We start from the raw sequence: 115042 nt of genomic DNA, 5'->3' as shown, positions 1-115042 counted from the left end.
ATGAGATTAGGCATTGCTTTCAAAGCATTCAGAATACGTATAAATGGTAGCCATTAATTATTGCAATAACTCACTGCGGGCAGAGCCTGCCTGGCTGGGGCTGTGGGTGGGAAGGTGGTGATGCCGACTCCTGTCCCCACGACAGCGGCACTGCCAGCTCTGGTGACTGTACAGCAACTCCTGCAGAACCTTGTGGTTTTTGGAGGGCTTTCACTCCAGAAATGGTGTGAACACCTTTCTGAAAGCCTTGCTTTCCCCCCATAAACTGAATATTCCCTAACGACTGTGGGAGCAGAGAAGGAAATCATAAAAGTCATTGCACTGCATCCCTTCAGAACAGAGTTCTTAGCAATGTAACAGTTTTTATTTCGCAGCCAGTTCCTTTCCTTGCCCCCGCTGTCTTTTTGCTCTTTAGGAAGCGGCGCCTCACGGAGAGCTCAGCCTGGATTAAAGGAGGTTCAGGAGGGATCGTCTCGCTCTCCACAACGCTCTGGCAGGAGGGTGGGGCCAGGTGGGGGTCGGGCTCTGCTCCCAGGAACAAGGGACACGACAAGACGGAATCGTCCTAAACTGCGCCAGGGGAGGTTTAGGTTGGACAGCAGGAGGAATTCCTTCACAGATAGGGTGAAGATGTAAATGAACTTTTCACTGAGGGCGGTAGAGCACTGGAACAGCTGCCAAGGGAGGGCGTGGAGTCTCCCTCTCAGGAGACATTCCAAACCCGCCTGGACGCGTTCCTGCGTCACCTGCTCCAGGTGACCCTGCCGGGGCAGGGGGGTTGGACTGGATAATGTCCAGAGGTCCCTTCCAACCCTAACAATACCAGGATTCTGTAATTAGACACTGGAACGGGCTGCCAAGGGAGGCGGCGGAGTCACCGTCCTTGCAGGTGTTTCGGGACGTGGCATCGAGTTCCCTGGTGAGGCTGTCGCGGTGATGCCGGTGACAGGTCGGAGCCGCTGACGCCGGCGATCCTCCCCACCCTCACCGACCCCTCGAGCGCGCGAGCGGCGGAACCGCCCGCCCTCAGCGCGCGCTGTGGGGCGGGAGGGGCGGCGCTGAGGCGGCGCGTGCGCAGCCCACGCGCGGCGCCGGGAGGAGGCGGCTCGGGGGGGGTCTCTGCGCGCATGCGCGGGCGGGGCGGCCGCCCCCCCACCCCGTGTGTGTGTGTGTGTGTGTGAGGGAGTGGGGGAGTGCGGGAGTGTGGCCGCGGCCGCCCCGCGCCTGCCGAGCCGGGGGCGCGCACGGACCCGCGCCGACACCGCAGCCCCTCCGGCAGCACCTGCGAGCGGCCGCCCCGCCGTCATCCATCCCCCCTCTCGCAGGTGAGCTGCGCTGTCGCGGCGGGGAGGAGGAGGAGGAGGAGGGAGCCGGCGCCCGCCTCCGCGAGGCTCATTGTCCGGCTCTTCAGAGGAGGAGGAGGAGAGAAGAAAAGAGGCTTCACCCCGGCTCGCACGCCGGGCCTTGCAGGGCTGTTGCCGGCCGGGGATTGGAGGCGCTTCGTCCCCTCCCAGATCCGGGGAGGGTCCCGGCCCCCCCGGGGCTCCGCCGCCCACCTGCCGCCCTCTCCTCTCCTCTCCTCTCCTCTCCTCCTCCTCCTCCTCCTCCTCTCACGGGGGTGGCGGGGAGCGGAGCCGAGCCCCCTGTCGCCGGTGTGTACGCGGCGGGGCACCAGCCTGGCTGTGGGACGGAGGCATGCGGGGCTTGGGGAGAGATGGTCGGCCCCCCGCTGCTTGCTTGCGGGGCTGAAGAGTGGGTTATAACGTGGACACCCCACCTTTGCTGTCTGTGGAGCCCCCGGGGACGGGGCTGTCGGTGCGTGGGGACGGGCAGAGCCGCGTGGGGCACCGCGGGGCCGGAGGGCGGCCGGGGCGGAGCGGAGGCTGTGGCGGCGAGATACCGCTATCCATGGGTCCTGCCCCAGGGATGGGCCCAGGGATGGGGGCACGAGGGGCAGGGCAGCGCCCAGGGATGGGGACACCAGACACAACGTGGACAGTGGCTGTAAGCAGGGGATGGACACCACGTCGCACCACTTTCGTGTAAACCAGGGTAATTCCAGAGCATGTTGCCTTCCAGTAGACGGGAATGTGCTTTAGAGAATGGACAAATTGATGCTGTTTATTAGACATGAGGCATGTTTAGCATGATTTCTCTTCTGGCAGCAGATGCTGGAAAAGCAATTCCGTAGATATATTTCAAACCTCGATGAGTTGTGATGACAGGTAGTAGTTTGGAGTAACTTGCCTTGTGGGTTTAATAGTAGTTACAGGCCTGGTGAAATTCCGTGGACATGTATATCTGTTTGCATGTTTCCTATACTGACACTATTGGAGAGAGATCCCTCTACTGAAAATAGGTGCTTTTGCACAGGTCTGATTCCTGCACCCCTCCTTCAGTGCCTCTGCTGAATTAAGGAGCTTAGCAATCACAGATAGCTAGAAGAGGTGGAGACTTTCTTTTCAAATGGGATCGGTGGATAACCAGGCAATCGTATTTGATAGGCCTACAGCTTTTCTGGTTTTCTCAGGATTGGAAAACATGGGATGCACAATGATTATTTTCTCTTATCACTGCTTGCTTCTGCAGCTGACTTCATTGTAGTTGTACTGTGGTGGTGTTCATTTCTAAACAAAATGGGAATAACATTCTGTTCATGCAAACTGGTAGTTCAAGACCCTTTTTGGTATATAAACCTATTGCATGTTTTACTGGTTGTGCGTAATTTTATTTAACGAACCTCAACTTAGCAGGTGTTTGTTTTAAAACATTATTAACTCTTGACAAGGCATTAGAAATAATACATGGACCAAAGCTTGAAAACTACTCGTGCATTTTTTCATGTATTATTGTAAGGTGTAGTATCTGATAGGAGAGCTAGAGGACTTCCATAGGCACCTCTGCATGAGCTGTACTGCCTTGCATCCTGCTTTGGGGAGTTGATATGATCCACATGGGTGCCAAAACAGCTGGACTGAGTTAGCACCACCAAGTGCTACAGCAAAACATTGCACAGAAGTTGATAATTGTGACTTTTTTTTTTTTTTTTTCCTCTAGTTATGTCCCTGATTACTCTGGAAAGTATTTTATGTTTCTGGGCTATATAAGTAAATCACTTTTTTTTTTTTTTTTTTAATTTCTATGATGAGACTTTTTTTCTTTTTAAGGAAAGTCCTTGCAGAAGCAGAGCTATTCCTGCTTTCCACAGCCTCTGCACATCCCTGCTCCTGGGCTGTCTGCAGTCCTGCTCAGAAGCTGGTTAAAGCTGGGTCACTGGAATTGAGAGGGTGCCCTCTGGTGACGTCTGTGTTGGGAGTTTGGGCGGCATGTAAAGGAACACTCCGGCTAGTCTGGAATTAAATACTCCTCCCAGCACAGCTGGGGGTGTGTTTTGCGCTGAGATGCTGGTGTGGCGTGGCTGAGATGGGGGCCAAGCACTTGTGAATTCATGTGGGGGATGTACAGCAGTCCCCTGGTGTCTGTGAGCCCCCTTGTGAAACAGTCTACCTTGTAATTTATTTTGCTGCATTTTAATAAGAAATGTTTAACTCAGCCCAATGGATACAATGCCCCTCCCCTCAAGAAAACCCCCTTCATGAGGTTATCCTGTTCATTTGCCAGTGGGTATTGTTTGGTTGGGGTTTTTTTGTTTTTTTTTTTCCTGTAGAAATGTGGGGGCTTTCATGGAGAATTTTGGAGAGGTCTTTTCCTTTTCACGCTTCTGTCTTGCCTGGTGGCTGTAGATTACAAATGCCAATGTTTTGATGTTTTATTGATCTTTATGCTGCTTAGCACTAAGGAATAAGAATGAAGATACAGGGCTAACTTTAACTTCAACTACTACTGTAAACTTAGATTTTTGAAATTGACTGTTTGTACAGAAAAGTAATGCAGTCATAGTGTGCTAATGTTCTGCTTGATGTGTTTGAATATTAAAAGATTTGAATTGACAAGCCACACCTCCGTCTTAATCAGTTTGTTCCACTGTTTTTTTCATTGAGATTAAGGGTTAATATTTTCCTTTATATTTGCTTGAAGCTGAGTCATTTGAGCTCCTCCTTCCATTCAATAACTAAAACAGAGTAGAAAATATCCTTTAGGAGTGGGGAGTGTAATTGGTTGCATTTTTCCAAAGCATAAGCCACCAAAGGCATGATATATTTATCTTCTAAGTGTTGGTTTACAGCTCTTGTTAGAAAACATACTTAGAAATGTATTTTCAAAATAATGAGTATACATTTCTGTTAAAAACCTCTGCATTTAAATACCTGGAACTGCTGCAGTACGAATCATCTTTTAATATAAGATGTGTGTGTGTCATAGTTACTGCATGAACAGAAGCTTTGTGGGCTTCATGTTTTGTCTGTTTATGAATTAATCACTTTAAAAGGCTGCTGAAGAGAGCGTATCTTGATGTTGCAGTTGAGCGTTTTAAGTAGATTCTCTGTATGCTCAGTCCCCTGGAACATATGGATGTGGGACTGCAACTCCTTTTCCCTTTTCAAAGATCCGTGCACACCTTGTAGGATTCTAGGGAGAATGGCATTGGAGTCCTAGTTGTGGGCAAGCTGGTCCCACCTGGGCTTTTGCCCAGCAGGAAGGGGCCTGAGACGGGAGCTGGAGCAAGGCAGGGTGAAGTGTGGAAGAGCTCCCAACAGTGGCTCTGTGCAGTCAGGAGGAGCTGTGTGCTGTGGAGGAGGTGAAGGGATGGGGAGAGGCTGGCCCGAAGTCCAGACCAGGGAGGTGTATCACGCATTGTGGTGTGGTGTTGAACGCTGGAGTGCTGTGGCTCAGAGGTTAGGATGGCATAAATGACAGACACTGAACCAGTTTGTGGCCGAGGCAGGCTGTTCCCAGTCTGTGTTTCAGTTTATAGGAGAGTTTGTCTCGAAAGTGTGACCTGTTGGGTAAATCTTACAGTACAGCAAATAAAATGCTGGGAAGTCTAGTGAGTCACCACAGGATACTTTAAAATGCAGGTTCCTGACCTTCATGTAAGGCTGGGTTTTACTCTCCTGGACTTGCTGCTCTGAGGTGTACAGCTCTAGTACACTCTCAGCTGGTGTTTTCAAAACTCCCCACAGGGGAGTTGGGTTGTAGACTGTTATATGGCACAGGTGGTGTCTTTCTTGAACCCATGGAGATCTCCTGAGTTTGCTCACAGAGTGCTTCCTACCCCAGCCTTATTGTCACTGTAACTTTTTACATGTCAGTAACTTCAGCACAGACAAACAACAGCTGGATGCGTAAGGTGTACTTTTTCATAAGGGTAGGATTCCCTTTCTCTTCCCATGTCTTTGTTGTCCTGCAGTCATGACTTCAAGAATGACAGTTAGGTAAAACTGGGAAAAGAAGCAGCAGTGTACCTTGCAGGGCCTGGAGGCTTTGCCCTTATTTCTGTAGGTCTGCACTGTTCGGGTGTGTTTTGGCTCTTTTTATCAACTGCATTAACAAGTCAAGGTTTCCTGCCCCAGAAACTCCCTGGCTGTGCTGCAGTGCACACCTTTGACTGGCACGGAGAAGCTCTAGAGCTGCTTGGTTGGAATATCAAGAAACTCTCTTATCAGCCCCTCCTGAGCATCATTTTTGTGGTTTAAAAACCTGCCTATTTCACAGTGGTAAGGAGCAGCCTCCTTTGTTAAAGATTAAAGCTGTAACATGGCGGTTGATTTGATGCCAGACGTGAGAGAACAACACATCCATTGCTGCTTGATGGTCATGGGGAAGTTTTCCCTTTTCTCTTTTGCAGTCAGATGTTGCTTGCAGCCCCTTATGATAGGATAGATCTTGATTCAAACTCTTAAGAATAGTTATTTATTCTGTTTCTTTGAGATGCAGGACTTAAGGCTTATTCTCCATGCCTGTTTCAGAATTTCATTTGTATTTAGAGGTACATACAGGTTCTGTAGGCAAGGGAAGCCTGAGATTGTGTGTGAACATGTGCCTGCCCTATTTTCCCTGGTCTGTCTGAGGAGACTGTGAGTCTCTCTCATGTATTTCAAGTGTGACCACAACAGCTAATGTAGCTCAATGCCTCATCAGTATGTAGTTGAGATTTGAACATGGATTAGAACAAGCTGGCTGAAGTTCAATCCAGATAAAATATACAGGATGATGTGGATGTAATTATCAGCCTCCCTAATTGGAGGGCTGCATTTGCCATTTGGTAGAAGTGTTAGTGCCCTCTGGTGACTCACATTTATTACTTGTTCTTAGCAATCATATTGAAGCAATAAAATAAGTTTTTTAAGTCTTTGGAAGGCTGAGACCCCCAGCTCTACTGATTAGATTTGGAAAATTTGACTGGAAATCATCTTTGCCCTTCCTCCCATTGGTTTTAGATAGTATTGTAGTTCCTAGTGCAAGTAAAGAAGTATAGCAAGCCTGGGTCAGGTAAGGAGTTGAAACCAGCATGCCCGAGGCATAAGCAGAACTGCCAGTGAGGGAATTTGATTGTTGAGCTTTCCATAAGCTCCTCTGCCAAAAAGTGGTTGGCCCAATTTATTAATTTCTTGGAACTCATGAATCTCTTGACTTACACTGCTTGTCCTGTGTGTCCATCAGCTGTCTGAGGGCTGAAGTGCTCAGAGAAGAAATGGGTAACAGGGTTTGCAGAGGAAGAGCTTGAGATACCCTGGCTCTCGTGCTGTAGTTCCATTTTAAAGTGATTTGGATGCAGAATGCGGTGCAGAAGGTTTTGCTGGCTTTGGAGCTGCCTCAGTGGCACTGACGCTTTGGGATATGTATGTCACCTCTTTTCCTCTTTAATGGAGCTGTGCTGTTGACAGCAATCAATTAAGTCTGAAGTGACCTAGGTCTGGCTGTTCATGCTCTGACCATTGCTGTAGTAGCGTGGCATTAAAAGCTGTTTGATTTGTGCCTTCCTCATTATTCATTAAGCGACAGCTTGTGGACCGTGGAATCTGCTCTCATTGAAATGGTCTCAGATTGATTGTGCTGGAGAAGAAGGATATTGATCTTTTTCAGAAGTTGAAGGTGTATTTCTTAGATGATAGTGGCAAGATGAAACTGGCAGAGATCCTGAGGAAAGTTATCTTAATGTAGTTTGTAAATTGGATTGCTTTTATCACATTATGAATGTGCCCAGGGTTTGGGGTAATTGTCTGGACTATAGTATTATATTTTCATTTAGCTTTAGAATTAGTGGTATAATGTCACAGAGTGACTGGACTCAGACCAATAAGTGAATAAACAGGGCTAGTACAAAACACATTTTCTGCTGTGATATATCCTTTTCAGATTAATGTGTAGGCAGGCAGAAGCCTCCAGTGAAAAGCTGGTCTCAAATTACTGTTTTTCTTTATTAGCTTCACATATGAATTTGTCTGAGGAGGTGTGTAAGTTCAGATAGACTTGTGAGTTCTGTGTAAAACTCAAATTTATAAATTCCGTAAATGGTTGTTTCTAGTCTGCTTGTTTTGTTGCCAGGTTGTTTGTGTAATCTTCTAATTGCTCTGAATTTCTGTTGCTTGCTTGCTGGCTTTGGGGTCCTCCACGGTTGTAACTAATCTAAGTGGGTTTGTAATTGAATTAGGTTGTGACCCCATGTGCAGTGAGGCAGCTTATTTATTGACTGCTCTCTTCTCACCCTGTACTGGCAGAAACAGAGAGAGAATGCAGTAGAGAGAACTGCATCAGGGAGCTTACCCAGCTAAGGAATGAAGCTTCTCCCCCTCCTTCTTGCCTTGTTTATTAGTTTGATAGTTCCCCCAAACTGTTCACTTCAGCTGTACAAAATCTTGGGCTAATGTTGTGGCAGGGAAAGGAACAGGAAAAAACATTAGTGGTGGGGATGACTAGCAAGTATAAAATCAAGTTGCCATAAACGAGCTGAAATCAAGAGCGGATCAAATAACACTTGTGTCCCTAGCTGGGTGTGCAAGTCTGGGGGCTTGGAATAAACTTTGTTTCAGATTTTATGCAGAAAAATTTGAGGCGCTTTAGGATTCTTGTGGCACTTTTGAAAGTTCCTTTTGCTTACAGCTAAACTCTCCCATTGTTGCATCTTTTACAGTAGGCTGGTAAAGTGAGAGTGATGATGGTGTTGGTGGAAACTTGATAATATAGCTGATCGTGTCCAGAAGTCTGTGAAGTATTTTGGGGATTCCAAAAGCATCTGCAGTTAGCAGATGAGAGGTGTTAGAATGCTGGTAGCATTGCATAGTTTCCTGTGTGTTTGTTGTGGATTTCAAAATGCACATAAATTCTAAGTGCTGGGTGAATAAAAGGTAAAAAGGTCCAAAGATTCAAGCTGCTCACTCTCCCATTACTGCATCACTGTTTTGTGCTGTCACTAATTAGTAACTTTTATATTATGAAGTGTATTGATAAAGCACATGGTTGTGTGGATGACTCATAATTGTTGTACTTCCTCTCCCACTATCATGTCATTAACTTTCCCTGCGTGGTTAAAGGGCACCTGAACAGTGCTGCAGTTGCTGGCAGGTTCAGACCACTCTGCCAACAGACACTTTTCCCATGTGCTTTATTGGTAAGTCTACCTGACTAGTGGCAGCTATCTCGTTTATTTTTAGAATATTAGTCATGTACTTTTAGACTGACCAGTTTGTTTAGGCATTAGTCATCAGGCTTGTCTGGTAAGTACCTCTAAATAATTTTGATGTTATTATTGATCAGACTTCTACAGAAGTATGCCAACAGGCATTTTGGAAAAGAGTAATGGATAAGAGTAGAATCCATTGAGTTCAGTCCTTCCATGCAGTTGAAGTGATTTGCAAGTATTTTCTGGAGCTCAGAGTGCAAAATTACTGAAGTACTAGCAAGATTTCTTCTTAGCTACACACCTTTGCTTCTGAGAGACGTGAGTGTGGTGGACAGTGGGCAGCCTGAAACTTGAGGGTGGGTAAAACCTGGTGCTTGCAGGTCTGCCTTAAGATAAAATGAGGTTAAACATTACCTAGCTATAAGGCTTTATTATTATTACCTTTTAATATGTCATTCACTGAGGGTGTCAGGTGTGTGGTTTCTTAGGAAACTGTTTTCTGTGTTATTTTTGTAATAGCGAATGTTCCTCTGTGGTAGAAATATTTTTGCTACTTTGTGTTTGAAAACTGCTTTGCTCACCATCCGATGCTGGTTGTTTGCTCTGTTGATGATACATAATTTCTTATGATCTTCTTCTGGGGATTTTTTTCCCTCCTAGGCTGGACCTTTTTTGGATTTATTTTGTACAGATTTTGCCAGGTAGCTCTTTCATAATAGGTTTTGGTATTCCTAGTGATATGCCTTGCTAAGTTTTTAATGGTGCTTTAAACAAGTCCCTGTTGTGTTACATTGGACAAAGGAAGGTAGCAGTAGCAAATCTAATCACAGTATGAAACTGTGATTCTTTGATTATCTTCTAAACCCTTAGGTAGCTGTAGGTATGCTGGCAAAAAATGATTTTATTTGTGGAGATTGTTTAGCTCTACTGCCAATATCTGTTAAAGTGGTCAAGTATCCACCTGGAATAATTTTAAAGGAATTTGGAGAGGAAAATGATATTGACCAAATAGCAGCCAGGAGATGAAACAAAAAGGAAGGCTTGATAAGTTTTCACTGGAGATGGGTGCCAGAGGTACAGTGTTTTACGAAGCTGAAGGCACGTTAAAGCAAGATGAAGTGAAAAAAGCTACTTTTGAGGTACAGTATTTCTTAACCTTTGAGGAATGGCAGGTAAGCAGATGGAGTGCTCCAGGACCTGCTTGTGTGCAGCTTCCTCGGTGCCTGCATGTAATGACTTGCCCTTGTACTTAATTAACTCGTTGGCTTTTTTTTAATGTGGATAGGGTCTGTGTGATGACAGAACTTGAACTGTATTTCATGCTGTGACTTGCCTTTAATGCTTCTGAGAAGTCAGTCTTGACTCTTTTCTGAAGCTGTCTTAGTGGTGGGAAGGCTTCTTCAATTAGGACCTCGTTCATGTTTCAGATAAGGCAATTTAATTTATCTTCAAAGAGGTATTTCTATAGCTGGGGATAAGCTGGTATTCTGGGATGTGGGTTTCTTAAGTAGAGAGGTCTAAAACTGTCAGAGACCAGCATTTGGAACTGTTTAATTTTTTTCTGGTTTTGGTCGCGAACGCCGTACAACTGGGAGGGAGAGGGGGAAAAATATCCACGTTTTTGCTGTTGCATATTGCTTTTTTTTTTTTTTTTTTTTTTTTTTTAATGTACAGTAGAAAATTTTGAAGTATTTAAGGTGACATTATGTCAGGGCTTATGAGAAAAACTTAGCAGCTATGCAAAACGGGTATGAATTCTTAAGCATGTTTAAACTAAGAGGAGTAAGCAATATGCCCTGTTGATTTGAGGCTGATGTGGTTTTTTTGAAGAATAATTCTTGATCTGAATTGTATCACTTATAAGACAGTAAAGACATTAACTGAAAGGGCGTTGTTGAGGCCAAAGTCTTTTATAAAGGGTAGGTTTGGAAAATGTGAAGTCTCTTGTGCAGATCTGTATGTTGATACAATTCAGAGGTGTATTTGTGTTGCACTGTTAGACAGAGGTAGAAATCCAGTTGGCATCTGTTAAGTGATGCTGCTAAAAAGGGAAGATAGCTCCTTGCATTATTTATCAGACAAACATAAGAGACTTCTTGCTAAGCTATTGCACCCACAAAACTTTTGTTCATTCCCTCACTTGTAAACAAAGGTATATTGTAGCAGTGTTAAGAGCCTTATTTCAGCTTTACTTGTTTTTTTGTTTGTTTTATTTTTTTTTTTCTCCTAAAGGTAACTCTTATTTTCCTGACTTAGGAAATTATTTTCCTTACTTTTTCTTTGTCTCTTTTTATGAGGTAATAATCTTAAATGGAAAACAAAACCAGGCAGTAGTGGAGCTAAAGGACATGGACAGAGGTGAGATCTCTCCAGAGACCAGGAAAAGACAGGCTTCCCTTGCTGCCTTGGGATTTGCCAGAGCTCTGTGTTGCTTTCAGGTGTCAGATTTCTGTGTCTGCTACTGAATGTCATGGATATCTTCTTGATTTTACTTGAAGTGAGCGAGGGAAGATGAGGAGAAGTGATGGACTTCAGCAACTGAAGTTTTTGTTGCTTGTCTCTTTCTCTGGTGTCATCTTTCCCTATTCCGTTCCAGCCCATTAATGGAATTGGATATCTTTTTTTCCCCAGGGCAGCAGGGTGTGTTTCTATGATCTTATCATTAGATTTGCTGATCACTGTTTCTTTGTGGCTTTTTCTTTATTTCTGATTCTCCTAAAGTGGGTAGAAGTGCTTTGCTTACAGGAAAAAATTGCTGTCTTTTGGAATTCATAATTAGCATCTTCTCCAGTGAGGGAGCTGATGATTTTTAATGTAACAATATTTGAAATCAGAGAACATATCATGGAAGAAATAAAGGAGTCTTGCCTAGGTTGAAGATGCCACTTGTGAATTGTGTCCTCTTTTGGTTGTGGGGCTGGGTTGAGTATGTGCTTGGGTCCCAGGGTTGTGATGTTGAACTGGCTTCATTTGTCATTGAGGGAGCTGGTTTGTGCAGCAGTCTCTGGTAGAGCAGCCCTGCTGTCTGATGTTTGCCAGCTCAGTCAGATTAATGGTGTTTATTAGCCACACACAGCTCTTCTGGAAAACCCTGCTCTGTTGTTTGTGAACAAACTAGGTTCTTCTGTCAGAAGGGCCACGTAAATCCCTGTATGAATATTGCATTTCAGTTGGTAGTTGTGTTGCCTGTTCTTGCTTAGGTAGTTTTTCTTTGTTGTCTTGGAGGTAGTGAAAGATAAATTTGTATAGGTCATTAAAATATCTTTGCTTTTGAGTGATAAAGCTGTTTCAAAAATCTCACCTGCCAAAACACACTAACCATGTTGTGGCTGGCTTTTTCAGCTGTAAGGTACTAATGCCCTATTTATGATGTGGCTGGTTCTCTTTTATGTTTAAATAACAGCAGGACCAGCATGAACCTCCCCTACTTGGCAAGCTGAACCATGAAACTAAAAGATTAAAGTGTTTTCGAAGTGCAGCCAAGGTATTGACTTTTCCAGCCATTCTTTCAGCGGGTAAGAGGCAACTTGCTTCCTGCCGGTACAGAATGGGGAAATGCATTACTAATTTGTATTTTGCTTTTTTAGTTTGGTGATAGGGACGATCTTGACTTGGAGACAATACTGAAAGCTCTTAATTAGTTTCATTTATATATATATATATATATATATATATATATATATATATATACACACGTATATATTTAATTGGGTTCCCTGTCATGCTCTCCCAGCTGAGTTTGCTTCCCAGCACAGCTTTCTCTTCACTGGGGCATTTTTGTTGTTTAGGCAAGGCTGCTCCCTCTTTGGTGTGCAGCATCCACTCATCCTTCTAATGTTGACAGATTTCCCTGTACCTCCAGAACAAGGACAGTTTCATGACAGTAATGACAAAGCAGCATCAAATCCTTGTCCAAACTGTAACTTAGGCTACTCATTCCAAATATTTAGAAACAATTGCTCAGACCCTTTCAGTTCTCTGTGTTAGTCATGGCCATTTTTTCATGGTTTTTCCCTCCTATTCAAGATGAATCTTGCATGAGAGGAAAAATACTTGTCTTAGCTAAGCTACAAGTTTTTTGTTTTAAGTCAGCAATACAGGGCATGGCAGGGTTCAAAGAAGTGTTGTATTTTCATTTAGATGAGATGAAGAATTCACTTCCATTGGTTTGTCCAGAATGACCAATGTCTGTTGCTTTAGCAAAAGCCAGTGTTGTTGGTTATTCTGGGCCAGAAGATGTCCTCTCTGCAAAAGGAGGGAAAAAAGATGTTTGTGCAAAATTTCCTTCAGGATTTCCTGCCAGAAGTTGCCAGGGAATAGGAATCCTTCCTTACCTGGTAGATGTCTTAGGATCTGAGGATCTTTGCTTTAGTTCTTCTAATTGTGATTTCCCCAAACTTTGTGCTACTTTATCACTGTGATGGTTTTGGTGAACCTGGATAGGAAAGCAAAGCATTTTGCAATCATTTTGCTAAGATTAGAGATTTTGGCTATTAGTATTAGTGAAGTAGAGGATAGGGGATTTTTGGGGAAGATTTTAATCTGTGAGCTTTTTAAAGATAGTCGCCATCACCTTGTGGTCACATGACAATGGGTTTTATATCCCTGCTTGTGATAGCCTGCCCTGTCATGCCATGCACTTTCTTGCATTATAGCATTCTAAGTTTGCTTTTTATCAGTTAAAAGATTAACAGAATTATTAATATTGTTCTGTTTTTAGTTAAAATGAATGTCAAATGGCATGATTTCCCTAAAAGGAAAGTGTTATCTGCTGTAAACCAGTAGTTTACATTCAAAATATAATTTTCCTTCAAATCTGTCACAACTATATTGTGTACAGGATATCTCTGCCATTACCCTTAGACCCAAGTTTCCAGCTTGCACGTATCTGCACTTAAATCAGTCTTTAATATCTGCTTTCATTGATTTGGCAGAAATGGACTCAGCTGTGTTTCATGAGCATAAGGATACGTGTGAGTGATAATTATCCAGTCATCCACTGAGTAGCTCAAATATCCAAGTAGTTGGGTAGGATATCACTTGTGAACATACTGTGCTGAATTCATAGTGCTGGAATAATCTTAAAAATCCTTCTTGACAGTCTGTATCAAATGCATGTCATTAGCCTTACCCCTGCAGTGTCTTTCTCCTGATTTTGTAACAAGAATTTAAGGCTTGCCTTTACTGCCCTTAGAGGTATACAAATGATTTTGTATAGCTAGTTCTTACTCTTTGCCAGCTGTGCTCTTCAAATTAATGCTTGTGCTGCTACATCTCAGTGTCTTTTTGATGTCTTCTGGAAAGCATTGTATTCTACATCAGTTACACAAGTTCTGTAGGTATTTATTATGTCATCCTCTCTTTAGGGCGTCTCCTTTCATCAATAATGTAGATAGATGGATTAGAAATGGCTCCAGCAGGGCTCTCATTTATACTGCCCATTTACCTGAAATCACATTGGGATTTTTCTGGTGACTGGACTGCTGTTGTTAGTGCACAAACATTAATTGGTTTTACCAGAATTTCAGGCCTTCAAATAAATTCTTGTCTACCTTGAGTGTCTAAAGAGACTCCATTGCCCTGTGGTCTACTGTAAGTTTCTATTTTGATAACAAGGAAAAAAGTCTGATACCATCTTAAAAATACACTGTCTTCCTTCATGAAAACATTCACTCTGAATTCAGTTGGAGCAAACATATTCTTGGTCAACAGATTCAGGCCCTTCGAGTGCATCAGTGGTGAATGGTCAGGCTCTCTGGCTGTTGGAGTCCTGTATTTGAATTAAGTTGGTTTCTAGGTTTCTGTCATGTTTTATTAGGCAGATGGCTTTGGTGGTCACCAGTTGCTGAGTGATCTTGGGTGGAGAAAGGGATTCAACATTAAATGATGGGTATTTGGGTCTTTATCTGTTCTCTCGTGTGAGGCCCTTCCACAGGGAGTTAGAAATATGGAACAGAGGTGAGTGGGATGCTCTGATTGATAAGTAACTAGTTTGTGAGTTGTTTGCTCGCTGAAGTTGTCTACCCTGGGCTTGACACACTTCCATAAATGGATGCAGAGGATAGTGACAGAGGCAGAAGATCCAGCTCTCTTCCCCAAATGTCTCTGCAGTTTCCCATAATAGTCATCATACCAAACTGGCAGTTCATAGGCTGATAGGTTTTTTCCTGTTAGCACCATTTCTATAGCAACGGTGCGTATCAATGCATGATGTTCAAAAAAGAATAATTATAGAGACCACTGCTGAAGTGTTTGTATCCCAGGTTTTATTGATAAAGGGTGTACTCATTTCTCTGAAAGCTGAATTTCAGACCAGACTAAGATATTGTGTGTCCTCCTTGAGAAAGGTCCTTAGTGTCTATTAGTGGCTTAATAAAGAAATACAGTAAAATGTTCTCTCGACAGTATTTTCTTCTGAGTGAAAAAGTCAGGCATTCCAAAGAGAAGGAGTTTTGATTTCTTTTCCTTAAATGTCAATCTTTTTTGCAAAACAAGGGTTCAGTCAAGGCTGGTGGATGTACCAAGTCCTTAATTCTGTGGATTTGGAGGCTGTTACTCAGCAGCAGTTGGGACTTTCTCATTTCTCTCTTGTTAAAATCTGTCCTAGGATGATTTGATCATCTTAATTTTGGTTTGGGTGTTCGCAATTTTGACTCTAGCGCTTGATGCCTACCGGAGTGGGCATGGAAATTTGAGTTTTCTTTCCATCCCTGTGTGATGTGTAGGGTTTAGTTTTTGTCAATTTTTTTTCCCTACATGTGCTTTTGGCATATGAATGGTGTCAGAGTTCCTGTAGCCTGTTTGCAGTAACAAAGCTCAGGCTGTCAGTTGTCTTTTCTGTCTCAGAACTTACAAGTGTGCCATTGTACATAAAATTGTATTTTTCCCAAGTCTTCTTCCTGTGAAACACTTTCTTTTCTGAGAGAAGGCATGCCACCTGCATGGATCCCTTTGCAGATCATTACAATGATTTCTTCAAGTCTGCCTTCTGCTGACATTTTTTATGTTGCCTTACTGAAAATAATAATAATGAAAAGCTAGGAATAGAGAAAGAACTTCTAGAGACTTTTCACTGTAAGATATGATATTTTTGCTGATGCACAGTCTTAATAATTCTTCCCTATTTGTGTGTTGTTTGTATTATCCTCAAACAAAGCAAAACTGGGTCTAAGTACCTCTGAGAAGAATTTTTGGATCCTCAAGTCCATGTTAGCAGCATTCAGTGCTCTACTGTTACATGCTGTTAAGGATGATTTCCCTGTTCAGAATGGTGTCCACAGATGTGTTCTTCCTTTATTAATTCCACTGATACTGTGCCTGCAGTTCTTAGCCATAATAACACTTTGCAAACTGAGCATTAATCAAGAGGACCTTAATCATTTACTGCTCCTCTTGTTTGCAAACAAAATGGGTAACTCTGTGGCTTTGTGGTGGACGTCTTGGGAAATCCAGTTGGGGAAAGGTTATTGTCTTATAGAACTGCCTAATTAATAAAAAATAATTGCTTCTAGTTTAAATCCTATTTTTATTTTCTTTGCCATCTTTTTACTTCTTATTCTTGAAAATAAATATTTCTTTCAGAAATGTCTCTAGGTTATGTTTTCTCCTGCTGTTTCTTTGGGGCAAGGAGGGATTCTCCTCTGGTTCCTCACTGAGCAAACCTGGATTTCTTCTTCAGGATGAAAACAAATTTTGCTCGGAGGTTAAACTTTGGGTTGGCTTTAGTTATGGGAGGGAGATGAGGAAGGTAGAACCTTACACTTTTGATGGATTTTCTGTGCTAAAAGAATTCCCTACTGCTTACTCTTTTGACATATGGAAAGGAAACCAAGCGATGTCTCATAAGTTCAGAGTTCTGCTCTTGTGGTGGCAATTGCCAAGTAAAAGGCAGATCCAAAGGAATAAAACTTTCTTCTGTGCCTTTTTCTCAAGAACTACAAACAGAGGCTTCTTGGTGCTCTCTGAAGGAAGAAGCGCCAGGGACCTGATGATTTGTAAGCAGTTTGTGAGCAGAGAGTTCTTCAGGTTTTGTGCAGTTATTGTCTTAGTGCACCTACATTTTGTCTTTTAACACTCAGACCCTGCTGGAGAGGCCTTTTGTTAGCAGAAAGCCAACCCCTTACGACCTCAGGCTAAACCTAAATAGCATCTACACGTGTTCACATTTTTGGCTTACTTCATTTGTTGCCTGCGATGATCCTTCTGCTTGATTCATGCCTTTGTGAGGGCCCGGATCTGCCACTGCTTGCAGCTGTGTACCAGTTCTCAGACTAAAATTTGTTGCCTTGTGCTAGAATAGCTCCCAGTTAAGTCTTGGCCCTGAGTCAGTCCACTGAGGAAAGCTCCTTTTGAGTGGTGGAAGTCAGAGCGGTAAGGATCTCCTTCCTATTTGTGTGTAACTAACCTGGAAAATTTTCCATTTTGAGCTGAACCTCTTGATTGTTGCAAGTCGATGACAGACTGAGTTAATGGTTTGAATTTTGTAATAGGATTTGGTAAATAAGTAACTTGAGCCCTGGAGAAGGCTATTCTGGCTTTCAGTTTTCGTTTTTCTTTCTTTATCTCATCCGAGGAAATGGGAGCTACAAGTCGTACCAGTTCTTGAGATGAAAGAGGAGAGCGCTGGTTACTGGAAAACCACAGAGAAGAGGCCTAGATAGCTGGAAACCAAGATATGAATGAGACAGAGCCTTGCTGTTATCTTAATGTTATCTCTCTCTCGTTTTTCTTTCTCTCCCAGCCGCCTTCCATTCCCAAAGTTTGGGGAATGAGGTACGTAAAAGCAGCAATAAGATTTATTCAGAACGAATTATAGTGAAAGTGCTCTGTGAATAGTGTCTTCTTAAAGAGTAATAATTTTACCTAATTGACAGGTAAAGCCTTTTCTAAGGCAGAAAAAGATAATCTAAATTAAAATGAGCATATTTAAATGAAGCTTCTTTTTTTTTATTTAAAACTTCTGTGTCAAAACTAATGAAAGAGTTTTTTGTTCCCTTTCTTGCTATTCCGTGGATTCTAATTTCATCTGTCTTGGAGCTTAACCAGCTGATACTGCTGTGACTGTTGTGCAACAGATGCTTCGGGGGGAGAATGTATGTGTGACAGAAGTGAGCTGTGTGAGCACGGAAGTGCTCTGAGTTTCCAGCAGGAGTCTGTGTCACTGGGTCAGCTGTGCCGCTCCTGCAGCATCGTGTGACACCGTTTCTGGCAGGAAGGAGTCCAGCAGGAGCTTAAGCAGTTATGAGATATTTGCTGTCACTGATGGTGCCTGAAAACTGTTCAAGAACCCAATTAGTGTTATTCAGATTTTGAGCATAAAATTTGGATTTTATTCTTCTGGTTTATCTGCGTTATATGCTTCTGGCTTATCTTCCTGATAGTTAAACATGGCAGATGTGTCCTTGTGCAGATCTCCGTTTTGTGCCATAAGCACACTAAGCTCTCATGGGTTCTGCTTAGGAGAGAAGTTTCACTGTCTTCAGAACATCTGCAAGCCCTTCTGTGCATGCATTTTATGCAAAACCTCTTGGAAGCAAGGTGACCAGAACTGCATAGAGTACAGCATGGTGTCTCTTTTGCAAAGTTTTGCAGGTAGCATTGGTCTATAACTAATGCAAATATCTGGGTCTCATGTGGCTACTTCATGCTTAGCGCGTTAGTGGCATCATTTCCAGCTGAAATTCACAGCAGAGATTTTACAGCAGTCAGCTACAAGAGTCCTTTAATGATTGACTTTTTTTTTTCTTTTCATTCTTCTGTCCATCAGATAGTTTTATTTGTCCTATATTACATTGCTTTCCTGTATTTCTAAATGTTTTTTGTTCTAATATTTGTATTGATACTGCATATTTAATAACTCCTAGTAATCAGGTTTTTTTAATATTATGCTCCCCTATCTGTTTTTGTCAGGTCTTTACCCAGTGGATGTCTTCTTGTGTGTCTTATCTCAGTCTTCACTAGTGGTAAATCAGGCAGTGCTTTGCCAAGATTCACATGTCTGGAGATTTCATAGTGTGTGAGATTTTAGGTCTGGGATTTTATTATTTTCAACGATAAATTTCCTGCAGGAGAATAAAGTAGTATTAAGTTGCTTGAGCTTTTATTTTATGTCTTTTGTGGAAGTTACTATTTTTATCAGTTTTGCTATCTTAATATCATCATGCTTCCCAAAAACTGAATTAAAGCATAGCTTTGGGTGATTTTCATTTCTTTTCTTTAAGGATCTGTACATACTGTCTTTATTCGTACAGTGCAGTAACTTGGGTGGGTTTCCACTTTGGAGGCTGGAATGTGAAACCGAAGGATATCGTTTGGAAGGTGCAGTTTGTTTTTTCCTTTGTTGTTCTTTGCCCGCTCCTTGGTGACTGTTTCATTGTGGGGCTTTTATGTTCCTTGGGTGTTCTCGTTTTGGTGTGGAGTGTGTGCTTTGTGGGGTTTTTTTTAGCAAGTTTGGTTTCTTAGTGGTTTTTGTTGTGGGTTGTGTTGGTTCTTAGCAGTTGTCTCAGCTTTTACCTTTTAGAAGATGAGTTTTCCTGCACTCTCTAGTTTCCACTAGACCAGGAGCTCAGATTCATTATGTCTGGAGCAGAATTTTTTGGCCCTTGAAGCCTTTGGTAGTGACTCTGCATTTATAGTTAATGATGATCCATGCAAAGCAGTTTTGTTTTCTTAATGGGGATTTGTGATCAAAACAAATGACACTTTGTACTGACATTATGAATAAGAACAAAGAGGATATTGGTCATCTTGACTCTTGAGCTATTCCTAAGCTTCACTGTGTTTGTTTCCTCAAAGCTTTTGTACTGTTCTGGGCAGGAAGTTCCAAATGTAATTTTAGGGTTGTCTTTTAAAATGCTGTTTATGCAGTATTTTTGGGACAGTGTTTGATCCAAAGCGAGTGAGGAACATCTGCTGTGGAAGGGAGTCGGTGTTCTGTTAGACGTCTGTGAGAGTTCAGTACTCTCTGCTCAGGTTCTTTCAGCTATTCCACACATGGAGGGCGTAGTGCTTAATGCTAGATGATCCATTTGAATACAGCTGATGTTACAGAGGGTTTCTGATTTAGTAGTGTGATACAAAATACACTGAAATGGGGTGTACTTGCAGATGCAAGTTCCGCTTAGCAGATCCAGCAATTGCAGTATACAGAGCACAATACCAGTGAGCCCCGCTCTGGTCTCTGGAGTATGCTCACTGTCACGATGCTGCTGTCCCCAGTCACCAGGAAGGAATACGTGGGCCGAAGCCAGCTCAAGCTCTCTGAAATTCCTTGGCTCTGTGGTTTTGTGGAGGCACGTCTCGGCTCCCCCGTGCTGCTGTCTAACCCCAGGGACAATCACTTGTAACAAAGCAGAAGCATTTACAGCACCAGTTGATTCACTCGGCTGGGATGCAATCAGTTGATGTGCTGCACTGCCAGAGCTGTTTATCTGAAACAAAGGGCACTCTCTGCTCCCCTTTGTGCTGAGCTCAAGTCGGCTCTGCAGCAGCTGTGCTCGGCACACCCAGCTGCTGTTGCCCTGGCTGGTCCTCCCCGAGCTGCCTTCCCTTCGGGGGGCTCTGCAGGTCAGTCGCGGGAGGGGGATGATCAGCAGCGCAGCCTTGGCTGAATTTGCAGAGAAACTCACTGAAGGCAACGCACCCTGCTTAGTTGTGCTGGCTTTGCCCGGGATGAAGTTCATTTTCACCACAGTATCTAGTGTGGGGCTGTGTTTTGGATTTGTGCTGGGAACAGTGTTGATACCACAGGAATATTTTGGTTACCGCTGAGCAGGGCTTACAGAGAGTCAAGGCCTTTTCTGCTCCTCATCGCACCCACAGGTACACTGGGGTGCACAACAAACTGGGAGGGGGTATAGCCGGGACAGCTGACCCCAACAGGGCTATCCAAGGCCATGTATATAATAATATAAATCTGGAGGGAGAAGGTGGAAGGGATGACATTTGGAGTGGCCTCAACCGATGAGATCTTTTCACTTTTATTTTGCTGATTCTCTCCCCCCATCCAGTGTGGGGGAGTGAGCGAGTGGCTGCATGAAGCTGAGTTGCCGGCTGGGGCTAAACCACAGCATTAGTCTAGATATTTTCATTGGGTCTGATGAATATTTGTATCAGTATTTTTAGTTTTCCTTTCTACTGCACACTGTGAATGGCATGACTAAGTAGGAAGATACCACATTGTTGTATGTCAAGGCTTCAGGTTGGCATAAATGCTTGGGTATTCTGAGCATCATATGAAACACTCTCAGTTCCACATGTAATTCATTTCTGAGCACAAAGGCATTTATTAAATTGGAGAGGAGAAACAGACTGGAAGTTGAAATTACTCAGTGTAATTCAGTTTTGGTAATTGGATATACAAGGTAGGCAGTGAACACTGTGACTCACTGTCACAGTGTGGTGCCAGTCATTTCACGGACCCAGCTGTGCTGCTCTGAACTTCTCTGCTCTTGATCACTTTCTGATATTGCTGTTCACAGATTATTGTGGTGTTGAGTAGAAGGATGGTATAGGAAGCAAATGATTTAGTTATTCTGGTGTGAGGATTTTTTCCTCACACCAGAATATTTGTCTCAAGCGGCACATAGACCAAAACTATTGCTGTGACTCTTGTTATGGGAGTGGTGATGTACTTTTGGAAGCTGCTAGACATGAGAACATTGTAAAAGTTTCCAATCCTGGAACTTTAAAGTTGATAAATATGTATTTATAGCAGATCAGTAGTAATTCTGCTCCTTACTGTATCTCCACAAAGTGTGAAAAAGTATAAATGTATTCAGACATGCTCTTGTAATGCAGCAATGAGCACAAAATTATCATTGTTTGGACAGCTTTGTTAGGATACAGCTTGATGGCAGATGTTATATTTTGTAAACTCAGTTTCCTTTGCATTGAGGGTTTTTTTCCCAAGTGATTTTCTACTTATTAAAAAAAAAAATTAAAAACCAGTGTTTGTGTCCCTCATAGAAATGTCACTTCTCGGGATGGTGTCCCACACCTAACTAAGAGACAGAGTTCTCTCAACTCCCATCACAGTAACCAGGTAGAAAAGGAAAACCTGGATCAGCCTGCAGCAGTGCTGTACCTTCCAGTCAGATCCTCTGAAAGTTGGTCAGGAAATATGGGGAGGAAGTTCCTGTGGGTGGCTGTGGGTTATGTGAGAGGAATAATTGATGAAACTGGGCTTTAGCATTTGCTGATAGAGGAATTAGTTTGCTCTTGTTGATATGAGGCTGAGCTGCCAACTCCATAGGCTTCTATGATATGCATAATTTCTTTTAATTAGCACCATCCAAATACCTCAAAAAAAACCTCCAAAAACCAGAAGGTTTTTAATTTTTCTTGCACGGAAGGACATCCATAATTCTTTCCCTTTTTGCCTCTGATTAATGTGGGGAAGGGGAACAATTGAAGCCAATGTGGGTCAAATATATAACCTTAATTTAAGATTACACAATTTCCTCATACTCTACATAACTGTATCATACAAAGCCAAAGTGTCAACTTTCCTTAAAAATTCAGTGGTTAAAAAACAACCCAAATTTTTAAGGGTAGGGGGTTTTTAGCAGGGGAGATTACTTTGGGATAAATGTACCATTTTGAGCATGTGGGGGGGCTGAAACTGGCTTTGAAGATGTGATACCTCTGTCCTCTACTGTCACTACATAAATGAAACTTGTAACACATCAGAGTTTTATTTCTGTGCTTTTCCCTTCAGTAAATGGAAAAGCCGTAGGAGAGAGGCATTGGGGAGCTGTGCATTTGGCAATTCTCCACAGGACAGTCTGAAGGGTAATTGAGATGGTGAAGGACAGGACAGCGGTGACACTCAGAAGCCACAGATGAGATTTTTTTTCCTTTATGTGGTCTGTAACTTAAAGCTTAAGTGCAGTTGAATGCATTTTTAGTGGAGGAATCAGTGTTAATTAAAGCACACGAGCTGGGAGTGTAACATTGAAGTGAAATGTAGCATTCTCTGGCCTGTGAATGAGGCAGTTCTGTCATGTTTTCCAAAACAACAGAGGGTAGAATGTGGGTGGCTGTCCTGAACTGCAGAAGCACAGCTCACGTGGGACTGGTAATACTCAGAAATACCTGGAAGCTGTAGTGTTTGACTGACATTTGCCACATTGTTCTCTTCCATTGCTTTCCTTTCTGTATTGCATTCTTACGGTGCCACTTAAAATTTTGAGGATATTTTATTGCTTAAATACTACCTTTTTTTAAAGGAAATTTTCTTATTTAAATATTGCAGTTTCTTGCCTTCCAGGCTTGTCTGTCTGACATACTTGGTTTGGGTCACTTGGAGATACAGCTTTGAAGATTACTTCATTCCTTAGAGGCATTAAGTATGAGCAGCTGTAATACTGTTTTGTCATGTGGAATTACCCAGTTACCTGTCACTCTCCATTTATTTTCAGACCATGCAATAGCTCTGAATTAAACTACAAACCAAAAGTGAATTTCATAAACAGCAGTCGCAAGTGCTGTAGACGTGGATCCGTGGAAGCTGATTTATAATAGTGTTCACACTAGAGGGCACTAACAGCTCATTAATTTAAGCATAAACCAATTTTTCCTCTGTTAACACTTTGGGGTTGGGTAGTCTTAATACCTTATTTATAGTGGATGCCACAGGGTTCAATTTCTTTGCAGCCTGTTCTCTGCAGAAATGAAAGTCATAGTATTCATGCAAGGATGCATTAAAAGTCAGTGTGTGGAGTTTTCCTTCGTGTTTTTTTTCTGTTTGGGGGTTTTTTACTAAGCAGTAGTTTGGGTCTTTTGTGGAGAAAAGTATAAATTCCATTTGTACTTTTAATTGCCTTCAATGTAATATTTTTTCCTTGAAGCTGGTGAAGAGTCATATAAGATAGGAAGTGATTGGATAATACGTTGTTAAATTTACCTAATAGAGTTAACATCTGGAATATAGGTTTTAAAGTTGGTAATAAAAGGAAAAGCCTCATATATGAACTAATGTTGCAGACCTCACCTGATTAGGGCTACTACATATATTTACATATTGGCATAGAGAAAACAATAGAGGAAAAGAGTATGGTAAGTCAATACTGCCAGTAACTGATGGATCTTAAGGGAACCTTTGCTTGTTGGTGTTGGTTTTAAGTAGGTAATTTTAAAATACAGGCTAGAATCTAAAGTCTGAGACCTCAGAGTGGTGTAGCCATTTTGGAAGTCCTTTATTTTTGTTAAGGACCTTAGGCATTGAATCTTGATTAAAGCCCCTGCAGAATGTGGTTTCTGATACCTTTTTGCTCTTTGTAGGAATGGTTATTCGGTTGCCTTGGAGATGATGCTGCTGCTGTAAATGTAGGGCCGAAGATTAATGGTGTGGGCAGTATGGACCTGATGAACGGACAGTCCAGCAGTGTTAATATTGCAGCTACTGCTTCGGAGGTAAGGATTGAAAACCTCAGTTACTGAGTCACTAAGTACTCCATTTTTACTTTAGGTGCACAAAAATGTAAGTTTTTCTTTTAACAGCTCTCATCCAACAGATTCTTGTTCTGCGTGTTGGTTCCATACACTCCAGTTTAGTATGAATAAAATGTGAAGTCCTGAACTTGGCATAGCAAAATAGAGCATGAACTTGCATATACCATAGCCAAAGCTGCATTTTTCCATGTTCTCTTCCATTGCATCGAGACAAGGAAGCTTTTCTTTTCAAGTTTTAACAAGAATTGATGCTCTTTGCACGTTAAGCTGGGTTGGCAGGCCGGTGGGAAATGTTCTTTTCTTTGACAGGTACTTGTGTGTGTGTGAGAGGCAGTCTGACACAGCAGCTGTGGAATAAAGTTGTTCCCTTTGTGTCTTGGACTATATTCTGGCATAGGTAGGGGTCCCTCATGCCCATCAGAGCTTCTGCCCTCTAGAGATGAGCAGATTGTGAGTTGAGTGTGTGCATCAGCCAAGCAGTGGAGACTGGCCTCATTTGCTGATGCCTCTTATTTTGATGTAAGTGTAGTTTTCCATTTGTCATCTGCTTGTTAAGAAAGAGGCTTGGGCTGAAATGAGAACACTACAAAGTCATGAGAGATGAGATCCACAAAGTCCTGACTGTAGCTGCTTCCTTTCTCGAATCTCTGCACTGTACCAAAGATGTTTTGTTTATTTACATATTTACAGATGAGTTTTGATAGCAGCTGTGTGTGGTATGCACTTGCATATGGAAATGGGGAGTACCACAAACAAAGTGAAAGGAAAATTGGAGTCTTGTGTTACGAAAAGGAACCAAAAAATCTCCTCCACAGTTTCACAAATGTTCTTGAGAAAGTTGGCATCAGTCTCCAAGACCATTGTTTGTTTTTATATAGATTCTTGAACTCGCCTTATAATTGCTTCATGAATCATTGACTATTTTTTGGCATGCACCTGAAAAATTTTCTTGGAGGAAAGCAACCTTTTTACTCAGCAAAATAGTCCTGAATGTTTATGTGATGTCTGATAAAATTGGGTAAAATATATTTTGGCAAAATTACATGAGTTTACTTTAAGCAAGTGGTATTTTTTTTTTTCTGTCTTGACTAAGAAGTAGGAAAGGGGACTTGTAACTGAAATGTTTCTGTAAGCATACTGGTTACTGAAAATGCATGTCTGGTTTGGAGCTCTTGGTGGTGTTCTCAAAGGCAGATTTTTCTGAGAGATTGTACTTTCAAAATCTAATTAAAAGTGGACATAGTTATTAAGTAAGCATTTTCTTTATAATGTCCTTATAACAAAAATGCCTGAAAATGGACATGACTTTATTTTAACTGGCTGAATTCTCAAGGACCCATGTCCACAGCCTTGAAAGCTTGCTGCATTAGCAGTGAAGTGGCACAGACTGTCAGAAAGGGCCTTGATTGCGTTGGCCACTCCAACACTCCCACCCTGTGCATCCCTGGGAGCGTTGTCCAAATCCTCCTGGAGCCTTGGGGCCGTGCCCGTTCCCTGGGGGGCCTGGGCAGTGCCCACCACCCTCTGGGGGAAGAACCTTTTGCTAATACCCAAGCCTAACCTCCCCTGACACAACTTCAGGAATGAATAAATAGAATCTAGGTCTGCATCTACGTGCTAGAGGAAGTGATTGCTCACAACACAGATGTATTGCTTTAATGTGAAAACCGTATAGGAAACGTATGAAACCAATATGAAGTGTTAATTTTTCGAACCACATTTGTATTTTGCAGGGAAGCAAAATCTTTATTTTGTAGATAAATGTTCATAGAATGATATCCCAGGGTCTGGTATTTTTGCAAATGTGAATTACTGTAATTTAAAAACAACACTAAAATTCCTCCTGCTAAATGTTTTCAACAGGAACACATGTAGCTCAGTGTAATTTTTGTAAGCTTCCATGTTTTTAAGAGAAAGGGGGAAAGAATTGATGACTATTCCCTTGGGGCAGACCTTGTCTTTTTCCTTATCATCATGATATGTTTTCTGTTTGAAATTCAGTGTGACTGTACTGCTTTTGTTGATACAGTTGCTGTTATTACTTTTCCCGTCAATAACATTGGAATTTCATTATGCATTGGAATATAACTGTTGTGTTTAGAGGAGTTCCTTTGAAATCATGGAATTATTTGGATTGGAAGGGATGGTACAGCTCATCCAGTGCCATCTCCTGCCATGTGCAGGACACCTTCCACTGTCCCAGGGTGCTCCAAGCCCCATCCAAGCTGGCCTTGGACACTTCCAGGGATCCAGGGGCAGCCACAGCTTCTCTGGGCACCCTGTGCCAGGGCCTCCCCACCCTCACAGCAAAGAACTTCTGAATATCTTGTCTAACCCTGCCCTCCTTCTGCTAGAAGGAAATCCATAGAAATCCAGATGTCTGGATGTTGAGGGTCTGATTTTTTGCAGTCCATGTCAGGAGAAAGTATGTCCTGTGACTGAATTTGAATTGATAATTTTCCCAATAGAAAAATTACGTGAACAATGACATTTGAACAGAAATTCTGCTTTTGGGATTGTAAAAAAGAGAAGACAAAAAGAAGAGGACAGGTCCAAAATATGCTCAGTGTTTTTGTTTGTTTCTGCAGAAGAGTAGCAGCTCCGAGTCCTTGAGTGACAAGGGTTCAGCTGAGCTGAAGAAGAGCTTTGATGCAGTGGTATTTGATGTTCTAAAGGTTACACCAGAGGAATATGCGGTAAGCAAGTCCAGGAATTCTAATTACTTTGTGTGTGAATCTCCTTTGCCTCTCTAGTTCTGTACTTTCTTTGCCTAGCTTCTGTCATCCATGGATTTTAGAAATAGATCCTGTTCTTTAGTTCTTATTTGTCTCTATTCTCTTTGAAATTAAGTGATTTTTTTGGGCTCTGCTGTCCAGGTATTTTTCATACTCTTCTATGTGGCATAGACCAAAGATTCTTTCTTCTGTGTGATGCAGCTTAATTCTGACATGCGTATTTTAGTTGCAAGGCTGTACTTGATCTGCACTTGTCTTTTTGGATTTTTTTTCTTTTTCTGGAGACATTTTAATTCTTAACTCTGCTAATTCTTACTTTAGGAAGCTTTTCTAGTTTTCTTCTTTTGGGTGCACAGAATGAGATGTTTAACCAAAATACTGGGTGATTGTTTTGTTTTGTTTTGTTTTTACTCCTTGTAGAGGTGAGGACAACAGATGGTCCCTCTAAGTGATTCGAGTGTGTTACTAGAAAGATTTCTAAGCTCTTAATGTATTTCTAATTCAAGTGATGAGATTCGTGAGGAGTTGTCCTGGGGAGATTATTGATATGGAGTAATACGTGTCACAAAATATTCCCATTCAGTTCGTTCTGCTTTGGAATTGTAATAACTATTTCAGTTAATTATTAGTGGCTCAATTGATTTTAATGAGAACACTGAAAATTTAAAGCAGCTGGATTATGAAGTGGTACTTAGACATTGAATTCTTCTTGGCTAGGGATCATAATTAATTTTGGGATTTATTCCTGACTGAGGCTCAAGTTGTGGTTTGGGCCTCTTCCTTGCACTGTTGTCAGGAGCAGCTGGGCAGTGAATCACCTCCTTTCCATGGGAAGATGCTTTCTGGGGCTGCCTATCCTTCCAGTTTTATCTCATGATTCCTGCACATAAAGTAAATCGAAGTACTTAGGGAACTTGGGCTAGGGGCATGAATTCAAGTGGAATTATGCATTCAGGCCAGGATGAGTTTGTTGAATGGCTCTACTATTTACCAGTGGTGGATGCTGTTGGGCAGCAGAATAGATCAGTCAGTCTCTGTGGAGCTGCTGTCGCCTGCTTGGACAGCAGAATATACAGAGGTGCCTTGTCACAGAATCACATTTCATAATTCTTTTGCACCACCATCTAATCCTTCTTCTCTCAAATGCAGCAACCTTTGACTCTGTGTGTTCTAAATGTTACCCACTTAAGAAATCTTGGTTAGATAAAAATCTGTATTCAAATCCAGTGTTTTCCTGTTTCCACGTTATGTCTCAAAGGGGGGAGTTCTACTCACCGACAGGAATCTTTTAATTAAGCATTTCACATTACAGTTACGAGTCTGTGCCTGTGTTTTTGGTTTCTATTGCTAAGTATAATTTTGTTTTTTTCTCAGCCCCTCTAAAGAAACATCTTTGCTTTTAAATTTTTCCTTTTAAAGTATCTATTTCTTCATACCAGGTTTGATTTGCTGTAAATCAATGTGAAACACCTTCCATGTAGAATTGTGAACAATTGAACAAAATCATCAGTATTCAGTTCTTTGGCAAGGAAATAATTAATTTCATTTCTTTTTCAATGTTTCTTTGCACAGCTGCAGTTCTTTGTTAATATTTGTATCTGCTTTCCCAGTAGCACCTTTTCGCTTTGAGTGCTGTCTTTTTCTGATCATTCTTGCTGAAGGTTGTAGAAAGAAGTGAATATGCCAACAACTTTGGTATCCTGGAGGAAAAGTATCTTTGACCCTTAAGCTTGTTTTTATTTCCTTGGCCACTTCCTTATTCTTCCTGGGTTTAGTCCTGCTATAACAGAGAGCTGTAAAATCTTTGTCTGGGTTTCAGTGTGGATGTGAAGGCCACCAGAATGATGCAGAGGTGTGTGAGGTTTCCTGGTGGTGGGTAGTACCTCTTGGGCTGGACATGGATAGGCTGCCAGTTGCTTTTTCAAAGCATGAGAAATTAGTGGTAGTTCTTATAAAATGGATGCAGTGCAGGCTACAGACAGGTCTGTCTGACATCACAGCTGAGTGAATACTCTTTAAAATAATATAATTTATTTTAAAGTGGTAAACTGATGAAATAATTTGTGGGCTACCTAACGACCTTATAGATTGAGAGGAGAGATAATGTGAAAAAGCCAGTAAAACAGTAATAAAAGTAAGTTGCTGCATGAGAGGTAGTTAGACAGCTGTCTAAATAATTGTTAGGAAGCCTTGGCTCCAATGGAAAAAAGTTCCTCTACAGAGGTAGTGTGAAGGTGAGAGTTCACTGGTCAAATCAACATTAATATTGTGAGGTCCCATCCTGTACCTTGTGTGATCCATTGCATTTTCATCAGAATGCGTCCCTGGGCACAGATGGGAGAAGTACAGTTGTGCCAGAGGAGGAAGAACAAAAATCTGAGAGATAATTGAGTTTGAGATATGCTGGAAATAAGATCCACGATGGTGATTTCAGTACCAATGAGAGACACAGCTGTATTTTCAGTTCCCACTGTTTCAGAGACATTATTATTATTATTTCAAAACTCCATCTGTTTAGTCGTTTAGTGGGTAAGAGACAAGTTGGACAACAAAAGGTATCGCTTGTAATCCTGTATTTTCAAGAAGCTGCTACCAAGCCAAAGAGAAACCTGAGTGCAGATATTTTTGTTGATTTTATTTCCATATTCTCCCCTTTGGCAGTCATCTAACACTATCCTGAGCACACAGGAGGAGTGCTGTTTCATGTAATGGTCCTTTGTCTCATGAGCAAAAGTCTTCCAGCCCTCTTCAAGAAGGCCAGTCTGAACAGTAGTGGAAATTCTTGTTGTAACAGAGGTGTAATAGTCAGTTATAACCTTGTTAGCAAAACTGGGTGGTTTTAATTCTTCCTAAGGTTGAAGACTGCTTTAGAAAGGGCCAAGTTACAGAAATGGGTGAGATCTTCAGGCCCTGCTGCTGCTGCTGTAAATTTGCTTTATCACCTTGCTGCTTACAGAAAGCTTCCAGGGGTTGTATTGAATGCAAGGGTGTTGCGTGGATTTCGGGGAAGAAGAATCCCATTCAATGAGCCTGAAGCAGGACACGTTTAAGGATTCAATGGCCAGCTTTGTAGATGTAACTAGCAAGGAGGCCATCTCTGATTTAAAGACCTGCTTTTAGGCTGGTCACTGCTCAGTTCTTTACTGCTGGGCTGGAAGCCACAGCCAGGCTGGTGCCAGGGTTGCCCCGTGGTGTCTGGCCCTGCTGGCGGGGCCGCTGTGTGTCCGGGGTCGCCGTGGTCGCAGTGAATGCTCCCCATTTTCAGCCAGGGGAGAAGTGTGGTTTTGAGCACACAGGGCACAATTTGTGGGGGAGGGATCTGTTAGTGGTGCAGTGGCAGTGGAGAGGGAAGGCTGGTGAGGCTGAAGGAAAGGAGGAGAACGCTTGGGGGGACATGAGCTCCAAATTAAGGTGCTGGCCAACCTCAGGTTGAGGAAATATTTATTTTTTGCTTTACAGTAAATTCTTATTCCTTAGACAGCTACTGTTTAATTATTAGACTGTTTATTACTTTTTGACTCACTTTTCCATTTTATACTTCAACTTAGCCACGGTGGTGTAAATATTTGAGGTAGAATTAAGGGAAGCGCAGCTGTATAAATCCATTGCTTTTTTTTCCACCTAGTTATCTAAGAAAGATTCTTTATTCTTTGCCCTAGTCCCTGGAAGTGCTACAGAGTAAGTTCATGCTAAGATGTATGTGTATTTCTTTCTTTTTCATTCCTGTGAAGCTTTGTCAAATGGTTGTTGGAAGAAAATACTGCTTATTTTGGAAACAATGTGCAAATAGAGTTTATTTAAAAACGGTTTTGATGAAACGAGGAGGAGTTCTCGGAGATGTTCTTATGACACTGAAATACCAGATTATCTACATCCTGTTACCTTTACTTTGCAGAAGAATATTAGAGTAAATATGTTCCCAATGAGAACAAGAAGCAGCAACTTAAATATAGCGTGTGGAGGAGCTATTAGTGATAGCAGTTTTGGAGTGGACTTTGTGAGAAAACAAGTAGAGCTTCAACACAGGAACTTGAATCCCCTGGTGTTCGTTCTGGACAGCAGAATTATTCTCCTACTGATGCTGTGCTTAACAGAGGCTTAGCTATTTTTTTCAGTGAGGAAAATATCCTGGCAGCCCAGAGAGACAGTGCTAAGCCAAGTTGGAAGCCTTAAATATAATTCCTTCTAGAAATTCAGATTAAGGAACAATTTATTAAGTGCTGCTTGAACCAACATGGCTTCAAGGAAAATCAGGTGATGGCAATATTCTTCAATGACCAGAATGCAGACATTTGACTTTTTTCATCTCAAACAGAAACTGAGTTTCTTTTTACACTGAGGCTTTTCTGTCTGGGAGGGAGCAGTGGGGGAAGTGCCCTGTCCTTAGGATAGGTACATGGCAGGAAAACTTCTAGTACATACAGCAAGTGGCCTGATAGAAAGGGCTCATGCTTGAGAAGGACTAGGGACTAGAAAAGTGGGAATATAGCCCAGGTCCAATGAGAGCTTTCATGTAGGAATGTGGGGAGGAGCGGTCTTAACTGGAAGGAGAAGTTCTTACAGATTTTTGTGGAAGGAGGGTAATCCACGTGTCCTCATAGAAAAGAGAAAGAATCAGGGAGTACTTTTAAGTTTTGTTTCATTAAGCTTCTTCATATTCCTCAAAGAAGCAGCACACAGTTGTAGTTCTGAGTTGTTTGAATGTGAAATTTCTGACCTGGCAGACCTCCCCGAGAGAGGGGTAAAACCTCTTTATATGAAGCTGTGTGGTAATAATTTCAGTATTTTGAAGTACTTAATTGTTAACGAGTCCAACTTCTCAACACCCATGAGAGCTGAAATATTTTTACACTTGGCTGTTGGAGACTCCCCAGGCAAGGTGTTCTCTACATGCAAAACTCCTATGGCTGTGAAGGGGTGGGGAAGTGTCTTCCAGCAGCCATTCCAGTGTGTTAATTAGAAAATGATCATGCACCACTTTTAAAAGATAGTTTTGTCTGGTACAGCTCTTCAAGTGGTTGGGAATTGGAAATATAATTGTGATATATTAGAAACATACCTTTTCTACTCATATTCTAGAACTGTTCTCTAGGATCTAAGGCAAACAGAAACAAAACCTCCATTCAGCTCACCCTATGCAACAATGAAATACTTTATTACATCTGAATGAACCTGGTAGCGATAGCTCTTCTGGAAAGAGAGAAAATAGCAAGTTTCCCTATCTTTGCATAATCAGAACACTTATTTAAATGATAAATAAGGACAAGTTCACAGTTTTGTATTGCGTACGTAATTATTTTTATTTTTTTTAAATCTGTGTGGCTGGCAGCTCCAAAACCAGAGAAGTTATGGTTGGCGTGTTTCATGTAACAAGTTGATTTGAACACTTATAATTTTTGGTTTGAATATTAAAGCATTAAACCACATTTGGGAGAGGGAAGCTCTCCAAGAATTTGTATTGGCTGGGTTAAGGAGCTGCAGTGAGAAAAGTTGGTGTATTGTATCTCCCTCACTTGCAGAAACCAAACTGGGGGCTTTGCTTATTGGAGTTTAAATTCCCCTTGAGACCGTCACGGCAGAACTTTTTTGTTGCTGTTAGAGTGGAGCAATGGCACATAACATAAAACTCATAAATTATTTTTGAAGCTTTGTCATTTCAAGTGATGTTAATTAGACTGCCAGCCTTTCAGTCTGCTTTATTTACTTACTTAGCAGTGAGTGAGCACGTTTTAAAAGAATAAAAATTTAGTTGTTAGACTTGCAAATATAGACTTATAAATATAAGCAAGTTAATGTTTCAAAAAATCTGTTCTGTTAAACGTAGTTTTAGACTCTGATGCGAGTTACGCTGTCATATCTACGAACTCAAATGGCTTTTTAGCAATCATTAGATTGCTTAGATATTCAATTCTCAATGGCTTGATTCCTTTGAATTATGAGCAATTTGCTAAGCTCTGGGAACTCTTAATGGAAATTTCAAGCTCTCTAAGAAAGGAGCTTAATAAGGGTTGTTTCTTGGACAAGTGTTTCTGTGATACAGTGTTACTTAAGCTTTTAATAAAAGCAAAAATGTGTCAACCAAGCAAGGAAAAAACCCCATCAGCCTAATATCAACATGGTACAGGAAGAGCGTGGTTTCTCTGTTAAAAGTTCCAGAGTTTTTTTTTTTTTTAATTGTCAGAGTTTTTAAAATATTTTAATGTACTTAACAACAATTTCAAATATTTTTAGTAATGGACATTAATCCTGAACCTTGAAACTTGTGTGGTTTTTTCGGTGTTAAAGTGTCCTTTGTAATATCTCTGTTTAAAATGTATGCATTTATTTTTGTATATGAATTCTGGTGTGACGTTCTAATAATACTTTTTATTGCATAAGTATTTTTTATTGATCCTGTTTTAAAGTAGTAATTTGTTTAGGAGTCACTATTGAAGCAAGTCAAATTTAGCTAAGGCAGTTCAGGCTGATGAAGAGGACGGATTCTGGAGGGCTGTAAAGAAAGACAACATTTGTTTTTAAGTCTTTTTTTTAAAGAAGCAGTTTCCTGCCTTATTTTTATTGTGCTGTTGTTGCAGTCTTGTTTAAGTGAGGAGGATTTGCAGTGAAACATTAATAACTATTGAAACGCCCATGTCTTTTGTACGGATCTTTTAATGTGCTTTCTATTTGAATTTTATTGAAGCGCCCATTCTTTTCATCTTTGCAAACCCAACCAATTGTCCTATTAATTTTCTATACTGTGAAGCGTAATGATGTGCTCGCTCAGCCACATATGCATCAAAAGGGAGGCATTTCTGAGAAAAAGCTTGACAGACTTAAGCACATGAGGAGGAGACTGGAGATGGAGTTCCGTGGCTGCTGTTCCAGGACACTTTCCAGCCACTCTCCTCACAGGCTGTAGCTCTGCCTGGAGTTGTTGTGATCCTGGGGCAGGACTCAGCCCTTGGCCTTGTTGACCCTCATGCCACTGGCCATAAAACCAGCGTGTTCAGATCCCTCTGCAGAGAATTCCTGCCCTCCAGCACATCCACATCCCAGCCCCACTCCGTGGTGTTTGGGGGAAAGAGCAGCCTGCTGGAGCAGAGCCCAGGAAAGAGAATGTGTAAAAAAGTGAAGCATAGAAAGGGCTTGTTGCTTCTCTGGTGTTGTACTGCAGAATGCCAGGTGTTCGTGTCAGGATGTTGGTTACAGACAAATGATATATATCATTTTTTAATGTTTATCATTGATTGTTAGAATTCCTAGCTAAAAACCCATTTAGAGGTCAAGATGTGCTGCCAAGTATAGATTGGGTTGTCTTTGCAAAGCACATCTTGCCTCATTAGAGCAGGTACATCTCTGTACTTGCTGACTTTCACCTAGAGCATCCCAGTTAAAATTTTCCTGCAAGGTTGGCTTTCTCTGAGGAGCTGTTCCGCCTTCCACGGTGGCATCCAGTGGCAGCTGCAATTTGTGAGTCACAAAGCTGTCACTGTGTACCTTGGAGTGTATATATGGGGCACCGCTGTTTTCAGAGAAATGGGAATAAAGCTGTGCACCTGACAGCTGAGGGAACAGAACAAGGTCCCTGGATTCATTATTAAAAGAAAATTTGTGATACCTAACTCGGATGGCACTGGTATTTCTGGGCTACCTTTGAAAGAAATGTTTTTGGTTTTTTTTTTTCCCTGGATACATAGGCTGTCAGCAATCCTAAAATGTGCAGCACTAATAAACTTAAAGTAAGGCTCTGTGGATATATTTCAAAATGCAAAACCTGGTCTTTGACCTTACTCTTTTCAAAGCTAAGCAAACATCCCAGAATGAAAATGCACTTATTGACTCTGCCTTGCTGGAAAAGAGATGACTGTGTTTAATTTTAACTGTTGCTGAGCAGCTGAACAATTGCATTGCTTCGTTACTCAAATGTGGTTCAAGTATTGATTGAAAATTTGTAGGGATGTTTCAGAGAATTGTGTAGCTGGACTAACATTCAGAGTTTGGAGGGAAGCTACCCTTGAGCAACTGCAGTCAGTTCCTTGTCTTCTTGGGGAGGCTCTTCTATCTGAGTTCAAGCTCTTGCCTGTGTAACTGCAAGATTATGCCCCTGAGAATAATTTCTCATAATTGCTTTATTATTTGTGCGTGTCAAGCTGGGAGCACATTTTTTCTTTGGTTTTGCAGGATGACCCTGTGGTAGAAGCTGAACCCTCTGAAATTAGGTACAAAAATGAACGCCAATAAGGAAAGGAAACAGAACAAATGCAATTCTTAAGCAGCACAGCATCTAAATGGAATGCGAGGTTAATTTTGGTCTTAACTTATGTTTTTTTTGAAATTTTTATTCCAGGGTCAAATAACACTAATGGATGTGCCTGTATTTAAAGCAATTCAGCCAGAGGTAAGTTTTTCATTAGCTTTGTTTTTCAGTTTAAATAAGAAAAGCGATGCCAGAGTATAACTTCTGGAATTGCAAAGTGTATGTCTCTAAGTCTTATTTTTTGTCCCAATTCGTACAGCGCTGAAGCAGATGGTTTTATTAACAGAAAAAATATCTGGAACTAATAGTCTGTTTGGGGACTAATATTGGTATTTAATTCAGCTGGTGCTGGAGATGAAACATATGGGATTTAGTATTTCTAAATGACAGACATCCTGATTTGATAATTCTGATTGTAATGTTTTAGGTTTCAGCTACTGATACCTGTTTTAATGCTTCATCCTGCCCCGTGTTTCCATAACTGCTTCATTTCTCCTTTGGCAAAATGCAAGTGGTTGTAGTGGCATTCAAGATGTGTGTGATTTCTGGATACATCAAGATAATACATTGATGATTTGTGTTTTCTCATTTGTTTTTATGTAATGCCGTATTCCTTTCAGATTTGAGCTGACTAGAGCTGACTTCAGCATCTTCACAGTGGCTGTAATAAATGATGAATTTGTTTCTCCTCATTTCTGTACCATTAGCGTTTTCCTGTGGGCATTGTTTTGCACTTTTGAGGGTTTATTTTTCAGCTTATTGTCCATTTTATCAGTACTGTGGAAGGCTCTCTCAGGTCATCAGTCACTTCAGTCCATCACAAACTATTTCACTGGCAGCATGTTTGTTATGTCACTCTTGTGGCACGCTGGAGAATATTTTGCTTCAAGGAGACAAACATGTTCAATCTTTTGGCTGCGATTATTGAATCCATCATTTGTGTTACCTCGGTGTTTTTTGAAGGCTGCTGTTTGATCTGTACTTGAAGATGTCGTGATTCAGCTTTCATAGTATTTCAGCAAGGTGTTTCCCAGCACCTGTGGATCTGTTTGTGATTTTTTTTCTTCATTTTTTAATAGTTGGTTTGGGTTTTTTGGAGTTTTTCGTTGGTTTAATCCTTTGGAGAGTTTTCCATTTTTATCTGATTTGAACCTACATCACAGCAGTACTTAACATCAGCAAAGGTAGTACACGGACATACATATGAGGAAAACATTTAAAAGAGTCAGCTGAAAGGGTAAAATGCTTTAAAGCCTTGGAGAAGAGCTTTGAAAAAAGAGAGATCCTAATAGAAGATCAGGATAAACGTATTCTGCCGGTTAAAAGCTCTCCAAGGCTATTCAATAAAAATCAGAGTGTGTAGGCAGATATATCTGGAAAGTAATTATTTATTAGAAATCTCTATGAGAATAAGAAAAATTTAATAAGGAAAATGGGTGTGATGCCTTCACTGGAAAATATCCATGAGGAGGAGTGGCTGTGTGAGTCTTTGGAGTGTCTACACACAAGCAGCTGAAGGCTCTGACAGCGTGCAGGTATCACCTGTCCATCAGTGCTCCTTCACAGAGCCTGGTGCCTGATGTGTCTCTAAACTGTGTTAGTCCCCAGAGGAAAAGGGCTGTAAAGATCAGCTCTCACTTCAGAAAAGGCTAAACACAATTAAATTGCTTTTCTCCTGGTTTGCAGAAGGGAATATCAGACGTGGAAGGCTTAGTTTACCTCCAGGCATCTTGACAGCAGGTTAATGAAGTGTTGTCGATTTCTGAGCTTCCTTCAAGTTTCCACCAGCCTGTGCCATATCCATGTCTTGATTCGACTTGTAAATCTTCATCTATCCCTTGGCATGTACACTCAGGCATTGTGGAGTTTGTAATTAGAAAACAGAACACCACTGAGCTGATTTCACCTGTATAAAAGGGCTCCTAAACTCAGTCTTCAACGAGTGACAGAAAGGCATTGATAGACTTGGGGTTTTTCATTGTAAGTACTGATACTGCATTTCACAGCTCTCATCTGTATGCATGGTGGGAGATGATGAGAAATATTTTTCCCCTGTGTGCCGTGATTTAAAAACAGGGTGTTTATTGCAATTTGTAATTCACCAGCAAATCTTCATTACACGGGTTGTGAATCTCCCTTTGCTTCCCAAACTGCAGAATGGTATTTAATGAATATTTTTTAGCCTTTAATGTGTGTTCATTTTTTTTTTTTCAAATAAGGTTTTTGAAAGATGTACTCAGAGATGCTTAATTTTTTAAATTACTGGAGATGAATTTTAATCTATAGTCTGTGTGAGCAGTTTTCTTTAAATATCTTTTAAATTATTGCGTTGCGCCTTCCTCATTGTGTTAAAACATTTCTTAAATTATTACATGTGGCTTTTTTAAAATAAAAAGCAATATTAAAATTTCATCTTGCTTATCTTAAAAAAAAACCAAAAAACAAACCAGCTGAATAATACTTCCCAAAGAGACTGGAAGCTTAGTGTTGCTCAGAAAATCTGGGATTAAGGAAAGTGGTGGATCCCTTCACATTTGGACTGAGCCAGAAGCAGGCTGAATTATCGTGATTAGATATTCTTTAGTGACACAATCCTCTGCCTGAGCTGTATGCAGCTGTGTCACTCCTGGATTCTGGAAACCACCTTCCTTCTTCATTAAAAACTCCTGCCAGTTACTTCTGAGAAAGGAGAAGGAATTACTGTTTGCTTGTTAATTAACAGTTAGTGGGCTGCAGTACAAGAAATAAAGATTATAGAGAACACACCTCTCTGACATAAACGTATATCTGTACGAAAGTAGCCAATTTCTATTTTAATTTTTGGGGGAAAAAAATGGATTTCCTTCTATTCCCTGGGAATGGCAAGTGGTATGTTGGTTTTTGTTCTCTCTCTCTTATAGTGGTTGTGGTTTCTAGAGAGCAGTGACTGTAAAGCTCTGCTTCACTGTAAGAGAAGAGAGTCTTAGACTTGCTTGGCTGTGCTGCTGGTAGTTGTGTTAACATTAAATGACAGCCACATGACCCCTTGCAGAACACATCAGCTTGGGGTTTTTTTGGAAAATCTGATTACTTGCTTTACATGTTTTAGTATGTCATCGAAAATTATTTGCCCATATGTGTTCATATTGAAAATCTCTGCTGGGTTATTGTCTTTAACCTCTTCATCCCCTTTGCTTCACCAGGCTAGGCAGTGAAAAAAAAAAATTCACTTACTGAGTATTCTTAATCTCTGCTTACTCTGAAGTTGTAGAACAGTTCCACTATTAATCTTTGCTTCTTCTCTCCTCTTTTTGAAACTTTCCCTTTGACCTAGATAAAGGTTTTTGTGAGAAACACAGTCTTGCTCTCCGCTGTGTATAGTACAGGTTATAATTTAAATGTTCCCACAGTATTTTGTTAAGGAAAATAAAATGCTATGTATTCAAAAGGGAATGAAAACCAAAATGAGTTGCAGAGAAAGTTCAGTTTTTGTATTCTCGATCCTATGTCTTTCAGTTTTTTGCATCAGTTTAAAGTACCCCATTAAATAAGAAATTGGTGGTTGTAGTGGTGTAGCTCCTGTTCCTGAGCTGACTGGCAGTCTAAGGAGAGATAATCCTGGGGAATACTTCAGGTTTGAAACTTCTGGTGGAAAAAGAACCAGAGGAAGATCAAGAAATAGAGTAGGTAAGAAACAGGCAGCACAGCCTGTTCAGCAGAGGAGTATTTTTATAGAAGGACAAGAGCGGTTTCCCAGTTCCAGTGTGGTGTGTGTGTTTTCTTGCCAGCGTGAGTACAGTCAGATGTGTCCTTCTTGGGACTGGATGGGACTGCTCCAGGCCAAATCCAGGGAGGGAAAAACCCTCGGTGCCTGCTCTTCCGCTGAGGGCATCTTTGGGCAGCAGGATGGGCAGTGCCAAGGGCAGTGAGTTCACACAGGCACATTCCAGAGAGGGGCGAGAGGGTTCTGAGCAGGGGTCCCCTGAGGCAGAAAGGTCAGGTGGTCCTGCTGGGAAAGCTGGCAAGCAAAGGGAAACCAGCTCTTCTTTTAGTTGGAAGAAAAGAGAAGAGAAAGTTGCAGCAAGTGAGATGAGGAAGCATTTCCTACACTTCCTAAGGGAGGGGGAAAATGCTTTTGGAGCTCAAAGCTCTGTGCCTCTCCTGTGTCTGTCCCTGAATGCTGGTGTGGATGTCACCCTAAGCTGCTGAAGAATTAGAACTCATGGCACTGGTCCTGAGTGCCTGTGTGACTGTGTCTCAACACCTCTGGAAAAAGATTTGGATGTGTGTCTTCCCAGGCAGGAGCAGGATCTTTTGTTTTGCAGTATTCTCAAATCTGTTGCCACTGGTATCTGTACTCTGTGGCCCTTAGATGTACAGGGCCAGGGCACTGGGCAGCTTCTGCCCAGAATCATGGTGAGATTTTCACTCAGTGATGAGAATTGCAATTGAAGGACATGGCCTGAATTTGTAAGAAATTCCCATGTTTTCCCTAAACCTGAGGTGACAACTAATTTTATCCCACTGTGAAGGAAGGGTTATCAGATGCCAGTGGATGATTTCCCTTGTGTTCCTCTGAGTGCAGAGCTGTGATTCCAGTGGAAACTAGAGCTGCCGAGGGATAAGAGAGTGTAATCAAGAGTCTCTTGAATGGCTCCCTTCTCCACTAGCCTGCTCTCCTTTGGAACAGAAGTCATTCAGGGCTGTGTGGTTGTCTCATGCGTACTCATTGAAGTGGAGGTGTAAGGACAGGGGCATGTGCTTTCCTGTGCTGAACGTGCCAGATTTTCCAGGGTAGATTTAGGTGGTACAATTTCCTAGTGAAATTTGAAGGAATGGCCCTAAATACAAAGCCAGAAATTCTGCACTCTTTCCAGTGCCTGGCCAGGAATTTCCAGGTCTTCTCTTAGAAAAATACCAGCACACCACAAAGTTTTAAGTAGAAGAATTCAGGGTCCCTCTTAACTGGCATGAGATTCTTTAGGAGTTTTGGAAAAGTTGGAAAGATGCTAAGAAGTTTCTGATTAAAAAAAGTAGGAAACATTAGAACTTAGACTATCCAGATACCAAATCCTTTTAAACTGGTTCTTAAACGACGTTGAGATGCTTGAGCGTGTCCAGAGGACCGCAGTGAGGCTGGTGAGTGCCTTGGAATACAAACCCTGTGAGGAACAGCTGAGGGAGGTGGGTTTGTTCAGCCTGGAGAAAAGGAGACTCAGAGTGACCTTATCACTCCACAGCTCCCTGAAGGGTGGCTGTGCTCAGCTGGGGTTGGTCTCTTTCTCCAGGCAGCAGCTGACAAAACAAGAGGACACTGCCTCAAGCTGCACCAATGGAAGTACAGGTTGGATATTAGGGAAAAGTTTTTTACAGAAAGGGTGATAAAGTACTGGAATGGTCTGCCCAGGGAGGTGGTGGAGTCACCATCCCTGGATGTGTTTAAAAAAGACCTGGATGTGGCACTCGGTGCCGTGGTTTAGTTGAGGTGTTAGGGCTGGGTTGGACTCTGATCCTGGAGGTCTCTTCCACCCCTGTGATTCTGGATAATGGCACAATTATTGCTTACATGTTTGCTCATCTTAAATAAGTTATGTGATAGCTGGCTTTAGTAGTGAATCTGGCTTCAGTGAGGAGTTTTCAGCGTGGTGATAAAACTGAGAGCACTTCAGAGTGGGTGTCTGGAAGGAAGACATGAATGAATAAATGGAAGGGCTGTACTTTGCTATTATATCACTTGAATAATTAAGCTGTGTCTATATTGATTGTTTTTCTTGGTAGCACTGTGGAACAGGTGGTGTGCTGAATGCTGTCTTTGCATCTATTCATGTGCTGTTGTATACAAATGGAAGAGCTCATTTTCGTACGTTTAGTTATTTATGATTTTAATGAAGACTTCTTTGTTGAAATTAAGTGATAGTAAATAATAAGACAATGCAGTTTCCCAAAGTAGGCTCCTTTGGAAGGGAAAACTGAAAATACAGTTTCTTTTATTGCAAAGGATGACACTTTTTTGGTATTTCTTTAAGGTAACATGCCAAGTTAAAAATATGGGACGTGTCTTAGATTGAGTTAACTAGGTGTATGATTTCTTTAAATATCTTCAGAAAGTGATTATAAACAAAAGGACATTTGGCTCTCTAGCTCAGATTCACGTTTGAAGCAGGATTTTCTGTGGTAACAATATTAGGAAAGCTCTAATTCAGCAAAAGATAAATTGTAATAATCCAATAACTCAACACAATTCCAAAATGACACTTGGAATGGAATCTCAATTTGCAGAAGGAATCAGGAGAAGTTTAACTGTATTACTTCAGTGTGTTGTTACTCTGTTATTTTAAAACTTACAAGATTTGTGTCTCTGTTTGCTTCTGGCTCTGAACATGTGTTATGCACTAAATTAAAGAAGTGAATTTTCATCCTTGTTCTCCCAGGAGCTGGCAAGCTGTGGCTGGAATAAAAAAGAGAAATACCGTTTTGCACCGAATGCTGTTGCTTTCACCAGAAGATTCAATCATGTGAGTTATTTTTTTCCAGCATTTCCAGCATTATTACATATTTTAGAAAGTCTGTGGGATTAAGTGTTCTGGCACATCACTTTTATTTTTGATCACAGCTTATTACTTGACAACTTAAGGAACTCCTTTTAGCAGATAATTTATCTGTAGGATATGCAGAAAGACCAAACCAGTGTTGAAGAAATATTCTGTTTTAAATAGCAGCAATCGATGAAAAGTGCATGTTTTCCCCAGAACTGCTGGCTGTCTTTTATATAAAAGGCAGATTCATAATTACAGGTTAAAGGCTTGCCATACAGGATTTCTGGACTAGTAATTAGATGTAATTTCCTTCTGTGTTAGTTGAGTGTCTTATGCTTCACATTGATGTTTTTGTCCCTAGAAATAGAAGCCTCTTGTCAGCATAGGTACCTTTTTGAGGTGATTCTAGGCAAACTTTTAAAAATTACAAACAATTTTTCAGTAAAAAAATTCTTCTTCAGATCTCTATTGGGCATATTTTTTAGGTAGTATATTTGAGATTTATGGTTTTCTTACTCAACATTTTCTCTGTATAAAGTCAACTGTTAAAAGAAGAACAGAATTCTCCCTTTCTCCACAAATAAAGCTGGAGGAGTCCAGCTGTGTAGTTATTCAATCATCTCTCAAAACTGCTTTTTTTAAATAATGCCATATTTTCTCTTTCAGATGATGTAATTCTATTACTCTCATCTCTCCTCTTGTAAATGTTTAATAATGTCTCGAACTTACAAGCTCTATACCCAATCTCAGACTTAGAGAGATCTGTGTTAATCATCTGAAACTCAGATCAAACCTCTCAACTTTTCAAGGTTTTTTCCTATCAATTATTGTGTACTGTCTCGCTTTTCATGATTGCTCTCATTGAGTGTATGATCAAATCCTATTACTTTTCACTGACAACACTTAGAATATTTTTTAGCCTGCCAAATGAAATGCTTGTCTGGGTTTGGGTTTTGGATACTTGCCTGATTCTGCACTGGACTGAAGAGGAAATGTTACACTGCAAACTTTTTTGTGACTGTACCATCTATTGAGATCTGAGGAGTTTGGTCAAGAATTTGCAATTTTTTCTGGGTTTTTTTGTTGTTGTTGCTGTTCTACATTTAGTTGAAATGTTCCTGATTTAGCTTTTTTTAAGTTGCCCCTCTTAGTATGTCTAGAATAATGTAAAAACACTCATGGTTTTGACACTAATCTCACTGATACACTACTGATTCCAGCATTTGCTGCCTTGCTTATTCATGGAAGACGACTCCTCAAAGAAATGTTTAGTTTTGCTGAATATTGTGGAATGTTTTTGTAATAAAAACCATGTTAGGCAGTGTAACTCATTGAGGACTTCACTTCTCACTTGTTGTTATGCTTCTGTACTGAAGAACTGCAGGAACTGCCTGAAGTCAATGAAAGAATTGGTAAAATATGTCCAGGAGCCAGAAGGAAGGAGGGGAAACCTTGTCATGGGATTAAGGACTTCTGTGAAGTTTCTATCAGCCTTTGTTCTGGCATCAAGGAAGCCATCAGTATAGGAGTGGAGAGGGAAAAGGACAGAAATTGTTTCTGTTCACTTACCTGGGGTGTTCTAATGCTTAGTCCTAAAATAAATAATCGGGAAAGTGATAGGGACTTGTGGCCTTCTCAGGCAGGAATACATGTCATCAAACTTCTATTAACTTTTGAAATTTCCCTGGATTTAAATTAAGCATTATGCATCTGTATCTTCCATTTTTGCCCCCAGCTTGCCAAAGGAAAACCATGAACAGCTCTCACTTTTTAAAATAAAGAGAATATTAAATGACTAACAGCTGCTTCACAACAAAATGATGTGCAAGTAGCATTTTGGAAGCACTGATGATTCTGTGCAGTTGATTACATTCCACTGAGGATGAAGTAGGGCAGTTCCAGCATTAGTTATGGGATAATTGCATGTGGTACCTGTAAGAACAGATTGAGTTCAGGGAAGAGAAATCAGTTGAATCCTTCCATGCCGCAGGACTCTCCTGTTCTTGGAGAATTCATTGTTGAGTGGTACTCCATATAGATCTATGTATCTAATATTAATTTTTTTTTAAGGAAAATGTAACTTTTTTTTTTCTTTTTTTTTTCTTTTTTTTTAAATTCTGATCTCTCATTTTTCAGCTTTCTTCTGAAAGTGAGTTGTTTACTTGCTGTTGCTGGTAGACCTGTCAGAGTGCATGATTGCCAGGTTCACTTACTAGATCATTGTCTTACCTTTTGAAAATAAACTTTTATCGTATGTTTCAAATAAACAGGTTTTTTAAGGTAACTGTTTGTGTAAAGGTCACTATTGGTCTCTTGGTTATCAGAGTCCCTCAGCTGAAAACCTCTTTCTTGAGGTTTTTATTTAAATGGGAGTGGAACTGTGCTGTCACAGATCTTAAAATATTAGAGTAACTTGTCAGCTAGATTCAGTACATTGTAACAGTTTTAAAGGAAGGGATCCGACTTGCAAAAGGAAATTTTTTTGTTTTACTGACTGTGTTTATGGCTGTTTCTTTGGGTTTTTGCATCCTTTTTTAACCCAAATGCAAACATTGCATGAAGAACTTTTTCTTGAATATTGTAGTGTTGCTGAATTGCAGTGGGTTTAACTGGGATTATTGGAAATTAAGGAATGGAGTGGTTGGTATGCATGGAAGATACCTGAAAGAAAAATCCAGAAACTATTAAAGTGATGTTCTTGAATTTCCCTATCTTTTGATTAGCACAGAAAGCAAAGATAGTTTTAGAAGCAATGAATATTAAAAGCACCAATATAACAGAATTGGTATTTCAGATAAGGCAAACATGGGATGATTTAAAAACCTTAAGATGTGATTCAAGAACAGATATGTTCAAAGTTAAGCCTGTTATTTTCAGTTAATAGGGAAGAATATAAATGTACAATTGTATGTCAAGGCTTTAAATGCTGCCTTGGTTTTGATACCCAAAGGCTGGGAGTCGTGTAGCTGATTAATGTTGGTATAATGACATTTAAATGCAGCAAAAAAGGAATATATGGAATAAACATGTATTATTTATGTAAAGAATGAAACAAAAGTACTTATTTAATTTATTGCTTTTTCAATATGTGCAATGCATTAGGTTATGGTGCTGTCGAAAGATAGCAGTTAATAGACAAGACTGGCCAAAACCCAGTGTTTGTGTCAATAAAAACTCATCAGAGAGGACTGAAAGTGGTTGCAGTGGAAGTGATTAAGTGTGTTTGATTCTGTATCTCCTGCCTACTCTGTCACTGATGGGGCTGGAGGGTTCTAAGCTTCAAAGGAAATTTGTTCTGCTTGCTTTGGGTTTTTTTCTTTTCCTGCAAGAGCTTGGAAGTGTTGAGCTGAGGTGTGGCTGGGACTGGGACAGAAACCAGGCTTCCTTGGGCAACCCAGCGCATTTGTGTGTCAGTGTTTGTGTCTCTCTGATGCCAGTGAACTTCCACAGAAGTCAGGACAAAAATCCCCCAACTCCCTCTGTCGGTCCTGGGGTGTTGCTCTGTGTTCCCAACAAGCGTGTCACGGTCTGGCCCATCACAGGCATTCTCCTGTTGTATCAACACACTCTGAACTTGAAATCAAAGACATTTGGGGTCTTAAGTGTAGTGCTGTGTGTGTTGTCCTTCTCTGATTCTTTATGATACAGAAATCCATGTTAAAAATTTAAATTCCCTTGATCTTCAATGGGAAAGTGTCTCCTTAAAAACTCATTAATCACTCAGGGGAAAGTTCTTTTTTTGAGCTGTGTAATTATGGCAGAGCACCAAACGGAGGTCAAGCTTTGTATGACAAAATTTTAAAGTACTGTCAAATATTTTATGTATTCGGTACTTCTGTATTTGATAGAATCATAGATTATCTCAAGTTAAAAGGGGCCCATAAGGATCATTGAGTGCAAATCCCTCTCCTGGCAGGACTCAGTAAGCACACCTTCAGAACATTTAATTAAAGAAAATACTGGAGAAGACCTGGCAGCAATCTATGTATTTTTGTTTTCTAAACGATGAAGAAGGTGCAAGAGTTTCAATTCTCTTTTTCTCTCGCTCCTCCTGAGATTGTCTCAGCACTTGGAGCCCTGTCCTTAAAGGAAAATTATTCTACAACTAAACAAAGGGAATGACAATCTCTGTCATTTAAATACAGGTACTGTCACTGTCATTTTCAGATTATTACAGTTTGTTGATGTACATTCAAAAATGAGACAATCTCCCCTATTTTCTCCTTTTAACTTTAAACAGTGGTTTCCAAACATCTGCCATTTTTGAGCGCGGCAACATGCTGAGATGTTTTTAATCGCATGGAACCAATTTTTTGTTTGTGAGGATAACGCAGCTTGTGAGCAGATATTTTACTTTGCAAAAAAGAAAAAGAGGAAAGAAAATGAAGAAAAATGAAAGGAAACAGAAACCTGAGCTCTGTGGTTAAATCTTTCCTGGCTAATACAATCTTAGACAAACAGACCAAAGGAAAGTGATTCTTAGGCAAGATGTTTGTGGGGATTTTTTTGTGGGTTTTCTTGTCATTCTTCCATTTCTCAGTTCCAAAGAGCTGTTGTGATTTAACATCCCAGTTTTCATCAGGTCTCTGTAGCTTCACTGCAAATGTAATCATTTTGGAGGTGTGGATCTCCTTGTGCGCTTCTGTCTTAGGAGCTATCATACTGTACAAAGTGGAACAGGATCTTTCATTTTTTCTAATTGAGATTTTGGCCAGGAACCTGAATACATACACAATGTTAGTTTACAAGAAGTAATTTAGCATCACTTAAAAATCAAAGCAACATGATGTGTTGAAAGGTTTTCATGTATAAGAGTAAACTTACAGTAGATTTCTTCATACACTGTTTTCAGTAGTTTTGTAAATACCACTCATGCTGTGTCTTGATGATGATTAATTTTTTTTCCTAACTCGTAGCAAATACATGAATAAAAGCTGCAGTGTTTGTTACCCATCGCTAATTCTTTGCTACTGCTTTATTACAGTTAGAAAAGTGTTTAATTTTTATCATTCTTTGTGAGGGCAGAGGGTGGGAGGGAGCAGAGAAGAGAAAACAGTGGAGCTTAGACACATTACCAAACACTTTTAAAGTACAGCCTTCATGAGATTCATGTGAGTATGAAATGCAGCAACCATTCTTTAGACTGAATTTAGCAGGGATCTTATGCAGCAGTGAAGTCAGTCCTAGAGAGCTTAACTTAGGGTATGGTACTGTGCTGTACATCAGCAGGTAATTGGCAGAGCCAGAAATAAGAGTATAAACTAGAAGCTAGGTTATGGCACAGCTTCCTACCTTATGTTCTCATTTTGTTTGGGGTTAATTTTTTTCGAGGTGTTGGAGGTGTCAGTGAACTGTAGTTGAAGCTGTTCAATTCATGTAAGAGTTGAGTGACGCAGCTTTGATGTTGTGGGAAAGCAAACCAGTGGCTATGATTCGATGTTAGTGTTTATATGCCTTCATTTTGGAGGCTTTTCCTGACATTTCTTCATGATTTTATTTTCCTGGGAGAGCGCTGTTCAGAGTTCGAGTGTTTTGCCATTTGCTTTGTGTGATCTCACCCTCAAGCTTTGCCTGAAGTCAAGTCTGTTTCCATACATCATACTTTCATAAAAATAAATAAAACTTTTGAAAGTATAGTGTTGAAACTGTATTTTTAAAGGGCTTTTTTTTTTCTACATTTTAGGTAAGCTTCTGGGTTGTTAGAGAGATTCTGCATGCACAGACTTTAAAAATACGAGCTGAGGTTTTGAGCCACTACATCAAAACTGCAAAGGTAAGAATTTGTATTGTGTAGCGGGTGTGGGATTCACCATGATCAAAGGTTTTATACCCAGTTTGGTGAGTTCAGAAATATTTGTCTGATACCTGACTTAGCTGGGGCTGTTTCTGTTGACATCAGTAACTGGTTTCTGTGTTGTCACAAGGTATAAAGTCAGTTTAAGCAGCATTAGTCAGAACAGAAATAGTTTGTTTGCCTTTACCATGGGAAGGAAAGGATCTTTTATCTCTTACTCAAATAATATCAACTTTAAAAATGTGGTTTGAAAAATAGACTGTGATTCAGAAGACATTTTGGAGCTCTTAATCTTTCCTAAAGCCTTTTGGACTGACATTCATAAGAAAAGGGTCAGCAAATCTGGAGTGACCTATAGCCCTTCAAACAGAGTGGAACTTCTTCACAGTAGTGAGAAGAAGGGGATGTTTTTCAAGTTTCTGCTGTCTGATGGTGGCTGCCTTTTACTATAGCTGACTGCTGTGACCACCCCAGGTTACCTGCAAAAAAAAAAGATGTAAAATATTTGTTAATTAATTAATTTTGTATTCAAGTGCATTCCCCATCTTAACAAGCCCTTTTTTTTACGAAGCAATATTTTACTCCTGTGGGATTTGACTCTCAACTTTGGGCAAAGCAAGAGCTGATTTTGTAGGATTCCACAAGCTTTGCTCAGTAATCATGGTGTGGTCGTAAAGGGTTAATGATCTCTCTTAAACCTCCTTTTGATATCTGGTGAGTTACCCTATCTTCATCTCGTGTATTTTTAAAAGTCAATTCTCGTGCTTTTGTTTGAAACACAAACATTGAAAAATTGGCTTCATGATCCATGTCTCTCTGTAGGAGGGGGACGCTCAGCTCTGTGTGGCCATAGTGCAGAACAGATGTGGGAGGCCAGGGGGGCTCAGCTCTGGTTCACACTGGGATGGGACTGGCCAGGGCTGGGTTTTGTAGGCTCAGCTTTGAGTGCAGCACCCTGAACGTGCCTGACCTCACCAGACACTGCAGGCTGCAGTGTCTGCTGCAATGCTGCTGGCTTGGAGGCAATTATGTCTCCAACAATCAGATAATTGAGCTTTGCTTACCTGTCAGCTGTAAAAATCACAGTTACAAAAAGCAAGAAGCTCTGTAGGGAGCGTTTTTTATATCAGTTCATTTACTTCTGTTCTTGTTACCTTGGCTTTGCTTACATATGGCTGCTGACATGAAGTCACTGCAGTGAGGGCTGTTGGAAGGAGTTTCTGTTATCCAAAGCTATTATCAGAGCAGCTCGGTGCCAGAGGTCACACTAATCGACTTTTCTTTAGAGAAGCTGTAAATCCACCCCACAGTGAATCCCTCGTGCTGCCCACCTATTGTATAGCTGGCAGTCCTTAAATGATGTCTTATCTATACTGCTTAATGTGTGAAGTAATTAGCAGCTGCACTCCCCTGAAGTTCCCAGACTTTCCTGGTTGGTGATAACTTCTGTTTCACTGCTGGCAGCAGCTGGGAAAGCCCTTCTTTTCATTTCTGACCAGCTACACTGTCCTTTGGGACTGGACTTTATTACCTTGCTTGGGATGTGCGTGTGAGGAACAAGGGCTATCGTGTAAGTGGGGGGACAAATTTCAGCAGGACTGCTTGGAAAGATAGGACTGTGGTGAAGGACAAACAACCAACCCCTTTCATCTTACCCCACAGAATACTGATTTCCCTTTGCACCTGGTTACTAAAGAATCCTCCCAGAAGAGGTTGAGGAGAGGGAAACACTTCAGCAGAAAGTGTGGGCAGACTTGCACTGTCAGCAGGACAATGCTGGAATCGTGAGGGTTGGAAATGCTACTGGGGTGCCATTAAAAGTGGCGTTTCTGACTAATACTTGGGAGGACTTTGTTCCATAAAAGGCTGTAAGTTTCCTGGTGGTGTGTTAAGTGGAGAGAGAATCATTTGCCCTGTTCCAAAACTGTTAGCCAGAAATCCATCCTTGGGTTTTGGCTTTCACCCTTCCGAATAGAGGCTCTCCTTTGATGTTCCGCATTTAGTCAGTATTCCTTTGGTCTATTTTTTGTCCTTTTGCCTCATGAAAGACTTCCTAAGGAAGAAGTAAGCGGAGTTTCTGGTAGGAAAAAGGATTTCCACCATTTTTGAATAGGAATGGTTCCTTATTTTTTCTTGCTGGAGTCCTAATCTACCTGGGTGAATATTCCAAATGGATTAAACAAGATTTGCAATACTGAGATTGAGTATCATTTCTCCTTAGCAAAGCCTCTCTGTTAGGGGTAAAACCTTAAATTGGGTGTACTGTGCCAAAAATTAATGCAGTTTGAATCTCTGGGAACTCACCTATCAGAACAGTTGAGGTTGCAGAAGAGCTTCTTCTGGAGGAAGAACATTTTCCTCCAGACTGTTTTTAAGCTTTCATGACAGTAGTACCAGTAGTTACTTGGCCAAGGCAGTGGATAGTTTTGGAGACAGAGGGAAAGGAAAAAGAAAAGGGAGGGAAATTCCAAATGTGTGAGAAAATGCACTTAAACACAGTGTTTTGTGGAGAGTTTTTAAGGGAATTCTTTTACCCTAATGTTTTTGCTGCTCAATTTTGATGGGGTTGTTGCTTTCCACTAGTTAACTGTCACACCCCAGAAATGGCCTTTCAGTGAGAGGAGTACTCCAGATATGTGGCTTTTGAAGTTTACCTCCTTGATTTCATCCTGCTAAGATATTTTTGGGGTGTTTTGATGTAGCCTTGGTAGTTGCATAAACTCTAGCTACTGACGTGATTACATCATTCACTATTGGGTTGTCCTTTCTGGCGTGTTGTTTTAAAATACTATTGAATGCTATGAAAGGAATTTGTTGGGTTTGAATGTCAGAAAATTTCTGGCACTTCTAATATATTCCCCAAGATGTGTGTCTATATAGATATTTTTAAGCGTTCTCTATGGGCTATGAAACAGCTAGTTAGTCTAATCCAAAACCATAGAGAAGTAGTAATGAAAAATTAGGAGGTGCCATAAAAGTGGTCTGCGTGCACAGCAGTTCACCGTAACACTTCATTTTAGACCCCGCGAGATTTCTGCATCCTGATGTTGTTATTTATTCTGTGTTCACTATTGACGGCGCTGGGAATGTTGTTCATTGTTTCACTTCTCTCTCCTTTTTTGTCCTCAGAAACTGTATGAGCTGAATAACCTCCATGCTCTCATGGCAGTGGTGTCGGGCCTCCAGAGTGCTCCGATCTTCAGGCTGACCAAGACGTGGGCGGTAAGCGAGCGGCAGCACCGGGGATTGGGGCTCATTCCTTCTCAGGAGCTTGTTTACAAGGATGCAGCAGTTACTACAGAGAGCTTTCACGTTGTTCTGCTGCCTACATAATGCTCCTAGTTCCTCTGAAGTCTATGGTTTCCTCTTAATTTTTTTTTTTTTTTTCCATTCTGCTGTAGAAATATTTTCCTCGGAAAAATAGTTCCCTGCAGATTTTGCTAAATGCAGAGGGTTCTCATGTGGCCAGAAGCTATTTTGTATTCAGTTGCTGGAAAATTCTGAATGCCAAAGCGGGTCATACTTTAATCATTTAGGGGTTTATACTGTTGGATTTTTTTTTCTTCTTTTTTGCTATGGAGAGCAGATGCTCAGAAACTCTTGATTCAGTTTCCATAAAGAGATTTGTTGCTTCTCTGACTGATAACTAACTCTAGCACTTTTCATTATAATTTCATAGTTACAACTCCATTAGGCAGTATATTTGTAGTTGTGCCTTTAGTTGTGAAAGGACAGTGTTCTTTGGAATCATTATTTGTCATCTGTCTTTAATATTGTTTATCATTGTATCCTCAATAAGAATATTGGGAATTACTTCAGCTCATTGATACTTTAGAGCTTAGAAAACGGTCTTTATACAGCCACATATTGTGTAGGTTTTCAACTGTTTCAGATGAATGTGACATTCAGTGTGGCAGAAAAAATCAGGTGACTGAGATGTTCCTGTGCAAGGGATATATATAAATAGATTACTAAAAAAAGTTGAAAACTTTCACTGAACACACATCAGTGCATCCTTGGATGTTGCAAAAAGTTTATTTGTCTGACAACAAAATGTCATTTAGTTGATAAATTTTCCCAAATTGCATATAATTCACTTCTGCCAGGATACTTATCTAGAATTCTGGTCACATTTTGCAAATGCACAATTAAGTTAAACATTGCTTCCAAATACCAAAATTCTCTCTGAGGAAATCTTAGTGAAATTAACACTTCAAAATGATCTCGAGGAGAACTTCTGGTTTTCAGATTTTATGTTGATGAATTGATGCCTCAACAGTTCTGTGTAACTGTGAGCCTGAATTGATTTTTAAATCTCTTTTTGTACGCAGCTCAGATTAAATGTAACTATTACCATATATTAATAATAACCACATTAATTACTACCATAATGATGCCATTCAGAACTGGGTGTCCCCAGTTCCTTTTGATGCTTGGTTATGCACTTACGAGGTTTATTTGTGTGCTCTTGACAAATGTATCAGTCTTTAAAGTTCATCCTTCTTCCAACCTCTGAAATTCCAGGTAATTTCTCCCACATTTCTGCAGGTGTTTGATTCCTCTTACAATTCCAAGCGAGTCTGTGCTTTTCATCATCTTACATAAGCCTTTGCAAATTCAAGTTGCAGGGTAGCTCCCAGCAATGTGCACTGCAAACTGATTTAGTTGTCCTACTCTTGGAAGTTCAGCTTATAAATTCCTGAAGATAATTCTAAGACTTTTCTGGATATTAAAAGCAAGAAAAGGCACACCAAGCCTTTATTTGAGTCACAAAGGCATTTGGGTGAGTTACACAGGAACCGTCCAAAACCATCAACAAGGAAGAATTTCTTCTCCATTTCTGAGATGGATTGTAGCAACCCTCAATCAATTCGATTTATGAAGTTAGGAAAATAGCTGCAAGTATATTCGTTCCCTAAAAAAAAAAAGTCACCTTTAATGGTTGGAATCTAGAGCTGAAAGGTGCCATTAAATACTTGCTTGGTAATCTAATGTTCCTAAAAAAGATGGAATTCATGTCATCTGACGGTATGTCTGAATTTGTCTGAAATTTGTCTCGCTCATTGCCGGCACACACTCTGAACTCTGGAGAATAATAAGTGCTGCTTTTAATGTGTGATTTGCCCCATTCAAAACGTGAGAAGAATTGTGAGCCTTTCCAAGAAAGTTCACAGGATAGAATGTTCAGCTTTTCTCCATTTAATGTAAAGGAATTCTAGATGACCAGTGAGGGTTTGGGCAATAAAACAAATAATCATTAAATATGTGAAGTGGGGTGAGCCAGTGTCCTGAGACCTCATCTCTTCTTGCTGGCATTTCAGAAAGGTTATATGCAGTGCTGGCACACTGCAGCTAGAAAGCCAAGAGTAATTTAGAAGGCTCCAAATCCTTCCCTGCTGCTATAAACTGTCAGCCTTAGCTTTTATTGTCTCTGCATATGTACAGCACTTTACTGTTCTTTTCATCCAAGAGACAGAAGAGGAAACATTATTTTGAAAAGACACAGTTCCAAAACTGAAGGACTAAGAAATGGGTCCTTATTGGCCCTCACAGAAACGCTTTTAATGTGCTTGGTTTCTCTGGACTTTTCTTCCTGAAGGCAGGAGCTGGAGGCATGGCATGAATTGGGAAGGGGAAGTCATGCAGGATCAGCTTGTTACGAGATGATCCAAAAGCCTGAAAAGATACCTTAGACTTGAATAAGACTGTGCAAAGCAGCATGTTTTGGGGAAGAGACTGTTCATTTCAATCAAGTTCGAAATCAGGCTATTATTAAATCTGTTAGTCTTGTCTTACCTTTCAGTCTGCAAAACTACAAAAACCTTTTAGACACGAAATGGCAGCAGAATGTTTTAGGATATTATTAGATAGAAGCAAGCTAGTCCAGGCTGATAAAACTGGAACCAGCTTTGAGAAGATGAACTTCAAAAGATAATGTCATGTTCAGGTGGTTGGAAAGGAGTCATGTCAGTCCGCTGCTTCCTTCTCCTGGAAGAGTCTGCAGTTCTAATGAATGGAGATGCTGTTCATTTGAGTATTGGAACCAAACCTAAATTAAAGATGCAAATTAATTGCTGGAATGTGAGTGATGGGTATGTCTTGGGAGACAATTACTTTCAACTAGTGGCTTTCTCCTGAAAGTCAGTGTTTAGTTTGTCTGCCCTCATGAAGAGCTGGATATAGGAAATGGAAGTAAAAATAAATTATTTCAACAGTGAATTTCCAGAGGGGACACTTCACTTCTGTCAGGCTCACCTGGCTTGGTCTTGAACTGAAGTGAAAAGGGAATATGCATGGAAAGTCAGTGATCTGTCCTTTGTAATTGCATTGTACAGGAAAAATTGTGACTGGGACTTGGAACGCTGAATCTCCTGCCAAAATGTTTGGTGGGAACATCTTCCACCCTTTGTTAAATTCTGACTCTGAGTTGAACTGAAGGCTTTGAGGCAGTTTTGCGGCAGCAGTTCAGCAAGATGTTTGGAAAATACCTTAACTTACTTTCTCCATCTTACAAAGACAGCCTAATTGCTGTTAATCCTGTCAAAGGAAGGGATTGGAGGCAGGAGGAATGCATAATGACGGAGAACCATGACTTTTAAGTTTTCTGTTCAAAGTGGACATTTCTGTAATATTAAGTGCCAGTAAAATGCCAGTTGGCAGACGAATACAAGTCCATGAGCTTTCTGTAAAAAGCCATATAAAATCCTTACTCAAATCCCATATATAGCCCATACTAGCCACTGTGAAGAGAATTGACTCCATCCCATCCCAAGCCAACACGCTTACAATAATCAGAGTGAAAATGTTACTGGCATGAATACTGCTGGTGTGGACAGCACATGGAGTTGTGTTGTGTGTAAGCTAGATTTGTTTTTTGATAACTTGCATTGTTTCAGAAGGATCCTCCAGGACACCAGCGTTTTTAACTGCTTAATTTTTAGAAGTATTTTTAAGTTTAACACCCTGAATTGATGCTTTTCTTTGTAAACTTTCCAAGTGCTCCTCTTTAAGGAACAAATTATGTAACTTTGAAGCAGTTGAGTTAAAAAAAAAAGGGGGAACAAAAAAAACCCAGCACACCAATAACAGCAACAACAATGGGGCAGTGGAAATTTGTGCTTTTAAGGGTAAAAGAGAAAATCATAATGACCAAACTTAAACTCCTCTGCTTTTGCCTTCTGTTTCTTTTGCCTAGTTACTGAGTCGGAAGGATAAAGCCACCTTTGACAAGCTGGAATATGTTATGAGTAAAGAAGATAACTACAAAAGGCTTAGAGACTATATCAGCAGCCTGAAGATGACTCCTTGTATTCCCTATTTAGGTAAGCTGTAGCCTGTTTCTGCAGGAATTACACGAGCTAAACGCCATCTTTTAAAACACTCAGGAAACTTGGAGTACTTCAGTGGACAATCTACTACCCAAGGTGATTCTGGACACTCTGTATGTGGCAGAACAGGACCTCAGAAAGAAAATACCTCTTAAAGCTCACAAACACTTACAGGTTTTACATCCAGTATCAGTTTTCTAGGAAACTATTTTGCCACGTGTTGTACAGCTACAATGACTTCTGGAGAAGTATTTCGAATGTTATGCTTGCTAGCCCTCCTAAATACTGGCCTGTTCTAGTAATGATAGCTTTTAATTTATGAGAAGCTATAAATCACAAGCCTCTGCGAGAAATAAATATAGATCTTGGAGTTTGGAACATGGTAAAATACAGAGATATTGATGCATTTAATATGCACCAATATGACAAGAGAAACTAGGTTGTTATAACTGATTCAGCCTTATGGACTAATTATTAGTAAATTATAGTCCTATGTGCCTAAAAACTAGATAAATGCATTTAATATGTGTTGGTTTTGTTGTCAAGCTAATTTAGTGTTACTTAAACTAAACAGACATTAAAATGGTGAGTGTGCTGTTTTTAATGTGGCTTTTGTTTCATGAGATGTTGGTAATCACATAAAATTAAGGAGCTGTGTATCCAATTCTTCATTTTTTTGCAGATAATAAGTTGCCCTTACACCTGAATTCAAGATGAGCTCTCATGGTCGTTAAGGCCTATTAAACTGCAATCTCTGTTCCTGAATTTTGATACTTCCGTTATTCTGCTGGGCTATTAACTTTGCAGGATTAATTGGTTGAATTTTGCATGCTTGCTACAGAAATAGAAAAAATACTTCACTGTGGGGGGACTAGATTTTAATGCCCTGTAGTGTTTGTCATTCAGAGCCTGAATAGAAAGGTACAAAAAGGAAACGAAGCATTATGTAATGTGGTGAAACATGGAGCTTTCTCATCTTGTGTACGTGGACAATATAAACTTGATACATAGTTCTGAAATGCTTTTTGTGCTGATGCTTTTTACCTGTATGCCATGATTTTTGAAACATAAAGCCAGCATCAAGCTGTTTCCTTGCTGATAGTAAAAATCCCAAACCAAATATTGGGAAACAGTTTTTAAATTTTATATAGTTACAGACGTTTTCCCCAATAAGTAGCAGCTTCTTGTCTAATTTTTACATTAGAATAACCTTTGGGCTTGACTTGATAGTTTGAAGTGAAATATATAATTTGTTTCTCTTTAGAAAGAAATACTCTTTACTGTCACCTGCTGTAGTTAAAGCATGTGTTGTGACCTGGTCTCATATGATACCGGTTCTTATTAGTGACATAAGGAATGTCCTCAAGCCTTTTTAATTCTCCAAAGGAATAGCGAATTCCCACTGGTGCACTCCCTCTCAAATTAATTTTGTGCGATTTTAAAGTGGCAGAAAGAAAAGAAATTGCCTTGAACACACAGTCATGATAAATCTGGATCCACTTTGGAGGATTGATAGTTGAATCCAAGTTTTCTCATTTGAACAAAGCTTTAATCTCTGCAAAGACCTGAGTAGATTTGTTAATTCTTCATTTTCCTCCCCAAGGCATTTTTACCAATATAAGAGTCATTTGGAAAAGAAGTAACTTAAATTGCTTGTTTAAATTGCTTACTCTTTTAAGCTTATCAGTTACAGGTTACAATTCCTAAAAGGAATACTTCTGCTCTAAGATTCTGTAAGGGAGCAGTGCTCCTCCTGATTTAAAACACGTAGGAAAGCCTACCTCGAAGTCTGCAGCTGGAAATGGTGATGGTGGCACGTGCAGGGAAGGGGATTCCTCAGGAGGAACATTCCCTCTCATGGGAAAAGGAGCAGTGGGGGCTTCTTCAATCCCACTGGGGAGAGCCAGCAGCTGCCACGCTCCCCAGAATGCACTTTATTAGAGGAGTGTAGAGCATCAGACTTGCCACACAATTAAATTTGTGATTGCAAATCCCCTCTAGAGAAACACTGGCACTGGTCATGGAGACCTCTGTTTGGAAGGTCATGGGGAAAGTGAGCATATAAAAGAATTTCAGCTGCAATTTCAGGGATGAATGTTTCACCCTTATCCAGCCAAATACCAGATATGGGTATAGATTTTTTCCATGGCCATCTTGGCATTAGAAGAGAAAGCCTAAATGCTTTCTGGGTGTAGCTTTTGCAATAGGAGTGAAGCCACAGAAGTACAGATTGTTGTCTTATTTCCACAGCTCACCCTCTGTGGACAAGATAATGATGTGCTTCCACATTTAACGGGGGGGAGGAATAGAAATGTTTCTCAGGTCCTTGTAGCAATGATTGGGATGTGATTCCAGAATTCTAGAAATGCAGGTGAGAGCAGCACATCATCAGTGTGGACTCACCTTATTAAATGTGAGTAGGAAAAGCTGTGCACCACCAATAAAGATGTTTGGCACCAAGCCCTCGTTACACAGTGTGGGATATGTCATCAGTGTTGCATCACCCAGGCAACCAAAGCAGCCAGAACAAATGGGAGCTGTGTATGTGTGATGTTATATTTCACCCTTTTCTCCAAGGGGGTCTTATTCCAGAGTTCTGATCTGTTTGAGATTGCACAATGAAACAACTGAGCCGTATCTTGAGAAGTAAGATTTTTATTTAACTAAGCAGTACTACCTTGTGAGATATTTTTCTTATACCTTTCTTTGAGGAGTGATATCCAGAAAGAGAAAAGCTGAAAACATTTTATTAAGTATTCATCTGAGGAATATTCAGCTGCTTCAGTGATAGTGTTTGCAATAGATTTTGGAAATAGATGTGAAGACCATGTTTCAGGTTTTGTACAAGTTGAATTTTCTTGAGGTTTGTCTGGTTAAATTTGGACTCAGGGTAGAGGAATGGTGAAGGCTTTATCCTTCCCAGACAGACTGCTTCTGAATGCCCAGGGCAAGAAGCCTGAAGGGTACTACAGCCTCTTTTGAAAATCTTTCAAAAGAAAAAGTGTGAGAGAAAACATTGGACTTTTAAAGTCATTCACCCTGCTTAGAAAATTCAGCCCAAAAGCTACAAACTGATAGAGTTACAAGCATTTGAAAGTGAATTATTGTAGAGTATGAACCAGCCTGAAAAAAAGACATGCTATGCTTTTCCTTCCTCATAATCTTAAACTGACACCTTAATTAACTCTTTCCTTTCGGAGCACAGCATTTATACAGTCCCAGGTTTCTGGGTGGATTTTGTAATAATGTTTAGTTAACATCATCCTGCAGCTTTAAACTGGGGAAGGCTCACTTTTTACATGTCCAGTATATAAGATTTAATTAAAAGGCTGAGTGCAAGCTAATTTTACTTTGGGGTTTCTGCAAAGTACACCTTTCACTGAGTGCACTGAATAAACACTGTTTTTGTAGCAGGCAAGAGATTCTTGGGGTAAAATACGCTCTCTGCCAAGGAGAGGAAATCTGCTGGTTGAATGAACTAAAAGCTGTCAGAAGTGATCATTAAAGGAATGTTTTGGAGAGCATTTTCCTTTTTTTAAGTTTACCTGAACTGCTCTTCTATCCAGCTACTATAGAGAAAAAAGAACAGACTATAGAGAGTCTAAATTTTAAGCATTTGCACTTAAAACGTGTTTCGCAGGACACTCAATCAATGAGGTCTGTATGATATTTGTAACAAACAAATATTCCTTACATGAAGAACAATTTCAGAATTGTAACCATAAACATTTGTGTCAGTTAAAATTCTTGGAATTTGGGAATGGAATATGCTGGGACTGATTCTCCACCGCTGCCAACCCCAATTAAATATTGGTGGAACTGGTTGGCTTTGATCTCTGACCAAAAGATTTAACTACAAGCCTTGCAGCCATACATTATCAATGAAGCTTTATCTCTACTCCAGAGTGTTCTGAAAGCAAAATGCTGCTTTTCCTCCTCTGAATTACAAACGAGGCTTTGCATAGTAATTGATAATGACTAATTTAACATAACAATAATACTAGATTATTCTTTTAGCTATTATGGTTTCTTATTTTAAATAGGGACAAAGTTCCTTAAAATCCTGAGGGCACATATGAGTTGCTAAACAAACACACTGGTTGCAGTTCAGAACAATGTACTCATTTTTACATAATCTATAATTAAATCAGGCAACCTATGTGGCTAAGTGCAGTTATTAAATAATTTTATATAACAGGAAGGAAGCTTTAGTTCAGAGATTCTGGTACCTAAAGCAAATGTTTGGTTGTGTCTGGTTTTGGAAATACCTTATTGTGAATCAGTGTGTGGTATAGCTTTTGTTAAATGTTGGGAAAGTATTTTCTAATTAATTTCTTAAATTGCATATTAATTCCAGTGGAAATCTGATATCTAGAAGCTAAAATTTCGTATAGACAGTATCAAAAGTGTTGTAGGTGTAAGGGAAGGGAAATGTGTGTGTCATAAGAGCAGCTCAAGTTTGGGATGTCAGGGAGAACACACTCAGAGCTGATTTCTAACCTTTGCTTTACTGTAGGAGCAGAAAGCTGTGTTGGAGGAAAACTTCTAATATTCAGAGACTTATCTCAGTTACTGTGTGTGAGTGCTTGGTCAGCCCTCATCACTCCTGATTGGAGCAAGGAAGTATCAAGTCATGATTTTAACACCAGGACTTTCAGTTTTACCATTGAAGTTCAAAGTTTGATTAAAAAGTTTGAATATGGAGGTTGAAAGTAAAAAAAAAGTACCAAGTAATTTGATTGTCTCAATTTTCTTATGCAAGGAACATTTTGCCTAAATGTTTACAGAAGTTAGGACTTGCAGATCTTAGCAGTGTAGAGAATTCCATAAGAAATTGGGTATTTTGTGTTAAATTTGCCTCTTCATTTTGAAATAATTATTTGTTGCAAAAATCTCAGCTGGCAAAGATAAAATATCTCCGATTTTTTATGTACGTTCTTGGAGTAAATATCAAACAGTAATGTGAAGTCAGATTTTTCATTGAAAGTAATACCAACATTTTTAAATAAATCATTAAATAACTAATCCATTTTCACATTAAAGCAAGACAATGTCATTTCACATATTTACATTTAAGAGTTGAGCTAACCTGAAAAAGCATAAGCTTTTTGAACTGGAAAAGCTTGTATCATGTCAAAGATCTGGAGTTTTTTACCAGCTTTGACTGTTTACATCAAGCATGTTGATCTTGGAAAAAAGATAAATACGCTTTGCAAGCACAAACATCTGCTTTTGTGATTGCGTGTTTAAAAAAAAACACTGACTGTCACAGTAGAGAAGGGTCCTAATAAAGGAGAGGGGAACTTGACAGGGGAAAGAAGACAGGAAAACTGGAGACCTGCTTTTTTTGCAGGGGCAGGTTGTGCAAAATTATGATTAAAAAGTAATATTTTATTTTTCTGGAGCTCAAACACTGAGAATTCTATATGGGAGCACTGTGGGATTTTCCTCCTCAGTCTATAGGTCTGATCATCATCTGAACTGCTTTCAAGGAGTAGGAACCTCCCCGGTACTCAGCCCAAAATATTCCATCCTGGTACTTGCTCCTGTAGTGGCCGCCTCGGTACCAGACCCCGTTGAGGTTGGAGTGGGCGCACGCGTTGTACCACCAGCCGCCCTTGTGGAAGTGAGCACAGTTTCCTGTGGAACAGAAGGACATGGGTGAGCTTCAGCTTTAGGCAGTAGAAATGGGAGATTTACTACATGTTTTCATATTGTGGCTTATTCTCAGAGGCAGCTTGGAAGTACTTCACAGCCCGTTGTGGTCGCATCGTGCTGTTCTTGCTAAACTGCAAATTCTGTTGTAACAGCAGCCATTGCTGGGGGGTCGTTCTTGACATGATCTTGAATGTGGCAGCTGAAAATGAAGGAGAGAACTCTCCTCAGCCTGCCAGCACTGCTTGTCCATGAGCTAACACCCAAGGAACTCAGATTATGTGCTGTTTAGAAATACTCGAGCGGATGCAATGTGAGTTGATACAGCCCCGAGCAGCATGCGGGGCCACGGCTCCACAAAGAGTTGCTTGTAACTTGTGTTTTTACTGTTACAGGCTTGTCTAAGTGTTTGCAGGATTTGTCCAGCTTTATGGTTATTGACAGCTGAGGAAAAGCAGTTGAAGTATTGCACTCCCCAACCTTCCCATTACTACAAGGGAAAAACTGGCAGAAATGAGAAAAAGGGAGCTTTAAGGAGTACAAAAACCAAGTGATGTGGCCCTTCTTAAGTATTGGTACACAGCTAAACCACCGCACACTTGCAGTTCCTTTCATGCTCTTCAGAGGCTTTAGTTCCTGGTGATTTTCTGGCAGCAGCACTACTCAGAGATCACCTGGACAGATATTCTGACTGCAGAGTCACATGCGAGTGACAAGCTAAACAAAAAATTGCTGCTGTGTGTTTCAGTGAGGGTAATAGATTTTGAATTTCTGACAGGTATAGGGGGGGCCCTGCCAATGTGGTTTTATCATCGTTGATTGGAAGCATCTTCCAATAGGGTTATTTTATCAGAATTTACGTACTTTTTTTGCCCTATGCTGCATTTTGAGGTGGTGTCACTGGCGGAGCATACATCCCTCACTTTGCGCAGCCACACTGCTTTGCTTACCTGAGTACATGTCCCTGTCCCTGTCCAGTGTTGTGAACTGCTTTCCATTGTGCCATATCATGGAGTCTCCGGCGTTGCCCTGGTACGTGCCCAGGCGCAGCCGGTAGAATTCGTTCTCTGGCTCCAGGCGGAAGCTGCTGTACTCTGCGTACACCTTCTTGTTGCTCCAGTCCTCCAGCTCGATCAAGAGTCTGTAATTATCCTGATTGGTGAGCATGTAGATGTTTTCCAGTCCCAGCCAGTACTCTCCATCGATGTTCCCAAATCCTTTCTGTGCAAAAGGAGACAGGAAGGTGCTTTTAGCTTTGCTTTCCGTGTTTGTTACAACACTCAGCAGCAGGAGTGTGATAAACCGGTGGAACTTGGGTACTGAAAGCCTCTAAACTTCTGAGTGACTTCAATCCGTGCATTTAAGTGCTTTATTTTGCTGCACTGGGGCTGCTAAGCTGCATGAGATGCTGCCAGCACTGGTAATGGTGGCAAAACATCTCTGTTCTTGCTGTCCTCTTTTTAAGATAAAGGGAGGAGAATAGGGAAACTGAAACAATATTTCTTGACAAAGCTAAGGGGGTTTGTAATAGTGGGTGAATTGTGGAATTTTAGGTTATAATTCCAAGTTGAAAAAGGTATTTATGGATCGACAGTCTCAATGTTCAAGGCAAATGACTTCTTGTTGCTTGTGTTGCAACTGCTCTTGTTTTTGCTGTGAATTTAGTCCCACTATTCCTCTGTGTTCTTTACAGGATTTACTAGAAATTAAATATAAAGACATCTTTTCTTTCAATTCACAGACTACCAGCACAATAGCTGAGAAGTGGTATTTCCTATCTGCTGTTTGCTTTCCCCAAGTAAACCAGTGTTGTTAATGTTTGGTGTTGCATTAGGTTCAGAATGTTTATGATTGCTTTATAAAGCGCTCCATAACTGCCTTAAAACACTTTATAACATTTTACAACTCCAAAACCAACCATGTACTGCTCTGATAAGTAAAGACTGCATAATTGTTTGTTTGATTGATTGTTGAACTTTTATTTTAGTTATTATTGATTAATAATTAAGGGATTAATATTTGAATCACGAAATCCCTAGAATGCAAGAAGCAAAAATCCTCATGTTAATTTGTGTTCTATATGTTGTTGTTGTTGTTATTATTATTATTACCCCAATTGAATGATCTTCAGATTTCCTGTTAAACATGTAATTACTCCAAAGCAGCTTCCTCTTGTCATCCTCAACATTTTGCCTGCTCCTAAACTCACATTAACACACAGCCTTGACATCTTTAGATTTCTAACCTAAATTAACAGATGGAAGTTACTTCCTTTAATTCATTATTGCGACTATTTTTAAGTTGGGCCCCCAATCCAGCAAATCTAATAGTGTGTTTAAATGAATAATTTCACTGGCTGAGTGTGCTTATTCATAAGGGAGACAAATGAAGCTTTACAAGTACTCACTGTAGCTCTCAGTGCGTTAATAAAAATCATGTGTTCAGTTAGAATTTTGTCACGAATGACTTCCCAGCCACTGTCTAGAGTAACATGCTGCCAGTTGTGTTGTGCATTACAAACCCAGGCTGTTTCAGCCGGGTTGGTTCATACAGAGTTAACTGTGCACGGAGGGAAATGGGACATTCCCACTGAAGTGTCTTTGCCTCTCAGGGATGATTACTCTTTTCAGTTATCTTTTTTTGCCCGCTGATTTTCTGCACTCTAGAATTTACCTTGTAACTGTCCCAGTTCCTGAAAAAGTTGACAGATCCATCTGTCCTCTTCTGGATAACTGCCCATCCTCCAGGGTCCAGACTGTTCTCACACCAGAGCTGCACTGGCTCGTTGCTGTTTTGGGGTTTGATCATGTAAATCCCGCTGTTGGCGTGCCCAGCTTCCCTGGCTTGTTGGCAGTCTTTGAATGGACCTTTTGGAAAAGAAATACTGTAAGCCTTCGAGCTTGGCTGTGCAGAGCCCATTGTCCAGGAATATTTTGTAATGGAATGTCAATAATTCAATTAAGGTATAAACCTACCATGGAAAACAGTGCAAAAGTTACTGTCTGAGATTAAGTGTATACACAAATAAACACGTCAATATCCTCGCTCCATATATTTTTGAACAAAAATTTTGGTTTGCTAAACAAATAATAGGCTTTGGTTACCGACACCTGATTTTTTTGTCTGCTGCAGAAAAGATTTGTGTTCTGGCTCTTGATACCAAAGAACATCTTGATTTTTTTTTTCTCTCTATTATTTTCTTTTTTACAAAAAGCAGACATCAATTTCCTTCATTTTTTGGTGCACCGCTTTGAAACTGGTGGAAGTAAAAACCCAAACAAACCCAGGATACCCAACCAACCCCCCCTGTTTCTGAATATATAAGTAGTTTGAGTGCTGCTGTAAGAAATATTTACTGCCAGACATGTCTACAGACATGGAATTTAGTCAGAGAGAATTCTTAGGCTGCATAATCTTCTGCTGCTGTGTACTTAGCCAGTTTGAGGATTAGGCTGTTAACTGTAGATAGGAATCTTTTTAAGTTTTGTGTGTCATCCTGGTGTGATGTGTGTAGATGGATACTGATGAAGGAAATAAGCAAGCAATGGAGAACGATTTTTAAGCAGCTGAAAGGACTCACAGATTTGTTCCCAGGGCTGCAGTTGCACAAAATTGCTGCTGCTGTTGTGAGTACTGCTTGAAAGCTCTATTTTAGTCCATGTGAATAGTGATTTTACAAATAATACTTAGAGAAGACCATCTGGTAATTCTCTGAGAAGGATGCAGCTTACATGTCTGTGAAAACCTTGCCTAGTTTGCCTTTCAATTTTTAATAATGTTTTTATTTTCTGCTTCTTAGAAAACAAAATTGTTTGTGTGTCATTACTTCAGTTGATTTAGAGAAACTGGTAATTTACTAATGAGAAGCAAAGTGTGTTCTGATGACTAGTTAGTGGGGGGATGCCCTAAATGTATTTGAAAACTCAGCACATCTGAAAATAAATTAGCTACAGCTTTCCTCTCCTCCAGAGGGTTTATTTTCTCAAATCTCCTTGGAAATTCAGAGAGAACCTATCAGTCACAGAAACAGCTCATGTGCAAAGCAGCATACCAAGACATTTGTTGAGGTTATTCTTTAATCAAAAGTAGAAGCTGAGGGAAAGGGATCTTCACTGCAGATTAAGCTTGTGTGACAAAAGCAAGCTGAAAATTGCACTTTTCTGAGATTTTGAGGTAGTAGTTGCCAATTGGACAAGTATGTTACTAGCAAGAACTCCATAAAGCATAATTAGAGTACATGAAGTTTGTGTATCTATTGAGGAGTACTTAGAGCTTGTGGCTGTGACGGGAGTGTCACAGACACTGAGCTGCTGCTGAAAGTACTGCTGCACTGTCAGGATGGGGATGGCTTTGTCATCCTTCCAGTGCAAGCAGTGGCACCTTAGGAAATAAATCCTGTAGCTTTGGCATACAAGTGCTTTTTTCCCCTCTCTTGTTCGCAATTAAAATTCCCATGTAGATGGTAAATATTGCAGAGTTTGTCCAGGGGATAGATAATTTCCTGGACTGAGCTGGGTCTCATTCCCATTCCTTGAAGTGTCTGAAGTAAATCTGGGTGCTCTATAACTGAACAGGGATATTGTTCCAAAAGTATTTTTGTAAAACAGCTATTGCTTTAGGAGAAGTATAAACAAATAAGCCTTGTATTTTGTGATGTTCATTGAACATCAAGAGTGGCTTAATTAGATCTGCTGTTACCTGGGTGTTATCCCACGTGATTATTGTTGCAGGAGGACTTGAGCACATGTTTTTCCATGAGAGACCCAAGCAGATGTTTGGGGTCATTTTAAGTAGGTTTTAAGGCAGACAGAATTGTACCAGTCTGTTTATGTAATACTTGCATCCCTTCTGGAGTTCAGCTGGCTTTAAGTTCACAGGATGCAACTCATCTGCTTTGATGCTCAGCTTTGTCTGCATGCATTAACATAATTTAGCGTTGTGCTAGAGGTAAGAAACTTCTGCTCTAAATGTCAGAAAATCCAACATACCCCATAATTTTTGGTGTAGAGCCTTGAATCTTTTTACTGAAGTAAAATCTTTGTTAGGTATAATTATGTCAAGTTCACATTATAAGAACTGATCTTGTTCATTGGAGGTACTGAGGTTTGTGAAACTCAGAGATTCTCCACAGTGCTGGTGTGGGTGGAGGTCTGATGAAAAAAGCATGATTTTCTGTTTGGAATTTTCCAGGTTTTATAGTTTACGTAGGGAATAAGTATCTCATGCACATCCAGTCTTTTGTAACAGTCTGAGTACTCTAAGTCACTGAGACAGTGGTAAGTCAGAAATACTCTGCTAAATATTTCACTTCCAAAATTGTGGCTTAGACGTATGATTTAGTGCAGATCATACTCTGTGCTAAATTAAATGAAGTAGAGAAGGAAAGAGATTAAATATTTTAAGTTGAAAGCTTGATAGCTTGATGGCTGAATCCCATTTTGAGATGCCAAATATTATTTTGAGCAGCTGATACAGAAGTTGTGCTTGTGTAAGCTTCATAGAAAGGATTTTGGGGGGCATTAGTAGAGGAAAAGTCCAAAAAAGAAGAGGTATTAGAAATTATTATGTGGAGTAGAGGTGTGTCTAATTTTCAAGTACTTAACTGACTTGAACCTACTTTTGGCAAAAAGTGGCAGTAATTTTGGGGGTCACTAGTTATATTCCAAATATTAAGGTAATTGTGACAGCTGCAATTCACAGGTACATCAGCCTTCCTCAATTTTTAGAGCATTTTTTGTACAAAATAACCACCATACTCAGAAAACAGAACTTCATCCTTTTGTTCCCTGTATATTCTGCATTTTACTCTCCACTCACAATATTCAAATATACATTGACCTTTCTGACCCATCTGCTGCATGCAAGTATTTGTGAGGAGGTCCAGGCATTTATTCTGACATCAGTCTTTAACAGGCCTATTTCTAATTAGGACTGTCTGGTTTTCACTGGTCTTTTTTGACATCTGTATAGATTATAAAAAAATCTTCATTTTTAATCATAAAAATGTTTCTTCTATGACATAGTTTTGATTCTGTGCGCCGTGAAATCTGTTTACCTTAATTTTAAAAATCAGGGATAGTAACTGGGCATTGTGATGGAATGTCCAAGTTTTGGTTGTGATGGCTGATGCTCTACCAGCTGTCGCAATTCTCAACTCTCCTTTTCCCAAGCACTGCAAGAAGCAAACTTCCAACTCAAGAATCTAATATTAAAGGAAGGTGAATAATGTTGCAATAAGCTTCCTAAAATTTCTTTGTGTTCTCTTCCGAAAATGCATTCAAACTCTGAACTTCTAGGGGTAGAGGGGTTGGTAGATAATTTAGAGGATAATACTTAGTGCTGTTGCCTCATTTTGTATGTGCAGTGGGCATGTACTGAGAAAAAAAGATGTGTTTAGAACAAATCCTGGAAGCAAGGGTTTGCTGGGAAGCAGGAAGTCGTGGCTTTTTTTAGAATTATACTTGTGCTGTCTGACCAGATCAACGCAATGCTTTCATATGAGCTGTTTCCTTTCTGTCATGATGTGCCACTGAAATTCGCATGACATCTGGCGTTTTGCTTGGGTTCATGCCTGAATTTTCTGCAGACCTTGAATAAAAATAGTTGTTCTTTACATCAGCAGCTGGTTGGGTGTAATGCTGCAGAGCAGTCACAAATGAATGTTTGGCTTCATCCTAGGAACCAAGTTGAACTTTCAGCTGTGACTAAAGGCAATTTGAAAGAAACAAAAACAAAACAGCCATCTAAACCCAAAACCTCCCACCGAACCCTTTTGCTGTGCTAACAGACGCCAAGAGCAAGCGCTCAAAGGGATGTCTGAGAAAAACTTGTTTTTCGTATTCCTTGAATTTTTTTTTTAATAGCCATTCTGTCCAAATTTCAATAAAGTGAGAAATGTGATAGAGTTCAGGGCAGCTCAGAGGTAGTTAATTGTCTTGTCAGTAATTTTGATTCCTAATGCTACATGAATTTATCTAATGACCTAAAGAGTAATGTTTGAAGATGGGATACAGTCTCCTGAATGTATTTTCATAATATTTATGGGTTTAGTTTAATTTGCCATCCCCTACTGGCAACAGATTACTGGGAATGTAGTTACTGATTTTAAATTTTCAAAGCTGAGTGCCTCTAAGGATCCAGCCTTGATTCATTTATCCTTTCAAACTTACCACTCTTGAATATTTCAACTAAACACTTAAGAGACTCATTGCACAAGTGTGTTGGTGGATTTAGATGTTCCTTTTAAAGCAGGTCAGAGTAGAAGGATGACAATTCTTCTAGTAGAATTTTCTCCTGACAAATCTAAGTAATAAAGGACAAAAACTTGAAATTATTTAATTTGTTTATAATTAATTAGTTCCTCTTATTCACTCTTGCCAGCTACTTATGCCAGTAACATGTAGCTAGCAGGCATCATCAAAGAAATGGGTAAATATTAGAAAATTTATGCTAATACTGAATTTTCGTATTTTCGTAACTCAAATCCAGATGCAGAGAGAACCCCTAACGCTTTGTGCCTTGAAGGCAAGTATTGTTCGGATTGAATTTCTGAGTATCGGTCATTTCAACAAATTCATCTTGGGGACATTTAGGCCATTTGGCAAACTATGGCTTTCCCTGGGAGGTAGGAGGGGGAGAGAAAATCCAGGAGCAAGAGCGAGCTGTACCAGGTACTTTCAGTTCTCCCTTCTGTTTCTGTGTTCAGGCCAGTTTCCCTCAGAAGTGGAGATGTCTCAGGTAGGATAGATAGTGCCAGGTAACTCACCCTCGTTAATCAAAGCCAGAGGCGGTACTCTGAAAGGACTCTTGGTAGGAGAAGTGGCGGGGTCGGGTGGTGGCCGTACATCTCTGTCCCGGGGGTAGCCCGGGTCTCTCTGGATCTCGTTGCCTCCCAGCAGGACGGGGGTGTAGGGCTGGCTGTTGGGGATGTGCTGCGGCACCACCTGCACCAGGGGCGGCGACCCGTGGGGGTCCTGGCGCGAGAAGATCCTCAGGCACTGCTCCTCCAGCAGCGAGATAGTCACCGACTGGTTGTTTACCAGGTCAGTTAGCGCTGCGTATTTTACTTCAAGCTCCTTGTATTTTGTTGCCATCTTCAGCATTTCTGTCGTAACATTAAGGACTTTGTTTTCCAGCTGGGAAAGCTCGAGCGAGTTGTCGCGCTTCCGAATGATCTCGTGCAGGAGTTGCATGTACAGTTGGGTCACGCGCGAGTTCATGTTCCGACTTTCTTTCCTCAGTAATTTGACTTCGTTCACGATGTTTCCATCCACGTCCACCACCAACTGCAAAATGTCGATCTCCCGCTTCTGCTTGGACAGCACGTCCTTCAGGTTCTCGATGTCCATCCTGGTGACTTCATCCTTCCTGTTCCCAGTGCCCGGGTCGTTGGTGTTCACGCAGATTGGCCCAGTGATTTTTTGTTCTGGGACCAGGAAGGTGTAACCGCATTTCTTCCCTTCCTCTGCCCCGTCTGCTGAACGAGGCTGCCTCTGCTGGGGCGTCTTACTCGGCGTGGATTGTTCCGTACAGCGCCCGATAGACGACAGCAGGAACAGCAGGACACCCAAAGTCCACTTCAGTATCTTCATTTTAAAGCAAGCGTGACGGCTGCCAGGAGCCTGTTGAACAGATAAAAGTTAAAGTCACTAAACCAGAGGCATCAACAAAGCTCCTGGACTTTTAAACTGCCTAAACTGATGGGTTTGCCATGCTTGCGTGTATGCAGCCCAGCCTTTGGAATCTCTTCCTTGGAGTTAGATTCCATTAGATTGGCTGGCTGTTTTGGGCAGCAAACACAAATTTCGATGCAGGATTTAGTAAAGGAGTTGTTGCAGTGGGTAACTTTTCAGAAATGATGTTCGATTCTGTGTTACACTCCATTATCAGTTTGACTGCTCGGATCTGTGCTCACTGCAATTACCTGCACGAGGTTGTAGAACATGGAGTGCTTGCAGAAATACCTTCCTGAAAGGGAAGTAGGGAGATGAAATTATTTATATGAGTGTTGGAATTTGGATTATATAAGCTTTTCTGGTCCTCCTTTAGCTTTATACATAGAGATAATATATAATTTGTTAAATAGTATATGTATACTGATTCATATATATTCCCATTTTTCAAGCTAATATATACACAATTTTAGTAGACTTGAAAAATATCTTTAAGACTATTTTTGGGCATGAGTGTTGGGCAGGAGAAAGCAGGAGATTAGATATTGTTGCAAACATCAAAAATCACTTACTCAAGTGACTTATTCAAGGAAAGCTTAGAACACTTTTGCTCATCATATGTGGCCCAATTTAGTTGTCTTGAGATGAATTGTAGTCACACTATTTTGTATCTTTTTCCAAATAATGCTGAAGTATCAGGTGTGTTGTCATTATAAATACCATACTGAAGTGTTTCATTCATATTTTAAAGAAAACTTGGAATTTTAACTCTAAATAATTAAAGTGCAGTGACAAAGATCCAGGAATGTTTTTTGAGACCCATTTTTTAGCTTTAAATATTTGAGATGATAAACAAAGGTAGCACTTAAATAAGGGACAAAGACTTCATTTTTTTAATGGTTGGTTTGGTTTGTGAAGCAGATCACTCTTCTTATCTCAGCTGTTGATCTGGCTTTCCTTTCCAGACTCCTTCTGCAAGCCTTTGGATAGCCTTTCTACAGTGGATAATTACAGAGGGGAATACAGTAAGAGCAGGGAAAGTTAATTACCCCGCTGTTCCTGCTAAGTCCAAGTTTAAGTGCATTTGGCAATCCTGACACAGTGATCCCAAAGGAGAAGCAGAGCTGTGCTGCTTCCTTTACATTCACATTACAAATGATAAGGTGACTTTTGGGTCAGGTCACTTTTCCCAGCTCTGTTACTGGCTTTAATATTATTGCAGCAAACGGTGTCTGCTCAGCCTCAGGAAACCTGTCAAGTCTTTGGTTTTTGGCTTCACCAAGAGCAGTGGTTACAAGCTTCAAACCATGATGTACCTGCAATCAGGAGTTAGAGCTAGGAATTCTGCTTAAATGTTTGATAACTTCTTGTTTGTGTGATGGTTGTTTTGCAAGCCCTGCTTCTGGAAGGGGAAGAAAACACATTTAAAACGTACTAAAAATCCTTTCTTACCCTGCATAAATGGAGGGAGCACATACATTTGAGGAAGTTTATTTTAAAATACTTACTTCTCTTAGTTTGTAATAATAGGTACTTTTGTGTCTACTAGTAAATATTTTTATCAAAAACAAAACTTAATAGTCTTGTTAATACTTCTCTGTTGAAACTGTAACTTCTGTTAAAAGGAGAAAAAAAAAAGGTAGGAAAAAGTATCACTTTCTCCAGAGCTGGTTGTGTGTTTTTCTTTGGTAATTTCAGACATTTAAAATATTAATCACTTGGATAGTGCTCAGATTTGGTAGTTCGTTAGGTAAATGTTCACATGCATCATGGGCAGTGCATCGGAAGCTGGCCTGTGTGTTCTTTCTAACTTGGTAAGAATGAGCTGAATTAATTGTCTGAAGTTTAAAACCTCTTTGAATCTTCTTTTTCAATACTTTTGCATTTACTATTTGCAGATTGAGGGAAAGGGACTTTGTGGCATATGTTGAGGATGAGGTACAAGTCCAGTATTTTGCTGTTTTCACAGTGTATAATAGGTACCTCATAGTCCAACAAAGTGAATAACATTTTATTTCTTGGGAACTTTTAGACACTCTACAGAAATGATGAATGGCTGGGGATTTCCCCCCACAACAGCACATTTTCCCCCTGAAATACATAGAACTTAAATGAATCTTTCAAAACAAAGCACTTTGCAGTGCAGTCCACGTTCTAGCCCTGTATTTTGCTGCAGTCTGCTTTCTGCATTTCTTTTAATATTAAATGTGTTCATTTTGAACTTTTACCCTTATGTGTTAAAGTTTCAAGCTCTGTGTCTTTACTTGTCAGACCATGAAATGAAATAAAGGGTCTAATACAGCATAGCCAAGTCCAGCAGCTGCATAAGATTATGCCCTAGAATCTGAAATTCAGAAATATCTTGTAGTAAACTGAGACTTTCACATAAGTAGGGATGGGTTCCTTCTGGGAATCTGCCTCATAGGGAATGCATATGCTTCCATGGAAATGCTGATGTTGAAAAAATTAAATGTCTTAAAATGTTGCTTGTCAAGTGTGAGCAGCTTAATGCCTAACTTGTTATACAAGAATAGGTTCAGAGCAAAATATTTACCTGGAGTTTTAATCAGCTTAGAAGGAAATGAAAATACTGTTTCTGAAATTGCCTGATGTTCTGGGCAAGCAGCTTAAAAAAATAGGAGCTGTTTATCCAAAGTATCCCAGAATGATAGGCTAATATGTAAGACCTAAATGACAAATTAAAATTAGAGTTGGGAAATAGTTTTAGGGTTTTTAGATCGGACACATTCTGTCCTGGATTCCCAGGTTTAGGTGTTTAGGTAGTGGCAGAAGTGTTAGGAGACAGCTCAGCCAGAACCATGGTCTCCAACCCTCCCTGCAGGTTTGGGATTGCCTGTACTGAGTGGGGCTGCTGGTGCAGACCTTGGAAATGCAGCAAGGGAGTTTGTGATTACAGGTAGCATTGTTTTGAAATATTATTGAACTCTTGAAAATGTCACGTTTCTTAGATTAGAAGGAGCTGTCAGTTCAGCTGGTTCTGTCATGTTTCTTGCCGACTTTGGGTCTCAGATTTCTGTAGAAGTCTCATTACGTATATTCTGGCCTGCTGATGTTTTATAGCTTCTGCAGAAGAAAATGTGCAGTTATCCACAGAACACAAGCTTCTTCATCAGCTTGTCAGAAACACTTGGAGCTGTGGACAGGGCTTCAATACCATTTTATATTTAATGCCATTTCTTCTGATTTCTTTCTTTTTCCAGAGTGATCCCTGTGCAAAAAAAACCCCTCAACTTGCTTTCAAAATTAGTTTTTGATTTATTACTTTAAAAAGTGTTTAAAGGTACAAAATTCCAATTGAAAAGAGCAGAAACAAGCCAGTAACTACTATTTTTAATTGCTGTAACACAGACTGTGTTACTCCCCCAGAAATACTGTAATCACAAATTACGAGAGTTGCATGGATCAGGATGTGGGGAAGCTGCTATATATTTGGCATTTTTTAACTTTCAGCACAACAAACCATTTCTTCTTTGTTGTACTGCTGTGACTCATGTTCAGCAGGATGTAAAATTTGGAAACCCACAACACAAATTGGAATCTGTTCCTCCAGAGCTGACAAAGGCTCGTTCTCCCTGGGCAGTGTAGGTGATAGGAGTGAATGTAATAAAGCTGTCACGGGTAAATGGGAATATAGGATTCCTTTTGTATGGAAAATGCAGTATCAGTACTTATCTTTATTCCAAATATTTATTAAAATAATATGGTCAAGTGAGAAATGCCAGCAGTGCCCTCTTATGTGTAACAGGAAGAGAAACAGACTGGGTTCTTTGAGAAAGTTAAATTACAATACTGAGACTAAAGATGCTCTGACCATGATGCCTGCTAATCAGGGAGCTCTGTTATTGATGTTACACAGACTTCACTTTCTGCTGGGCTTTGCCTTAGAAGCTGAAATCAATAAACACGGCTATGTTCCCCTATGTCTGCACAGGCTAAGTGAGGATTTTTGTAGATTTTTTTTTTAGCTTAAAACTGGGTCCATGGCATTAGAAGTAATACTAATGTGGGGAAAACACTCTTCCTATAGGAGAAATGTTCCCATGGATTTCAGTATATCTCTGTATTTAAGTAAGTTACTTCTCCCTATATAAACAAGTGCTTTTCCGGCAAGTCCCTCTGCCTCTGCTGAAATAACAGGATTACTTTCAATTGTATTGACTGGGATCCAGGAATAATATGTTCTTGGGTTTTCTTCGTCAGATACGTGATGTATTGAGTCACAGAATTCTGCTTTTCAGGGATTGCCATGAATCTGACTCCTTTTAGGAAAGGCAATCTAAAAATCTTCAGGGGGTTTTGAGGTTGTCATTGAGAATGAGCTCTTTTTAAAAATGATAACTGCTTAGAAATTCTCTGCAGAAGAGGTTTGTTAATTTTGTCTTAGTGGACATTCTGAACGCACCGCAAAATTTCATGGCATTTCCAGATTTTTTGGTGAAGTTTTTTTCAGCATGGGGGTTTCTTTGTGTTTTTTGGCAGCCACTGTGTGCGTTTGCACTGTTTGAGCAGGCAGGTACAATGCAGTGGAGCATTTTGTGCTTAGAAATGTGTGATTTTGGGGCTCCAGAGTTCTGCTTAGCTCAGATACTGAAGATATTAAGCATCTAGTTATGCTTGCTGTAGGAAATTGTACTTCATTCATTGGTGTATAAATTTTAAGGACCAAACCAATAGGGCATGTTACAAAAAACAGAGCCCAGTAAAACAATGATTAAAACCTGACAGAGCCATGTAGTTACTGCTAAAGTTTAAAGGTTCAGAATTTCCATTCTTTTTAGTAAGTTCCTTTAAAACTTCAAATAGTGTAATTTTTTCGCTGTACTTCAGATAATTCTTTTGGCAGCAGCATAACATTAGTATTGCATTATTTGTTTTAAAACAAACATTTCAGAATTTGAACTCTAAACTTGGAAGGCAGCAAAGGGGAGAGAGTTAAAACCTTGTATACAGCCAGTTTATTGCTTTAAAATTATTGACTCAGCTGTTTTCATTTGTGGGAGATTTAGGAATTGTTCTAAGCAGCGTAAATCAAACCCTTGGCTGATGATGAATGAATGGAGCCTGGTGTCCAAAGCACATTATGTGCTTCAAATGGGGGTTGTGTTGTTGTTGTTTAGATGATTCTCCTCCTTATGTAAATCAGCACAAAAGAATAGTAAGGAAAAGGGCTCAAGAACTTGGAAAGTATCCATCTTTCTTTTTTATCAAGGCTGCTGCAGACTTTTTTCCTCTGGTAGCTACTAAGTCTTGATTAAGTTTGTCTTTTGTAACACTTTGTCTCTCCTTTTGGCATCAGCCCCTTCATTCTCTCTTACTGTGTCAGGCAGCTCTGAGTTTGTAAATGCAAATACATCACTTAAGTTCATTTGCATTGTTCTGGATTATTTACTGTATTTTAATTCCCAAGTCATCATGGAGTTTGCTTTTCCTATGTATAAGAAAGTAGCTTTTGGTTTTCATCTGTACTTTTGTCTTCTGTTTGTAAACAGCATTTTTGTTTTCTTGTTTTAATCATTGATTAGCAGCAGCATTCTTCTCCCTTCCTTCCCCTAATGAACTGTAACAAACCCCTCAATTTCCCACTTACTGTGCTGTTGCTTTGTACACTGCCTTTCATGTTTACGAAATGGACCTTTATTTAGAAACAAACTGCAGTTCAATCAAGGTACAATTAACTTCCCAGAAATTGCTGAAGGAAGGTATTAGTGTCTGTTGCAGCAATGTCTTTGGATTTTCAGCTGCACAATTGCCTGTGCTACAAACTCGATTATGTTCTGAAGCAGTGTATGACTCTGGGTGCTTGGTTGGCTCTAGGACTCAGGCAACTTCAGCTCCTCAGAAGTACTATAAATAAAAACGTCCTTGAAATGCTCTACAATGATTGCTACTTACAGATGTGCATTGATTTGCTTGGGACTTCTCACAGTGGTTTTATTGAGGTATCCATTTTCTAGTCCTAGTAATGCTAGGTCTATGCTCTGGTGTTGGGTGAAATCCAGCTTCCCTGAAATCGATAGGATTTTTGGCTTTCGCCTTCTGGTAGGATCAGAATTTCACGAGTATGTTCACAGTACCCAAATTACATGCTTAGCAAAGAATCTGGTAGTGCTAATTTTCTGTAACTGTAGATAACAATACAGCTAAACAACTGAAACTTGTTCATCCCCTACAACTGGAACAAGTTAGTCTGTGCTCTTATGCAGTGCCTTTTTTAATTCTTTCCAAAGTCTACCAAATGCCACAAAAATGAGTCTTAATGTCGGTTGTCAAATGTTTCTCGGGCTGAGAGGGATTTGTTTCTTCGCGACTGGATGTTGAGGGAGATGTATGTAGCATTCAGAAATAGCTCAAAATGAAACTTGTAAGTAAGAATAACTTTAAAACTTACCAAGAAATAAAGTCTTCCAGCTGCTTTGCTTCTGTGGCAGATGGAAAATCCAGAGGCCAAGTTGCTTTTGCTTCCTATATTACCCGCTGGTGTGGTGTTAATCTGCAGCTGGAGAAACTGAAAACTGCTTTTGTCTTTCTCTGTTAGATCCAAGCTGTATTGAGGAGTTGGGTTTCTCCATACGATAACCAAGCTAACTAATCAGTTTAAAAAAGGAAAAAAAGTAATGCTCCAGTACGCGTTATTCCAGGAGAGAGAGAGAAATGGTTTTTGAAACTGCAGTGTTTAATTCTCACATGCAGAAGTACTCTAAACCAGCTACAGCTGACCCAGATTCCATATACATCACTTTTGGACAGTGTTTTTTTTAAACAAACACGCTCTCGGCTCAGCCGTTCAGCCCACCTATGATGTCACCGCGAGCACTCGGAGAGCAGAAGAAACTCCTCCTTCGGATTTCCTATCCATACCCTCCAGAAAAGGAGGGGGTAGGGAGGCTGAGAAGTTCAGAACAAGGAAAGATTGTTTGCCAGTAGAAGGGAGGTACCATATGGCAACGGACTGTGCAAGAGTTCAGCAGGCAATTACAAATCAAACATTTTTACTATGCTGCCTAAAGATGCCTTTCAAGTTATTACAGTACTGGGCTTCATTTAGAAGAAAGATTCTTTCAGGCTGATAAAACTCGATGTGTGTTGCTGGGAATAAAAGGGGCAGCCTGGCTGGATACAACAGGAAAAATGAAGCATTTGTAGTCTAGAAGAATGTTCAACAGAATGTCGCATTCAATTCTTGACGTTCACTTAATAAGAAACAGTTCCAGTTGTTAAAGGCATGAATTCTCCAATACATGTGGAAAACGTTAAAACTCTGTGTGTGATGGTTTTGGGTAGGTATCAGAATATTTGATAACATCTGACTGGTGTTAGAAGTAGCAAAAGCCACAGAGATTACGTTCGACAAGAAATACAGGCTGGGCTTAGTTCTGTCCATACTCCGCCAGCGCTTGAGTGCATTCAGTTTACTGCCATTGATCTTTCTCATTTCTTCACACAGGCAACGCCAATTACATTTGAAAGAGAATTACCCTTGTGTGCTTTCGAAATTATTTTAGATTCCATAGAAATGCATCCATTAGGTTTAGAGAACTGCTCTTTACGGGAGACTTGGTTTTGATTTAGTGAACAGAAAAGATCAGTACAAGTCATTCAGAGGTAATTCTACAAATACAGTGGTTTATAAAATCCTGCATAATAGTGCAGGTGCCTGTTACAGGGAATTTCCTTAAATATGGTTAATAAGTATGATTTACTTCCTTCTGTGGAAGACCGAGTGGGTTTGGGATTTTTAAGGCTTGTTTGGACATGGGTTAGTAAATTCAGGTTCAGGACAGCTTATGCACTTTAGGTAGCATAGCAATTAAATGCAACTACCTGATGTTTCTGATTATCCTTTCTGGTTTTTAGCAAACTGCTTCTAGCAGAACAGAAAATTGAGAGATTTAGTAGTATATCAGGTCATGTATAATACCTTTTTATTCACTTTTTTATATGTCACCTTTCAACCACAAGTATTTTAATTTGTTTCTGTGTGTGCGCACACACGTGTGTGTATGTGCGCGTGTGTTGGTTTTGGAGGGGTGCCCAGCGTTTCCCAGCTCACATTTGAGGGCTGTGCTGGTTAGGTGCTATACAAACACAACTGCTGTTCTTGTGAGGTTGTTTTAATAGTCTTCCACCTGTAAAGCCAAAGTCCTTGTTATGATTTTGGTTGTACAAAGCTGAGAGGTGAAGTGAAATAGAATTTAAAAATTTTCCCCGTTACTGAAACAAGTTTCTTAAATAGTATTATTCAAGTTTGTGTTGTTTCTTTAATTGGGGTATCTGTGAAAGATGCAAGGCATGCACACCAATTCCTTTGAACAGCAGAATTGGTCAGGATATGCTTCACTTAGTTGAGACAAACAAGTGAAGTTCAAGAAATGGAGTTGTGGAAATGGAAATAAAATCTACAACGGTTTATCTACAGCATTAGTGTGTGAGGAGGAGGATTTTCCTCTACAGGATCAGGGGATTGAAGGAGCAGTAAGGTTGCCAGCAGTGCAGGACAAGAAGGCAGGTAGGGAATATGAAGTGACTTACCCAGAAGGCTGTCGGGTCTTTGGAGCTGCGATTATTACAAACTGCAGCATTCATTCATTTCAGTCTGGCTGCCCCTTTCCCCCAGTTAATCTTTCCCACGTTGCTGCAAGTTGAGCTTGAGTTTATATTCAGCTTGAAGGGTTATGGGTGTGATTTATCCTTCTGTTGTTTTCTAATTGCTGCATTGGAGGAATGAAGTAGTAGACTTCTTAAACAATTAATTTTGATGGTGTGTTTTAGCATTGTGTGTTTAGTATGCTTCATATTTGTCAAGGGAGTAGTAAATTGGTGCTGTGGAGAAGATGAGGTTTATGAGTAGCTGTGCATGTCCTTGGAATTACTTTCAGATTTCTAAAATGATTTCCCAGGTAAATCCAAAATCCTATTCTGAGACAATGCTTTTGTCTACTTTAATGTCAGTGCAAGCAAAAATTCTTCACAGTATTCTTGACGAGGGTTGTTTCTGCTCGATGAAAGACATTAAACAAAGAAACTTTTCATTCTAATCTCATTTCAGGTATTTATCTGTCAGACTTGACATATATTGACTCTGCCTACCCCTCAACAGCGAGCATTCTGGAAAGTGAGCAAAGAACAAATTTAATGAACAACATTCTTCGAATTATCTCAGATTTGCAGCAGTCGTGTGAATATGGTAAGCTGGTGGGTAGATATCACAGTGTGAAAGAGAAGAACTTTAAAAGCTTTAATTTTTGTCTGCTGTGATGCAATTTAAGTAAGGCTGGACCTGTGTGAGTGGCATTAACACCCTCCCTCATCCTCTCAGCCCAAAAGTCTGGGTTTATTCTAGTATTGCTGGTTAAGACAGAGCATCAGGATGAGGAGACAGAATAAAATTGCCTTTCTCTTACATCAAGCAAACTGCAGTATATATTTTCTGATGATAAATGTGTGGTAGTACATCATACTCAGGAGTAGTTTTACTGGTATTTATAAGCTTGTATCCCTGTCTTCATAATTTTATGACTGAATTCTAAAAATAGGATTTCTTTGTGAATAGTACTTTTACTGGAGATAACAAAATACATTCAGCTTGTCTTTGGACATTTATAGTTCAGTCCAGAGATCAGAGAATGTACTTTTTTCTTCAAAGATGGTTTCCCTCACAGTCCTCTTCCCATTCTAGTAAAGTCCTAATGCTGTGTTTGTGATGGTGGAATGTGAATTAGCCCAGGATTGTGGCTTCCCTGAAAGCTCAGTGTGAAGAGAATGTGTGCTGTGAAGAGTCCTCAGACAGCCCTCCATGTCCCAGTTCTGGGACTTTGGTTCGGCCAAGGATGTTGTCTTACTTTTACCTTACAAGTGCTCCAATGAGCAACTCTGGGGTTTGTGTGTGTGGGAGGTGTCAGCTCAATGCGTGAGAATTGCTATGAAGTTCTAACATTTCAGTAGTTTATACTTCCACCTCACATAAAAAGGCAAGAGATCTTCTGAATCTGTTCAAATAGATTCTGGGAAAAAACTCTGCTTACCGACGGGTGGCTCAGTGTCAATGAATGCTGTCTGTTTTCCAGATATTCCTATGTTGCCTCATGTCCAAAAATATCTAAACTCAGTTCAGTACATAGAGGAATTACAAAAGTTTGTAGAAGATGCCAATTACGAGTAAGTACAAAATGCTATAAACTGACCATAACCTATTACAAAATTACTTCTGTAATTCAAAGCCTTGTGAGATTGCACTTGCATTTGGGAATTGTATTATATTGTGTGGGTGTCCCTGCCCATGGCAGGGGGGTGGAGCTAGATGAGATTAGGGTTCCTTCTGAGCTACACCCTTCTGTGATTCTATGATTATGCACCTCAGACGCACCAGCTTGCGAGCAGCTGTGGTTCCAGCAGGATGTTATGCTCAAGGCACTTTCCCACATGCTGAATGGCAGATCTGCTCCCTTTTCTGTGCCACACTGCACCAAGCCCCTGCTTCAGGTCGGTTTGGTCTGCTGAGACAGACGTGGCTCACCTGTAACACTGTTATGTCATTAAGAGGAATTCTGTGATTATAGATGGCTTAAGTCATTCTTCATCAGAGCAAAACCATATGTGCATCCAGTCCCAGGTTTTTACTGAGGGGGACTTGAAGCCTTCACTTGGAGATACTACTTCATTTTATACTTTTCTCATTGATTAGGTTATAAGGTGTGAGTAAAAGCACTTGATTTTTTGAGAGGCAAGTTCCTGTTCTTCTCTGTCTGTGCCTGTTCCTCCCAGCCTCCCACCCTGTGTTTCTAGGTCCTTGATTAAAAGATTATTACTGTATTAAGTGATTTGGCATCCAGCAAAACTGGAGGAGGGAAATCTCAGGCAAGAGGCAGGAACTGAGGATAGGAAACAGCCTAAGGCAAATCTGTTGCCTATGAAGGAAGGTTTTGTTCATTGGCTGATGTGCTCGAGGAGGTTCTCCACCCATTCCCATCCTGCCCGCCCGGGAAGTTTGTCACCTCACAGGGCTTGAATTGGTTGCTTGTGCAGCTCCCTTGGAATGGCAGGAGGGGGATGCACACTTTAGGAGCAGCTGTGCTTTGCCATTTAATAGCCCTAACTTGGATTTACTGAAAGGCAGCAAATGGGGACCCTTCAGTTTATGTAAGAGAGCAGTTAACGAGAACTCAGACCCTTGGTTTGTAAGTTGTTCTCTGCATGTCCCTGTGGAAACATCCACCCTTACCTTTCTCCTGGGATGTTCTGCAGCCTGATTTGGGAAGTGTCAACTGAGAGTAAAGCTCTGTGGTCAAACATTTGAAGGAAGGAAAAAAAGCCAACCCAAACTTCTTACCTGCAGTGTCTCCTTAGTACATGGCATTCATGAATACCACTCCACCTTCCTTCACCTCCATTGGGTAGGACTGATGAGCAGTGGGAATTGGATTGATGAAGGAGCTGCAGTCTCTTCATCCTGTGCAATCCATGTTTTGGTAGCAGGGCAATGACTGGAGACAATGGCACATAAATCAGAAGCATGGCTGCTGTTCACAACGTCTGGTTTTGCACCCATGGTTTTGTACAGCTCTAAAGTGAATGTTTTTATGGCTGAGGAGAGTATTTGAAGAATTGTTCTTACTTAAAGTGGCTCTTCTACTTTTCATCCCCCAAGGTGTCCGTCAGCAAAAAGTTGAAGTTAGAGAACAGCGAGTGTGACTTGAATGCATGTTTTTTCTTCCTAAAATTGTATTGAATCATTGTTATACTTCATGGGAATGTGAGGGAGAGGAGCTGTCAAACTTTAAACTTTTTCTCCCCAAAATTAAATAGACACCTTTTCAGTGCTAGTACTTTCAAAGATTTTAGCTCTGCAAACTGCGTGGACAAGATACACTTCCTCTTCCAGGAGTTATCTGCTCCTATAGTCTGCCTCCCTTTTGGGCCTGCTGGAAATGGCATTTAAAAGTAATAGAAAAAGCTTGAATTATGGCTGAAATCAAGTTGATAATGTATTTTCCAAAACAAAAGAGGATTTCGGCTTTTCGACCAGTAAAGACAAAAGGCTTGGTGCTTGGCACACTAGTGCGCTTCATACAAAAATTTAAAATATGAAGTGTTCCAAGAATAAATGTTTTTAGCCAAGGTGGGGGGAGAGGTTGTGTATCATTTTCATTTTTATTTTTCCCAGGTTTTAGCTGGAGTATCAGTTTCACACGTGTGCCAGCCATCCTGATGCTGGTGGTCTGTATGAACCAAAGCAATAGGCAGGAAAAATGAAGTTTGGAAATAGCGTGTGCTGAAGATAACTCTGCGCTGTTTGTATTACCTTCGTAGTATTTCTTGTAATCACAGAATCAGGCAGCTTGCAATCATAAATTTAAAAAATTCTTCTTCACAAACTTATATTTTTATTTCCTGATCAAGTAATTTTTAATGTTTCTTTAATGCAGACTTTCATTAAAGATAGAACCAGGGACCAGCACCCCCCACTCTGCTGCTTCCAGAGAAGATTTAGTAGGTAAATGCTCAATAAATGTGAGAAGACCTGAGGTTGTCATGTGCATTATTTTAGAATTGCAGACGTGGAAAATATTTGCCTGAGTCTATAAAGAAGTGTGAAGTTTAAACACTGCATGTTTGTAATAAAAAGTCTAAAGGTGATCTGTAAAGAAGGAATTGAGTCGTTTTTTTAGGTTCGTGTATGTATTGTGGCACAAAGTTGTTCGTGTCATTTGGGGTGAAGAGCTATTAAATATTCATTCTTTGTTGTGTCTAGACAGAAGGGCCTTCATCTAAACTTCTCATGGCATAATATGCTTCCAAAAATGAACATTCTTCTTGGTCAGTGCCAAAAGTGGTTGAAGGCAGGAGTTTGAAAATGTAGAATCAGTGGGACATGCCCAGTGCTGATGTAGAGAATGCAGCCACCTTTAGGACTCGCAAAATATTTTCACTGGATGGTCTATTTGAACTCAGTGTGTTTGGTTTTAATCCTGTGCAAAAGCCCTGAAGTGCAGGGGGTTTAATTATCAATAGATCAATGAGTTTTATTGCAGCTATCTCTTATAAAGGGAGTTTAGGAAGTTTTGTGCAACTTTTCCATGATTTTCTAAGAAGCGACCCTGACAGTAATTCTGAAATGACTTGGGAGTAATGGCTTTTTTTCTTCCCAGGCTCTGAAGTCGGAGCATCTCCACAAAGTGGACGGAAAAATGTCGCAGCTGAAGGAGCCTTGCTACCACCAACACCCCCTTCACCTCGGAACCTGATACCCCATGGACATAGGAAATGTCACAGTCTGGGATACAAGTCAGCATTTTTCTAAACCTAAAAATCCTGAGCTTTTTTTTTAATGATGTATCATCTTTCAATACAAAAGCTTTGCTTGTAAAAAGTAGCATGACTCGTACGCAGTACTTCTCTTACAGAGCAATTTGTGGTCAGGGAGCAAGCTCAGAACTATAATGCTCGTATCCCAATGGAAGAGAACTAATCAAGAGAGGAATGCTGAAGTTTTGGTGATAAGACTAGTCAATGAGTTAACCAGAACGGCTTTTTCTAAATGACAAAACTGTTGTTTTTTTAGTAACTCAATGCCACTGTAATTAGTTCAAAATCAAAATTATATCACTGCTGTATTGGGGTTTTTACAGGAAGACCTCCTTTGTAGACTTTCTTTGTAGATTAACTCTTTTTAGTGGTGGCTTCATGCTTTTTCCATATTTTCTAATAATATCTTGATCATTATCTTATCATTTCCCTCATCAGGTCTTCAAAATGCAAGATTGTAGCTACCCAGTAATGAATAACTTTTATTATGTAAGTTAACCTTTAATGAGCTAGAAAGCAATGCTGCAGTTCAATTACAGAAGACAAAAATAGCGTAAGATGTTGAAAGTAATTGTTAATGTACTCCTGACTTCCTCTTCGTTACACGAGTTCCGTGCAGTTTCAAAGCTGGCAATCCCCACCGATAATTTATTTGTGCCCAATTCCTTGCGGCTCGGCCACGATTTAGCTTGGCTTTGGGAGCACAGCGCACGTAATCCTTCAGGATGTTGAAGCAGCTCCTGAGAGGTACCCAAGGCGAGGTTCTAACAGCTGTGTCCTTGTTCGTTGCCAGTTTCATCCACAAAATGAACACGGCGGAATTCAAAAGCGCGACGTTCCCCAACGCGGGCCCGCGGCACCTGCTGGACGACAGCGTGATGGAGCCCCACGTGCCATCGCGAGGGCAGGCCGAGAGCTCCACCCTCTCCAGTGGAATTTCAATAGGTAGGAGCTGCAAACACACCCATGCACTGCCTGCATTTGGATTTCCACCATTTTTTACAATTTGGCTCCGCTGCGTTACTGAATTTCTTAAGCTGAGTCTGTTTACAATGACAAATTGTTCAGATAATTCTGAAGAAGTAAAGGGACAGTGCAAAATAGGTCCCTCTTTTCACATATTGCTTCTGTGTGGCTTTTCACCTCCTAGAGCATCTCACCTGGAGCATGCAAAGTCATTTTGCTAAGGAAGTGATTCTTTGAGAGTGCTGTCTCATGTATACCACTTAAAAACATGTCAAGGTATGAGCACAGGAACCCTGCTGAAATTGAGACTGTGACTTGAGGTGTTGAAATCTTTTTAATAAAGGTTTTAGCACAATTAGGTGGTGATTGTGCTTGCAGCAGTGCTGTTCTTAAACACTGTTCTAAAATATTTGTTCTGTTGCAGAACAAATCTGAGAAATGTAGGAGAAGGAGGGTGACTTGATTTATAGAGCGTGAATTGAGAAATTATGAAAAAGATTTTTTTTTCCCTATCCCTTTTAGTGTTACAGCTTCTGATACTCATTTTCCTCAATGGAAGGAAGTGCAGGACATGATTTTCTACTAACTATTTTTTTTTCCCCTAAATCAATTCAAGTTTAAAAAGTTTTATTGTGGGATTTCTATTTAGAATGCCATATTGGCTTGACAGTGTAAATTGCTGACAGTTTTAAGAGCATAATTTCTAAATGCTACTGACTGTGACAGAAGATAGAAATCTGACTTTCAAATGCCTCAAAATATCAGAATCTACTAAATTTTGATAAATTATTTATCTGCCTATATTTAGGGTGGTGCTTTTTTTGAGAAGTTCTGCTTCCTGAGTTTCTTCTGTGACAAGAGGTGCTCTTTTTTCCTGTCACACACAGATCTTTTAAATGCAGGGAGGACAGGACAAAAATGCCTCTCAAATCCACCTGTTTGCAGCCAGGGCTGACAAATGGAACCTCTCACTGCAGTCCTTTTTCTCAGAATTATTTGTTTGATAGTATTCAACAGTGTTCAAATTTTATGCATTTTTAGTGATGAAAGATCCTTGTAGTGCTTCACATTTCTTTGGATAAGTGAATTCTAAAAGCAGTTTTGCTTTTCAGCCTTCATGGAAGGAAACAAGGTTACAGATTGTCAGATGATGCTGCTTTCAGGAGCTGTACATGTATTTTCTTGAGGAGAAGGCCATATGGAATTAGACCAAAGTAGTTGGTCTAAGTGAACCTGTTCACATCAGCTTCCATCATTTAATGTGCATTGCCTGTCTCTGTTCCTTGCAGGTTTTCTACTGTGGAAAAGTTTTCCATCAGCAATGGTGCTTCTCCTCAGTGTCCAGGCAGCTTCCATTCCCAGGGCTTGCACAGTGCAGGAGAACCAAGCTTCTGTCACCATTGCTGAGGTGCAGCAGTGCCCTTTCCTCAGGGCAATGTTTTGTTGATGTTTTCTATCTAAATACCTAAGAAAGTCTCTGCAGTTGATCCTTTTTTTCATGGGTAGATTATTTCTGTACCTCCATGAGAGCCTAGCAGGGAAGGTTTGCCAGAGCTGGCAGGCAGTTTGTCATAAGGTACAATTGAGAACCAGTCACCATTTATATATTTTGGAGAATATAGGATTTTCCTATTTTGTCTCCTCTCTGAATTTTTCAATTCTGTTCTCTAGCTCAAGCATGACCTGACAAGCTGGAACGAAATTGCCACTTCAGAAGACTTGTATAAATGACTTGTAAAACAGCAACCTTGGGCATTTTGTGCAAGATCAGCATTTGTGGTTAGAAATTCCCCTCTCCCATTCTCTTTTACCTCCAGTCTCCCCATACTCCCTTTTATCACTGTTTCAGCAGACCAGCAATGTTGTTATTTTTGCTGCTTCTTGATGATGAAAATGTCAGTGACACAAAAGGTTGATAGAGGTGCTAGAAATACTTATGGAGGAAGAGGGTGAGTTCTGGAGGTTTGCAGTATCTATTACTGCAGAATTCTTGGAAATGTAAGTTGTCTGGCATTCTGTGCTGCTGCCTCAGCAGGATTTAAGGAAGTTGATTGAAGCTGCTGAGTTCCTCCATCATGTTTGAAGTAGTCTGTTTACTCAGGACTTGGAATTAGTACAGTCACTGAGCAGAGAGGAGGTTTATGGTATTCTACAGCACAGCTTCAAAAGACGGTCAGGAAAATGTCTCCTGAATGTGCGTACTGAAAGGAGTGTTATTCCTCACCTTGCCCATAAACGTGGATTTAAACCTGTTGCTCTAGAAACAGGACTACCTTTTTTACATATAAGCCTACATAGGACTTAACTTTTCGGATAAATGATCCTTCTTCAAAACAGGGACAGAGTTTCTGCTATGTCAGCACCTTGAATGTGCCTTTAAAGAAAACTGTGCTGCTGCTTTAAATCACTCCTGTGTTTTGAGGGCTCCGAGGTGTTTAGACCTTTCCAGTCCTTTCCTATGGGAGGGTCTGATAGGATGTGCCTCTGTTAAATATCAAAACACCAGCAGTGTAACAACACCGTCCATAGGAATCCGTCAGCGAGTCTGTAACCTAAAAGACACGTTGAGGTGATGATGGACAGTTTGGTTATGCCATGCTGGGAAAGGCTGGCAGTCCACTCTGGGAGTGGTACAGAGCGTGGCACGGTTTTTACATCAATGTCACTAACCTTTCACATATGAAGAATCTTCTAACTGGGTGTTTTTCATTGCAATGAATGATTCCTAAAGCAGCAGCAGTGCAGACAGTGAGACAGTTACGGGGTTTGCTCAGAATCGGCCGATCTGGGATGTGACAGCTATCATCAGAGACCTTTATTAGATTGCTTTCTTAATTTCAATGATTGGAGGCAGACTGTGTACATTCAGCTCACTCTGAAAACAGACAAACTCAAAAATATTAAAGATACAGCTTCTTTTATATCGATTTCTTGTGCTTGGGTCATAACAGTTCTTGTTCCTGGCACTGTGGGATGGTGTTCCATAGCTGATGGTCATCTGATGTGCTGGAATCAGGGAGCTGTGCCTCTGGTTCTGTTGCCATCTTCCTGTATTATAAATAGGTGCTTGTTATCTGGACAGAAGATTTTAAAAAGTGAGAAATCTTTTTCCAGCAGTGCCAGGGCTATCCTAATAAGAAGGAATAAACACTGGTCCAGTCCCATATACAGTGTCAGAGGGGAAACGTTCTCTTGAATTCAGGAATGTAACAAGAGGAAATAGTCTCTTGTAAGTTTTAGACATTTATAATGTAGATGGCTGCATTTGAGCTGGTTACAATTGGAGCTCTTGATAATCACATAGAGAAGTTAAATCCTCAAGGATATGATTCATCTCATTCTTAGGTGGGTGTCTAAAAAGAGGTTATATGGCTTGAGTCCTTAAAACCTCACTTTATTTCTGTTGGTTGCAGACACTTTAGGGAGACAACACATGAAAATACAGGCAAATGAATAGTGCTGAAAATGTCTGTTTTGTTCCAACAGAACAGAATATCTGCTTTCGGTAAAATGGGAGAGATGCTTTTTACTTTGCACTGGAAGTTCATTGAGAGCCCCCACTCCCTGCTATCAGCCCCAGAGCTGCAAGGTGCTTTTGTTCTTGGAGGGCTGTGTTTGGGTGAGGTCACTGTTTTGGTGAGGTCACTGTGTACACTCTGCCCTGCTGAGGTGTGAGCATTGCTCTTGGCTGGGTTCAAGGAACCACCTGCACACTCCTACCACCTGTTCTCTTGCCTGTATTTGCCTCCTGTCACCCTCTCACCTAAAAGTAGGATAAATTAAGATGATTTTACTAGATTCTGGTTCCCCTCAGAAATAGCATGAAACTTCCTTTAATTCATAAGATATTTTTCTAAAGAATACATGGTTCTCAATTCATTCCCAATTTTCTTACACTTTTAAAGTATTTATTGCTGAAGTGTGCTCTTAAGAATCTTTGCAGGAATGTTCAGCTTGTTTCATTAATGTTCTCAGAAGCTTTGTATTTCCACTATTTCTTACAATTTGGCTCTGCTACGTTACTGAATTTATTAAGCTGAGTTTGTTTACAATGACAAATTGTTCAGATAATTTTTAAGTAAAGGGACAGTGCAAAATAGGTCCCTCTTTTCATATATTGCTTCTGTGTGGCTTTTCACCTCCTAGAGCATCTCACCTGGAGGATGCTAAGTCATTTTGCTAAGGAAGTGATTCTTTGAGAGTTTAAAAACATGTCAAGGTGTGAACACAGGAACACTGCTGAAATTGAGATTGTGACGTGAGGTGTTTAAAAATTTAAAGGAAACAATTATGGATCGTGTTTGTAGCACCGTTGGATGCAAATTCTTTTTAAGCTATTTTTTTCCACTTATTTTTCCTAATCTACAATGATATGATGAAAGCTCTGGAAAAGCTAGAACTCTTGAACATTTGCCTTTGTGTGTTGCAATCAGTGGAGAATAGCTTCAGCTTTTGTTCTAATGCAATTGAAGGAATTAATGCTGTGGAGTCAAAGAAAGGTATTTTAAATCAGTGTGAATTAATGTAAGAAAGTGCTTTTATAAGAACAGTACATTTCCAAACCTGAAGTGGCATGAAATACATACAAGAATATCAGCATTTTAATGAATTCCTCTATTAAGTCACCACCTCGAAGTTATTGAATTCTACAAGGGATTATATTTCTCTTTAAATAAATGAAGTATAGGTGTAGCTATACAGTGTATGCATTTACTTTCAGGGTCTTGGCAGCCTGTAGAGTAGGGGAAGACCTTTACACAGCCAGAGTTTGTTTGATTCTTTAACCTGTACTGTGCTCTTCAGGTGTGTAGGACTCCGAGTCATCAGATCAGATTTCAGGTAGGGTTTCAGGCAGAAGAAATACATTGGGTTTATTTATATATTGCCTTTATTTGAGTACATAGATGTTTGTCTCTTGTCTTAAATGCTATTTATTGTGAGCTTAAATGCTCACAATTTTGCTATTGTGAGCTACTACTTCTTTAGTGATAGGATAAATAAAAAAACCCTGTCTAATATTAGAGGTTAAAAATGCACATGTAGGTGCCTGGATTTGAGAGAAGATACAGTCTAGCACTCCAGTTCTTCCCCAGTCTTTCTTGATACTGTTTGGTCCAAGAATGCTCTGGATGTGTTAAAATCGATGTAGTTTTACAAATCCCCTATTTCTGCCCCATCTTTTATTTGCTTTTATTTGGTTATTTGCTTTTGCTGACTTTTTTCACAATGAAACTCAATGATGGTATTTAAAGTTTCTATCAATTCTCTGGCATGATACTGCTCAACTCCTCTGCCGGAGTTGCTGCCATCTGTATTTGGTTAACTGGGGAGGCAGAGCTGAGCTGCTTAAACTTTACAATAGTTAAATGGTCATGAACTATACAGGAGGATTTGCAGTGTGGTTGTGAACTCTCCAAAGCAGAGCAGAGCTTTCAGGGCATGGAGCCCATCTGTGTGGTGGTGTGCTGCAGCAGTTGATGCTCAGGCCTCGTGAGCAGTTTTGTGTATTTTCAGGTAGAATTTCAGGCTCTGTCGGCTCCGTCACCGGCTCTGGAAACGCGGTGTAACCGGAGCCAAGAGAGTGTCGATGACAGATTTGGGAAGGGGAAAGAATTTTTAGTCTGAAGACTTTTTAAACTCTTTGGGGTTGGTTTGTTTATATTAACACCTGTTTAACTTTGGGGACTAACTTCTGGATAAAGCAAGCCTGTGTTAAGTGTTCAATACCCCCAGACTTGGGGCAGTGAGTGGGTGCCGTGACCAGGGGAGTGGATACGGGATAGCACAGGCATTCCCTCTCCCGTAACTGGGAACCTCAGAGTTTGTGGGGCTGGAGCACAGACATCTCACAGACACATCTGCCTGTGCACATCTGCAGATGTGAGCACAAAACTCACATCTGAACGGGGCTGCAGTGCCGGGGCTCTGCAGACAATCCTGAGCCTTCTCAGATAACCAGCAGCACAGTAAGCAAAAAAACCATCTCGCCAAATGCTGTTATTCCTACGAGAGGAAAAAAACCTTCCTAAAGATTTTTGTTTTATTTCAGTCCTGCACAAGAGACTTACTAGCAATGAAGAAAACTGGGAAGATAGCGTCTTGTGTTCAGTGGCTTCTTACATAAAGCCAAAATTTGTTTAGAGCGTTAACTAACAGAAAGGGCTTATACTACCTAGGATTTGTTATTAAATTTAACTTGAAGAACTTGCTTGAGTTTGTTGGAAAAACTCAAATATTGAGTACATACTTGAGAAGAATTTAAGAAGGTGATATATTTTTAGAGTACTGAATGAATGAAATATTTCCAGTTGAGGTGACACTCAAATTGTGCACTTAATGTTTAAACAGAGCTTGGCTAGACATCTAACTTTTATTAAGTTAAAACCAGTGCCTTTTACCTCTGTTTTGTTTTGGAAGGAGGGATGACAGGTATCTTCTTTTGCTTTTCAGGAAAGGGGTGTTCTTAGTATCAGAACTTGTGTCGTGCAAAATATCTCTTAAAGGGTTTTAGAATCTAAAAAATCCTGTTGGAGATGTTTTTATATGGATGCTAGAGGAATAGTCAAATGCTAAAATTCAACCTTTTCCAGGTTTTTGTTACAATTTTTACAACCCCTGTAGGCATCAATGTAAATGTTAAATCAATTGCTATGCTGTTTTGCCCAGTTTTTTTACAAATTGATGTTCCTTTTAAGTGTAATTGGCAATTTCTGTATAGATTTAACTTTTTAAGTGCAATTTGTGGTTTACAGAGCCCCCAAGTTCCCATAGGCTTTTCTCACTGTACTGATACTGTACCAAGGATTGTCACTTTGCAACAGGTGACATTTTAGCTCTTGCTCTAGGTTGCTTTTCATTTTTACAAAGCAACACTAGCTTTTAAATCTTTTTGTAGTGTACTTAGTGCAGCAATTGAATACAACTTCATTAGCAAAGCAGATACAGTTGCCATCAAAATGTCATTTCGGGTAGAATTTTAATGTATCAGCCTGTATTAAATGCAAAAACAGTAACTTCATAATACTGTCTCATTAGGAGGTTTTAACTGTGTGGATTTATCATGTGGGCCTAAATTTCGTGGAGCTCTAATCATATTAAATCTGCACTTCTTGCTAATATAAAGCAAAACTAAGCAGTAGTAAGAAAATAAATAAGATTCTAAGTATCTCTGATGCTTTCAGTGCTGCCTGAATGACTTGACAGAAATTGCTGCGCCATTTTGCAGGACAGATTGGCTCCAAGTAACCACAAGGAAAACTTCAATTCTATGCATGGAAAACTATTTTCATGTTGGGGTTGAACCATCCTAATTGTCATTCCAAGTGCTATAAGGGTTTCAGCACCCTAAGGCTTTGCTGTAGGAGATTCTACCACAAGCAGCCTTCTTCAAAGGCAGTCACCTGGGAGGTCTCACCCAAAGTGCCTGCTTCAAGCTGTGTGTGAATTGTTTCATCTGATCGTGTCTCCTCATCCCCAAACCATGCTGCTTATTAATTTGAAGAGACATAATTTATTGCCTTAGAGAGAATGCAACTGTGGTTTCATTAGGGTGAAATAAATCTCTGAGCCTTTCACTGTGATGCGGATTGCAGAATTTGCTGAAAGGATGGAGTGACGGTTGTTTCTCCAGGAAATGATACGGACTTTGCAAAGACTCCTCCTGTAACAACAGGCTCCACCTGGATAGCATACTCCACTAGTTTCTCCTTTTATTCCTGGGATAGTGCATGATTTTCCTGGTAGTCTTTCTGTATAGAAGTGCCTGGAATAACGTGGAGTTCATCCCACACGTTCTCTCCTCCACGCTGCAGGTCAGGTGTTTACTGTGCCGAGCAGAACTCCTGATGATTTTTCTGGTCACTTCTTTGCTCCCCTGCCCTGTGGCACCCGAATGTTTGCTGATAGATTCAGTCTCAGAGGGTCACTTGGAGCGCAGGCACTTACTCAGCTGTAGTAGCTGCGTGTCTTGGGTCACTTGTCCCCACAGGAGGAGAAACTGTGCTACTCCTCCATGGCCAGAGCTACCTGCTGCTGGAACCCTGCCAGCAGCTGCCTGCTTAAGGGTCAGTGAGCTGCAAATGGAAGTACTAAAAACTTAAAGGCACTTGTAGAAAGTAATGCAATTACCTGTCGAATATTTTACCTCCCTGCTTGCAGCCCTTTATGCCTCCACTGGAACATCACCTCTGCATCTCCTAGCTCCTTCCACTGCACAAATGGCTCTTGCTGTAGTGCTGGTGTGAACCAGGTTAGCACTGTCCTTTAGGAAGAATTCAGAATAAGCTGAGACCGAATTATCTAGTATCCCGTAGAGATCGTGTTAATAGTTGATGTTGAGCTAATGTTTGCAAAAGAGGCATCTCAGTTGAATTGGCTGGCAGATAAAGGCATGTATTTTCTTTTAAATTTTGCACAGAGGGAACTTCAGCCCATGCTGAGATTTTCATGGCTCTTGGCTGGAATTACCCCCGCTGTGTGTAAATCTTTATTGCCTCCATCTTTAGTCCGTGTTTACTCAGTGAATATCCAGACCTACTTTGTGCATGTTATTTTTCGGGGCACCACTTTACCCTGCTGATTTTCTGTGTAAAATTACGGGTTCCCATTTTCAGCTGCTGTTTCTCTCAGGGAACTCTTAAGTAAGGAGCATGGATTCAGATTTTTTTATTTGTTTTCTGGTTTGGTTCAAAATAATTGTGAATAATTTCTTCCCTTTATATATGGGTGTTCAGGCAGCACAGCAAACAAGGTGGCAAGGTAGTGTGCCAAAAGGTGGCTTCAAGTATTGACTGACATTGAATTGCACTGATATTTAGGCTCTGGGATTAGCTGGAGGCAAAAATGTTGGGTTGAAGTGGTGAACAAGGGTAATAGCTCATGTGGGCAGCTGGGCTGGTCTGAAAGGTAAAGAGCAGCAAGGCAACAGCTTGGAATTAGTATAGAGGCTGCTGATTTCTGATAACAGCATCTCTATTGATAATTATTTACTGATTTTTAACATTACAGATAACACCTACCTTGTATCTATATTTAAATACTCATTTTCAGACCAATGGGATTTACTGGAATTGTAAAGTTACTGTCTTATTTATGGGACTGCCACGAGTGGATGCATCAGACATTTGGGATTTTCCTCTTTTTTCAGTGTTTAAAATAAAATAATTGTGGATTAGTTTACAAAGCACAGAAGTAAATAATACTGTTGTGATCTGATCGAGTAAGTGGGGGACAGCCTTAAACAACTTAAAAGGCTGTTTAAGGCTTCTCAAATCATGTATTGGAGATTCAGCAATGAATTTGCACCTCTGTGTCATGACTGTGTGTGACTTGATAAGAAATTATTTAAATAAGTGACCTGTTTTTCTAAATGCAGACAAATCTGTGTTTAGGGTGATGTTTATATTTTGAAAATACGGTTCCCATTTATTAGTGCTCATTTTCTTCAATTTCTTAATGTGGAATTAGACCATATCCCTTCAATCTCCAGCTCAGTTTATGTGAAATTCCTGAAGCAAATCACAAAGTGTTCTCCTTGTATTTTTACTGAAGTATTTTTGCACATTTTGTCTTAAATATTCTGAATCTGGCATATTCTGATTCTTTCAGATACAATTGACAGAGATGGTTTGTAGATGAGGAAATAATGTATCATTTGTTGTTCTCTTTCTCTAGGTAGCAGTGATGGTTCTGAACTCAGTGAAGAGACTTCCAGGCCAGCATTTGAAAGGTAAGAAAAACCTGTGTTTCTCTATTCACATTGTGACTTAGAGTCTCTCACTCGCTCCTGAAAATGTTGCTTTTTTCTACTGAACTAGAGCTCTGCCTGTAAGAATACTAAAAAGCTGTAGTAAGCTCACTGGATCTATTAAAGCAGCAGAGAAACACCTCCTGCTTACTGATGGTTAATAGGGCTTTTATCTACTTGGCTGCTTGCTCAGTGCACACATCCTTTAAGCAGCTCAGCCAGAGACCCATCAGACCCCAAAGGTTTTATGTGTGTGGATATCACATGTGCTGTTTGTGTCGGTCTGATTTTCAGTTGCACTTTCCCTGAGACACTTTGTCTGTTCACAGTCCCTTTGCTCCCTTGTCATTGACATTGTCACCTCTCCTGTCCCTCTCATCCTCTTTTCCCTTCGCTGTTCCATGGGCAGACACAACAATGCCCCTTGCTAACGCCTGACTTTGTGGTCCAGAATTAACGAGTTGTTCCTTTATCCAGCACCTGCGAGTGCTCAGGTGGCATTGACCACTTCAGCCAGTTCTCATGTTGTATTTGAAAATGTGGAAAAAGACAAACTGCTGTAGCTTAACACAGAAAGAGGTGGAATATTCACCTTCCCACAGCTGAGTAAGAAGCACAATAGAGTGCGTTGCTTGCTTCTATAACACAGTTTCAGGTAATCCATCAGCTTCAGAGTTGCCATGGATGACTTCTGCTACCACGCTTTTACATTTTTCGTAGGAATTTTTGTCGATAAACTTTGTCTTTTGAGTTGGGACCTGTTACCACAAACATATTCTGACTGAACTCCCTGAAGCAGTTAAAGTTCTGTGTTAATTTTGGAAGAAGTCTTTGAAAATCTCTCAGTGCAAAAGGTGAACTCCTGGATGCCTCGTGCCTTGAATATGAATCCATACATGAGGAAAGGCCCTTAAAAATTTCATTAGGTAACATTCCACATGAGCAGAGAACACAAATGGGGTCAGAAAGGCAATCTCTTAACTTGCAGGCTGCATCACAAAGCACATACAACATTCAAAAGGTTTTATTTCTTTTCTTTCTCTGCTGCCTTAAGGGATTGTGTATTGGTAGCAAGTTGTTTCTCAAAGATAAAAAGTCAGTAAGTTAGAAAAAAACAGTGAACTGAGTGTTTTTACCCAGAGCAGCATAAGAAACTTCAAAATTTGGGTTTAAACTTATGGTACCACTTTTCAGAATTGTTGTGTGGACTTGAGACAAAGCAGGGGCTTTTCATTCCTGTGCTAATGAGAGCTGGCAGCCCCAGGCTCCTCCAGTTAAAAGGTTTGCTCCGTGTCAGACAGAAGATTCATCCTCCAAATTCCACTTGCCTTCTGTACTTCCCTCTCTCCCGAGAGAGCTTTTGGGAGCCCTGTTGGAGGTTTCAGATGTTTCAGGGTGAGTTCCCTTGCCTGCTTCCAGGGAGAGGGATAGGGTTCCTTACAGACATTCCCAACAGCATGTGTGAAATTCCTGGAGATCTGCAGCAACCCTGAGCCTGATCCTTGGTTTATAAGGTGAGGCATGGTTTAAAATTGAGTAGGTAATACACTGGCATGCAAGTGTCAAAATTTAAGATAACTAGAGAGGGTCTCTCTCTGGTTTTGGTCTGTACAGTAAAGCACAGTGGTTTCCATTTCTCATGAAGATATTTAAGTGAGGGAGAGGCATTAGTTGCCTGGAATTACCAACTCTGGCAAAATTAGGATACATGCAGTGTTAATGACTATTTTCTATGCAGTGCAAGTGGGAATTCACTGTTTCTCTGTGGTTTAGGGTAGGAAGGTTTTAATCCACATCATACGCCTTAAGAGGAAGAAAACAGTTCCTCCACACACAGATTCCTCAAGTAACAGAAGGAAATGTAAAATATATTCTTGTTTTTCCTGGCCTTTCTGCTTGTAGCTGGGGAATGCAGAAGGGATGAGAACTAGAGCCACTGATTGTTTTTAAGTGCAACAGAATCTTAGTTTGAAACTTGAGAAGGAGTTTTCAGCATTGGGGTGTCCCTTCAGGCCAATCAAAAATTACTGGAAGGACTAAAATTGCAAGTCCTTACATTATATCCTGTTAAGGGCAGTGTAATAAGTGACACTTCAGTCTCACTGGTTGTCATCCTGAGTGTCTCTGAATCAATTTCCCTGAAATAGCAGGATTCCAAGAGTGGTAGCCTCCTTGTTATTCAAAAAACCCCCAAGGTGAAAGGTAAGAAGAAAACATACTAATTTGCATGCCAAATATATCTGTATAAAAATAATCAGTTCATATTACTTTTCTCTTTATTGTTTTATCTACCTATATCTTGAATGTGTTCTAAAAAGCAATTCATAAGTTCAGAGATATCTGTTATGTTGAGAAACAAATGATGGCAAATTGTGGAACGGGTTAGTAGATGGCGATTCATTAATATCTTTTTGATAATAAGGCTTGTACTTAACTGCCTGCTCCCACAGAATTGCTGATCTTCAGTCTTTCAACAGAACACAAGCAACTACAAAAATGGATTAGAAAAACAGGACATGAGGACAAAGTGCCTCAACAGTGCTAATGTTGCCTTAAATTCAGTTGATTAAGGGGATCTGATTCAGAAAAACAAGGTTTAGTGGAGCAAAGCAGTGTTCAGAAAGCTGGTCTGGGGCACAATTCCTGAATAGGGAGAACAGTATGGATCAGGTAAAGGATTTTAAAATGTGGAGCTTACAGGTAAAGTGTACAGTGTCGATGAATTGGAAAATTGAAATATTGCTGAGCTGATTTCAATGTTAGTTAGCACAACAGGACTTTAAACAGTGTATTTTGACAGAGCTCGTGGTTCCTTTCAGCCCAGCAGCTTGTGTGTTTTCATATCATACAAGCTGAAAGTTTTTGTAGTAACATCTAAAGTCAGATTTCAAGATAAGTTTTATCAATATGGTTCCTTTACACTTATTTAGTCTAAGCTAAATGCAGACCTTGTACTAAAAATGTGTTATTCTTCAGTGCCAGTAAAACACTTCAGTATTGTGAGTTCTGACAAAGAGAATATCTGATGAAATTGAAAACCGTATTATTTACTCCTGCATGCATTTTTCTAACAAAAATGATTCGCTTTTTCTTGCGTGGAAAGAGTGGCTTTGCGATTTGCACACAGAAGTTCTGTGCTGTTGTAGCAGTCGTGCTGTTTGTGTGAATGAAAGTATATGTAATACATACAATTTATAATGGAATCCAACAGGAACAGGTTGTACCATTCTCTCGGTCCGGGGACAAGAGTGTCACGAAATGGCCATCGAGGCCACATGAAGGCCAGCAGGTACAATCCCACTGCACACAGAGGTGTCAAACCTTCCCTCTGCTGTTGGTGATTTGGTTTGGTTTAATAATTAAGTGGGTGTTTTCTGATGTTACCTCTCTAACTTATGTGTCAAAATAAAGGTAGAGACCTTTTTCTTCAGACTTAAAACTTTTCCCTTCAATGACTTACTCTATATCAGCATAAGAACTGTTCATTTCAGTCTGCAAATCCAAATTCTGAACCTCTTCTATCAAGGCTTAAAGATATTTTGCCAGGGTAGCTTTTGATCTGCCTGCCACTTGGAGCAGTGCTGGTAGTTCTCACAAGGAAACAAAGCTGCTCCTGGTGCTAATGGATGGCATTCCAGGTGTTTTCTTTGCTGGCAGTTCTGTACTGAATTTCTTTGCTCGTCTTCCCTGAAATCAGAGAGACTCCTAAAATGAGTAACACATTCAAAGTGCCCCAATTTAATATACGTAGTATTTGCAAGCTGACAGAGTAACATATAACAATAACTGATTATTCTCATTCCTCATGGATACAGAGTCTGTCTCCAGCTGTGTCACTGTAGTTGGGAAAGAAATTGCCATTAACTGTGAAACCTCTGTCATGTTAAGAAGCAAGCGTTGTCTCACTGAGTTAAACCCTTGTTCACATCTGTCAGTGTCCAAAATTGTCTCCATACCATCATCCTCAGTAGGTGCTGCAGTGAAAGTGTTTGCCACACTTCCAGTTTACTTTGGACTTGGGATGGATGAAACAGCAAATCCTGGCTCCCTTCACAATGTTTTTTGGGTGCTGTGCAATCTCTTGGCTTTTCTAGAAAGCTGCTGGGTTCAGCACTTTAGTTACATGCTCTGGCTGACATTTACTGAAATGATTCCTGGTGTAACTTTGCTCTGATTGGAAATGTTTTTGAAGCCGGTCAGCTTTGTAATTTTAATCAAGCTGGGTTTTCTTTTCTCAGTGCTGTACCTGGCCTTTGTTTCAGCCCATTGCTCCCCAATCCTTCGTAGGGCAGATGATCAGTAGGGCACCAGTTGCATTAAAGCACCTTAAAGCTCTGGTTTGGGTTTCTACTCTTTATTCCTGCTCCTGCCCACTCTCCTTGCTTTCAGATAATTTAAGGATTGTGCATGTTTGAGCTGTGCTTTGGTTTTGATGTGCTAATGGTTCTGGTGTTTCTAACCAAAATAGTCAGATCTTTTCCTGCGAGGGCTGAAGGAGAGGTTTAACATGTACAGCAACTGTACCAATGTACTTCAAACATGTGCTGTTTAAAATGAATTGTTCTTGTCTTTCAGTTGTGTTTTGAGTTTTAATTTTTTTAATTAAGGGTTACCTGCTTGGCTAATTAATTTTTCTGATCACTTTTGCTTGCGAGTGTTATTTCCACAACAGCAATTCCTTGTAACAGCCAAAGTCTTTTTCCACAATGAAGTCAAATAAATAGAAAGTTGACATTTTCAAATTACAATCAAGGTATTTGCATTAGCTTCTGGTAATAGTTGGAAAATTACTTTAGGAAAAGTATTTTTTCACACGACTCTTCACGTGCTCCTTTCAGCTCCCTAGAATCTGAAGATTTGGCTGTTCATTTGTATCCAGGAGCAGTTACTATTCAAGGTGTTCTCAGGAGGAAGACTTTGTTGAAAGAAGGCAAAAAACCTACAGTAAGATTATTTTTTTTTTAATAAATTAATTTTCTCACCTTCTCCTTTGCCCAGTTATAAATACATTAAAATGGCCATTGGGCAACTAGTTCATGTGTCTGAGACCTCCTCTGCCGTGCTGATTAGGATTTAGGGTCATTGCCAGAGTTTCCATTCTTCTCTTTGGTGCATTTATTCGGTTTGTAAGGCTATACACAATCTAGGAAGTAGAAGAGAAGAGAATGCTGCATAAAATTTTCTGCAATTACTGATGACTTTAAAATGGAGAGAATCATGTTTTGCCTTCCTTAACAGTAGGTAAATCCCAGCAATCTATTACTAGAGGATATCCCTTAGCGTTTGCATTGCAAATACTTGATGATAAATTATAAATCAAAATACATGTTCAGGACAGTGGGGGATACCTTATGGCAGCACCTAAGATGGAAAAGGAAAGGGACTCTGCCTCCACAAAGTGTTCTGTAGGGATTGCAGGAAGTATAGAGCACGGTGCAGAACATTTTTCTCAGGTTAGAGAGGAAAGGCACACGTTCTTTCTGCTTTCTGGAGTTTTCATGCCTTCATAGGCCTGCATGAGTAACAAACAGCAGCTTTGGAAACGTGGCTGATGCTTGGCTGGACAGTCAGTGCTCTCATGATCTTGCAGGATGGTGCCTCCTCTTTCACAGCTCAGTGCTATGAAGCATTTCATTTATCCATTGCTCTTTTGGGTTTGTTTATTTTATATTTTTTTATTTTCTCTCCAGGTAGCATCTTGGACGAAATACTGGGTGGCACTGTGTGGAACCCAACTGTACTACTACGCTGCAAAGTCCCTGAAGGCTGCAGAGAGAAAACATGTATGTGAACCAGGCATGTTCCAGCATCACCTGCCAAAACTAAAATGGGATTTCCTGATGTAAACACTGAGAGTAGTTCAGGCCTTGCCTGATTCCTGGTCAGCACTATCCTGTCTCCCAGTCAGTCAGTCACCTCATATGGATATACCCCAGGGAAATATCATTTACATTTGTGTGCTACACCAAGAACATCTGCTTTGCATCTGCCTTGTGTCTCTGACTTTGCTGGTCTTTTAGGAAAGGAGCTGTATCATTGGTCTGTCTGTTCTCTGAGGCAGAAGTTCTGTCTGGATGATTTGAGTCTTGCAGCAGTTTGTCGTGGTTTAAAGTCCAAACAAGCACCGATGAGGAGAAACTGAGCAGTCACAAGATACAGCAATTAAACATGCACTAATTCCAGCTATGTGGCTAAATTGGACCATTTGGTGTTTCTGTGCAATCCATTAGCTGCAGTGGAGTACCAAACACTTCATGTCAGATGGTGCTGGGGTTCCTTTTATTTGCTGCAGCACGATCTGAAAGAAGCTGGGAATGCTTTGCTCGTGTGGGGAAGGAGCAAGAGGATTTTCTGTCCCTGTCCCACGGATGTTAAAACGTGCGTTGTTCCTGTTTGATCTCCCTGATTAATTATAATGATTCTCTTAAGAAATTTTGGGTCAAATTGGGGTACTTGAATCTGAGTTCACTCACTCCTCGGGGTCATTACTTGGGTGCCTTGGCAGGTGTTTCAGGTTAATTTATGACAGCTGTCACTGTAGAACATTTGCTTTGCGTAGAGCTTATGGGATTTTGCAATCTGAGTTGTGCTTTTGGAATCCTTGTAGAGGGGACTTTCTCTTTGGTGCAAAAATGCTGTTTTCTTATCCTAACGTTTTTATGTGCAGAGGGTAGAGATTCGAAGCTTAACATTTCTGGTTCAAACATCCAGGCTCCTGGATATTTGAAGCTGCTGTGTGGAAAGTTTGTGTATACAGTTCTCTTAATCTAAGAGATTATTTCCCGCTTTTATTTGGAAGTTCATTAGGAAACAGTGTTGTAATACTCAAAGAATCTAACAAAAGCTAATTACTTTGAGAACTATTCATATGGTTTCTTGTCATCTACCCCTACTAGCTTTGCATAGGTAAGATTGAAACTGATCCTACTTAATTTGTCTAGCCCAAGCTAAAGGTTCTTCAGCCAATCCTTCTCTCTTCTGGGTGTCTTGGGAGAAGTGTGTGTGTTTGGATGCATTTGTTTCTGGCTTCAGTGAAAATTTTGGGGAAGGATTCCACCTCATTAAAAGGGAAGAGCAGACTTGTAAGCTATTATGAGTAGAAATGCAAAGTATTAAGAAAAAAGAAGGAACCAGGAGAGAGCTTGTGCTGGCATTATGTCACTCACAGCTAGTTGCCTGTTTTTTCTGGAAACATTGAGAAATGGAAAAGAAATTTTTGTGGTAATGTCAGACTTTGTGTTCCTGTTACTGCTGTGATTCCTTCAGGCTTTGTGCCAAAATTGCATTTTGTTTTCTTTTAGGAATAGAATATGTATTTGTAAATCTCCCTGGTTCACTGTTCTTTACAAAATTGTGGAGGACTTTACCAGGCTTGTATCTGTTCATTCAGAAGCTTTTTCACTCTTCTGTGTTAGCATTTTAAAACAATCTAAATAGCATGCAGGTTTAGAGAACTTGAAAAAATTACTTAGCAAGGAGTTAAATTGATTGGAAATTACATACATGGAATTTGCATTGTTCATGCATTTCCTTCAGAGTAACGATTTCAATAATTTAAATAGTCTTGCCCTTTTTTAGCAAAAGTAAATGAAGGAGAAAGGTAAGCAGTCTGGTACCTGATCCTTCTGACTATCTGTTCTTGCAAAAGCCTTTACTTTGCTTAGAAATAACACATCCATTCTAAACCTCTTGAATTGACTTCTGATATTCCCCAAGTCACTGATAGCTTGTGACACCTACAGTATCTAAGCTGCTGGTGAACAGAGGCTTAAGAGGCCAAAATCTGTCTCACATGCTTGTGTGCTCGTGTGTCTTTGTCCAAGGATGTCCCAGCAAACCAATGAGGGAGTTTGCAGAGAGGGGAGGAGGTTGGAGCCCAGGGCGCTTGCAGGATTTCCCATTAGGAGCCCATCAGCCTCGTGGCTTGCAGATACTGAGAGTATTTGGGCAAGGAAATTCCTGGGCAAAGGAAGGAGTGGTAGTTAAAAGCAATGACTGCTGAAGAACATGAATTTCTTTTTAATAGTTGGCTCTGTGAAGTTGGACTGAACTGTCCAGCACAACCTTGGATTTGGCTGTACACAGCTCATGTCTTGCTTTCAGCTTTTTAGGGCAGCAAACAGGCTCTGTTCTGTCTGTGGATGCCAAGCCTATTGTGGAGCTCAGCCTCTGATTTGGTTTCCCAGGTGCAGTCGAGGTTACTACATTGTAATAGCTATTTACTACAGTTTGGGTTGTCTTTTGCAGTGAGTAGTCACAGCAAACCTCTGCTTCAGAGGTTGTTATGACCCAGAGCATGACCTTTGTGTTGAAATCAGGGTGGACAACCTGGTAACTGCTGTTGAGGTTGAGGGATTGGTTGAGGGATTCCAGTTCATTAAACAGCCTCATGGTAGGTGGTCAGTAACTTGTTCGGCTGCTCTAAGTTGTACTTTAGAGCCTGGCTATTGATGGCTCAGGTTTCCATCCATTTCGCTACAGAGTTGTTGTCAGAGCCTCAGCTTTGGTTCTGGAGTCTGTGGAGATGACTTGTCAAGGGTCTTGCTTCAGTTCACGTTTGGTTGCATTTTCAGGAAAAGTTAATCAGGAGAGAATGAAGTGCAGATGGTCAATCATCCCTGAGCATGAGTAAATGCTCCAAATACTGTCCAGTGATATTCCCAGGAGGTTCACTCTGCAAAATGAAGAGATCCAAGGCTAGATTTAGACTTTGGGGGTTTTTACTTCCCAGATAAGAAGGATGATGCCATCTACTTTGAAGCAGGTTTCTTTTTCAAAGGTTGATACATTGGAGATTTACCTCAGCAAAATATTCCAAGCATCTTCTGGAGCCATTTAAACATCTGTCTTTTCTGCTTCCTTTCTCAAGCCCTCTGTGACATGGAAAGGAGCGCTGGCAACAAAAGAGTCAGTCTGCTATATAAAGTTTCCTGGCTGGAGCTCTCATGGTAAACGTGTCTTGATTACAGGCATGCTTTTGACCATTCTGCTGCTGCAATTGCTCCAGGCAGCTTGGAATGCACCGACACTCGAAGCTCTTCCAGGCTTATAATAGCCAGCCTCTTTGGAAAATTACCTCATAAAAATCCCAGAGTAATTTCAGCAAAAGGGGCAAGAAATCCTCTCCTTTTTAGACACAGACAAGCCAGCTCTTCTCCTGCCTGTGGTCAAAAGCCAAGGAGTGAATAGTGAACAGGTTCCAGTTATTATTGCAGTAATGGAGAATTGTCTATAGATGAGTCTGTGGACTTGAGAGCCCAGAGATGTACTGCAGCACAATCTGAGAGGAATGTGTGTGCACAATAGCTTTATCTTGTATGCTGAAATGGAACTCGCAGAGAAGCCTCTGTGAAAACCATAGCATTTGTGCATGTTTAGAAAACACAGTAAGAATGGTCACTTGAACTTAGACTTAAAATAAGCACCTTGAAAAATGTGAAGACACTTTATAGTGATTGGACTGAGAGCCTTGCCAATTTCTGTGACAGCATAGCATGCACCAGAGATTTCTCTGTGTTTGTGGGTACTTGGAAACAGCAGAGACTTTTTCTGCTTCATGCTTGAGCACAAACCCTGGTTAGTTCTAAGCCTTCCAGAGCATGCTATAATCAAAATTAGATCGATTTATTTATAGTCTAGAAAACTTGGTACTTGTGGCTCAGGCACTTTCACTGGAATGCCCTGATGAAGAATGCAGTCGTTCTGGGAAGGATGTTCAGGCACTGAGAAAATTATCTGGGTATTATAAAGCCAGAGATGTGGAGGAGGAGATTTGTAGGTGCCAAAATGATGGAGTGAAAAGTCTGTTCACAGATTAATTCAGAGTTTTTGATTCAAAGATTTACTTATGAAAGCCTTTGAGCTCAGAACAACAACAGCAACAATGAATTATGTGAAGCCTAGTGCCAGAGCTGTGCAGTTTTCCATGTGCATAATAAGAGTCATTCCAGTGGCCTGTATTACAAAAAGCAAATAGGAACCAGGAACATTAAATTACAATGAAGCTTTCATTCCCTTCATGTTAACAAAGCAGACTTGCTGTTAGCAAGGCTCTGTGCATCAGCAGAGAATGAGCTGCCCTGGGGGACTGTGTAAACATGGGATACAAATCCAGCTGAGCACGGGGATGGAAGGCTGACACGTGTTTCACGTGATGACGGATTGATGCTGGCAGGAAACACTTTCCTGGTGTGGAGCTTTTCATTTGATGGAGAAGCACCATGATGAACTGGTGTGTTTGAGTGAAAAGAAAAGGCAAGGAGCTCTAGCAGTTTGGATTGGATGGGGGTGTCACACTGGATACCCCCAGGGATATACAGGTAAGATGGGAAAGCCCAATGTGTTGTTGCCATGAAACTCTAGAAATAAGTGTTGTTCAAGAAGTACATTTTGATCTGTAATCCATTAAAACTGCTTTGTGACTCATCTTTGTGAGAAGGACCTGTTAATGCTTTAGGACTACTTGGAAGTTTACATTTTGCAGATCCCTTTTAATTGTTGTGCCATCATACTTTTTGAGGCAATGTTGTCAGTGAGTCTGTAACAAATCCTTTATATACACTTCCTTTTTTCTAAAGAACTCATGAGCTATATCCTTAACTTTATTCCCTTTCCTCGTCTTTATTACTTCTTTCAGATAAAGTGCCTTAATATTCACTGCAGACTAACATTACTTACTGCCTTCTCAAAGAAATTTCTGTTTCTGTTTGAAAAGGAGTTACAGCCCTCACTGTAATGAAGTCTTTTCTGATAGAGCTTTATCATTTACCTCCTCTTTTGAGGCTTTACCACATCCGTTCCCCTCTGTGAGTGACTTAACTTTAGCGTGTGTATACAAAGAGCCTGGACTCTTAATCTACTTTGAACTTGGTTTAAATGCTTTTGCTTTCAGCTACAGGTCTAACATTTGTTCATTCCAAGTTCTAATGGATTTTAAACCAGGGTTTAAAATGTAGCCAGTTGTGCAAGTCCCAGACAGATAAACTTACCTGGACAATGGCTTCAAACTGACAAAAAACAGAGTTAGATGGGATATTAGGGAGAAATTCCTCCCTGTGAGAGAGGTAAAGCCCTGGCACAGGGTGTCCAGAGAAGCTGTGGCTGCCCCTGGATCCCTGGAAGTGTTCAAGGCCAGACTGGATGGGGCTTGGAGTAGCCTGAACTAGGGGAAGATGTCCCTGCTTGTGGCAGAGGGATTGAATGAGATGATCTTTAATGTCCTTTCCAACCCAAAACATTCTGTGATTTCATGATGATTCTGTGACTTTCCAGGTTTTCAGTCAATCTGTGGCAGAAATGAGAATAAAAGACATCAGACTTGCAGTGGAATTTTATTTATAAAGCAAATGTATTCCCATGCAGAGAACATTCTTATAAACTTCTTTGCTCATGATACCTTCAAACTTACTACCAGTAATTCTTTCCTTGGTTGAACCAGAGTTCCAGGATTGTAATACTAAAGCAACAGTTCTAAAATGAAACAAAAGTAACTTGGTGCTTAATGTTGTGTATCTGCCTTGTGGCATTAGCATGAAGGATGAAAGTATTCTAGAACTGTAGATTAATTCGAGTGACTTAAAGCCAAGATGATCTCAAGGATGTTTTATTGTTTCCAATAATGTAATTAAAGAGAGATCAAAATTGCTGTGCTAGTAAGAGGTTGGAATAAGGATTCACAGGATAGGAGGAAGATGCATCTGATGAGGATGAGCATATTCCAGAGTTAGACTTTCTGGGCAGAGAAGTAAAGCACTGCAGGGGTGGGAGTGCAGGGATTGATGGAGAAGTCTCTGTTGGACCCAAGAAGAACATGGGAAGAGGAGACTTGGCAGCCGAAGACGTGGGAGAAACTGAATGAATGAGGAGTTGGGGCGTGGCTGGGACTGCCTGAGCAAGGAGAAGTGAATTGGGTGGGGCTGCTAATAGGTGAAAAAGAGGGCCAGGAGAAAGGAAGCTTATGGTTTGGAGATAAGTTGGGTTGAATGGGTGAGTAGAGCCTGGAACTGAGAGAAGCATGAGAATAAAATAGTACTGTGAGCAGGTGAATGAAAACCAGTGGGGTCAAGGAGCTGTCAGGAGAGGGACTGGTGTAGCAGACAAGTGCTTAGGCCTAAGTCACCTGTCAGTCCGTGAATAACACCTGGAACAGGAAAACACCATCATTTTCAACATCTTGGTGATAAATGAGCATGACTGCCTACTTCTGGGCACTTGTTTAATGCATTTGCATCCTCTCTTGATCCATTTATTTCATCGGGTCATCATATTTAATTACACAGTTACAATTACAGTTGTGTCATCTTGTCCCCAGGACTCAAGTTATGTGTAATTACAGAGTACTGTAATAATTACTGCATGCTAATTGTGAATAGTTAGAACACAGGCAAGTTCTCTTCTCCTGCTTGTGAACAGTGGAGGGAATAGTTTTGCATTTATTAATACACTTTGAACTGTGTGTTCAAATATGCACTAATGTGGTGGGGATTGCTGCTGTAATCATGCAGTGCAGATTAGATGTCTAACAAGCTTTTGCAGGTTGTGAAATTCCTTTTCATTTGTTTTGAATGTCATTCATTGTCTTAAGTTCCGTTTTCACTGATTGCATACAGCCTTTGTTAATTTTCTTAATCTTGTGAGGTGCTCTGCTTCCTTTGAAGTTGCCCAGTCTTTACCAGTGCCATTGGGAGGAGCTGCCCTGCTGGGTACTTGTTCTGTGCAGATCTCTTGTTTAATTGCAGCTCAAATCTCGTTTGTATTTGCAGTTCAAGTCCACGCCGAGTAAGAGCGTCTCGGTGGTGGGCTGGATGGTGATGATGGCAGACGACCCTGAGCATCCAGATCTCTTCTTACTGACTGATTCTGAGAAGGGTAAGCAGTGCTCTGATTCCCAGAATAAACATTTTCTTTGCTGAGCTCATTTGTCAGCAGCTAAAGGAGCAAGTGAAAGGGGACATCCCTCCAGTTTCAGCTGCTCTCCAGCATGTCATCTTTGCCTGTAGAGAGCTGTGGGAACAATAACCCATGGAGAATCCTTAGTCTTCAGTGAGTTGTAAGAACTCTCCAAACTCTTAACAACCCCAGATGTGTTTTTAATTGGAAGTTTTCATCTGTATTCTTTTAAACCATATTTAGAACACTTCGAGGCATTTTCACATGTGTGAAAATGTAAGTAACAAAAAAAAAAAGATTCCGCTAACGCTGGGTGGTTGAGCAGTCCCTTCTCTCCAAATGAAAACCAAACCCCAAACCATCTGTTCAAATGTAGTGCTATTACCAGGAAAAAGCCTTCAGAGATCTTGTCTGTTTTGTGGAGAAGCCTGTGGATGCCCATTACTCCAACACAGTGCCTGCTTTCAGCTAAAACTCTGAAGAAAATATTACTTTTCCATAGCACTTCAAATTGTGCAGAAAGACCATTATTAGAAATTCTGATAAAGGAGCTTAAAATTATTTATTACTTTGCCTGCTTCAAGTCTTAGTACCTTTTATTTCCAAACATCTCTCCTAGCACCACTGATATAAGGTATAAATTGTGAGTGCTTGTCAGTTTAAACTCTGCAACAGCAGTCTGAAATGTTTTTGTAACACTTGACCTTCCTGAACCCAAACAAGCGCTGTGTAGCTCCAGCCACTGAAAATACTGCTCTGAAATGTATCAATACATTTAGGAGTGTTTTTCAGATATTTTCCAATGTAGCTTTCCAGGGTGCATTTCAGTGATATCTTGCACTTCATTAAAAAAAATAATGATATTATAAACAAATTCCAGTAATGGCAGTGAATAAAACCCCTTTTGTTTTGGGGGATGTTTTGTTCTTTCCTTGTTGGCACGGGCATTAGCTGAAATCTAGAATGCTGGAAAGGAAGAGAGGCAAGCTGAAACTTCAACAGGTCAAGTAATTGCACCTACTCCAGACAAACAGTAAAGTTATATGGACCATCTATTAGTAAATCTTCTCATAACATTTCTGTTTAGAGGTACTTGAATATAGGTAGGATTTAAGTGTTTAAAAAGAAGCATTGTTTACGTTTCTTCATCGGGTTGGTTTTTTTTTCCTCTTTCTTAGGAAATTCTTATAAATTCCAAGCTGGAAACAGAATGAACGCAAACACCTGGTTTAAACACCTGAGTGCTGCCTGCCAAAGCAACAGACAACAGGTGAGAGCAAGAGAATGAAAAGGAATGAGCCTCTAAGAGCTCAGAGCTGATCTCCAAACTGGCCAAGCTGTCACTGAGGGCTTCGTGTGCTCTCTGAGCAGCCTCTCCACCCCTTTCACGTCCTGATTCACCCTGGATTTTCTGTTTGGCCCTTTGCAAACAAGTCCTCAGAGCTTCTGGGGTAAGGAAGAAAGATTTGGGGCTGCCTGGAGACTAATTTAAAGCAGTTGGAGGGATGCAAGGAATGCTCTAAAATGTCTGTCTGAGTGGCTGTATTTTTGTCTTGCCCATTGGAAAAAGGCTATTGCACAATTATTTTAAAAAGCTGTGAACTGCAGCATTCAATATCAATTCCAGATAACTCTCCTGAAATGCCTTTTTTTATTTCAGGGCATGGACATACTTGTTTTCTGGTGTGTGTATGTATTTTGTATTCCTAAAGTGTATAGACAGTAGCTTAGCCCTTGGTACGTTTTCCAGTCTTTGAAAGCAAAAGTAGCATTTTCCATGGATCAAAAAGGAAGATAAGACTGCTCCAACCCCTATTAAATGCTGTTCTCATAAATTCTTACTGACCTTTTTTCATCAGCAAAATCCTTTTTAAGTTACTTTGTCTCCCTGAACTCTTCCTTCTCTTCACACATTTGTTTATGGAGTTCCCAGGGCAGAAATCCTAATGAATTTCATGGGGAAACAAAAAGGCTTTTCCAAATTCTCCTGTGCTTTCTTGTTCAATTCTGCCTCTGAGAGAGATCTTGAGAAGTAAGGAGAGTTGCAGAAGCTCCTGTGAAGGTATTTGAGACAGCGTAAAGGAGAGAAATTGTGTTCCTGGCTGGAGAAAGTGGAAATAGTAGCAAATAGTGGCAAAAAGCTTGCAAGTAAGAGGTGAACAACTGTCCTCTGAAGACAGCTCTGGTTCAGTACGGTTGGCAATACTGTTTATTACTGTTTACAGTGTGACTGCCTGAGAAAAAATGGATGTTTAAATGTGTTTTCAATGGAATACACACACCTAGTCTGTTTAATAATAATAGCTGAATAATAGTAAGAACCATTTTAATAGATACCATTTGTGATTTTAATGGTGCAGCTTTAGCCCAGTCGAGCATTCTTTCTTCTACAGGTAAATGATAAATGCAAAGCAGGAGATGTTTGATTTGTGTCTGAGCAAACTGACTCTTTATTGGCAGTCTTCAGGAATGTGGTGGCTCTTTAATAACCAGACCAAACGAGAGATGTTGCTGTCAGACAGATTCCTGATGCTGAGAAAATGGGGATATAAATAATGTATTGCAAACATTAGCTTTAATCTTCATGAAAGGGAGTGATATCTGCAATAGGCATTCGGGTTTGCTATGGGAAAACAAGTGTTTATGCCTTTTTTTTTTTTTTTTTTTTTTTTAAATCTGTCTTAAAAAGACCACATAAATCTGATCTGTGTGGCAAGAACTCTCTAGCTGAGGCTCAGGTGAGAGGGTTCTCTTTGTCTACTAGAGCTGGACATGTTAAAGTTGCCCATGTTTATCATGTTCGTGTTGTTTTGCTGACAACTTAAATCTTAAATGTCAGAAACTAACCTTAAATCAAAATTGGGAAGTTCTACAGCCGTATAAGAAAATTATAAGCCTCACAGCAGTTTAATATTTTTCCTATACCTGGGGTTTCTACAGCTCTGAGTATATTTTTACTGCTGGATGCTGGTTGCATTCCTTCTCCCCTTTTTTGAAGACAGAATGATGTGCATTTCAACAAGGTGTCTAGTCTGTGAAGTAGTTAAATGCAAGTAGCAACTATCTGAAGTAAATTCTTCAGTCATTTATATTTTTATTTTCAGGTTCCTGCCAACTTGATGACCTTTGAATAACAGGCAAATTCAAAACAATAAAAAAGGACAAGTTGAACCATCTCATAATTGAGAACAAGGTCCTGATGAAAAACGTGCCAGCTGTATTCTGTGCCAGAACAGAACCTGTCAACTCGACCTCTGAACTCTGGAGCCCTGAACAAAACCACTAATGGTTGGGGAGTGGAGTCCCCCAAATTAAAAATGGACTTGCAACATGAATTGCCATGGACCATGCTTCGTTATGTTCTCAGAACTGACCTGTGGAAACCACTGCCTTAAAGAGTGAAAGGAAAAACAACGTGAAACACCAAATAGTGTGTGTGAAACTTCTGGCGGTGCTGTGCTTGAGTTAAATAGATTGTAGCTAGTTTTGAGTTTCTTTTAACTTTATACTAATTTTGAAAATGACTCACCTTTTTAGGCATTCTTAAGGAAACAGGTAAACTGGTATTTATGAGTTGTATCAAAAGCTGTGTGTGAGCCAGGTGAAAGGTACTACATGTTCTGGAGGTGTTGTTTAGGCTGTACCAGGAGTGCTGGAGGGGAGCTTGTCCCAGGCGCACGTAGCCTGGAGCAGTGTTATTTCTCTCAGACCTACAAGTATAAGAAATGTAACACAACTGCAAGTTCAGAGCAGCACTGAGCTTGCAAACCTTGGTCCTGTATGGGAGCCAGACTCCCACCGTGGCCCAGAGGCTGAGCCAAAAGTCGGTTTGGTACGTCTTGACCTAATTCCTGGTTAAAAACACGTGCTGTGGGCAGTCGGGGTGGGGGGTGTGTATGAGACAAAACTGAAAGCGCTGTTGGGTCAGAACTGCGTGGTTTTGTCCCACGTTTCTATGCCTGTGACTCTGCTACACAGGAAAGCTGAGTGACAAAACACCAACACCTGGGTACAGCTCACGGAGGTGTTTGACTTTGGGTATCTGCTAATTATCAGTTAGGGACCACTGTTAGTGTGTGGTGTTCCATAATATCACTTCAGATGGACATTTTAAAAAGATAGAGGCACAATTTCAAGCTTTCATGTTCTCATTTGGCAATAATTGATTTTAGTATCTGTCTCTTGGTCAAAGTAGTTGACGTTGTGTGGTGTTGATAACGTGGCCTAAAGCAGACCTTACATACAGAAGCTCTTTTGATCTTCGGACGATTAACTAATTTATTTGAAGGTAGGATTACCTAAGGAGAGAAAAGGTGTGGGGCCATCCAAATTCCATCCTTGACAGGAATCATTCTTGGTCACTGAAATTACTCACAGAGAAAAACATAATGGTTGTAAAAAGGGAGCTGTGCTTTATGTGTGTGTTTGATGCTTAAGACTTTGATTCTTGCTTTATTGGGGTTTCCTTGACGTCACCTAGTTTCCTGGATGATTGGTCTTTCTTTAATCTTCAAAAATATGATCTTTGTAAAGCAAGGAAATATTGTCCAAAATATGACTCTGATATTGGAACTTTGAAGTCTGTGAAAAAGTAGTAACTGTTCCATTGACATTGTGGTTTAGTGACCGTAAATATGCTTGCAGATTCCACCATGAATTCGCCTTTTTAAACAGAAACAAGCTACCTACCAGTCTGTTTCAGAGTTCTCTGACTATCTAATAAAGGTTTCTACTAGTAGTTGTTATTTTGAAAATGTATAGTTTGTTTATTGCATCTGAGTAGAAGCCTATAAATTCACATTTGAGGGTTTGGGTTTTTTTTCCAGAGTCAAATTAATCGCGTAATGGAAACGATTAATTTTTGATTTCTGGCAGGCAAAAAGGAGGATAATCCAGTCTCACAGTAAGCAAAACACAAAACCCCCAAGCACTTGGTGATGTGAAGGGTAATAGGGTGGTTTATGTTTCCAGGGATTGTTCTGAATTGGCTCTTGGTAGAAAGACAAACAGTAGAAGGATGCTTCTGTTGGAATTGCACCACAAGGACTATGAGAATTTGGCTCCCCTTGCAGTTCTTTTGTTGCTGTTTTTTGTCTGGGGAATGACTAGCCTGTTCTGAAGCCATGAGTTTTGGGAAGGGGTTGCTTGTGCTGAATCCCCCAGCAATTCACACATCTCCCAAGTTTCCCCTGGTTGGATGTAGAGACAACATCCTCACAGCCAGCAGTGTTACTTAGTGGACTTTGCACAACTTGAGGGGGTTTTTTTTCCGTTTTAAAACTTACTTAATGTGTGTTTCTTATCAATGACTGTTTGTTTGGGGTTTTTTTAACCCTTTATTTAAGTGTTGTGGATAATAGCCTGTGGATTTTGAATTTTTAAATAAGCTATTCTAGGTTCATTGTAGCATAACCGTGTCTGTTCTTTTGTTAGTGAAAGGAAACGTGCAAGTGGGAGCCACAGCTTTGCTGGGGACAGAGCCAGGTCAGGACGTGTCATTCATTACCGGATTTTTGCATTTTTCCAGCTGTTTTGAGTTAGGTTTTTATGGTAGGAGGATGGCGGGGAAAACAATTCACAAATCATTCTTTAATGAATTGTTGCTGTTACCAGCTTGCTTTCTCTTTAGGCCTCCCACTCTTCCTTTTTTCTGCCCTCAGATCTGCTGGGTTTTTGTGGGAGAGATTGAATATTGCGGGAGGAGTTTGTTAAAATGTGCAGCCAGAATAAGTGGAGTGAGCAGTGACAACACAGGAAGTATATTTGGCACTTGTCACAGTGAGTAGTTCAGTCCTTTCCCCTTGTTCATGGCCACGTAGTCCTACAGGGCAACACAAACTCTGACATTTCTAGAGCTTGAGATAAATGGTGCTCAGAAGGAGGTGCTGGAAAAGTCTCAGCCAAGTCAAAATGACACACTGTAAAGAATGTACTATTGCTCTTTAAAAAAAAAAAAAAAAAGGAGTTTAAAAAGTTCAATAACTGAAACTATTGCTGAGAAAACAAGGAGAGCAGCGAGTTTGTGATATTCAGGTAAGGCTCTCATCCAGACTGCTCCGGACAGTTTCTCTTTGATTTTCCTTTTTAATGTGTTGCTCTAATTATTTATCTTGTTAATAACTGCTGAACCACTTCAGCTAATATTTGTCAGTTTATCCCTTCATGTTTTGATTTTCAAACTAAAGATGCCCCTTGTAATTCCTTGTTTTGGCTGCATTTGAGCAAAAATTATTTAGAGTAGCTCTTCTAGCAAGATTTCAAATAAGAACATTGATTGTCTCCTGACTGATAACTAGCTTTTAGCTAAACTGAAAGTTTTAGGAAAGATTAAGCAACAGGGAATGTCTGGTTTATGAAATTGGTGCATTCCATTAAAAATATATAACGTTGCACTGCTTAGTGCTAGCTTTTATCTAATTAATCTGTGCTACTTTTGGCTAGGATTTTCAAACCTGACTTCTATTCCAGTGTCCTTCAAAAGCAAATAATTTTATAACTTTTTTAAAAAAAATTCTGGTAGTTTGAATAAGCAGCTCATCCCAGACACATTTTCATTTTTAAATGTCTATTTAATGCCAGAGGAGTATTGCTCAAGCTGTTATGATTCATTAAGTATTTAGGTGCACATTATAGGCATTAAACCTACAAGTGCTAAATGAAGTCACATAAATACTTAATGAACCAGCTTTAGCACCCAGCTTTAAAGTCATATTTAGAGGAGAAGAATGCACATTGGAAAACATACTGGAAGCATAAAAAAAAACCACAGCAGGGTTTTATTAGTTATCTACTCCTCACTAAAAGTAAATTCATCCAATTTAATGTTTCTTGCAACATCAGCCTCCTGTGTTTGCATTTCTGTATTTCCAGCACTAGTTGGAAATACTATATACTCTGTTAGTATCAGACAGAACACGCGGTGACAGCAAATCCTCTCTCCCAGTAGAAGCACTCGCTGGGTTTTGTGCTGCTGTGCACATGAGAAGTAGAGGTCCCTTTGACAAAAGGCAAGTTGATCTTACGGTTTTGATTAACTGTAACAAATCTTGTCCAAATCAAGGTAAAACGTGGGGTGATTTTTCTCCTGGCTCTGTCAGTGGCCTTTTTCTTCATTACTTGTCTTTTTAAATTTTTTTTGCATTCTAACTCCCCAACACTAGTACTTCCAGTCTTATTCATGGCCAGCTCTTAGTGCTGCCTGTTGCAGCATCAAGACCCCAAGACTGGTACTAAATCACCCCAGTGAATTGTCTGTTCTTCCTACAAGGGGGCAGCTAGGAAAGCTTTGTTATTATCCTTTAATATTAGCTTTTTCTTTCATTTTTCTCTCCGAGCAGCTTGTGCGTAAGGTGGTTTGGCTTGGGAAAGTTGCATCAAAAGGATGTGTATGAGTGGACAGGGGTTAGCCCTTCTTTTAAAAACCATCATTCCAACTTGTAGTGCACGAGGGGGGTGAATGCTTGGATTGAGGAGGACTTTTGTCAGTGCCTTATTATTAACTTGAAGACCAACTGCTTTATTTCAGTGGTGAGTCCCACTTGGGCAGCCTTGCAGGCTGTTCTTCAGTGTTCCAAGGGGTGACATTCCTGACAGGCATTGCATTTCTGCAGCAGTCGCTTGTTTTGGTCAGGGTAAGACAGCTGTGGCTTGAGTTGCTTTAGGATTAGTTCTGTATTTGAATAGCCTCTTTTTCAGAAAAATGCAGAGGGTTTTGGTAGCTTGGGCTTGTTCAGCTTTTATCAGAAGTAGCTCAGACCTCTTAAAAATTAACTTATTTTTATTTTGGTATGACTCTTGAGTAGATTTAGTTGGGGGGGAATGAAGAGCAAAGTCCAAATCATGACCTAGACCACATGAGCTCAAGGGCTCACATTATTAGAAAGGAGCTTGCTTTAGTCAGTCCCACTTTGATGTAAACACTGAGGAGCATCCTTGGGAGACGATTTATCTTGCCAGCTTTTTGTTAATGTAAAATAAACACCACAGGAAAATCTGTTTGGGGAAAGAGGAGCCTTGGATAAATCTTAGTCTTAATATCCCAAAAGCTCCCAAAAGGTTTGGATATTGTATTTCTAGTGCCAACACTGTGTAGGGAGCGCTGTCCTTCACTGAAACAACTGCTAGAGACTGTTTTAGCAGCAAAGGCTTCAGAAGCTTTGGAAGGGGAAATGAAAGAAAGAATGTGTTGTTCTTAAGCAAGTAAATGTTTGTTTTCCTGGAGAACATCCTTATAAAAACACAGCCGTTTTCCTATAGTCTTTTTATAAATTCAGATGCTGGAAGGATAATTTGAAAATTAATCTTACTCTTTCTAAAAATATTCAAAGAGAGCAGAAAGGCCAAAGGAGGAAATACAAATTACTTGGTGTAGCTCCGGCTGTTGCAGGACTGAGCTGACAAGTTTTCTCCAAGTTGCTAAGGGAAAGAAGGCGTATGAAATGGAATGAAATGCAAGTTCCTGCAGACCATGGCACGGGCCTGGCTGGTAGCCTGGCCTTGCTCTTGAGTGACTAAAACCACCGTAAATACTCCGTTTGCTTTGTGTGTTTGATTTTTATTATTTCTCTTTCTCGGGGTGGGTTCTGGCCTTCGCGTGTATTTGCTGAAGTAATTTCTTCCTTTCATTCCAAAGCTGTTCGCAGCTGAAGCTGCAGAGCAGACAAGTCGTGTAAATGGATTCAATGTTGAAATAAAGGGTTCTGGGGTGCCTGGTTTAGTGGCACTTCTGGCTCCTTGTGTGCAGGAGTGTATCCATTCAAACACTACCGTACTGCAGTGGGAAAAGCACCAGGAAACCTAGATGTGTTTTAGAAAAATCCTCTAAGGACCAACCATCACTGGAAGGGGGATCAAGGTGTCATGCAGTAAACACAAGCCATTTTTAATGTTCCCTGCTGGCCTGAGAGGGGTTCCAGGGATGGAGGGATTGCACTATGATCTCGCTGAGTGATGTGCAGGTTGCCTGTCCTCGAGCCTCTTCCTTCACCTTTTTTAATACTTTACTCTGTGTGTGCGTGTGAAAATTGTGTGTTTGCATAAGCTAGTTTAAATTAATTTAAGAACAGGTTTCAAAAATCTTTCCTACTGAAATAAATGACTGAAAAGATGGCCTGTGTCTGAAGTTTTAATTTCTCATTTTAAAAACTGCATCCAAACTCCAGCTAGGTTGTGCAACGTGGAATTTGACTGTCTTTTGGAGTGGTGC

The 115042-nt window shown here is 40.3% G+C and overlaps 2 protein-coding genes across 11 annotated transcripts; one reads left to right on the top strand and one right to left on the bottom strand.

Moving 5' to 3' along the window:
• Nucleotides 1-1236: 1236 nt before the first annotated feature.
• Nucleotides 1237-110575, top strand: RALGPS2 (Ral GEF with PH domain and SH3 binding motif 2). Of its 10 annotated transcripts, none has more exons than XM_040072309.2 (20): nt 1237-1325; nt 23807-23938; nt 26566-26673; nt 35042-35092; nt 41362-41445; nt 47150-47239; nt 50390-50482; nt 54456-54582; nt 77983-78120; nt 79001-79091; nt 81359-81426; nt 82082-82217; nt 83032-83183; nt 92877-92931; nt 96161-96238; nt 97788-97893; nt 98640-98732; nt 105711-105816; nt 107016-107107; nt 108942-110575. In XM_040072309.2, the coding sequence occupies exons 2-20, from the start codon at nt 23882-23884 to the stop codon at nt 108969-108971; spliced, it is 1755 nt and encodes a 584-aa protein (XP_039928243.1). In that variant the 5' UTR covers nt 1237-1325; nt 23807-23881; the 3' UTR covers nt 108972-110575. The 10 variants fall into 10 exon arrangements, with proteins under 10 accessions (XP_039928243.1, XP_039928240.1, XP_039928244.1 ...); XM_040072306.2 differs by having other exon boundaries at nt 26545-26673; XM_040072310.2 differs by lacking the exon at nt 1237-1325 and adding an exon at nt 1415-1652.
• Nucleotides 59883-75550, bottom strand: ANGPTL1 (angiopoietin like 1). Its single transcript, XM_040072315.2, has 5 exons — nt 75325-75550; nt 68009-68864; nt 62917-63110; nt 61194-61464; nt 59883-60228 (listed from the first exon to the last, which is right to left on the bottom strand). Exons 2-5 carry the CDS (start codon nt 68832-68834, stop codon nt 60041-60043), a joined length of 1479 nt encoding a protein of 492 aa, XP_039928249.1. The 5' UTR covers nt 68835-68864; nt 75325-75550; the 3' UTR covers nt 59883-60040.
• Nucleotides 110576-115042: the final 4467 nt, after the last annotated feature.

Source organism: Hirundo rustica, chromosome 9 (genome assembly GCF_015227805.2).
Source record: "Hirundo rustica isolate bHirRus1 chromosome 9, bHirRus1.pri.v3, whole genome shotgun sequence".
NCBI lineage: Eukaryota > Metazoa > Chordata > Aves > Passeriformes > Hirundinidae > Hirundo > Hirundo rustica.
The sequence above is the reverse complement of the archived record's forward strand: the minus strand, read 5'-3'. Positions and strand labels throughout refer to the sequence as shown.

Coding starts and splice junctions, on each gene's coding strand:
- RALGPS2 (XM_040072306.2), top strand. CDS start 23,882: ATGGACCTGATGAACGGACAGTCCAGCAGTGTTAATATTGCAGCTACT. Junction 79,092..81,358: donor GTAGAAGATGCCAATTACGA/GTAAGTACAAAA, acceptor TCTTTAATGCAG/ACTTTCATTAAAGATAGAAC. Junction 98,733..105,710: donor AGGCTGCAGAGAGAAAACAT/GTATGTGAACCA, acceptor TTGTATTTGCAG/TTCAAGTCCACGCCGAGTAA.
- ANGPTL1 (XM_040072315.2), bottom strand. CDS start 68,834: ATGAAGATACTGAAGTGGACTTTGGGTGTCCTGCTGTTCCTGCTGTCG. Junction 61,465..62,916: donor GGAACTGGGACAGTTACAAG/GTAAATTCTAGA, acceptor CCTTTTGCACAG/AAAGGATTTGGGAACATCGA. Junction 60,229..61,193: donor GGACAGGGACATGTACTCAG/GTAAGCAAAGCA, acceptor TCTGTTCCACAG/GAAACTGTGCTCACTTCCAC.